Genomic DNA, 133,495 nt, shown 5'->3' with positions numbered 1-133,495 from the left:
TTCAAATCATGGCATGTTTGAAACGAAGCACATTCAGTTTTAGTACTAAGCAGCTCAAACGTACTGCTACACAAAGACACTCTCAAAGATGAGCTAAATTCACGAAACTCATCAAACATCAAACTTTGTGGCTTAAAGGACTTTTCATGTGTTGTTGTTTCAAAAGATGAGACCATTTTATCAAAAACAAGGTTTGAAACACGAAATTCTTTCACATTCTCTAAACCAAAACGCTTTTCATTTTGAGCAAAAATCCACACACACAAATTAAAACTAGTCCTAACCAATTCAACTTCCTTACAGTGCTTTCTTGGGTAGTCACAAGGAAATGGTAAAAGGACACGTTCTAGCTCCAAGTTAGGTGGCGGTTCCAATTCACAATTTGACGACAAACTCTTTTGTGTTTTTCCTAGCGATGCTTCTTCATGAACATGTGAAAAGGAAACAATGCTACTCGGTTTCTCCGGTTCAAAATTGGTTAGTTTATCAAGCACAAAATCAGATTGGAGAGATGAAAGAATACACTTAGCTTGCGACGAGGCGAGATTTTCTGTAATGCTGGTTTCACTTTGTTCTTCCTTGTTGCTTGAGAGTTGCTGATTTTGGACGGCTATGGGTGGTTCAATTTCTTTTCTCGCACGTCTCGGTCTTTGGTTGCTCCGGTGAGATGAGTGACTACTCGGGTAATGTTTATCAACCAGCTCCTTCTTCGGGGATTGACTATTTTGCTCCTTTTGATTTTTCTTGCCCTCCGAGATGATGACTTGTTTGGGTGACATCTTTTCTTTTCCTTTAAGTTGTGCTTCGATCAGCTTAAGTCTTTCGTCAAATTTTTCTGTAAGCTTTTCGTTCATCATGTTATCCATTTGTTTGGTGATTTGCTTGGTGATAGCATCAATGAAGACTTGATTGTTAGCACTTATTCTCGAACTTGATGACTTGGATTTCTCTTCCCCTGCCACTGAAATAATACAAACCCAGTCACTAGTTCAAAACAAAAACATAAAAATTATGTCTAAAAACAGATGAATTTGATTTAGCAAAATAAATTATAAAATCAAGTTCAAAAATTCTAGAAATAATTTTTAAAAATACTAGACTCGCTCTAGTTTCAGAATCAGTTGAACTTGTAATTTTACGATGAGCCAGTTATTTATGAAAATTCCGACAAGTTGACAGAAAATCCAGAAAAAAAAACTAACGAAAATAAAAGACGAAAAATGCAATGGATTATGGATGAATATGGAATGGTAAAGATGAAAGATGGTAAAGAAGATAGAATACTCAACTTCTCAGAGTGTGCTCTGATACCACATAATAAGAATCGCCTAGAATCGACACTCTTGAAGTTGAGGGAATGATAGGCTTTGCACCTAAGGGATCGTGAGATCACTTAGACCAAAGGATGTGGAGCGAATGGTCGCACAAAGGTTGCGGAAGAGCCTTGATTTACCGAACTTGGACTTCACTAAGGATATTACACACCAGAGAAAGAACAAGAGAGAGATCTAACTTTAGAAAGAGTTTTTGATAAAAAGATTAGATGATTTACAAATGAGAGGTAGATGGGGATTATATAGTAGAAGGGAATGAGAGAGAAGTGCCTTGGAAATACACAAGTGCCTTGGAAATACACTAATGCAAGTCCATGGACCAAGTCTTGGAAATAACAAAAACATTAAATGCAAGAATGAAGAGAAAAGATAGAAAATAGGCCAAGGAAAAGTGATGAGCCTTGGATCCACGAATTGGGCTTGGTAAATGGCCTTGAAAGTGTTACTTAGACCTCATTAAAAACCTTGTCAAGAAAACCCAATGGGACAAAACTTGACAAGGGAAAAAGAGTGCATACCGAACCCCTTGAACCATGATGATCATTGATGAGATTTGAACTAAAACCATGGCGGTTTGATTAGCTTCTTCACAAGCACTTCCTCAGCTACAAGCTCATCATCGGGTACGAGATGCTCCTTGGGTACGAGCTGCTCCTTGGTTACGAGTTGCTCCTTGGCTACGAGTTGCTCCTCTTCTACGGACTGTTCCTCGGCAACGAGCTCCAGATTTTGTTCGGCGATAATCATATCAAGAAGTGAAGTAGCAGTCAAAGCGTGAAAGACAAGCAAAGGAGCACAAGAAGGAAATCACCAAGGGCAGTTATTAGAAGACACGAAGCAAAGAGAAGTGTCTAGAAGACTTCCTTTACGGCGATAAAGGAAACAAGAAGAATAATATTAATTTCCTAAATAGTAAAATGGAAATTAACATGTTCCTAAATATATGGTTTAGGGGTTTGACCTAGTGTGCGGCAATACCATAGACATATAAATTGGAGAGCTTAGACTTGAAGAAAGTTGAGCTTAATCACGAGAAAAATTCCTATTAATTAAGTTTTAGCTTTTAAGAAAGAGAGTTAAGAATTTAAAGAGGGCTTAGGATTTTCTGAGAGAAGTTCTAAATCGAATTGTGATTTAGGAACTTAAGATTGAGAGAATAAGAAATTTACAGAATAAAAAAATTGTAAGATTTTCTATCATTCAGTAAGAAGTGTTTTGAAAAAAAAAACTCGGTGTTAATTTCTGTATTAGTTCCAGTACTAACAGCGTTTTCAATCGGTATGAAAGGACTAGAAAAAGTCCAAATACAAAGCTCATTGGGCCGTTAACCAATCGAAGCCGTTACATATTAATTTATCCCAAGTAAATCGTGGCCGTTGATTGGAAGAGCCGAAAGAGGAGTCTAGGGTTTTTGTGTTATAAGCTTGATCTCGCATTACGTCAATTCCGCCTCTTCCCTTCTCTTCACTCATCTCCACAGCAAACAATGGTAAGCCTTTAGCTAAGATCTCTCTCTCCGCCATGTTTTCTTCTTGATTTCTCCTCAAAAGATCAGATTTTGGGTTCATTTCGTATAGAAATCTCCTACATTTCTTTTGATAGTTATGGTAAACAAGAATTCATGAGCCTGTGGTTGTTGTATTCATGTATATTCTTCATGGGTTTTTGGTTTTGAGAATTGAAATAGTCAAATTTTGTGTTTTCGTCTGTGTTAAGTATTAAAGTTTGAGACTTTAGCTTTTTGCTCTCTGTTATAGAGGTCACTGATGCGTTTTAAATGAATGATCTTTCGTACCCTTTGGTTAGCATATTGTTGGATCTTTAAGACTTAGATTTCTATTTGATGTAGTCTAATAAATTAGGGTTCCTTTTCTGTTGTTAGGTGTTCGTGAAGTCTGACAAGTCGAATGCTTACTTCAAGAGGTATCAAGTGAAGTTCAGGAGAAGGAGAGGTATTGATTGATTCTTATTTTCGTTTTCGATTGTTATATTGTGTGCTTGTCATTGTTGAACATGTTCTAAAAGCTGCTGTTTCTTGATTTTGTAGCTGGCAAGACTGATTACAGGGCAAGGATCCGTCTTATCAACCAAGACAAGAACAAGTACAATACACCCAAGTACCGTTTTGTTGTCAGGTTTACCAACAAAGACATTGTGGCACAGATTGTGTCTGCAAGCATTGCTGGTGACATTGTTAAAGCTTCTGCTTACGCACATGAGTTGCCTCAGTATGGTCTCACTGTTGGTCTTACCAACTACGCTGCAGGTAATGAATTAGTTTTATACTTTTGCTATTTGTAAGTTTGATTCTGTGTGTATGGTTTCCTAAAGACTTTGTCTTTTGTGATGCTAGCTTACTGTACTGGCCTCCTATTGGCTCGTCGTGTTCTGAAAATGTTGGAAATGGATGACGAGTATGAGGGCAACCTAGAGGTATGTTGTGCTTTTGATTTCATCTTGAAATTAGAGAAACATTTAGAGTTTTCATCTTTTGATTATTAACTGATTCACAATTTACCGAATCAGGCTACTGGAGAGGACTTTTCTGTGGAACCAACTGATTCCAGAAGACCTTTCCGTGCACTTCTTGATGTTGGACTTATCAGGACCACAACCGGAAACCGTGTGTTTGGTGCACTCAAGGTATTAAAATGGTTATCTGTTTTAATGTGGTTATCTGTGTTCTTATCTGTTGTGCTGCATTAGCAAATGATGACTCTGTGTTAATTCTTTTGGTTTGCTTCATGAAACGACAGGGTGCTTTAGATGGAGGTCTTGATATCCCACACAGTGACAAGAGATTTGCTGGTTTCAACAAAGAGAACAAGCAACTCAATGCTGAAACCCACAGGAACTACATCTATGGTGGCCATGTCTCAAACTACATGAAAATGTTGGCGGAAGATGAGCCAGAGAAGTTGCAAACTCACTTCAGTGCTTACCTTAAGAAAGGAGTTGAAGCTGAGAGCATTGAGGAGATGTACAAGAAGGTTCATGCAGCTATTCGAGCAGACCCCAACCCTAAGAAAACCGAGAAACCTGCTCCCAAGCAACACAAGAGGTAAAAAATAAATAAGCAATTTCACTACTGCCTTTATTATAATAGTCTTGTTGTTGTTGCACTGGTGTATCTAACTGGTTTCTTGAAACAGGTACAACTTGAAGAAGTTGACTTACGAAGAGAGGAAGAACAAGTTGATCGAGAGAGTTAAGGCGTTGAACGGAGCAGGTGGTGATGATGATGATGTGTCTGATGAAGAGTAAATCATCAGTCCAGCCTTCTTCTTTGTCTTCTCGCCCCTTTAGTAGCTTTTTACCTAAGTGTTTTCAGACCAAAACAATCAGTTTTTGTTTTCATATTTTAGTTGCGTTTCAGGATTTTGATATCGAGGATATGCTTTCTTTGAAGAATTCATCACTATCTTTAATCACCTCCATAAATTCATCATTTTCAGGAATTTGCATGTCCAATAGTTGTGTAGTTTGATTTACTCAACGCCAGAGACTAGACCTTAACATTTCGTTTCATTGAGGATATGAAGTATTTACTCTGACTAATTAGAGAAACTTCAGAGTTTTTATCTCTTGATTAAAATCTGTAAACTCTTGATTAAAATCTGAATCGACAGGGCTACTGGATAGGAATTTTCTGTGGTTCCAGAAGACCTTTCCGTGCTATACTTGTTATTGGAATTTTCTGTGTTTAAGTACGAACAAGATGATGTTGCACCATGCAAAGCATAGCATTATAGTATAATTTGTATTTTAAATTGAAAAATGAGGAAAAAAAATTGAAACCACTGTTTTATTGGTTTAAAAATACACTTAATTACATATATTAGATAGATAATTAATTTATCTCAATTAGAAAATACACAATGACAAACTTAGAGTTTACTTTAAAACATAAGTACATACGTTATACTTAAATTTACTTATCTATATATCTCACACAAAATTTAATTTTTTAAAATAAAAAATTACCAAAAAATTAAGATACTATTGTTTAATATTTTATAATTGACTATCATCCCCGCATTTTGTCAATTGAGATATATGTACTATACCAGAAAAATGAATTAAAATTGTTAAAGTTAAACTGTTTATAGAAAAGTAAATAGAACTGAAAACAATTCTTATTTTATTTAAGATAATACAAACATAAGAAAAAATAAAAATGAAGAAAAATACTAAATAAAACGTAGAATCACGGATTCGAATCGAAGTCCACCCACGTTAATTCTTATATCGCATGTGCTGATAATACATGTCATATGTCGGATTTCCTAAGGTTTGTATATCGTCTAATTAGTTCTATGTTGCATTGACATATTGAGTGCGATATAAAAATCCATTATTATTATTATGGTTTAAGACTTCAAATGAGCAAATGTGTAAAACATATTTCTTTAATTGCATAGTCAACTACGTTCTATTTTAACTAAAACAAAACTTTTCATGATAAAATAAACGTATTATTAAAGTATTAAATTGAGTTATATGAATATAAAACTAATGTGTCTTCCAATTGTTGAATAATTTTATATTTTATTTGCATGTGTATTTATATAATGTTGTCACTAAATGTTGAAGCATGACATTTGAAAAGATAATACATATAATTAATATGTATTCATATCGTTGCATAATTTATATATAATTTGTTTGTGTATCAATTAAGTAATATTTTATAGTAAAACTTAAAATTTGAATATTAATATATTTGGTTTTAATAAAAAGGCTTTGTACAAACTTTCCACCTTAAATCATATACCACAACATACAATGTTATATGTATAATTATATATAATAAAAGTATATGTAGTTTTATGATTTAGATATGTATTGTCAGCATGCAAATCCTTGGTCGGACAAATTTTAAGGAGTTCAGAAACTATAAGCTTTAAGTATCCATCAAAAATTAATTACTAAGTCGTTTTGTTTAAACAATAGGTCAATGTTTCGACGTAACTGAAAAATCAAGAACAATTATGGCTACGTACATAAGTTAACGTATACAAACAAAATTCATGCTGCGAAAACAATCTTTACACTAAAGCAATTTTTATTAGTTAAGATAAACTAATAAGATTAAACAAATGTTATAAGAGGTTCTTAATCTCAATTAGAGCTCACCGATTCTTAATAAAGACATGTATCTCGCCCTCTCTTTTTATTTTTCTCATATTTCATTTTCTTATTTTTTGATACCCTATCTAAAATGCATCGATAGAGATGTTCTTATGGGTCATCATGTGCTAAAGCAATCTTAGAAAGCAATATTTTTGAGATATTAAAGAAGTCGGAGTGTTGGAACTAATATAATTGCATGTGTGGAAGTGGAATAAACCGGCCCATTACAATTAGTTGCTAAAATTTAAATTTAACAAGAGCCCATATGGTCATGCTCCACTTGGATTCTAAAACACGAGACATAAGTTTGGTTTCTTTGTCTCAACTCTCAAGTAAGTTGGATGCAAGTATATGCAATGCAACCATCTAGGTAAAGTATATTAAACATTTAAATAGAAAGCTTCTTTGCCACTCTATATGCATTAAGAATTAGCTTCTCTAACCTTGAAACCGATAAAAAATGGCTTTGCATTATCGCATGTAATCTGATTTCCGGATGGCTAAAAGGATTTATCCTTGAGAGGAACAAAAACCATATGTATCTGAAAAGAAAGACACAAGGAATGATAAAAGATACAAGACCACCACCACAAGGCTGAACGTATATTGTGGTCTTAATTACTTGTGTTTTGTATGAATGTGTCCGTCTGTTCAACAGTAAATGTTTGAACGCACGAGAGGAAAAAATAAAAATAAAAGAACCATTACCACCAATTACTACTATGAGACTTTATTCTCTCTATTTAAAAAAAAAAAAAATATTTGACTTATGACTTTAGGTTTAAGACACAACACACTTTAACTCAGTAGTCAGTCAGTAGCTAACATTTATTACGCTTTTCACCGCAAAATCTAACACGCACACTCCTCCTCTTCACCTAACCATGGTTAAATCACACCCAAACCTTAGTTAACTTTGATTAAAATATCCCCAAACCAAACCCCAAGTATACAAATATTTATTTTATAATTAATTTTAATTTAATACCATTGTCCTTTATATAAAAAAAATATATATATTTCTTTATTTGCTTCAGCAACAGTCGTCACCGTCATCATATCATTTTCTTCTTTTCCTCTCCTCTAAACGAATATTATTATTATTTTACAAACTTTTTTTTTTTAATAATCTCCAAAAAAAGCTTAAGAACCTTTTTACTTATCTTTTTATTTCTTCTTCTTCATTTTTCTATTCACAATCTCTGAAACTCATACTCAAAAGCTCCTTAACCCAAAATCCCTAAGTTTATTAATGTTTTAAAGCTATGATGGATATGACTCCTACACCAATATCTCCTCCAACAACAACAACAACAACACCAACTCCTAAATCACCCGAACCCGAATCCGAAACTCCGACCCGGATCCAACCAGCCAAACCCATTTCCTTCAGCAACGGCATCATCAAACGCCACCACCACCACCACCACCCTATCCTCTTTACTTACAAAGAATGTCTCAAGAACCACGCGGCGGCTTTAGGTGGCCACGCTCTCGACGGCTGCGGCGAGTTCATGCCCTCTCCGTCGTCAATCTCCTCCGATCCTACTTCTCTCAAATGTGCTGCTTGTGGCTGCCACCGTAACTTCCACCGCCGTGATCCTGACAACAACAACAACGATATCTCCTCCTCCTTACTCCCACCTCCTCCTTCCTCCGCCGTAGAGTATCAACCTCACCACCGTCATCATCCACCTCCACCACCACTACCTCCACCGCCGCCACGTAGTCCTAACTCAGCTTCTCCTCCACCAATCTCTTCCTCTTACATGCTCTTATCTCTCTCCGGCACTAACAACAACAACAACAACAACTTAGCTTCTTTCTCCGATCTCAATTTCTCCGGCCACCACCAACATAACCTTCACGGATCTCGTAAAAGATTCCGAACAAAATTTAGTCAGTTTCAGAAAGAGAAGATGCACGAGTTCGCCGAGAGACTTGGCTGGAAGATGCAGAAACGTGACGAAGACGACGTCCGTGAGTTTTGCCGGCAGATCGGAGTTGATAAAAGCGTTCTCAAAGTTTGGATGCATAACAACAAAAACACTTTCAACCGCCGTGATTTCGCCGGAGCTGAGATCCGAAAGATTGATAACGGCGGAGGTAACCACGCTCCGGTTCTCACGGGTGAGATTAACAGCAACGGTAATGGACATCACGGCGTAGGTGGAGGAGGAGGAGTAGAGCTTCACCACAGTGTTAGCAGCGGCGGTGGTGGCGGAGGATTTGATAGTGATAGCGGCGGAGTTCACGGCGGCGGTAACGTTAATGGATCGTCGTCGTCGTGAATGTTAAAAGATGAGAGAGTCGTGCTCTCAGATTAATAAGAAGCTTTAGAGTAAGCTACTTTGTATTATCATCGTTAATAACTTTTTAATTAATATTAATCTTTAGTTATATTTTGTGTTTTTTTTTTGCATTACTATTAATAATTTTAATTTTAATGTTCTTTTATCACGTTAGTCGATGTCTCGCTTAATAATACCATAACATTTCGAATTATATGTTGTTCTATTTTAATTTGATAAATATTTCAATTAATGAAATATGTATTTAATTAAGTTCCAATAAATAAATGAATACACTTTGATGTGGTGATCTTGTTTCGGATCAAGAAACAAAAAGATGATACTTAAAAAAGATTTATACTAATAACCTATTAAAAACGTTATTAGTTTACTATAAATATTCATTTAGATTTTTTATCTTTTTTTACGACCAAACTAGATAAAGTGGTGTGTACTTTATTTTCTTTCTTAGATCCTGTTCTTTAAAAAAGATACAAAAACGTAATTTGTTTATTCTATTACAAATGATTAGCCATGATTAGCATCATGTTAAACTATGTCCTTGTCAAGGATTCATTCCGATAACCCATTTTTGGTATATATGCTTAGTTTCTTTAATTATTCTCATTTGACAAAATACATATATCACATCGCTACGTATTCGTAGCACACATTATTCATATCATATAATTTTGCTAAATAAGGGGTTTAAGGAGTGGCACTAACACTAATGATTAGAGTTGATGAAATAATGTAAAAACAGTAAGTTTCCATTTGGGGAAACGTACGTAGGGATGAGTAATTGATATGTCGGCTCTCAACACAATAAAGAAATAGATGAGATTATGATATTGGGTATGGGTTTGTTGTAGGTTGTTAGAATTTTTTTTTTTTAAGTAAAGTCATTATTAATATTTTATGTGGTATTTATAAGTGATTTATTGATAAGTGTAACGCATTAGTCAAGTCACAAAATATCTTTTTTTCAGTATTATCTTTTTTGGGTGGGGACGAAAGCTTTTGCACAAGCTGAGGTTATGGCCCTAACTGCCATATACCATGTGCACCACTTATTTATTTGATTATCTTATTTATTTTTCTTTCGTAACGTACCAATTTAGCAATGAATACGTATTTATTATAATAGAAAACAAAAATTAGCCATCAATATATGAGTTATCAAAATATATCATATTTAAAACTGAAAATGAAATATAATAGACGAAACAAGAAATAAAATAAAGAATTACATGTAGTAGGCTGGTTGATAAAAAATAAATATATTTGTTGATTTCAAATTAAACAAAAAATAACCAATAAAGTCAACTCTGAAGCACATAGATGTGTTTTTACCGAGACGAACAAATCAGTCGATAGGGTTTATCAAAAAAAATATATATATATGTTATTTTAATTTGGTGCATGTTTGATATACCGTAAATATATCACATATAATTGATATAATTAATATCACATATTTATATTATTTTTAATAAAAGAAGGTAGATCCAGACTATAACCAATATTTATAAGATATTATAAAAAAGAGAAACTAACATGATAATTAAAATTTTGGTAAAATAATTTATAACCATCAAAGCAAGTATGACACAATACATGGGATATTGGCTAATACTATATATGAAATCATTTTTTGATGTTTATTAAATAGTTGGGCGTACATTGTGAACTATAAGATAACAAATAGACTAAATAGTTCATTCATAAGAATATAATTATAAACAGTTGAGGTTTCAGCTAAAATTTAATATATTGACATTATACATGAGAATAAAATTTATTAACACTATAAATGAAATAAAAGAATTTAATATTTTTATTTAAATATTTGGACATACATTGTGGGATACGAGATAAAAATTAGTAGTTGATTCATAAGAATATTATTGTAAAGAATTATTTATTTTTCAGCTGAAATTTAATATATTGACAAAATAAAAAAGGTTTCACCATAAGTTTTTTTTATTTCTTTTTACAAATATCAAATAAAGTACAGTTCCACCATATGATGGACAAATGTAATAGACTTGAAAAGAAATGTCCCATCATGTTTTGTCATAAATGTCTACATTTTTCAAATTTAAATGTGCTCGTACATAACCATTGTGATTGTATATTAATGTTCCAATTTCATAGAAGTTATAGATTTAGTTATGGATAGTTTTTTTTAACAATTTGATAATAGTTAGTATACAATTAGGTGTGGTTAGGGTTTCTTTTAACAACTAACATATAATAAGATGTATATACAGTAATTAGCGGTGGCATTTACCTTTCTTAACCACCTAACCATAGTTTATCTTCCATCAGTATTCAGTAATCTATTATATTTCTCAAGAAACAACACTGAGCAATATAGTAAAAACCCTTAAATATTTAATTAATAAAGTATGACATCAACTTAATAAGGTGACAATATAAATATTTCGTTTTAGGAGATTACTTGTGAAATTATCTAACACCTTTAAACCACACAAAAAAAAAGTAATTCATCCATAGAATTGTACCCAATTAAGAAATATAATTATCGCTAATTTCAATTTCACTGTTTAATTAAAGTGTTTCGTAAGAAATCTTAAATATATTAGGTACATTTATTGAAATAATTGAATTGGATAAATAAATTATTAGATATTAGATTGGTCCGGACTATATATATATGTGTAATTATGTTTCTATAAACATAGGGTTCCAGGCTATATAACTAGAGTTTGAAATGTATAATCGTATAGGCATTGTAAAGAAAAATATTAATCGATTGAAAAGGTCGAATAATCTATATTTCTAAAAAATATCAAATTCAGATATATATTCCAACACTAATTTGTAGATATATAGATTGGTTTCAAAGTTATTGTAATAGTAAAATTTCTTGGTTGAAAATGGTATGAGGGATAAAGACACGAGTAAGGTAAAGAAAAGTCTACAACTTCTAAATCAGGTCCAGCACAGAACATTGGTTAGGTCTTTGGATTTAAATACTTCCTAAGGTAAAAAAAATGCTATAGCTTTTGATATTTTTCCCACTATCTTTGTTTGGTCCATTTAGTGTTCGTACACATTTAATAGTAAGTGTGTTTCTCCCTACGTTTGATTTTTTGGAAGAATTACAAAATTTCAATGTAGTTTCGTTCATAAAGCTTATACAAAATTTACGAAATTTTGTTACATGATATTATAATTTATTTTGGATAAATAAACCAAATTAAAATGGTAAATATGAGGGTTTTTAATTGAAATTAAATTTAATCGTTATAGTTTGGTGTATACTATAAAACGAAATAAGGTATTATTACTCATTAACTTTTAACTAAAAAAATTAAGAGGAGATAAAAATTAAAATTGTCTTACATATAAAAAGACAAATATATAATGTGTTTAGAGCCCGTTATCACGGATCTTAAGGGAAGAGATGGTTGTGTTTCATGGTGATGTTTATATATTAGTGTTGAATTTTTATGAATTTTTAACTTCAAATCAATTATTAGTAGAAAAACTTGTATCTTTTTATATATTAGTGTTGAATTATCTCCACTTTTGATTTGAAATATTCTAATTGGTATTCAATATTTCAATATGTAATCCACATGAATTTATACAATATTACTTCCTCACAAACATCTAAGTTTTGAAATATATCATAAAATAAATCTATAGTCACTTTTACAATATTTGTTTAGAAACTTTTATTTTAGTTTTCGAAATATGTTTTTCTTATACTTTGCTTAATTTTTTCTTATTTTTGTTTGTTTTGTTTCCTTTATAGTTCTTTTAGTAACCAACATTAATTATTCCACTGCTAGATTTTAAAACATCTTACCACCATATGTAGTTCATTAAATCTATATACATATATATATATATATATATATATATGTATATATGTATTTAGTTATACATGATGTTGGATGGCATAAGTTGGAAGATATGTATATGCTTATTTAGAGAAAGATGAGATTTGGAGAATCAAAACTCAAATTTCGTGAATCTTTTGCCCACTCCCTTTGCATAAAACACACATTTTTGTTTGAGAAAAAAAAAACAAAATGTTACAAAGTAGCATGTGAACGCTATCTTGATAACACATCCTTAGTTGAATACCAACTAGAGAGGACCACAGAATCATAAAAATGATCTAACCTACTTTATATAATATTTTCCATTTTAAAACCACAGTTTTAGCAAATTTGTATTTTTGGGACTTTGCTATTAAAACTCATTAAAGAAAAGCAAAAAAAAGAAGAAAAAATAACTAAAAAAATCATTCTAAGAAATGAAACATTTATTTCGGATGAAATTTTGGAGAATTTCAAAATATCCCTTTTCAAAAATTACTTTTCAAAAATACTTATTTTCCAAACTTTATAAAAAACGATTAAAAATATTAAAATTTTGCGGCTGCGGCTGACGAGGCAGGATCTGCGGTTGACGAGGCAAGATCTGCGGTTGAAGAGACGAATGACGAATTTATAGTCGATATTATTGGAGATTGGATTTTGAGTCAAAAAATCACATGTATCTAGTAAAAAATAATGCCATTTATGTTTTACAGATATCATCTTCGAAACACTTAATTTCATATTATCTAAGAAGAGTGCTACAATAACAATTGAACAGTATCGAGATTTTTATAATTATAGCTATATATAATCATAGTGAAAGAAATGATATATGTAAAACATAAATGGCATTATTGTTTACTAGATACATGTGATTTTTTTTTTCTTTTATCAAAAATTAACTATTAACAAATTCATCTGATTTTCTTCTAATCAATGTGTTATGATACATTATTACACTTATGCCTTTTTCCTCCACCAAAAATTAACTATTTCATTAAAAAAAAGATTTCAACTCAATATATAATTAATTATATCATTATAACAATTATTATTTTAGTCTATAAATATTTGATATTTATGGATTTATAAGGAAAACTACATTTGGTGTACTCAAAAAAAAAATTAAGAATCTACATGCTTTTTTTTTTAATTAGTTCTCTCTCTTGACAACTTAAATTAGATAAAGCTACCCCTATGATGGATAACAAATATTTTATCATATAACAAAATAGATATCCATAAAATTTTACGCTAACATTTATATATCATGTATATGTTTCTTTTTTTTATTAGTTGGATCATTTATATGTTTCTTATGCATAAATTAACGATAACAGATGAAATATCATAATAAATTAACATGTTAATATATAAGTTAGTTGATATCAGTCATATAATAAATAATTTAACTCGATAATTATGAATTTATCAAATAATTTATAGCGGTAGCATATGAGTAACTATAAATAATTTAATTATATAACTATGATGTTATCAAATAACTTATAATGTATAACGGTAACATATGATTTACATAGTTAATCAAATATATAACCACAAAAGTTACTGCATAACCAAAGAATTTTTAGGGGTAGAAGAGTAATTTCGTTAGGAAGAGGAGAGAGATCTAATTTTAAGTTATCAAACCTTTGCTTTTAGTTTTCTGATTATTTGAGTACTCATTTGTTACAAACCCGATTTATAATTGAAATTTTGGTTGTTAGGTTATATGAAGTCTTAATATGATTAATATTATATATATATATATATATATATAAACTAGGTGTTGGATATTTCGGGTACCCATTCGATTCTCGGGCTGATATCGGTCCGGTTCAAGTTCTTACTGTTCTCAAGTTTACTATCTATTCCTTTATTGTATGTTGGTTTCGGTTCAGTTTGGTTCTTCTTTTTTCGGTTCGGTCCTTTTGGTTCGGTTATTTTGCCCAGGACTATCTAATAGAGCTAGTCGCTAATACATGCACTGGAGCAGTTTCAGATCACTCTCTCTACACAACAAAAAAAGGTCAAATGACAAACTCACAAACACTAGAGGTTATAAGTCAAGTCATCCACCCCAAACTAACTTGTATATGTTCTTACTAGCGGACGCACATATTACATTGTTGCTTTGATTCCTAAGCATTTCTTCTTGCGCCGAGACATTCCCATCCTTCAAAACCATGGAGAGATTGTTGTAGTTCAAGACTATAAGTCATAAAGTGGTTTTAAAGCAGTGCAAGTGTATATAGCTTACTAGTTTAGAATAGGCAGAAACAAGAGACAAAAGTGTTGGGTACGTATCAAGAACAGCTATGGCAATTTCCTCTGTTACCTGCGGGATCTGTAACAAAAAGCATTCTTGTGAATTTTCATATAAGATCTTGAATAAAGCTTTGCAAGACTCAATCAATACCTGCATAAGCTGAATGCCGAATACATCGCTGATTGTCATTTTATCAAGGTCTTGACACCTTTTGACAAAATCATCGAAAGAAGGACACGAGGCTGGGACTTTGCTCTGGTCATCATCGTTCACCCGCGACTTGTAGTATTGGAATATCAATTTAGTGAGATAACCGTATTTTCTTAGCGTCTCTCCCAGCCCGTTTGTCCTCAACACATCAAATCCTTCCAGAATCTCCGTTGTGAGACAACTAAAGCATATAGATGGAACACAAATTTGGTTTCCAAACCTCAAAGAAAAATGCAAAACCAAACAGATTCTTCTAGTAAAAGATTGATCTTACGCTGTTTTAATGCTTTCTGCTGCTTTAGACTGGTTTGGATCCCCTTCAAGAATGTACATCAGCTTCTTGATTCCTGATCTCTATTTAAATTGCAATTCAAGAAGTCAATGAGAAACAACCTTCAACGAAAGATGGAGCAAGTTGGAAACTTAGGAACTAAGAGTACAATACACACACCTGAAGTCTAAGTTTTTGGTCCCTGTAGCGATTATCCATAATCGACGAGCGCATATCATCAATGCTCTTCCTCTCAACAATATAGTCCAGAACATATTCATCATGTTGATACTTATGCCGAGCAATCCAGATACAATCCCCAACTGGTAATCGTCTAACCTACAGATTCAACACCCATTTTCCAGTTAACTTTTGTAAGTTGGAATCTGTTGACATCTATCCAAGAAAGAAAGCAAATGCAAACCTCAATCTTAATCTTGAATACAGAGCATATGTTATCAACTATGGAACGTGATCTGTGAATAAATGAATAACATAGATAGGCTATTATCACACTTTCACAACTAAGCCATAAGAATTATCAAATGAATATAAAATGAGTAGAGAGTTCCACAAACCCTCTGGTGGCAAACTGTTCTCGATCATCCAGTATCAAGATCACATCATATGCTTCCTCAAAAGCTTCTCCAAATTTAAGAGGTGGAAGACGTGGAATAGTTGTTACTCCTTTGGTTCCATTTGATGCCAACTTTGTAAACAACACACGATAAAGAACAACCAACGCTAATTAGCAATCCAGTTGCTGCTGCTATATAGCTAAATAATCTACTGAAGTCAAATGGTTACATACAGAAGATGAGCTGGCTTTCATAGGATTTAAGGTGGATCCAACATTGCAAGATCGGAACTTCTTAGCAGGAGATCCCTCAAGGTCAACTTGACCTGTATTTGTAGCTAAGACTTCATAAGATGAAACATCCAACATTGAACAGACACAACAGTAAAGATATTTGATCACATGCTTGCTAAAGACCTACATGCTTGTGCTCTAGAAGATCTTGCATCAACATATTGTTGTTCTTCTTGCAATGTAAAGGTTGGATTTTGATTAGGTGTTCTCCTTGCTTGCTGTGCAGGATCCACTTCCTCATCAGATAAGATGTCCACTGAATTAGATAACTGAGACCGCATGATACATTCATTTGCTACATCCCGACCTTCATCTGTCAATATGTACCTAAGAGAAATAAAAAATCATCTTATGCCTCAAGGTAATATGTACTTCTTTAACGAATACAAGACAAAAGCACAATATACATAAGACAGGGTTATAGCAATGAGTTTTTTACTTCGCTGGGTTGCTAAATTTCACCACCAATCCCTTCTGTATAAGTGTCGTCATGGAGCTCCATCCGCTATACCACTCTCTCTTCGAGTCTCCGCGCCCTGCTTTTCCTTTTCCTTTCACTGGCCTATCAACAAGAATAGAAGAATAAAACAGACAGCAATAACTGAGTACAAAATCAACAATATTAGAGACTGAAACGTTATTAAATCATACGCAATGGGTTCGTGTGCAAGCCCACTAGCTTCAGCAGCATCTATAAGCTCTTGTTTACGCATGAATTTCTTCCCATTTTCAGTCTCTCTGATAAAGAAAAAAAGAATAATGGTCCTGAAGAAAGGTTTACTAAGGGGAAAGAAATAGTACATTGCGATGAAAACAAACATGTCACTAAACCTGTGCAATGTTATTAGTAATGCATAAGTCGTAGTATTTCTTCCCGGGATGTACCGTTCTGTTCCCTTAGCCTTCTTCCCTGGACAGAAATGAAAGCACCTTATTTAAGAAAAACATTTCATTGATTTCATGTGAAAAATGTGAGAAAATAGATACGACATGATTACCAGATAAATCTTCTTGCTGAGAACTTGCAGCACCAGTAACAAAATATCCTTGCATGAGCTTAAGCATCAACTTACCAAAGCCCCTACACAACAAATCCAGCCAAAATAAAGATAAAAACCAAACACTTGAGTGCATTATCCACCGTGGATGCAAGCAAAGCAACCCAAAATCTAACTATTTTGCATCTAGAAACAGATTGAAACAATGAAACATCTTGAGATCCTATGATATCACAACGATAAGAAACAACCTTCGACTTAAACAGTCTCAATCTTCTTAAAGAACACTAGTGTGTATCAAAGGCCACATCTTTTTCTTAATACATTGTACCAGAATCATCACCTAACTCAATCAATACTGTTATACTGGAAAAAAAAACAGAGAATTTCGAACCAGAAACACAAAATGTCACATCTTTTCCTTAAGAATTTAACAAAGGTCACATCTTTTTCTTAACAGATTGTATCAGAACATCTTTTTCTTAACAGATTGTATCAGAATCATCACCCAACTCAATCAATACTGAAAAACTAGGAAATTTCGAACTAGAAACACTAAAAGGTCACAACTTTTCCTTAAATATTGAACAAAGGTCGCATCTTTTTCTTAACAGATTGTAACAGAGATTCAGAATCATCACCCAACTCAATCAAATACTGAAAAAACCAGAGAACTTCGAAGAAACACAAAAAGGTCACATCTATTCCTCAAAAATTGAACAAAGGTCACATCTTTAACCCATAACCGAAAGAACAGTAATAAAAGAAACCTAGGAAAACGAAAGAAAGGAAGAAACATACTTGATCTGCGACAATTCTTCGAGGCTGTCAACTGAAACCTTGGCGTCACAGACATTTCTATACGCCTTAACAAAAGTCCTCTCCATGTTTTCCGACAAACCATTAGGCCTAGCAGCGTGTTCTTCTCGCTTCTTCTTCAACACATAATCAGCTAAACCTTGGTTCTCTCGACGCAGTACCCTTCTCTCATCAACCATGACTACCCACTACAAAAGAGTTTTATAATCTTTCACTTTCCTTGATGCATTATAAAAGATTTCTTGCAAAGGTTTGATCTTTGGTTTGCTAGAGAGGTGTGTGATAAAAAACGCTTTAGGCGTTTTTGTTGAGAGTTTTCAAAAAATTGGGGATTTGACTAATACACATCGATGTGACATGATAAGTCAAGAGTCTCAGTTTGACACAGAGGCTTTGTTATTAATCCAATTTTCAAGAACTTCGATATGAAACGAATCTTGGTTTTCAATTCAATTAAACCGGTTTTGACCAAAATAAGATAATTAAAATACCTAAAAAGTCAAATAGGTGAGTCATAATTTCATATAAAAAAACTTTGAGTTAGGACAAAACTTTATAGTAAAATTTCTATAAAAAAAAAGAAAAAAAAAGAGAGAGAGAGTAACGTTGGTAGTGATAGATGGGTATGTGGCATCCAATAACAGAGTGGAGATATCCATGGTTCAATTCAAAGCAACCATAAGATTAGCTCAAAGAACACAACACTTTTTTTGATACATATTTTGACAATTACATGTCCGCTCACTTGTTCCTTTCCCTTCAATTTCTCAATCTCTGTTAGTTCTCACCTCTAAATCTTATTATTTTTATCATTCATGCATCATTCATGATGCATCGTCATCATCCTTTCGATTTCACAAACGTTTCTTTATGGTTCTCTAGGTAAAAAGTCTCTTTTTCTGCAATTTTACACTTTCTTCTCTGCATGTATTTCAAACTAGTAGATAATTCATAATTAGACTCCCATTGCAAAAGAAAAAAAAACCCAAAACTTTCACCGACATAACAACGACTCTTCATCATAAACTTTCTTCTACTTAAAAAATTTCCAATTTTTACTTCTCAAAATTTCATCTTCTTCTCCAGGTAACGATTTTATTATTATGCCTCTCTACGCGTAAATAAAATACGCGTTAATTAAAAATAGAAACTTTTTTTTCTCTTCTTGTAACTTTTTCTGTGAATATATAAAAGGGAACACAGTGTTCGAGAAAGAGGTACAAATTGTTGAAACCGACACTTCAAAGAAAGACTCGATTTTTATTTTATTTTTCCGAACCAGAAGAAGTGAAGATGGTGAGCGAATTAGAGAATTCTGGAATCGATGAAGAAGAAGAAGAAGAGATTAGTGAATCTCCCCCGAAACTGGTTTTTAAATTCGCGTTTCAGACTGAAACTTTCGAGAGGTTGAGTAGAGAAGGTTACAGATCGTTGTTGAGTGATGGTTCCGGTGCGGAGAGCGAGGGTAGTGTTTTGTGTTCTTCTTCTCCGGCGATTTTTACGGCGGCGGCAAGTAAATACGAGACAGCGTCGGCGAAAAATCTTACCTTTGTTATGGAAAGTCCAAAGGCGGCGACTTTTAGGGTTGAGGATTGTTTGAAGGAGAAGGAAAAAACAGAGGGTTTATGTTACTCTGTTTTCTACGGCGAGGAGAAAGCAAGAAAAACAGAGGATCACTCTGTTTTCCACGGAGAGGATGGTGTGAAAACAGAGTATCATCACTCTGTTTCTTCAGTGGATGATAAAAAAATCAGATTTTTAACCGAGGAAGATTTTTTAGAATCGGATTCTGATTTCGTTGATTCGAGTCAGACGTTCACAAGCAACGATGAAGATGGGTTCTTATCAGATTCAGATTTCGCAGAAGCATCACCGGAAGAAGAGCAAACCCGTAAAAACGAAAGTTCTGATTCTGATTCAGAGGAAGAAGAAGAAGAAGAAGATGGGTTTGAGAGTTTATGGGAGCATCAAGATTTGATAGAACAACTCAAGATGGAGATGAAGAAAGTCAAAGCAATAGGTGGGCTTCCGACAATTCGTGAAGAAGAAGAAGATGATGAAGAAGATGATTATGATTGTCCTAAGATCATGGAAGACTTAAAACCATGGAGGATAGAAGAAGAGAAGAAGTTCAAACATGTTGATACCATTGGTGAAGTTCATAAGTTCCATAGAAGTTACAGAGAAAGAATGAGAAAACTCGATATCTTGAGTTTTCAAAAGTCTTATGCTCTTGGTTAGTTCTCTCAATTTCTCAACTTTTTTTTTTGGTCAAATTAACTTAGTCTAGATTTTAAAATTTTTGTAGTGTTTTTATAAGTTAGAAGATGAGCAAAATTAGAGGTCCTACGAAATCTAGTCATAAATAGGGTTTATAGAATTAGTGTTTTTGAAATGAACATTACACCAAACCTAAAAGCTGACCATTAGTATTTAATTGTGTTTACTAGTTTTGTTTTGTTCTTTAATGAAATTAAATGTTTTTTTCTTGAATGATGTGTTTAGATTTTTTTATTAGTTCATGAAGAATATGGAATAAATTTGTTAGGGAATAGTGTGACGAATAAAAATCATCATGTGTCAGAAGAAGTTAGAAAAAAATAAATATTTATTCTTTGGTATTTGTTCATACTCAATTTTATTACCAATTTGTTTTCTCTGTTTTTATAAGCAAATGCACACACATGCATATATTATGCATATGTTTATTGGCCTATCTTCACCAAATGTGTTTTAGTTTCTTTGGGGTTAGCTTTCAATGTTAGCTTTTATGTTTCTTCTTTATTGCATTGCTCTCTTATGGCACTCCTTTACCTAATTTTTCCACTCTACCACTAACTTATTTTGCTAGTGCGAACCTACCTTTCTTATATAAATTTACTCACAACTTATTATTTTTTGTAATTTCATAATTTAAAATAACAAATGAAATATATACAATATACAAATCAAGGTAATCATTTGTCTGATTATCTTTTATCTACAATTTAAGCTAAACATTTTTTTGTGTGTATTGTTTTGGTCATTGTTCTTGAAGGGCTTCTTCAATTAAAGAACCCTCAACAAGCAGCAACCTCGGCCGTTGGATCCTCTCCTTCACAGGCATCTTTTTCATCGGTTTTCTCGGTTAATATTCGGTTATGGAAACCGAAGAAATCGGAAACTGAACCAATGGTTCAATTCATAAAAGAAATTCAAGGGGAATTAGAGAATGTATACGTTGGTCACATGTGTTTGTCATGGGAGATACTTCACTGGCAATATGAAAAGGCCATTGAGTTACTAGAGTCTGATATGTATGGATCTCGTCGGTATAACGAAGTCGCTGGAGAATTCCAACAGTTTCAGGTTTTGCTACAGAGATTTCTTGAAAACGAGCCGTTCGAAGAGCCTAGAGTGCAACATTACATCAAGAGACGTTGTGTTCTTCGTAATCTCCTTCAGGTCCCGGTTATTCGAGGTAAGAACCCTTAAACCAAATCCTTAATCTGGTTCAGAAGTTACTAACCGATTCTTGAAATTCTTGAAGTATTGTCTGTGTACTTACTTATCAAGCTTGTGAACTAATCTGGAGAGATCTTCCTTATTATATATATCCTTGTTTGGTCTAAGTCGGTTAAATTGAAGAAAACTGTCATTGAACTTGGTTAGAGATGAATGTAACTGATGAGAATAACTTCTTTTTTGGTGTTACAGAAGATGGAAACAAGGATAAAAAGAATGGAAGAAGAAGAGATCATGAGGAAAATGATGACGGTGCAATTAAAAGCGATCAACTAGTTGAACTTATGGAAGAAACAATTCGATTATTCTGGCTATATGTACGGTGTGATAAGCTTTCTAGCTCCATACATGATCAGAAATCGCGAACCAAATCACAGATAGAACCAGATCATGAAGAAGACTCAGAAGATCTAGAGATGTTCGCCGAGGTTAAATCACAACTTCAAAATGTAAGTGTTTTCTTTCTCAAAAAACAGAAGTTTTACCGATATTGTTATGGTTGTGTGATTGATGTGGTTGGTTGCAGAAGGAGAAAAGGTTGAAAGATGTGTTGAAGAGTGAGAGATGTATTATAAGAAGATTCCAAAAGCACAAAGAAGAAGATTCAGCAGAAGATCAAGTGCTTTACTTCTTTTCACAAGTGGACATGAAACTTGTGACAAGGGTCTTGAATATGTCCAAATTGACTAGAGATCATTTGGTCTGGTGTCGCAATAAATTGACCAAGATTAACTTTGTGAATAGAAGGTTACATTTAGATCCTTCCTTTTGCCTCTTCCCTTGTTAACATATTGACAAATTTGTACATTGGAGTAATAATAAAAACACAAATTTTGGCCTCATGGTATTGTAAGTAAACTCATCACTTTATATTACTCAAAAGGAGATGATAACCACGAAGAAGAATACTTCTTGACTAACCATAAACAAACTAGAAGAAAATGAAGAATAGTTTATGATCCAAAGACACTTAGTATCTTCTTCCTCTCACCTATTTATACTATTCCTTGTATCAAACAGCTCAGATTCCATTGAAGCATAAAATATTAGCAAGGCAAAACCCTCCAAAAAACTTATAGTATATATTGGTTATGTCTAGAATCTCATCCACACCAGTCTGAATATGTTTAAGGGTGTATTTACCTAATTATGTGATGCAGAAAGATGAGTGGCTATTCCACCACTAAGACATTGTTCTCCATCAGCCCTTCTCCCGAAGTAGGAAACTCAGGTGAGATCTGCCATTCTCCATCCACTAAGAACTTCATCTCATACCTTAATTTCAAGAATTCCACAATAGATTGAAAAAGAATGTATAGTTTCAACTTTCAAATGTCAAAAATTGATGTTGCATGCAAAAGAATAAGAGTCGACGAAATGGTACCGCCCGGGACGAAGGAATAATGTGGTGGAGAATTTGGTAAATAAAGCTGAGTACTCAGGCGATAAGTCCTCACGTTGGCTCCATCCGTCGAACGATCCCATTACTTGTACACTCTTATGTATAGATCATTAATAAATGAAGTTAATATTGAGGATAATATTAAAACTTAAACTGTTGTGCATTTGTAAAAACATCTCCTAATGTGGATATTGCTACACTACCTCTGCCATGCCAATCCAGAACACATGAACCTCCTTTGTCTGTACAGCCTCGACATCTTTTATTTGTTCCTTCAACTTTTTTTGAACAGCTTTATTGGAGAAAAGACAAAAATTAGTATATCATTACAGGGATTTGGCGAGAATCGTAAATAATGATGAAACCAAGAGGGGAAGAGAAAAACCGTCTAAACGAGCGAGAAGGTGCGACTGAATGTATTTTCCACTGATTTTTCTAGAACCTTCTGGAATACCAAGGTTTGCTATTTCTTCCGCCAGTCTGACCAAAGCCTACTCCTCCATAGAACGATATCATGAGACATTTTCTACTACAGAATCCTAAAGACATATGTTCTTGTCCATACACAAATCTGAAGCTATAAACTTTCCAATGCAGTAACCAACACAAGATGTATTTAGAAAATATGACAACCAAATCAACTTAAGGGAATAAGATGGTGAGTCTGTGACACTTTAAAATCAAAAGTAGATATGGACCTGAAGTTCGAGCTCCATAACCGCAAGCTCACTTTTGATGTTAGTTATCTCATTCTCCTGCGTCTTAAGCTGCAAAAAGGAATTAATTAGTCAAATCATGATTACTTTTCAAAAAGTAACATCACTTTTGATGCTAATCATCTAGTATTCCTGGGAAGACACAAGATTTCTTAAAACAGAATAGGATATACAATTGCAGGTTTCTCAAATTATGTAAGAGAATGGACAGACAAAGGAACTAGAGTAAGTGTATAAATATAACACAAACACCTGGCGCTTGAGGAAACGATTCTGTTGATTAGCTTCACTCAATTTTTTAACAAGTTTTGATCTCTCTGTATCAATGAGCAGTGACTTCAACTGCAAAACCAAAGGAAGATTTTGTTAATTGGTACAGAACATAGTTCCTTCATAATAAGAGTAAATGCTTAGGAAAAGAAAAAGAAGAAGATTTAACCTCGCCGCTAGTGAGAGGTCGAGAAATAGATTCGTTGAGTGAATCTTCAGACAATGATGATTCCTCTGTGCCAACACCAACTAAAAATCTTTTCAAAAGCAAACTGTTCTTGTAATGTTTTCGAGTAGAAGCTACATCCAAAGGATAAGGAAGTTTCTGCAAATGTGAGCTTGTGCTCAATCTACCCAAATTCCATGCTCTTAAGTTCCATGAAAGAGTAAGGCTTTGTTCAAGACAATGACTGTTCAAGAAGAACAAACACTTCAATTAGTAACTAAAATCCTACAATGATGAATTAAAACAAGTTTGGTTTTACACAGCAACAAAAATGTGAATTGGAATAAGAAAAAAGATTGAAAATTTGTACCTTGAACAACCAAATTCAATTCTGGGTACACAACCTGCTGCATCAGAACATTCACAAAAATCAAAAACTTGAACTTTGTTTCAAATCATCCAATTTTGAGTAATTTTTCAAAACAAAGCAAGATGTTACTAATCTCCGATTCAACTACATACATATAGACAATTACACATATCGTTGTGAATTGAAAGTTGCAGAAACAGATAAAGCAATGGGTGTTGAGTAAATCAATGTGAACAAAAAAAAAAAAAGGAATGATTTTTCGACTTACCCATGATTGGATTAGACTATTCTCGTCTTCCTCTACACAAAATTAATAGAACTGTCTGATTTGGTTTACAAAATCTTTCAAATATCAAGAAGCTTGTGAAGAAGAAGATGAATACACTCACAAAACCCCTGAACCAAAAAAATAAAAATCTTTTCTTTTTTTTGTTTCCTCTCCTTTATCAATAAACAACGTGCGTAAATCTAAGAAAGCTAAATTTGCAAATGTGATCCCTATAGTTTCCCTTTCATTGGTATAGAGTCACACAGCTTCCTAAAACAACACAATTTTTCTAAATCTCACCTGAAAACGACGTCGTTTGCACTTAGTCGTCTTCATCAACCTCATCACACTTAAAATAAAATCCCTAATTTTTTGTCGTGCTGATCTCAGTAACTCGCTCAGGTACTAACGTATCTCTCTCTTCTCTTACCAAGCTCCCTTTTTTTAATGGTGGGTTTGTTTTTTTCTAATTCCATCGTTGTTGCCAGATTGGGATTGAGAGATTTGGTGGAGGATGACGACGTTAGGAGGATTGTTAATTGGGATAGGAAGATCATTCAGAAGGAAGAGAGCTTCTTCACTTGATATTCTCTCCCCTAAAAGAGCTCCTAGAAACTACTACAAGGGCAAAAACTGTAAACCTCTTGGTTTCCACACCCGCAAAGGTTCCACATTTCATCCTAATTTTGTAGTTTTCTCTTTTGCATCTCTGTTTTTGAAGAAGTTTCACTGTAACTTGAACAGTTTGGTTTAGAATCAATTCATTTCTATCTAACACTTGTTTAGTTAGTTGATGATTGAATGTTGGGTTCTTGGTGGTATTGCCAACGAGTTACTCGTTTTGAATTAGATATATGGAACCTAAGGCAGAGTTATGTTGTCAGTTTAGTTTCATATGGCTTAAAGATACAAACTTTGAACTCAATTCATGCTCATTGTAGTAGTGTTGATAATTGAGTGTTGTTAGTTGGTGTTAATTACCATGTTGTTTTGAATTAGATATATCGTATATGCAACTTAAGGTGAAGCTGTTATCAGCTAAGTTTCAGGAATTTACATGACTGGCTTTAGGTGGAATGATAACAACTTCAACTCCATTTTGGAAAGAATTATTGCTCTTCATTTGAATTTGTTTCTAGACTTGAATTTACCATTCTCTGATTTTTGGGACATGGTGTAGCTTGACTGATCAGAGCTCAATTGTCGAGATGTACAATTGCCAAAATTGAGTTAAAGTTGTTAACTTTACACCTAAAGAATATGGTATCTTAGGCCGAATTGTAGATAGTATACAGTTTTCGAGACTTCGTTTTATCTTTCTCTAAGTTTTGTGACATGGTTTGTTGCAGGAGGGTATGTTGTGCAGCCAGATAAATTGCCGAATTACGTAGTCCCTGATCTTACTGGCTTTAAGGTTTTTCATTTCACCCTCTAGAGACTCTTTTGTTCCTTTTGTATTTGATTCCTCCATTATGTTAATTGCATCTTAATTGAATGTGAGAACCAAACATTAGTGAGAAATCTTCTTACAAATCTTTTTGGTTGAAACTCCTTAGATTTGTGATCCAAAAAAATCGTGTTGTTTGTTGTAAGTTTTTGTGTTAGGAAATGTGTAATGTCTTGCTTACTTAATGCATTAAGCTCTGCTGAAGTATGAATAGCCGATAGTGTGTTGACTGCATTGTAATTGAACATGAGAACAATCCTTGAGAAATCTTTTTACAAGTCGTATTGATCCTTATGAATATCTTGGTTCGTTGTAAGTTTTTGTGTTAGGAACCTGAAATGGGAATGCTTACTTTATTTACATTAAGCTTGTTATGTGATTTAGCTGCTCTGCTGATGAACATATATATTGTTTTGGATTTTACAGCTCAAACCATATGTATCTCAGTGCCCTATAAAAGTCAACACAAACGAGTCAACCAAAGCTTCCAAGTGAAAATAGTCAGCCAGAAAAAAAAACATCTTCTTAGGTCTTCTTCATTGAGTTTAAGTTAAGGACTGTGTTCTACTAAAATTTTCTTCTGTTGTCCTTGATCGTTTTATGCTATTCTCAAAACGGGAGATTGATTTTGGTTTTATATTTTCATGAAATGTTACAAAATAATATATAACATTTTCATTTGACAGTTCAGATGTTCACAACTTCATTTGATTAATTGAGTTATGAACCTTAAATGTGAAGGTCTAAAAGTTCAAACTTCGATTCATACCAACAACGTATGCGTATATTTCTTTGCCAGAAAAATATAAGATTGGTTGAATTAAGATTATACCAACAACGACACCATAAATTCTTACAACAAGATGTTCCTAAGTTTTAACAATTGTCTTAAACAAATACATATGCTTTTCACTACTCTATTGACGGTTTGTTATCAGAAAAACCTCGAAAGCTGCTGAAAGCTGTTGCTGTTGAAGTTACCCATGTTGTTGGAAAGAAGGTAGCTGTCAGGAATGGTGGAGGCAGATGGCAGATTAGATTTCTGCAGTAGACTGCTCTCATCAAAGTTAAAATCATAGGTTGAAGACATATCTGTAATATCTTGAGAGAAGCTAGTGTTGCCGACCATATTATTACCACAAGTGTCAGAACAGAACTCATATGAAACTGTGTTTGAGAGACTAGGATCTGGAACGTTGCTGTTGGTGATATCACTCGTATACAAGTTTTGATCACCACCATAAAACTCCTTCTGCATCAACTGATTCATCGACCCAAAGTTTTTCACAGATTCTTTGTTTGAGACGCAAGGATGTTGAAAGCTGTTATTGTTGGTGATGTCACTTATGTTTATGTTCTGATCATAACCACAAAGCTCCTGCTTTACTTTTTGATTCTTCAACTGAGATTCTTGAAGTAACGCTGAGAAATCCTGTTTGAGATTTGACGCAGAGACTGGGATCTGAGAGAGAGTATTATCTCCATGGTTGTACATGAATAGCGAGAACTGGCTAGGGTTCAAAGATTTGGTCTGATGATTGAGATAGGATGAGGATGAAGCTAAACTCTGTCTGTGTTTCTTCTGCAACTCAACAGAGCGAAGCCGTTCTTGTAATTTAGAGACATTGAGTTCCAAAGACTGAATCAGTTTGGAGATTTGGTAGGGAGAGTAATGATCAGAGATTGGATACTTTAATATATCCACCGGCTTCTTCTCAAGACTCGTTGTCTTCCTCTTCTTGTTCAGATTCTCCAAACCCTTTTGCTTTTTCTCGTTCAGGAACTCAGAAAGATCAACTCTTTTCTTGCGTCTCAAGGCTTGGTTTAGTTGACTATACCTCAGAGCCATGTCTCTTACTTTCTCTCTCTCCTTAGGCCATGTCTGAAGCTCTCCTCCTGGTTCGTAATGGATGACGCAGACCTCAGTGTCACAGAGAATGGAAAGCTGTTCAGCTTTCTTGAAGATGGTCTCAAGTCTGTTGCTCAAACTCGTCGAAGCAAGTGAAGAAGAAGAAGAAGGAGGTAAAGATGGCATGGTGATTCTATTGTTGATGTCAGAGACAAACTTAGGCTTTGTGAAGAAAGAAAGATGAAGAAGATGAATTTAGAAGTATGAAAGTGATCAGAGAGACACTTTGTGAAACAGAAATATATTTATAGATACATCGGTCAGTCGCTAGGGTTTGAAAAAAAATGTGTTTTTAAGTTTCCATATTGTTGCAAAGATTTTGTGAAATTAGCCGCTAAGGGTTCGATAAAAAGGAAAACTTCATTAATTAATGAGATCTATAAAAAGGAAAGCTGTTATAGATTTCCATATCTTTGCATAGATTTCGCAATTAATTAATTAGCCGTTGAGGGGTTTGATGATTACATATAATGAAAATATATATACTTAGCTTGAGAAAATTTCATGTAATAAATTCCTAAACTCAATTCGTTCAAAAGCTTATGATATAATTTTTTCATTATTATAATTTTCTGTCAAATAGTATCTCAAAATTGGTAAGTATATTTTTTTTAAAGGAACTACGTATATATGAATTGTGGCTTTGTAAAATCCAAAAAAAATAAAATTGGGTCTGGGCAAAGAGTTTCGAGAAAGCCATTTCGGACAAGCATACAGTTTCAGTGTTTCAAGATTGTTGAAAACAAAGGCATCACCATACAAAACTGATGGGCCTGGGCCTTAATAAGATCTCAAATCGGGCTCTTAAAATGCACCGACGTCGTTTTCTATTAGTTGAAATTGCAATATTATTAGGAGAGGATCCATGTTTAAGCGAAACGGCGTCGGAAGCGTGAAAAAATCGAATGTAACCATTTGGAAATATTTCGGTTAAGAAAACAAACCGGAAAACACGGTTTAGTCTCCCCGGTGATTCGAAATAGTTTTAACGGTCTGAAGTAAAAACTCAGCTTAGGGGGGAAAAAATATCGTTTTCAATTTGAAATCCAAATGGGTTAACGGAATAAACCAGGGCATTTTAGTAATTAAGTATTAATCATCCCTACTAAAACCACTACAAATACGTTTTATCTTTTTCTCATTCTTCATCACCGACTCAAACAAAACGGTACTGCGAAGCATGTAGAATCAATCGATCGATGAAGAACGATAGATCACAGATTGATGATGAACAATCCAGCCTGCGATTGATGAATCAGGTAACTATGAATGATGATCTTATCGATTTTGATTTTGTTTTTCTTATTCATTGATCTCATTTCATTATCTTTCCGATTATTTCAGAACAGATTTGAAGAGTCACATGCGACGAATACTAACGCCGGTTGGTCACCGGAATCTATTCTCCGATAAGTGGAACCTCAAAGCCAATCAGTTTGCGGTTCTCTGCTTCTTCCTACAAGCCGCCTCTTCCATTGTTCAAACAGCAAAACCCTATATATCGACTCTACACAGGTACCAAGCTTTCATGTGTTTGCTCTCATTTGTTCTCCCCTTCTCGTAAATCTCTAAAAGGTGGTGTGATAGAGGTAGTAGCACCCAAGCAAAGCAATCGATCATTCTCTGTTCTTGCGTCTTTCACTTATGATTGAGTTTTTTTTTTCTCAATTTTGTTTTGTGTCTGTCTTTGTCTTTCTCGCTGAAATTTTGGTTCTTGTTTGGTGTTGTTATGCAGGGATAGTCAATTCATGTGTGATTGAATCTAGATTTCGAAATCCTTCTGAATATGCACAAATCCGTAGAGAATCCTTTTGATTAGGCACAAATCTTTCAGGTATATAAACCTCCTTCTGATTACATTGGTTGATCAACGCATTGTTAGGTTTTGGTTGCATTTGTGTTTGATTTGTTGAATTGGTTCATTAACTATGAAATCAAAGAGACATTTTAAGAACTATTTTGTGATGATTTGTCTCTGTTTTGTCTTAATTTTTATCATCATGTGTGTGCCTAATCTCGATGCAATTGTATAACTTTGGTTGTTAAGTTTTGTGGTTCAGTTTCGTAATTCACTTTTTGGTAAATCCACAACTCTTCAAGCTGTTTTGTGGCTCAGTTACATATTCTCTTCGTGTATACTTTGCAGAGTTGCGGGAAAAAATCATAAAGCTAAGCTTGCTGATCAGCTTCTCGTAGCAGAGAAGATAAAGAGAGTTGTTCAAAAAGAGCTTCAAAGGTAATATATTATTACAAACACGATAGTCTTAAGACTTGATATCACCAAAACTTGGCCTATGCTTATGAAATAACTACATTGTGATGTTCATAAGATGTTAGCTGGTTCTCTAATTGATTATTAGTAGTTAGCAACTCTTGATTATGCCTTTAACCAAAACAAAAAAACTCTTGATTATGCCAACGGGTCAGATTAGAAAATTTTGAAATTTTATTCTTGGAATATCTTTGGGTGGACATAAGTATAACTCTGTTATTTTTGTTACTTTCGTTCGAGTATTACTCTGCTCAAAGTACATCGCAAAATGTTTTGTTTTCAGAAGATGGAGCTGCAAAAAAAATTGGAGGCGACTTGGTTTAGCTGGAACAGCTAAGTAACTGACGCTTGGATGACACAAGTGGGTCACGGTATCGCCCTCTCTCTCTCTCTCCCATAAAAAAACACAGCCAAAAACACAATCGAAACAAGAAAAACACTAAACGCACGAGAAAAAGAACACAACCAAAACAAAAACTTCATAAAACACAAAAATGCACCATCACATAAACTACACAACTTCACGTTCACATAAACTCCACATTCACATAACCTCCACGTTCACATAAACTCCACGTTCACTCAGCTTCACGTTCACATAACCTCCACGTTCACATAAACTCCACATTCACATAACCTCCACGTTCACATAAACTCCACGTTCACTCAGCTTCACGTTCACATAACCTCCACGTTCACATAAACTCCACGTTAACTCAGCTTTACGTTCACATAAACTTCACGTTCACATAAACCCCCACTTCACGGTCACATAGAGTTTGCTACTTTGATTCCTCTGCAACACATAGAATATGTATGACTGTATTTGGCTTCGTACACTCCAGTCTCTTGGATTAAGACAGCTGATTCGGAATGTCCTGTACATCAGGCGATCCAAATATTCTCTTTTGTGCCTACATCTATTTTGCAGAATTCAAATATCTCAAGAGGGAACGAGAGCAGAAAAAAAATGAACAATGGCTGGTGGTGGACTTACACTGAGGTACATTTCTTGTTAAGACAATATGTATGAACAAAACATTTGTATTTTATTCGCTCTATGTTATTCTGTTTGTGTGACTTACTAATAAAGGTCATTGATTTCAAGAGAAAAATATATAAGGTGGACTAGTGAAGATGAAGCTTTGCAATTTCTAGTAGCTTCCAACAATGCCTTACATGTCAATATAATGTGAGTTGAGCAAGCAACTAAATGGCGACAGGGAGGATTCGATGACTTTGTTTTCCTTGGTTTCATGATCTTTTAGATATATATACCTTTTTTTTATGTAGCTTGAATTTACTTATTTCTACTTTAAACCAGCTTTTCAATAAGAAAAGAGGATACGTTTCATATGCGCATGAATGATAAGGTAATCATGCTAAACTTTTTTCCATCACTTCAAACTCTTTTCTATTAGTTCCAATGTGAGTTTATGTAAACTACTTCAATGAATATTCTAAGTATTCAGGGGTTTCAGTTATAATCTTCAATTTATTCAGAGGGTAGCTCTCACCGGGATTCATAATTATACGTTAAGATTAGAGAATGAGAATTTTAGTGTTTTCTTGTCTGTTTTCAAATTAAGTAGTGTGGTTTCTGTCTAGATATTGTCCTTTTTTTTTTATTACTGATGTGTAACTACTTTCAGGAATATAACTTCGTGTGAGCCTGTTGATCTATCTATTAAGGAGTTGGTATAGCCTAGAGAGGCTTGAATAAGGTAAGCTTTTGAAACTAGTTGGTACTGGGATATAAATTTCTTAGAATATCAGCAAAAAGGAATAAACCGCTTGTCCTCTTATTCATTATTGAAGTGTAACTTTCAGGAATATAACTTCGTGTGAGCATGCTGATGTATCAGCAAAAGAGTTGGTATAACATTTTTTTAATTGAAACTCCAATTTAGAGCCAAGCATTTGTTCACTTCTCGTTAAGGTAATTTGATTTCAGGTACCATGTTTCCTTAGTATATTTTCCACTTTCCACTTCTCTATTAACATAAGTATAGGAGTGTGTGCAGTGTATTCACAGGGATTTTTCAAATAATAAACCTTTAGAGGTGCCGGATTTTATGGTTAATCTAGAAAATTAAAAGTTCTGGTAAGTCGAGAACATAGATGAAGCTTTTCATTTAAGTCTATATTGACAAAAAGCATAATGAATCATTCTGACATTTATTTTTGCAGCAGGAAAGCAAGGAAATAACTTGACTAGGTGTGTCCTCAAGATCTCTTAGGAAAACAACAATAGCTAGTGAGGACATGTAGTGAGGTACATTTTCTTGTCAAATATCATTTTAAGTCAATCTGCAGTGCTACCATTTTCTGAAGTTTGTTTATATCTTAGGTTTCATGTGTGAATGAACCTAGCATTGGTCACTCACGTTCATTTGGGGATGGGAACAGAATCGTTGTTGCAATAGTTATGATATGCATCATGCCAAGGAAAAGAAATAAGTAAGGTCATAACTAAATGGGTTAGTAAAAGTATTTACTTTCCTAGTGTATTCAAGAGATAATTCACTTTAGTTAAGCATGTATATTACAAACAACGTCAACTAAGTGATCTGTAAAGGAGGGTTTGGTATATCGTCGACACCCTTGAAGATAAACCAAAATCACATAAGTTTTGATATTGTTTTATGATTGCTAAAGTGTAAAATGTTTGCAGGCAGAGCTTCGTCTGACGGTGCAACAACGGAATGTAGATTTGTTTGTTAGGTATTGCGTTATCGTGGCCATAACAACTTACAACACAACACTCAATGATGACAGTACGAATTACAAGGCTTGTGAATATGGGAAAGCCAAACATCTTTTCGTTACTTCCTCTTAAGGTAAATTGATTTCACGGTATTATGTCACTTTACTTTTATGGTTTTATGTGGTTTTAAAATTTGTCCAGGTGTTTACTAATCTACATAATGCTTCAACTGAAAGATGTCACTGACAAATTTGTCTGTCGTTTGAACCTTTTGCATTACTTTGACCAGGTTAAAAGTATGAACGAGAAGCAACCTCGTCTGGTCTGAGTATATTATGTTTTATTTCTTGGCGAATAATTTGATTCTATAAACATTATATTGTGATTATATTTCTGAAAAACGACTCTGCTCAAAGTAATAACAATGTTCTATTTCTTGTAGGAGCAGCAAAGGATTTGGAGATTATTTGATGTAGTCGAGAAGAAGTGACTCTTGGATGGCGTGAATGAGTTACGGTAAACTTAACAAAAACAAAAAACACAACCAGAATACAAAAAAGGATCAAACTTAAACACACACCAAACAAAAAAATCATAAACTCCACGATGTCACGATCACGTAAACTCCACAATGTCAAGATCACACAAACTCCACATTCCACTATCATGTAAACTCCACCACTTCATGATCACATAAACTTCACGATGTCACGATCACATAGAATCCACAATTCCACGATCACATAAACTCCAACCAAAATACAAAAAAGGATCAAACTTAAACACACACCAAACAAAAAAATCATAAACTCCACGATGTCACGATCACGTAAACTCCACAATGTCAAGATCACACAAACTCCACAATTGCACGATCACATAAACTCTACAATTCCTCTATCATGTAAACTCCACTACTTCACGATCACATAAACTTCACGATGTCACGATCACATAGAATCCACAATTCCACGATCACATAAACTCCACGAGGTCACGATCACAGAAATTCCATGATTTCATATACTTTTAAGGCAAGGCCTGTGTTCTACGAAATTTATGTCTTCTACTATCCTTAATTCTTTTGTTCTACTCCATAAAATGGGAGACTTGGTTTTATATTTTTATGAAATGATAATACAAATATGCACTAAATAACAATATAGAATTCCAAAATAACTAAGAACATGACTTATGGGGTGACAAGTTAGGCGATGTTCCTATCTATTCTTTAAGAGACCTTAAAACAAATATCTTCACCAGCAAGTGACTGGATAACTCACTGATTCTCTGTCCATATCTTTTACTAACACCAAGATACTATTACCGCCTCTGACAAAACAAACACTATATACAACTCAAAAGGGTTTTCTCTTAATCCAACCAAAACGGTATTAGTAACATATAAAAACACAGCCACACAGAGGAACATGGACAAAACCCTATAAATTAACACAAAACTTGTGTGAACTGATGTTCAATGGAAACCCAATTCTTAAACAAACTCAACGATGATATTGTTACCGGATGACAGAAACACATCTATCTCAATAATATGGTCAAGTAACCTTCTGCGAATACTTAGTTGGCATGTGCTTGAAGCTCGGGGAGAATTTCTCAACTCCTCGATGATCATCTCAAGGTTTGGAACAAATTCTCTCCTTGTATCAGCCAAGATTGTTGCCATCTTTAAGTTGCGAGCGTTTTTCAAAATATAAACGGCGATATCTCTATCTTGTTGTCTCCCAAAGTATGGTGACCACTTAAATGTTTGTAGACTCGACATCAAGCATTCAGGAACATGACTCGGTTGATTCCAAAATTCCATACCATTATGCTCATGGATCTCATGATCCTAAAGGCCAAGCAGAAGAGTTAGATTAAAACCATAATTAATGGGCAGGCATCATTAGGTAAACTAAAAATATAGCTTATTGAAAGAAACTTACTTCCACTAAAGAGATGTCTAATACTCGCAACTTAGGAGAATCCTTGAGAAACTGGCCAATGAGATTCGACGAATCCTTTTTGCACACACATAGGTTTAGATGTTCAAGCTCTTGGAAGACATAACCATCACCATACAAATCCTGCCCAAACTATTAACCAAGGGATTCTATAAATGAGATTGAACTCTCGCAATAGCTAGATATATGAAAACACTAATATATCATTACCTATAAACAACATAACGTGAGACGCTTGACATATGTGATTGATCCAATAAGACTCTTGGGGTTATAGGATACTACATATGCTTCCTTCAGCTTAGGCATATTCTTAGCCAAAGCGTAGTGTTCCCGACTATTCAAATCCACAAGGTTCAAATACTTTAAAGAAGGAGTATCTATCTCGTACCTATTTAATAGCCAATTACAAAGTGATAATCTCTACAAAGAGGGGACAATAATAGTGAACTCTTTTATATCTTCATCGTCAAGATATCGCAGCGATAGATCTTCAAGAACAGGACAACCAAATAGAAGCTGTTGCAAAGATTTCGCGAATGAAAAAGTTTCAATTTCTAAAATTTTCAGAGAGGGAAGACAAACCATAGTGGGAATTATACCCGCCATGAGGGGCAAAAATTTGAGTTTCAAGGTCACGAGCGATTTGCAGGTAAAAAAGCTACTCGGTAATATGTTTTCATCACTTTTTGTATAGTAATACATATCCAGCTCACGCACATGGCTAGAAACTGCAACTTCAATCCACTGTCTGATATCTTCAGGTTTAACATCTGGGCTATGATCATATATAGCAAGACACAATCTTTCTATGACGGGATGATCCCTATGTAATGGCAGATTCTTGTAGATAAACTCCCGAAGTCCAGGCTTACTAACCAACCAAGAAGAGAACTCAAGTCTAGGCAACCACATCCAAAGAAACTCCCATTGTTTAGACAAAACACTAGTGGATACAGCAGCTTTTGTTGGAAGAAACGATAATATCTTCACCAGCACGTCATTAGGCAATCCACTGATTGTGTCCATATCTTAGCTAATAGTTACTGAAAAAGAAAAGAAAAACAAAAACGGCACAAGAAAACAATAATAAGACTCATAAAGGAATCAAGTAAACGAATTAATCATAATAAGAGAAAACTCACAGATACACACACTTAGGAACGGAGACAAAACCCTAGAAACAAGCTGGAAATTTGATAGATGGAACCAGACAAAACCATAGAGAAGAGACGAAACCTGTAAGAGTCCGGTCTAAGATCGAAAATCAAAATCGCAAACTCCCAATTCTCTGCGACGACGTTACCTTATTAAAAACACTCATGATCAAAACCTAGAGTGGGCTGGGCTTCTTGTGAATTTTTTTGTTAAATTTGTAAATTGTAACAAAAGAACAAGTTTATTAGGTTCAATCAAGAAGAGATTTATGTTTTTTTGGTAATGTCAAGAAGGGATTTATGTTAAAATAAGAAATTTTATGTCATTTAATCATATAATTTAACATTTTAATAAAGATATGAAAAAATTGTTCTAAAATCAACTGGAAAACATTTAGAGAAGTCAGAAATAGATTAAGATTGGGTTGTACAGTATTAAGATATAGCAACAACGACCCAACAAGAAGTTCATACTAAATTCTTTAGCAAGTCTTAAAACAAATACATATGTTTCTGATCAGAACCGTAATGTTCATGCTGCATTTTGCATTAACTGATTCAACCTGGAGTTATATTCACAGATTCTTGTACTGTCTAGTAATGTTGTGTGTTTGAGACGCAAGGATGTTGAAAGCTGTTGCTGTTGAAGTTACACATACTAGGCATGTTTTGATCAGCACCATAAAAGTAATCCTTCTGCATCAACTGATTTATCGAGCCAAAGTTATTCACAGATTCTTTGTTTGTGACGCAAGGATGTGGAAAACTGTTGTTGGTGATGTGCATGTCACTTATGCTTATGTTGTGATCATAATCACAGAGCTCTTGCTTCATTAACTGATTCTTCAACTGAGGTTCTTAAAGTAACGCTGAGAAATCTTGATTGAGATTTGATGCAGAGACTGGGATCTGAGAGAGAGTATTGTCTCCATGGTTATACATGAATAGCGAGAACTGGCTAGGGTTCATTGATTGGGTCGTCTGAAGATTGTGATAATTCAGAGAGGATGATGCTAAACTCTGAAGTTTCTGCGACTCAACAAAGCGAAGCCTTTCTTGTACTTTAGAGACATTGAGTTCTAAGGACTGAATCAGTTTGGAGATTTGGTGGGGAGAGTAATGATCAGACATTGGATACTTTAATACATCCACCGGCTTCTTCTCAAGATCACTCGTCGTCTTCCTCTTCTTGTTCAGATTCTCCAAACCCTTGTGCTTTTTCTCGTTCGGGAACTCAGAAAGATTAACGCTTTTCTTGCGTCTCAAGGCTTGATTCAATTGACTATACCTCAGAGCCATGTCTCTCACTTTCTCTCTCTCCTTAGGCCATGTCTGAAGTTCTCCGTCTGGTCCATAATGGATGATGCAGACCTCAATCACCTTTCTTGAAGATGGTCTCAAGTCTGTTGCTCAAACTTGTCGAAAAAGGAGAAGAAGACGAGGAAAAAGGTAAAGATCGCATGGTGATTCTATTCTTGATCTCTCGGATTAACGAAGTATGAAAGTGAGAGAGAAACTTTGTGAAATTGAGATATACAATATTTATAGAAACATCGGTGGCTAGGGTTTAGAATTTAAGTGTGTTTTTATTTTTCATCCTCCGCTCATCGGTATGAAACAAATCGCATAAAGATTCGATTTCTGTCGCGTAATTAGCCGTTAATGAGATCTATAAAAAGGAAAGATTTACATTTTTTTTTCTTCATAATTAATTAATGAGATCTATAAAAAAAGGAAAGATGTTTCGATTTCCATATCTTTGCATAGATTGTGCAATTAGCCGTTGAGGGGTTTCAATTCGTTCTTCAAGGCTTATGATACATATTTTTCATTAATGTAATCTTCTAAATCGAATAGTAATTTAGTATTAATTCAAATTGGTTACGTATATTTTAAAAGGAACTAGTACAGTATATATGAATTGTGGCTTTGTAAAAAAATAAAGTTGGTGCCACTATCGTTAATTGGGAAACTTGTCTTCTTACTATCCTTTATATTTCCATAAAATGATAACACAAATATCTATATTAACATTTACGTCTATGTATGCTGATTTTTCAATAAATATTCCAATAAAATTTTAAATATTCCAATAAAATTTTAAATATTCCAATAAAATTTTAAATAATCCAATACAAATTAAATATTCTAATAAAAGTTTAAATATAAGTTTAATTGTATCTTTGCAACATTGATTCATCAAACATCTTGACACTCCACTCCTGAGCTACTCGGGGTTCTTCTAACATCTTCATCATCAAAATCAAAGTTATCTTCAATGTTACCGGCAATTTCATATAAGTTAGGAAGCATCTAACTTCGGAAGCATATAAATTTGCTATTTAGTTATAAAATTAGTTTTGTAATAAGAATTTATCTTCGTATTCTGAAAAACCACGCAGCCAATTTCTAGTGCAGAGCAAAGCCTGGACATTTTTAGGAAGGAGTCTGCTTCTGTATAGAGTTAAAACTCGAGATCAAATACTAAATGCAGACTAAGAAGCTACATTAGCTAAAATAATAAATAACTTAATGTAATTTTTAATCTATATTTCAAATTACTTATGAGGTATTTTCTCTAACTTAAGCTACAGAAGATATATGAAGCTACATAACACATATATTAACAGTTACGTATCCACTATATATAACTTAATGTAATTTTTTATTTATATTTCAAATATAACCCACGCGTTGCGTGGACAACTTTCTAATATATATATATAAAAATACTAGTATCTTATGAAGAGAACTTTAACGTTTGTGTTTACCAAAACTCTAAATATTACAGTAGTATGTAATAGAAATCTATTATGTAAAATTAAAATATTAACAAAATCAGAGGACAAATATTAGTCTCAAGGCTTCGTTTAATTGACTATACCTCAGAGCCATGTCTCTCACTTTCGCTTTCTCCTTAGGCCATATCTGAAGTTCTCCATCTGGTCCGTAGTGGATGACGAAGCCTTGAGATGCAAGAAAAGAGGTTGATCAATCTCCGGCACAGAGTAGAGATGGCATGGTGATTCTCTTGTTGATCTCAGACACAAACTTCGGCTTTGTAAAGAAAGATGAACGAAGTATGAAAGTGATCAGAGAGAAACTTTGTGAAATAGTGATATATTTATAGAAAACATCGGTCACTAGAGTTAGAAACAAATCGCGTAAAGATTCGATTCCTTATTTTTGCAAAGATTTTGCGTAATTAGCCGTTAAGGGTTACATTAATGAGATCTATAAAAAGGAAAGATTTGATTGTTTAGATAGATCTTTCGATTTCCATATCTTGCATAGATTGCGTAATTAGCCGTTGAGGGGTTTGATACAAGAAAATGAAATATTAATTCCTAATCATTTTTTTTTTCTTTTAGGTCTTCAAGAAACCAAAAGCGAAGCAACATTTATATAAAACACAATTTAAAAATTAATACATACTATTAGCGATGTGCTACATTAATTCAAGTGTTAATAGTAGTGGCTATGATCTTTTTAGTTGTTAGTGGAATACGACGTCGCCGATATCTCACTGACCGTCGTCTCCTCCTCCTCCATCACCATTGATCTTACGTTTGGAAGCTCATGAGTCAACGCTCCGGTCAAGCTGTTGAAGTAGTTATTCTCATTGTTGCTCAAAAACAGAGCATCCCCTGTTACACTGTTTCTCAGAAACAGAGCATCCCCTGTTCCGATGTTTCTTGATGTGTTGTTGTACGGAACTCCAAGCATCTGAGACGCGAAGTAAGCAGCTGCTGATTCTGTGAAGCTTGTGTGCTCGTTGACTGGAGAAGGGATAAGGTTTTGTCTTGTTGCTATGTGGTTGAGTACGTCTGATGAAGCTAAGAGAGTTGCAGTGTTGTGTGAGTTGTATTGGTTAGTGTCAGGGATCGTTGGATAAACCCAAGATTGTGGGATTGATCTTTGTGACGATACTGCATTCGTCTTCTTGAATATTCTACATATCGCCCACGCATCCTACAAAAGAACTTATTTATTACAAGTGTTGGGTTCCAAAATAAGCTGATGCGGGTAACACAAGTTAGGGCAAAATGTAATAACTTACGTTTGAAGGTATCTCTTTAGTGCTGTTGTTATTGTTGTTAAGGTGTTGCTTCTTGTTATTGTAATTGGGATATGTTGAGTGATGAGAGTCAGAGACAGAAGGGAGACGAAACTCGTGCATCATCCAATCGGTTTTGACTCCTTTAGCAGCTCGACCACGGTAGAACACTAGCGACTTCTTCAACCCGATGCATCGAGTTGAGTCCAATGAGTATATAGGACGGTCTGTTCCAGTAGCTTTCCAGAATCCACCTCCCGTTACTCGGTTAGGCCTCGTGCTGTTCCGGTATTTCCTGTCTCTTGGACAGTAGAAGTACCACTCTTTCTCCCCCATTGCCGCAAGCTCTTTTAAAAACACACATCGATTCAAGAAAATGCAAAGTAAAAGATCCAAAAACTCAGAAGTTAGAGTTCTGTGGCTTACTTGGAAGGTCCCATGGATCGTATTTGTAAATATCCACTTTCTTGATGAGTTCAAAGGGAAGAGACTTGTGTAAAACCTTGCGTTTCAAGTAGAAACTCACGAGCTCTTCATCAGTTGGATGGAACCTAAACCCTGGCAAGACGACGTCGTCATATCTTTCTACGTTGTTGTTACTCTCTTCATCATCCATAACTAGAACCATTACATACACAGAGAGAGAATTAGTACTTAACCAAAAGATAATGAAGAGAAACAAAGAGATTTATAGATGGCAATATAGAGAGGGAGTGAGTTTGGGGAAGAAGGAAGAAGTTTCTTAGAGAAGAAGAAATGTGTTCATAGGGAAACGTTAATTGGACCAGAAAGTGATGCGTAGATATATATAATAAGACCAATGTTTGTTGTCCGTCCCTTAGAATAAGTGGAGACTTATGCAAGAAAGATAGTATTAAGTATGAATCTTGAAATTTGTGATTGCAAAAGGTTTGTAAAATATGAATTCGCAGTTCCCCAAAATTACTTCATCCCATTCTTTGTCTCTCTTTAAAAGATGCATGGTAAGTCAAAAATGGGCATTGGTAAAATCGAAGGCATTGCTTAAGCTTGCTATATATGTTTCCAAGTTTGAGACATGTAAAAACACAAATGTAGAAATGGAGATCTCGTGGTAAAAACTTTTAAAAACAATTCAAGATGAGAGAAGTCCAAAACCAATGCAACACAAGTTTGGAAGTTTGGTCAATAGCTTTAAACTTAAGATTTGTATTTCTCTTTATATGTGAAGCATTAAAGTTATCAACTCTCGTTTTGAAATATTTGTTAATAGACTTTGAAAATCCAAGTGTATATGTGTGTAAATAGAGCACGTCAAACAAAAAAAATCATATATATATAGTAATCAAAAATAAAATGGTTCAAGATTGGATTTTACAGCTAAATTCATGTTTAACTAACATCTAATACTATAAATAAAAAAATCTTGACTCGATTGCGCATACAGTTTTTCGATTTGATTTTGAATTCGATTTTTTAGATTATAGTTTTTCAATTGTACAAAAATTGAAACCACATAAACTCACACAATCATCTTGTATTGGGGACTTATCATCAGAGGAAGACAATGATAGAGGTATACTTGCGTCTAGGTTCATACTACATTCTCATGTATCTCAGAGTTGCTTTTCCAAACTGGTCTCTTCAACCTATAAAATATAAATGAGGGCGACATTTAAGTGAGATAAAAAAAAAGTGACTATGAAATAAATAAATGAATATTATTTACATCGTAGTCACGAATATGAGAGTCACAACGCAATAGCAGCAAATGACGGAGCTATTAATCCCCAAGGATCATGGTCGTAGAAATCTCTAAATTGCATTAGGATAGCTATTGTTCAACATCTTCCTCGGCAAATAATAAATTAGTAATTGTTCATCACTTTGTTCAAATGCAAACCTTTTAGGAAGCAATCAAGCAATAAAAAAGTTTTCAAGTTTTCAGCGCGAGCATAGAAACTGCGGCCATAGATACAACTTGCCTTAGATTTGTTTGAACCAAATTTTCATAAGAGATAACTCATACTGGATTCAGATTTAGGCCATGTTCGTTTCTCCATTTTGCATTTCCACGTAAATGGATCATTTGTAAATGATTCATTCAAATGATCCATTTGAATGTCAATTGCCAAATAACTAAATGAACAAGACAATCGGATGATTTATTTGAATGAAAATGTGTTTGTTTGATTAATTACATTTCTCATCTATAGATGGATTTGATTAAAAGTGACTGATATGCCCATGTTTAAATATAATAATTTCTTTCATCTCAACATTAATTATAGTAATTTTGATTACTTATCTAGCATATTTATACACCTAAATAATTTAGAAATTAATATTTTTGACATTTCTAAATTTCTATTATCATGAAATATAAGATTTGGCGGTATTGGCGGGAAAATGTAATTTTGCATATTTGGCGGTAGAACGTAATTTTGCATTTTTTATGTTTTTAGAGAGAAATTTTGCATTTTTGGTGGAAAAATATATATTTGTGTTTTTGGCGGAAAATGTGATTTTAGGTTTTACAATTTTTACTACTAAAATATGAGATATTTGTTAAAATATCATTTATAATTTTATTAACAAATATATTATTTGGATAATAAGAATATATTTGTCGATGACAAAAAAAAGTATATTTGTCATTTATCATTTTTGGATGAAACTCATCTCTATCTAAATGATCTAATTAGAGTCATCCAAATGACTTTTAAAATTTTGTCTCAAATTTATAAACTCATTCCATAGATCATATGGATAATTTTTAGATAATGTTAGATGATATTTTTTTTCAGACTTAAACAAAAAATATCTGAATAGTTCATCCGAACGAGGAAACAAACATAATCTTACTATGGAGAATAATGTAAAGAGAAAAGCAATGATTGATTCGTCTCCTAGAAATGGCTTATTCATCCCCGTTTTCGCTTAAAAAAAGGGGTAGAAACAGTATTTTAATTTTCAAAATTCCTAAGTCGGTGGAAGAGAAGATCAAACCTCAACATGTTGTAGAAGGTTCACTTTACCAAACTATTTTTACTAGTCTAAACTGGCCCTTGACCAGAACCAGATCCCTCAACATATATGATCACCCATTAAATTGCTTTCTAGTGCAATTTAGTTGGTTAACTCATAAACATACTGATCAAACCAATTGGCTACTCCAAGTTTTCTCTTGTACCAATCATTGAGTACATAAGCCCACTGCTTTGCTCTCTGATAAGGTAGCCTTCTCATTGACTCAAACTGATCTATACACAGGAGTGGATAGATATGTAGTAGTTTCTATTTAGTATAGGTTCATTCTTCAGCTTCCTGCAGTAACACATGTAACATGTATAGTAGCTTCTAATATAGCTTTTCTTCTTCAAAAAGTCATCAAACATGTTGTTTTATGATTGGTTCAGGTCATACAGTGATTTCTTTGGCAAAACCGCTGGATTGAGTTTTGATCCAATACTATAAATCATTCTCCTTATACCTCTCTCTAGGTGTATACAACCATTTCGTTTGAGAAATCGGCATAATTTATTATACTTGGCTATAATGAGCCAAGTAATAAAAAAGAGAAGTAGAATAAAATGAAGAGGACGCATGAGGAGAGACAAGAACAGAGGAAAAGAACAAGAAGCAGCTGGTTCTTTTTTAAACCGGTCCAGACTACTACTACTACTAGTTACTACGGTTTTAAAAATATCTGCTTCTTTCTTCCTCAGCTACACAATTTTATAAAAAAATATCGATTGGTCTCAGAGAGTCTTCCTGAAACTTGTAAGAAAGATGCAGGTAATAGCATCTTTCTCTCTGAAACCTAATCCGATCAATTCAGACGAGAATGAATTTGTGGGTCGACGGAAACTTCTCTCCTCCGCCTGTTCCAGGATTTCTCAAGGCGACGTCGTTTCAGACCCACCCGTTTCTTCAGTCAAGTAAGCGTTCTAAGCTTCTTGCATTGCCAAATTTTTGCTGAAAAATTGTTCCTTTTGAATTGGGTTCCTCAAAGATTATGACTTTATTTGATGGTTCTTAGGTTACTGAGTAGTGAGAAACCACCGTAAAGGTTTTAACTTTTGGGACTATCTTTTCAATTTGTGTTTAGTCAAAACTGGTGATTTTGTTGGTTTTGAACGAAAAATTGAAGCTTTCTCAGTTTTGAACTTTGGAATTGTTGATTTCTTTGGAATTTGTGCTATGGAGAAAACTCTCTGTTTCAAACTTTGGAATTGGATTAGTCATTTATTAGTGTAGGATTTGTTGATTTCTTTGGAATTTTGATGTTTATGTTAGCTTTTTGGCTGTTTGTTTCTTTCGATAGGATTACTCGAGATTGGAAGTCGAATTTGCATGAATTGGCTGTGAAAAGTGTCCCTTCGACAACAAGACGAATCTTGTTGACAAGTTTATTCATGAATTTGTGTTATAATCCTTCAAGGTACTTATCAGGTCTGCACCTAGTTCATCTTTTTTTTTTCTTTCTTCTTCTAACTCTTTGTGTTCAACAGTTCGATGAGGCAAATTTTGTATAAGAAGCTTAATTGTAACAACTATATCGTTGTAGTTCTTAGTTTATGATCCAAAGTTCTTGCTTGAAAGGATTTTGCAATAGCACTCTGTTAGATTTCAGAAGCTCATGGAACTAGAAATACCAAAAAGAAACATTATTTTCAGTATTGAAGCATATATCTAATAGGATTTGTTGCTCTAGTAGATAGCATGAGTCATCATGATCTAATCTTAGCCTTTTCAGAACACTTTTAGTTTTTCTGCTTATAGTGAGATGGTTTTCATTGATTCATAGTGATATAGTTTGATTATTGAATATGCTCTTTGATGAATTACTACAGCCTTAGCACTTGGTGATCCATCCATTGCGACAGTTGAAGATGTGAGTCCACCTGTTTTCCCAGCTGGACCTCTTTTCCCTACTGAGGTTTGTTTCTTTGATGAGGGTAATTGTAATGGTAGTTTTAGGTTTTGATTGGTTATAGTAAGATTCTTATATCGTTTCTCTGTTTCAGGGGAGAATTGTCCAATTGTTTGAGAAGAATACTTATTCTGTTGTCAACATATTTGATGTGACATTACGACCTCAGCTCAAAATGACGGGTGTGGTTGAGGTACTGTTTCTCAGCACTAAAAGAGTATCCCTTTTTTAATGTTGTTATCGAGTGTTTTGACATATAATTGAACTCAAAATGTAATCGTAGATACCCGAAGGAAATGGCTCTGGAGTAGTCTGGGATGGACAGGGATACATTGTGACCAATTATCACGGTAAGATGATTTGACTGAACTGTGATTGAGTGTTCAAGTGCTTGAGATGGTCTGATTGTAGACATATGATAATTTTGTAAGTTTCACTTATCTTCTTCTGAACAGTTATTGGCAATGCCCTTGCAAGAAATCCTAGCCCCGGGGATGTGGTTGGTCGTGTGAATATTCTAGCATCTGATGGGTGAGCTTTTTTCTGGGTGATGAATTATTTCAGCCGTTTACAGTCTTTAGTTATTCTCATCTCTGCTTGTTTGTGAAAATCTTGAAGGGTACAGAAGAATTTTGAAGGAAAACTTGTTGGTGCTGATCGTGCTAAAGATCTTGCTGTCTTGAAGGTATATATATATGTGGATATGTCAAGTAATAATTTTCGACTAACGTTAAAAAAGCTTCAACTGCTTATATTGATGTTACCACAAAAACTCAGGTAGAAGCCCCTGAAATTCTCCTGAAACCGATTAACATTGGGCAGTCAAATTCTTTAAAAGTTGGGCAGCAGTGTTTAGCAATTGGAAACCCCTTTGGTTTTGACCACACCCTTACGGTTGGTGTCATCAGCGGTCTTAACCGTGACATTTTTAGCCAAACAGGAGTTACCATTGGTGGTGGAATTCAAACTGATGCAGCCATTAACCCGGGAAATAGGTATGTCTACAGAAATCATACAAAAAGAGGAAATCTTGTAAAAGCATTTCAATGTGGGGTTGATGGATCTTTCTTTATTGAATTTTGCAGTGGAGGTCCTCTGCTCGATTCAAAAGGGAACTTAATTGGGATCAATACAGCCATATTCACACAGACAGGTGAGATTCATTGACTCACAACAGAATCATGTAATAATCCATTATAATATTTACTCCTGACTTCGACAGGAACATCTGCTGGTGTCGGGTTTGCAATTCCGTCATCAACTGTAATGAAGATTGTTCCTCAACTAATCCAGTTCAGCAAAGTAAGCATTGGAAAAAGTCCATTATTCTGTTTTCTTAATCGCGCTTTCTTTCGCCTTGCATAGTTTGATTTTTAATATGTTGTTACTATATCCAAAACCCCAGGTCCTTAGAGCTGGTATTAACATAGAGTTAGCCCCTGATCCAGTAGCTAATCAACTCAATGTTCGTAATGGAGCCCTTGTCCTTCAGGTATGTAAACATTTTGTACTCCAAATCCTTGAAACCAGTTGGTTTATTTGATGATCATGATTACAACTGCCATTTTCTTTCTTACAAAAACAGGTACCGGCAAATAGTCTGGCAGAAAAAGCAGGATTACATCCGACATCTCGGGGTTTCGCTGGTAATATAGTGCTTGGAGATGTCATTGTTGCAGTTGATGACAAACCTGTAAGCTCGATCAACTTCTTAGATAAAAACAAGAAACTGATTCTCAAGTTTTGGTTGTTTTTCCCCCTTTACCTTTATGATTGTCTTCTCAAGTTTTGGTTGTTTTGTCCCTTTACCTTTATGATTGTCTATCTTTTGCTCTTGGAATGAAGAACATATTTCTGATTTTCTCATTTAGATCTTCAAGTTTATAACTGAGGTTTTGAGTTTTGTTTTGGTTGTTCTGTGGTTTGAATCAGGTGAAAAACAAAGCTGAGTTGATGAAGATATTGGATGAGTACAGTGTAGGTGATAAGGTGAAACTTAAGATCAAGAGAGGAAATGAAGATTTGGAGTTACAGATCTCACTGGAAGAGAAGAGTTCATGAGAAATATCAAAATTTACAATTGTTGTCTCAATTCTCTCCAAACTGTATGTATGTCAATTGAAAGAAAAAAAAAACTATTTAACATTGTTTTGGTTATATATCAGATTCAGTATTAATCTCTTTTCTTTTCTAACATATATAATTGATGTTTTCATATAAATATATACAATTGAATTATTATGTTGACAAAAAAAAAAATACAATTGAATTATTAATCAAATTGCACCCATTAATGTGGTTTTCTCTCCTTTTCTCTTGTGCAAAAGATTATTTAATTTCTAAATTCAAATGTTAAAAAACTAATAGAAAAACAAAACAAATGACGAAGATACTGTAAATATATAAGAATTAAAAAAATATATTTGATTTTCTCGTAAATGTATTTTAGTAATTGTGTACAATTGTTGGGTTTAAGGGGAATAAAAATGGTGTAGGGTTTTACACTTTTACTTCTCTAGCTTTAAACGCCCACCATCATTGTTTCTTCTCTTCTCAGGTAAGCTTCGAGCTCGTTTTACTATTTTTAGTCTCCTTTGAATCCAAACCCATTTCAAGTAATACGATAAAGGCGGCGACTTTTTCTCGATTAGGTTCAAAACTACACTGCAAATTGTTAAATTTCAGTTCTTTATTGATTCGAGTTCGTGACCATGGCGAGAGGCGTAGCTGGAGTTTTGCGTAGAGCATATACTTCGAGGGTTAGGGTTATATTGTCGACACGAAAGTTACATTCTTTTAGAGAAACTGAATCTAGGTTTCTTGGTAATCCTGTTTCTGATGTGCCCACGAACCGGTTTTGTTCGGATAATCCGGTTCGGATTCGGCTTCCATGGAATGATTACAGATTTGGGAGCTATGTGATTGGTAAAGTTAGGGGCTTTTCCTCTACTGTGGATAATAATGGCGAAAATGATGATAAGGAAGCTTGTGAAGGTTCTGAGAGTGATGATTTTGATGAGGAAGGTGTGATTAATGAACTTGCTGATGTAGATGAACGCTTGATGAATGATTCAGCGGTTGCAGAGATAAGTGAGGCTGCCCGTGCTTTAAACGATCGGTATCAGGATCCTGTGGGTTTGTACAGAGAGCTTAGGGAAAGTGAAGTGCGTTGTAAGCTTCAGCATACTGAATTTGATACTTTACATGAGATTTTCGGGTATTTTGCGCAGTCGGGTTGGGGGGCGAATCAGGCTCTTGCAATCTATATTGGGAAATCGTTTTTCCCAACTGCTGTTAGCAAGTTCCGGGACTTCTTCATTGAAAAATGTAGAATTGAGGTTGTTGAGGATCTAGTTCGTGTTGGGCCAACAGATGAAGCTATTAAGTTTTTGTTCCCTATGTTTGTTGAATTCTGTATTGAAGAGTTTCCTGATGACATCAAACGTTTTAAGAGTATTGTTGATACTGCAGACCTCACGAAACCCGCGGCTTGGTTTCCCTTTGCTCGAGCTATGAAGCGTAAAATCGTTTACCATTGTGGACCGACTAACAGTGGGAAAACGTATAATGCTTTGCAACGGTTTATGGAAGCTAAGAACGGGTTATATTGCAGCCCACTTAGGTTATTAGCCATGGAAGTTTTTGATAAAGTAAATGCTTCAGGAGTATACTGTAGTCTCTTGACTGGACAAGAGAAGAAACATGTTCCGTTCGCCAAGCATGTTTCCTGTACAGTTGAAATGGTGTCTACAGATGAGTTATATGAAGTGGCTGTGATCGATGAAATACAAATGATGGCGGATTTTAGTAGAGGTCACGCTTGGACAAAAGCTCTGCTTGGATTAAAAGCTGATGAGATTCATTTGTGTGGAGACCCGAGTGTTTTGGATATTGTGCGTAAGATGTGTGCTGATACAGGGGATGAGTTAGTTGAAGAGCATTACGAGAGGTTCAAACCGTTAGTCGTAGAAGCTAAGACCTTATTAGGAGAACTGAAAAATGTTAAGTCAGGGGATTGTGTTGTTGCGTTCTCTAGAAGAGAGATATTTGAAGTTAAGATGGCTATTGAAAAACATACAAATCATCGATGCTGTGTTATTTACGGTGCATTGCCTCCTGAAACGAGGAGACAGCAAGCTAATCTGTTTAACGATCAAGACAACGAGTATGATGTTTTGGTTGCAAGTGATGCTGTTGGAATGGGATTGAATCTTAACATAAGGCGGGTTGTGTTTTACAGTTTGAATAAGTATAACGGTGATAAGATGGTTCCGGTTGGTGCGTCACAGGTAAAACAGATTGCTGGGAGAGCTGGAAGGAGAGGAAGTAGTTATCCAGATGGACTTACAACGACACTACACTTAGAAGATCTAAGCTATCTAATTGAGTGTTTGCAACAACCATTTGATGAAGTTAAAAAGGTCGGGCTTTTCCCGTTCTTTGAACAGATTGAGCTTTTCGCTGCAAAAGTTCCTGATATGGCCTTCTCAAAGCTCTTAGAGCATTTTGGAACTCACTGTAAACTAGACGGTTCTTACTTCCTGTGCCGTCATGATCATGTGAAGAAAGTAGCAAACATGTTGGAGAAAGTAGAAGGATTGTCGCTAGAAGACAGGTTTAACTTCTGTTTTGCACCAGTTAATATCAGGAATCCGCAAGCGATGTACCATCTACTTCGCTTTGCGTCAACATATAGCAACGATCTGCCGGTTAATGTTGCTATGGGGATGCCAAAGGGTTCTGCTAAGAATGACACCGAGCTATTAAATTTAGAGAGTAAACACCAAATATTGTCTACGTATCTTTGGTTATCGAATCAATTTGAAAAGAAGAACTTCCCATTTGTGGAGAAGGTTGAAGCAATGGCCGCAGATATCGAACAGTTGTTAGGTGAATCGTTGTGTAAAGCTTCTTGGAAGATGGAGTCAAAAGAAGAGAAAGCGAAAGGTAAGAAGAAGGAAGATAGAGGATATGAAAGACCTGCTTCACTAATCAAGTTAGTCAATAAGTAAGAACTTGCTAAATATTTTTGTGTGTTTTGATGATACAATTGTTGTTGATTTAACTAAAATCTCTGTGTATTGTTTCAGGCGTAAAGAAGAGTTTGGTTTGAAGGAAACTCCCAATAAAGTAGTTTCATAAGTAAAAGATCGATGGATTCTTTATTCTTTTGATTTTGATTGTTCTGAAGTCGTCTCTGTTTCTTTTTGTGCCTGTTAGAAGAGACAAGGCATCATCAAAGATGTTTTCTTGATGTTGCTCATATGTAAATTAATAAGTGTAACAGTTAGGACCATTTAAAAAGTTGCATTTTTCCACATGAAACTTTTTTTTTTTTTTTGGTGATTTTTGTTTCTTATTTTAAAAGTTGAAACAGCCAAGATTTGGTAAAATAAAATTAATAACCATAGAAAATTATTAAATTTTAGTTATTTTTATTTTTATGTTCGTATACATTATAATGGGATATATTTTTCATGGCATATAGCAAATACCATGAAATACATCTAAAAAGAATGACAATTGTAGGTTTAAAATATCACTTCAAAATTTAAGAATCAAAATTAGCATTCTCAAAATAATAATGGAAATATGAATTTTGCTAACTACTGTATATTTTTCTCTAATAAATCAAATTCATTATTATTATTATTATTTTCATTTTCAAATTCATTTATATATCCATAAAGAAAGCCCAATAGGCTAAACCATATGTTATAAAGGCCCAAACAAAATATATGAGTCATTGAGTTAAGCCTTAAACCGCTTTAGGTTTTTTTCATAGTTCTGTAATATAAAAAGTGCTTCGTCTTCTTCGTTGCGATCAAGTCGTCTTTGTTTGAGCAGCAGTAGCAGCTATGGTGAACGTCAGATTCTACCGCAACTGTAAGCTCTCATCTCTCTATCTTCTATTTTCTTATGTTTTCCCATATTTTAATTTTCCATGCTGCTCTGTTTTTTTCACGAATTTTACTTAATTAAAGTTTGATTTTCCTGTAATTGCTTCTATTATTCGTTTAATTTCTATGTACTCTTCATTCAAAGCTTGTCATTAATAATTTTTATACATGCAAAATATTTGTAAGGTGTTGTAATTTGATGGTGAAATTTTAACTATGCTCTGTTCCTATGTGTGAAAAATAGGGTTTTTATTTGTACTCTGTTTTGTAGTTATCTTGATGTTTTAAAGATTTGATTTTTAACGGTGAAATTGTTTTTTTTTTCTTGTATAGATGGGAAAACATTCAAGAAGCCACGACGTCCTTATGAGAAAGAGCGTCTTGATGCAGAGTTAAAGCTTGTTGGAGAATACGGTCTTCGCTGCAAGAGAGAGCTTTGGAGGGTTCAATACGCACTTAGCCGTATCCGTAACGCTGCGAGGGAACTTTTAACACTTGATGAGAAGAACCCTCGTCGTATCTTTGAAGGTGAAGCTCTTCTTAGGAGAATGAACCGATATGGTCTTCTTGATGAAAGCCAGAACAAGCTTGATTACGTTCTTGCTTTGACTGTTGAGAATTTCCTTGAACGTCGTCTCCAAACTATTGTCTTCAAGTCTGGTATGGCCAAGTCTATTCACCATGCCCGTGTTCTTATCCGACAGAGGCATATCAGGTATCACATTCATTGTACATACCAAAGATCGTTCCTTTTGGATTAGTATAATCTTGAGAACATTGTTTGGTAACATGTAAATCTTGGTAACAACATTTAGTTAACTGCTCTGATCAAACTCAATTGTGTTAAGGCTTATAGGTTTTGTGTCTTGCTTAACTCGGGTAGAATCATATGGTTAGATCAGTGCGAATTTGTTGCACTAGCCAAAGATGAACCTAATTGTTACAAAAGCTGATTCTTGACCTATTAATGTTTGTTGGATTTGGTTTAGGATTGGGAGGCAACTTGTGAACATTCCATCGTTCATGGTGAGAGTAGAGTCGCAAAAGCACATAGACTTTTCTCTGACTAGTCCATTCGGTGGTGGACGACCAGGAAGAGTGAAGAGAAGGAATGAGAAAGCTGGAGCTAAGAAAGCTTCTGGTGGTGGTGATGGAGATGAGGATGATGAAGAGTGAAAAGTATCAAAACCCTCTAAAACCCTTAAGATAAATACACTATCTAAACATATACCAAAATGGTTTTAGTTATCGTTACCTCTGTTTATGAGATCTTTGGTTCGTTAGTTTCTTAATTAGTAGAAGAAGTTAAGTGTGTTGGTTTGGTGATGCATGTTGGTTTTTTTATGTAGTGGACCTTGAAACCATGTCACTTTCGGATCTTGCTTCTTATAAGATAGTAGTGATCAATGTTATGTCCGGTGTCTAATTTGCTTACAAGCAAAAAGCTTAATCCAATATATTAATTCGAAAAAAATGAAACAAGAAAAATGCAATCTAGAGCTAAATAAATAAAGGACCAGTATGCGAAAATGACATAGGTATAGGAAAATAAAGAAATTATCCTTTATAAAAAAATATAAAAAAATATAAAATAATTTCAAATAAGAGATATAGTATAATGTTCTTACCTATATGATTCAATATATAAACTTGTATATACATCATACATAGCATACGTAATTTTGTCCACCACATTTGTATATGTGGTCGAACAATTCTGAAGTGATGTAACTTCTGATCTTAGGTAACAACAACTGAAACAATATAATGAATAGGTGTAGTTATTTACATAATGAGATTGAAGCTTTTTTTTTGCTGTAGATGAGGTTCTCGTTGTTTTGTAGAACTCAAGAAGAAGCCTATATGCAAGAAGCATGATTGTGTCATTATGAGAGATAATTGGGTTAAAGGGGACCATGTATGTATGTTGGTCTCGACCTGGACCATAGTGTGTTGTGTTACGTCTTCCTTATTATTAAAATTTGATACCCTACTCGAATATATATAAACCAGTGAAATTTGGATCATGATATAAAATTTTTGATATCATAAGATTTTTTTTGTTTTATAGATTATCTATATATATAAAGTTAACTTTTTCTCTCTTCTCCTTAAGCCACATCATCATCCACCTCATTTTATTATTTAATTTTTAAAATTAATTATACCATTTTATCATTTAATTTTAATATTTAAACCTATGTAAATAAGTTTTTTCAAAATGAATATGAAAGGTCTTTTTATATTATACATTATAAAACTAAAAAAGATAATTGATTAAGAGTTTAAAAAACTTACTAATTATCGATTATACTAACAAATATATAAGTAATAGATTATAGTTTTTAGTGAATGTTTAAAATATATCTGATTATATTTACACAATGTAAACCTAAATATAATGGGATTTAACGGGAATAAAACAAAAAGTAAGAAATTTTGAGAATATAAATCTATCTAATTTATGTCTCAAAAATTTTTCTAACATAAGTGAGATAGGTCGGACCGAAACATGAATTCTTATTTTTAATAAACATATAAAACGGTAAAAATAAAAATAATATTTCCTTAAAAGTTTCCAATATGAATTTAACTATTTGTTTCCAATACAACACATATGTTAAACTAATAAACAAAATAAAAAAATAACTATATTTCATAAAATTGAAAATTAAAATAAAACATTATTAAATGAAATAAACTAAATATAAAGTAAATTATACTAATATGTTAAATTTAAAAATTGTTCCATATGAAGAAACAAAAAAATATATAAAACAGAAAATCAGAAAAATATATAATAGTATATAAATGATCATTACGAGATATAAAGTACGACAAATCCAAAAAAGGAAAACGCAAAACAAAAAATAATAAATTATGACAATATATAAAGAGATAATGTAAACAATTAAAAATACAACAATCCGCCCGAAACCCACAAATCATGTTCAAATTTCATGCCAACATATAAAAGGGCCCAAAATATTAGCATTTAGATCTATATTTGGTAAAAACCCTAATAGCACACGTTTCTCAATGATTCTCAACCGCACTTCCATTGACGCCCACACTTCGACTTATACTATACATACTTAATTTCTCAACGACTAATGAAGGTAAAACTCAATAGTTTTTCTATACAAACACAATTTAAGTTTTAAAAAGTAAAGTATGGTATAGTGAAAAAAATAAGTTGGAAATAAAATACGAACCAATTACTCATAAACAATATAATAAACTCTCGCGCGTAGCGCGGGCAACCGACTAGTATATATATAAAGTTAGCTTTTTCTCTCTTCTCATGATGCCACCTAAGCATCCACGTAAGCCACATTTTTGTTTAAACATTAAAATAAATTTAAAACATTCATTTATTGCATATTTATGTTACTTATTTAATTAATATAAAGTTTTTATACATAAAAATAAATTATGTAAAAAAATGAAATGTTAAAATAAGAAAAACAATACTTTAATTTTTTTATTAGTGGTAATAATATAATTCAACTTTCATTTTAAATTGATCATAATTTAATATTTTAAATATGTTACTGAGTTTTAGAATGGAAGTAAAATTTAAATTTATGGTAGACTAAAACAGCATTTATGTAATTGTATATAAAAAATTATAAAGAGGAAAAATAATATGAAAGTCAAATATTAGTTTATAACATGATCAAAAAGAAAAAAATGATATTTCATAAATTGAATCAAATGCTTTTAATCCAAATTTGAGTATTGAAAGATAATAATTAAAGAGAAAATACTTATAACATTTTTTGAAAATCAATTAAAAAATAATAAAATATCACAATATGAATAAAAAATCAACAAAACAAAATTATAAACCTCCCGCGCGGAGCGCGGGTCAACTGCTAGTATAATATAAAATTTGGATCAAAATACTTCATTCAACTTCAAAATTTTAAATATATATGTATATCAAAACTTCGATTCAAAATTTGAAAGATATGAAATAGATTTTAATATATGTTTCTTTTAGCATGTGTGGAAAGTGTTAGAACGATATTTATAAATTATCGCGTAGTAACACCACAAAAGTCTACTATTTACACTACACAATATATGTCTATGCTTTGCTTGGGATGTGATGGCAAAACAATTCTTAGTTGTACATTTCATAAATTCTAATAGTCACTCATATGTTAAATCCATAAAGCAAGTATCATCCGCTGTCTTTCCTGGTACGATTGTGCCATGGCTTTATTTCACGGGACTGGATAGTTCGAGTTACGCATGTGTATAGGGAAGCTAATCGTCTCGCAGACGGATTAGCTAACTATGCTTTCTCTTTGGATTTAGGTTTTCTTGCTCTTGATTTTTGCCCTGATGTTGTGCATTCCATTTTGTTGGAGGATGCAAATGGGGTTGAACATTTACGTTTTATGCGGTTGTAAGTTTATTTTTTTTAGTTTAATAATATGAGGGAGGCTTTGTCTCCCTCTCTCTCACCAAAAAAATAAAGCAAGTATAACTTTGATAGTTATTTTAAAATCAATGATTGAACAACATATGATTTTTGTTTGGATTTCCAAATCCATCAAAATCAATGATCCAATAATGCCCTCCAAAATAAGATATATGGAAATCTTTGTTGCCATAACATTTATATATTGCCCTATTTTCTTTTGGTTTTTCCAATATGGTATTATCATTCTCACGCTCAAGAGTCAAGAATTGACATCTCAAGCATGAAGTTTGTAAGATTGGATATTCATTGGTGATAACTCATTTTCGATTTTTTTTAACATCGACTCTTATACCATATTAGTGTGGACATAATTCACATATGAAAAACTAGTTTGAAAAAGGAAGATTACAACAACACTTATATGTTATTCAATTTTTTTTTGTTTTTTGGACAAGGAACTCTAATACTCTAATAGAGATGATCAAATATTTATGCAAAAAAACTGAATACAATTTAAATCTTCGGAATCGAAGATGCCATTTTTAAGTGTCATTTTTGTTTACCGTGATGATAATGATATGATTGGTTGCATTAATGCATATTAAATCGTATTCTCAACTTATTCTTGTCCAAAGTGATTTTTTATTTTATTTTATTTTAGATAAATTACTTATAGAACGAGTCGTTCATTTCTACATGATTAGTCGTTTTTACAACATGTTTGTAAAGGTGTGAATATTAATTGCTTGGAAAAAAAGATAAGACACAAAAACATCGTGGAGCCTATGAGACCAAACATTTAGTACCCGAACCCACATGGACTAACATGTTAAATCTCCCCTTTGCAATTATATTAGAATGGTCACTTTCTTTATTAATCTTGTATTTTGTTTCATCATATTAACCACAAACACAATAACACACATACACCAACACACTTATATTTTATTATATTCTTGTATTCACACATTATATAAGAAAACTAGTTAATGCTTTCTCCGATTATGTGCATTATTGATATAAAAAAGTAGGGTTTTCGATTACGGGCATTAATGATATAAAACGTAGGGTTTTGTGTAAATAAAATTTCGAGTGGCAATTTTTTTATATTTTATTTTTCATATCCAAAAATGCATATTACTCACACGAAATCAAATAATATGCAATAAACACTTATTTATATATATATATATATATATATATATATATATATATATTAAACGTTTATAAAGTCACATAAATTAGATTTTTAATATTTAAAATGTAGTTTTGGTCTCCCCATCAGCAATTCGATTTAACATACTATTTATCAATACTATACAATTTTGACGATGACAAAGATGGGTTAGATTGGAAAATTGAAGAATAAAATTACAAAAAAAATAGAGATTTGGATGGCTTTTTGCACAAAACCGTAAAAAGTATATACGAGCATGCATTATTTATTAAGAAAATGCGTAAAAAATAATTAATGTTTGCGTTAAATATTTTGTGGTGGATAGATCATAGAATGATATACTTATGGTTTTTGTCTGATCCACATATCAATCACAATGACTATGTAATTATCAGTGTGAATCTCTTGTCGGATGATGTCGATTAAAGTAAATGTTTAGCTATATAACAGACACGTTTTGTTTGCAAGTTTTTACCATACTTTTCACTTGATTACTATTAGCATTGTAGTGATAAATTACCACACAAATAAAACATTTTTGGGGAGGGATAATGAGAGATTTCGGATTATATATAAATTTTATACTAATATAAATTTATATATACAACAATACGTTCACATAGAGATACTTATTATTTTTTCGACTGATACATATATACTTGTCGGATCTTTATTGATAATGTTATTGGACAACAAGATATCTAAAATTTTGATCTTATGGACCCGAGGGCAGCATGTACGTAGCACGAGACATGGTGTTGACACGTGACGTAGTCCATGTTTTTGAGAATAATACTCAACCAATGAGGAACCAATTAATCTCTTAAAAATAAGTTATATGAATTATGAACAATGAGACATGCATTTTAATCACTTCAAAATAAAAGATATATTTTAAAATAAGTTATATAGTTTTAGAATTTTAGTCGAAGTGTAAGTGTACGAAGAAGTTTTGAATAAATGGTTTCATTATTACCAGAATATTTTTGTCGAAAGTTAAAGTGACCGACGAAGTTAAATTAAGCGTTGATATTGGTTTTCACGTTTTATAAAAAGTTGTTATTTTTTCTTATATTTACTATTTCTTGGGTACATGAACTAATGGACAGTTTAAATAGAAAATAGTTTAAATACTCGAATTGGTTAACTGAAATTTTTAAATAAGTTTTGATAAGTCACTGTAAACTATTGTGAAGAGTATTTACAAACTCAAGATTTTTTTATATGTTTTGAGAAAAAAAATTTGAACTCTAGTTTTCGGATAATTTTAAAATCAACGGATCTCTAATTCTATCACTAAAATGTTCTATATCACAAAATATACCAATGGAGACATATAAAAGATAATGTGGAGCACAAATTTGGTATGATTTATTTGGCAAATATATAGAGGCTGAGATTAATTTAGGCCATAATATGAAATCCTAATGTTGCAAAAAAAAATTAATGAATGAAGAAAGAGTCATGTCATCACATGGTAGTTGCCTTTTTGTGACATTGCAGATGAAGGGCCACAATGTTAGATGAACATGAAACACTTATCTTGACCTTCATCAACCCCATCTTTGGGAACTCTTAGTTTCTTCTATTTAATTATTTCAAATCTCCTCCACTTATTCAAACCTTTTTAGTACCATTTGTTTATTCGTTATGTATATGAAATTAGGTATACTGTGAATTTCTCAATGATTAAGCATATGTATATATTTGTAGTGCCTATGTATATGAATCATGTAAGTTATATGATATAAATATGACTGATGAACATACTATTTGACTCTCTCTCTCTCTCTTTTCATTTGAAGTGTAACATATAATTTCTGATTGCAAATTCGTCCTGAACTAGTTAAAAGAATGATATTGGTGATAGTAGCATAAATATAATTACGGGAGAAGTTGATCGTTTAAATGATAATTTATGCAGCAATATGTAGTCCAAACTATACATTCTTTTGCTATGGTTAATGACAATATCAAAGTTTGTTGTTACTTTCTGATTTTTTTTTGCTTCAACCATTACTCAAGTGAGCGGAAACCGTAGAATATGAAATTTAAAAATGATAAAAATGTAACTTTTCGATATAAAATTATTATTTCTTTTTTATTATTGAAGTAGCTGTTATGATAAAAGTAAGTGGTATATAAAGTAATCGAAGTGATGGTTAATTAGTTTTATTGATTAAAATGAGGATGCATGTTGTGAATAAGTTTAGTCTTATTTTATTTTCCCTATTTTGGGATAGTTGAGAGATTATGGATCAAAGTGCAAACTAATCTTGAATTTCTTTTTCTTTTGATTAAGGGTTTAACTATCCCTGAAACATGTGTAAGAACTATATATATTTGTCATTTGAAATATACACTATAACTAACCAATGATTGAAAACGTTTGTGAAATAACTAGTCTCGACTTAAAGAAATATATATGTAGTTAGAAGATAGAAAGAAAAAAAACATATTGATTTCGAAGTTTTTTTTTGTGGTTAAAAGAGCATTCAAACCTATCGCTTTCTTCTCCCGTGACATCATTGTCGAGGTTTATTGCTCTTCGTCTCTCTCTCTTTTGTGGTCCTTTTGGTCTATTTATTAAATCTCTCTTATCACATTCTCAACTTCTTTATAATTCAAAGTGTATTCGAAACACCACTACACTTTTCTCATTATCTCTCTACATATTTCTTTCTTCTTGGTCGTTTCTTGTCAACTTAAAGAAACCTTATCAAATCATAATAAAAGCTTACTAACTCCTACTTGCCACATATATAGTAGTGTGGGAGAGGGAGAGCAATATATAAGAGAAGAAGAAGAAGCAGTACTACACAACAACTTAACTAGGGTCGTTCTCTTGCCACATTGCTGAAGAGATGTCAAACAGAAGATCATCAAGACAATCTTCAAGTACTGCTCCAAGGATCTCCGATGATCAAATGATCGACCTAGTTACTAAGCTCAGGCAGATATTGCCTGAGATTGGTCAACGACGTCGTTCAGATAAGGTATCATACATTATACCAATTCATCAGCTTGCATGCATCTAAATACGCATATTATTGGGTTTTTAAAAAAAAAGCTTATTTATTTGATTTGTAATGTTGGTGAAGGTATCAGCCTCGAAAGTGTTGCAAGAGACATGCAACTACATAAGAAACTTGAACAGAGAAGTTGACAACCTCAGTGAACGTTTGTCTCAGCTTCTTGAATCTGTCGATGAAGATAGCCCTGAAGCCGCCGTTATTAGAAGCCTCTTCATGTAACTTTTTTTTTGTTATTGTTTTTTGGTTTTTTGACAAGCTAAGCCCTACTCATGTAATCTTTAATGATCACTCTATATATAATAATGATCTTATCTCTTTTTTAATTTCCAGCCTAATCTTCTTATTGTATATATAAGCATCAAAGAGATGGGCTAGCTTGATCTTTAATCATATATATGAATTTTGTCGGGCTAATTCCATAGTCAAAACTCAAAAGTCTCCGACATATATATGTGCGTAGCAGAACTGCATGAGCGTTGCCTTAGCAGGTGCATTATTATAATAAACCAGTGGGATGAACTTTGGTGTAGAAGAATCTTTTTTTACTTCTTTTTTTCTCCCTAACAAAGAAAAAACATAAAAATCAGAGATTGTGATGTCTGAACTCGATTGTGTCAGTCAAGGACAAGAAAAATTGTTAGTTGTGAACTTTTAATACTTTTGTAAGGAATTAATAAAAAGTTATTTGACAAATTTCTTTTTATATCAATTTTTAGAAATGGCCATATTTTTCTTAGTGATATTTGTAGATTTTGCTATTTGGCAAGAATTTGGTGGATTTGCTATTTTTCAATACTTAAAAACATCAGGTTACACATATGTTTGGTTTTTTCTTTTTCATTTTTCTAAGAGTAAAGTGTTTGGCAGTAAATATGTATTTTATGGAAAAAAATAGTTTGAGCTTTTTCTGCTACATCTTTTAAAAATATATACGGATTTTCTAATATGTTTAGTTTTTTCTAGTAACAAAAAATGGTAAACCTAAGATATTGTGAGCCAAAAATGATATAATAATCATTTTATTTAGAGGTAGCAAATAGAACCCTCAAAATAGAGATTAAATCAAAATTATATATTGAAAATGAAATAATTAAGTCAAATCTAAAAAACAGCGTTTAAAAAAAAAGACCATCTCATCAACTGGCCCAAAATTATATAGAGAGAACTTTTAGATTTATACAAAAGTATACATTTGTTTATAAGAAGAAAAAAAATTGTAAATCTTAAGCACATTGAGAAACTCTATATTTTTTTTTCTGCATATTGTATTCTAGCTAATTGAATAGTAAACTGGTTATCAATCATGAAGTATTTAAATTTTTTTGATGTATAAGGTTGAGTTACAAACAACATCCCAACCTCAAATTTTATCAAAATTACATAAATTTTGTTTTGACCTTACTTAGTAGCATTCCATATCAATCAGAACCCCCATTATACAAACTAACAATCTATTATAAACCTACTCAAAGCTACAAAATGAAAAATTAGTAACCCCAAAAAAAAAGTGAAATTGAGTTTTGTATATTGGCTCATTCACAGTCACAAGTCACAACACACAGGACATCTTATCAATCCATTCTCATTACAATATGGACATCTTTGAAATCCATACTCTGTTACTTCTTCTTCTTCTTCTTCTCCACCTTCATAGTAAACTTTGCAGCTGCCTGAACATGTCTCACACGGCACAAACCGAACATCTCCACAAGCCTCACATTCAATACCAAACCCTGTTAAGCTATCTTCGACTCTTTCGCAGCCTTTTATAAGCTTTTCAAGTGTTCCATTTTCATTCAACTTCTTAATCTCCTCTACTCCGCCAAGATACTTGTCCCCCAAGAAAACTCTAGGCAAGGTTATTCCAACTTCATTGTCTAATTTATCATCCAATCTCTTCTTCAGCTCATCTTTAAAACCCGAATGCATAGATACATCGCGCTCATCGATCCTAATTCCTAAGCTTTTTAGTATGATCCCTACATCACAGCAGTCCTCATATGTCTTCCTTATAGCTCTAAGGCTTGTGAAGTAAAATATAACCTTTTCTTTACCTAAAGTCTTTCTTTTGCAGTTTCCTTCTTCTTCTTCTTCTTCGTCTGATGACCCGAATTGCGGATTTGTCTTCATCTCGGGTATCCGGATATGAAAAGGTTGCTCAGTTGGTAGTTCTTGAAGCGATTTCCTGAAAGTTGAAACTATCTCCAAATCATCAACTCTGCTATTGTGAAACCTTGATTTGGGACGATCAAACGCAACATCATCATCATCATCATCATGACTAGGTTGGATACGAACAACATCAAAGGAGAAGCTTCTCAAGTGATTTGGTGATCGTAAAGGACTAACATCTTCAAGACCTTCCATCAATTCCCATGTATTGATCGTCTCTGGCTCTCCCTGAGGCGTCGCAATAGGAGTTCTCGGCACAATCTTTGGGATTCTCTCGTTCATCATACTTGACCAAGCCTTAGCTTCAATAACCTTATCTTGCAAATCCGAACTCATCTTTTTCTCCTCACCAGTTTCTTCGGAAACACGTTTCTTATAACTAGAGTCTTCCAAGTGTTTGTGAAATTGCCTGAAAGACGAATCGCAAAGAGTAAGAGATCCAATGGTGGAAGAAGTGAGAGCCACCGTGTGATAGCTATCGCCGATGTGTTGTGCTGGATGATGAACGTGCATTGAATAGCTTCGAGGTACAATCACCGGAGATAATTCTCTTCTGCAATTACGGCAACGATGCTTCGAGCTCGCACAACCCATTATCAAATCAAATCAAATCAAATCGAAAAACAGAGAAAAGTTTCGAGATTTCAGACAAAAAGGGTTCGCTAAACTCGATGAGATTTGTAAGAATTATAATAGCTGTCATTAACAAGAACAGAAAAATCAAAGCTTTTTATCTTCGAATCTATGAAACAGAACAACAGAGAAAACAGAGCTTTTTCTTTGAATCTACGAAACAGAGTAATAGAGTTTCTTTGAATCTATATGAAACAGATCGTAAAAGAGGAAACTTTTTAAGCTTTTGAACAAATGATTTCTGAGGAATAGATCAAATCAGATCGGAGCAATGTGATCTAAAGGTGGTAATCAACAATTCACCATGATGATCATCATCTTCTTCGTTGTCATGACCCACTCTTCTTCTTTTCTTAAAAGTTGTACAGAGACTAGAGGAAAAAATTGTGCAATAAAGAGAATTTAGTAATTATTATTTTTAAATTGTAAATATTTTTGTATATTAAAAAAGGAAAAAAAACAAAAACAAAATTTGACTTCTGCTTGACGATGTGTCATTTTCTAAGTCGCGTGATCTACGCTCCTCACAAGATCAATTAAAGATATTTTTTTTCTTCTTCTTAATTTTCTTAATTTTAGGAAATATTTTTGTTTGCAATTTTGCATAATGGAAAAAAGACTTCTTTGAATTTTGTGTTTTTTTTTTACCGTTATGATTTTTGAATTTTAAATACTTAACGTTTTCTCGTTAATGAAAATCTCATTTTGATTAGTACATTAATAATTAACACTTGGCGTTGGCTGGAAAATTTATGTGTTTTGTCTGGCAATAACTTAGGAAAACAATATTAATCTAATATATATTTTAAATTATTTACATAAATCCTTGTGAAATTAGAATTTAAATAAAGATTTATTTTTCCTCTATATATGTTTAGCTTTAGTTTTTTTAATTAAAAATTGCAATTAATAAGTAAATCTTTTAATTTTCTCAATGAATACAATGCCTAATGAAAATGTAATATTTAAACTATTCAGAAAGTGGATTTGTCACAACAATTATTGTTTTTCCTATATATGCTTAAAACCAAAATACATGCACACGCACATCATACAAGAAATTAAAATTTAATGTTTGTTTATATTAATAAACCAGTCATGTCAAGAAGTGATCTGATAAATTAATATATGCGCTACATAATAAAACAATGCTTAATGGTGAGAAATCAAAACTAATGGTGGTTGCTTCGTCTCCGTCCAATTAAGCTAATACGTTTTCACACTTTTGATTTGAAAAGTTTGATCCACACCAGTTTACATCTTATAGGAGCTTAATTTATGGTTTAGCAAATAGAATATACGAATAAAAATTGGTGTCGCGAAATAAAGATTTTTTTCTCGGGCCAATCGAAATGTATATTTCAAAATAGAAATTAAATGGTAAGAACGTTATATTAATATTTCATTTTTATACTCAAAATATATATATATATATATATATATATAATACATTTTCAAAATTTGTAAATATATTTTTTTAATCTACCACATTAAATCTAAACTAAGATTGATATGTACTTGTTATAAATTCGGTAAGTATGATATATGTCAATCACTAATCAAACACATCAAATTCAATTTATATGATACAATTAATGTTTTGACATTGAATTTTTTTTCTTCTGAAAATGATTTCTAAAATATTTTAAACATATATCATACGATGATCATGTCATAAAAATATCGTCTAATCAAATATGGTTAAATCATTTTTCAAAAAAAAAATCAAATATGGATAAATTTTTGGAATAACATTATTATTTTAGTCATTATAAATGTTCAGCTAGCATATACTTAAATGATCTTTTATATATATATATGTCTATATAATAACATCATTATATACTATCGCATAAGTTGTCTTTTTCAAAGAAGAGAAATTGGCAAAATTTGTCAACAATAAAGTCATAGGAACTTTGCCAAACATCTAATAATTAATTGGTCATGCACACATGAAGTTAATAAGCATCTTCTTCTTCATTATATTCCATCGGTAAACAAACAAATAATAATGGTAGACTTTATTATATATCTCTTGAATCGCTCGTTTTGGATATTCATGATGTTATATGCCAGCCAAAAAACATGATTACATACGAATAAAACCAAAATTATATTTGTGAGTTTAATTTTTAATACTTTTTGTACATGTTTACAAATCTATACTATTAATTGGGAAGGACAACTTAAAGCCAAACACCCCCTAATTTTAAAAAAACATTTCATGAAGATAAAACTAATGACAGCAAAAAAAAAAAACAAAACAAAAACAAAAACAATCTATATTTATGGAAATCATAATAATCTTTTAACATAAAAAGTGGACAATTAAATTCAAAACTAAATATATGTAAACAAATATATTTTGAATATACATAAACATATTTATTATTAATTTAATATGTTAATATAATTTCGAAATTAATAATTTATATAGAATGAAATCTAATAAAACAAAATCATCATATCTAAAATAACAAAGATAACTTTTTTTAGAAAAATAAAAAAAGATAAAAAAATATGTTAGCATATGAAATAATCAACTAATCAAATTCTACATAGTATATATACATAACTGATCATATCATAAAATTTTTAAAAATTATATAATTTTTAAATATAAATAAAATTTAACTAAATCAATAATTAAATATTTGTTTGCTAAAATCATGCGAATAAACATTCTATATCACATAAATTTCTTATTTTCACATAAAAAATATTCATATTCAAATATCAATCTAGCAATTATAGCACAAATGATATCTACAAAATTTATCATTAATTCAATTAGTTAATGATTTTTATTTGGTCAAACCGTTAGTTAATGATTATTCTAAACTTCTTTTTTCTTATTAATTTCACACAATCTTAACAAAATAAACCTTCGTACATTGGCAATTTGCATATCATTACTATTATCAAATATTAAATAATTGTTTTATCAAATCATAAACTACATTTTGAGATTATAAACATATATAATTTCTATTAAGATTAAAACTAAATAACAAGTGGATATATCACATTTAAATGAATTTAACGACTTATTAGCAATTTTTAAATAATAAATGGATTATATTTTTAATGATTCAATCTAATTGAAAACAAATAAAATGTCAAATTAGTATGATATAAATGATATAATAAATAAACATCTACAAACATTATCTCACATATACGTAAAATTTTAAACTATCCTTGACAAATATGATATATAAGTTTTGGATAACCGGTTGAAATAAAAAAAATTGGTAGTTATATTTAATTCTTAAAATCTCAAAATATTGAACAAAATTCAACTTTGGGACGTATAAATCTCTACTTTTGGACAATTATATGAAATTTTACATATATTAAAATTATATTTAGTTACATATAAATGGTGTTATTTATTAAAAAAATATATAAACTTATAGGAATGGATACGAGACGGGAACATATAATTCGAAACAAACAATATCTGAATTATTTCACATAAAAAAAAAACATGATTAGATATAATTGTTATGAGACACGGTCATAAAGTTAAATTCACTTTCAACTTTCAAATATAAAACTACGAGTAAGATACGAGGACATGTAATTTAAATTGCTAAATTTAATTTCCACTTTCTTATTTATTTCAAATATTTAGACATGAAATGACAGGTACAAGAAGATAACGTATATTTCGGATAACAAAACTACGATAAATCCATGTATTAGAAAAATAGAAATACCTAAATCTTTAGAAAACAAAAAGGCTAAAACGTGAATCTTTGAATTGAAGAAAGTAACGAGAAATAAAGATGAAACTGAATGATCAATAAAATTAAAAATCGAACAAGGATTGTCTATGCTATGATTACAGACAGTGCATTGTGAATGAAAATGGTGGGAGCATGTGACTTAGATTGATAATTAGATTTTTATTAGTTTGATAAAAATAAATATTTAAACGAGGAATAAGAGTATCCCGTCTAAATCTTTTGCCAAGTTTCTTATAATAAACATTGGCAAATGATTATGTTTTAAAAAGAAACGATTATGGAACAGAAATTTTATGATAGATAGAAGACGGGAAGGGACGGGACGGGTCAGGACGAGACGGAAAGAAACAAGACGGGTTTCCATTCTAAACTACACATAAAACAATTCAAACTAAAGCCAAACCCAAATCCGATTGAACATCTCTAAGCAAACAGTTAGAAATGTTTTGATTAGTTTAAAAAATAAACACGTAATATCACTTATCATTTTCATTTAAAAAATGTTAAAATTGTAATTTTAAAATTTTATCATGTAATAAAATATCTATATTTTACAACTGTATGTCTATATATAGTTTATCAAATAAACTCATATAACAAAATTTTAGCGAAATAACATCTACTTAAAAAATCGTAATTTTGTAAAAATAACTCCGCACGTACGTGCGGGTCCATCACTAGTGAAAGAATAAAAAAAGAGACTTGATGCTTTGTTTAGATTCACACCATTCCTATCAAAATTGTATCGTAAAAACTAAAAAAAAAAACTCGTTATAGTTACAACATGTAGTTAGCCTCCACTTCTTTAGGTATTGTTTTTGCTACTCTTGATATTTGTGTGCCTCTTTGATTTTCTTCTTCTTAAGGTATCATCCTTGTTTCCTACCTTAGTCCGGCGGCTACCTCTCGGTAACGCTGTGATTTGAGCCCTTGCTCTTAGACTTCTTCTTTTGGTTTGTGTTTGTGTTGAAGATTTCTCTTCATTGCTCCCATCTTGACTTGTTTGAGGTTTTGATGAATCTTTCGAGTCGATTTCTTCGCCTATCTTTGCGATTCGAGTAACTACTTGAATCCATTTTAAGATCCCATCTTTGATTTCTTTCTGTTGTTCGACTGTTAGTTTGTTATTCCTCCCACTCGCAATCTTCTCACCGATGGATTGTAGTAGTTTAACAGTTTTCATGACTTCCACTTTTTCCCGGTCTAGACTCATATTAACCTAAATCGATAGAAGGAAACACCAACATCTATTAAGCCAATTGATGATTTGTACATTAACTTAGAACCAAATTTTGTTTTTCCAAAATCATATTGGTGTTAAGAAAAATTAACCAATAGTATATCAAGTAGCCTGATTCTTATATATACATATAGTTTAATTTCTTGTATAGTAACATACTTCAAAATTGTGTTACTTACTTGTCCTCCTCTAGATCTATTTTCAACGGAATTGAGAGCTGACATTGCCTTAAAAAGGCTACTAGCTTTGGCCTTCATATCAGATTCGTAGCCTCGCGCTTTAGAGACCGGGCACACATATTTGGAATACGCCTTAAAGGTTTCGAAAAAGACCTTAAACTTCTCTGTTTTAGGACATTCCTTCTCGAGGTCTACCAAGAAATTTGTCACAACTTTAATGGTATAAGGCTCGACATCTTTCACAGTCGTTGGATCTTGAATCTGCGGTAAAACAGGTTTAATTGTCACGTGAGCTGAAGCTACATTGAAGAACGTTATGGTTACAGCGAGGATGGTGAAACATAACAAGAGTTGAAATTTTGGCATTGTATGAGAGAAACGTAGATTGAGAATTTTGTTTTTAAGTTTTAGAGACTCTAAAGTCTCATATATAGAGATATGTATGAATGAGTACTCTATCTTTAGAATCATGGAAATAAGGGATTTAATTCAGAGAACTTGGTGGATAAATTAAATTGAAGGTGAACAATAATAGTAAAAAATCTAATGGTTCTCCTCTTTTAAATGATTTTGGATTAGATGCACTAAATCCCACAACCTCTATTGTTGTTATGTTTCTATAATGTACAAAATTCACTTGGGTTAAAATAAAAATGCTATATATATACAAAGATAATTCATTAATTTAAGTTTAGAGGAAAATACTGAGAAAAATATAGTATGTCGTGTTCGACTCTTTTTGCAAAATATTGGCACACAAATTATGAGAACGTGAAAAAAGAAATAAGGGTACTAAAAACATTGGTGTTAAAGGAAGTATAAGTATATTCCCTAGTACTTGTATGTTTTCATTGGTGTTAAAGGATGCTTAAAACAATTTAATCAATATCATAATTATATTTATTATCTGATTAAAACAATTTAATCAATAGAGATCATATAATCTCCGTTTACACTATGTAGTCTGTAGTCTGTACACTAAGCCAATCTCGGTGTCGAACCATATGTAACGATTTATTATTGTTAAATGTTAACCTACCAAACGTTTTGTTTGAAACTGAAAACTCGTAAATACAGAAACAATATTAACAGAGTTCCATGAATGTCTCGCTGTCCTAAGCTATAAATAGCTTATGAGAAAATAAGAACAAAGTATATATACCATTCCTATATGTCACATCAAACTCACTTCCTTCGTATTCCCTTTTAGGGTTTGTTTTCTTAACATTAGCCTTGTCATAAGCAATACAACCATGGCAAGGATCTCTCTGTTGTTCTTTTTAGCCTTTGTTCTAGCCCTTGGCTCCTTGTCCTTTTCCGTTTCCGGTCATGCCCTCCCGTTGTCACCGAGAAAACAGCCATGTCCAAAAACTGTGTCTGAACTCCAGACCTTACCTTTTACCCAAATCACTGAGATCCTAAACCGCAAAGCACGGTCTGCCCCGAAAACCGCTGAGTTCAAGGCCATGTTCACAATGTGCAAAGGCTACGTGGCTTACCTTGAGAGCCTCTACAAGTTTGAGAATCCCATTGTAGATGTTTTAGGAATTGCTAAGACCAGATACGCCCTAATGACCAAAGCGATTCTTGCTGCACAAGCTAGCGTTAGCGGTAAAGTCAACAAGAAAACTTCCTTGAAGCTAAAGAAAAGCTACGCTGATTTCACAAAAGGGTTCTTTCAGATTAAAGAAACGATTGTAGATATATCAGCCAAACATGAATTCAAAGCCGAGGCAAAGATCACCGCTCAAGAATCGAAAAAGCTCAACAAAGCTATGATAAACTTCAAGAATTCGATCAACACTTTCATGAACGTGGTCTGCGATCTTGAGAAGAGCAAGACCAAGAAACTAGGTCATTACGCAAGAGCGCTCAAAGAAGAAGAACACGATGGTAGAGTAAGCAGTGTTTTCAAAAGTTTTTTCAAACAGTTTGGTGATTATCTCGGAGGTAAAAGTACTCATGGAAGAGAGCTAACTGAAGCTGAGTACAAGACCAATTCTTACGTTGGTGCTGACGTTAAAGGATTTGAATCCATTTACGAGAAAGTATCTAACTTCTTTAATGGTTTTCTTGGAGGTGATCAAACTCACAGAAGAGAACTCTTTGACATACCCGCCGATGCTCCTGCTATGTCCAAAGAGGAACTAGCTATTATTGACGATTATTTGGGCCGAATAAAAAACAGCAACGGGAAAGGACCATACAACAGTGTAGATCGGTTAGATGGTGTAGCCGAAGGGTCATCACTTGCAGACTTTATTAAACTTGGACTTACAGGTCAAGGTCAGTATGATGCAGCCGGGAAGGCTAAAGCTGGCGGAGGAGACGGATTCAGGTCACTGAGCCCGGCACATTATAGAGGTTTTATTCCGAGTACAGAGGCTTAATCTTTAATGCATATTTCACAACAACAGAAGAAGGAAACAACCATGAGTTCATCTTTATTAAAAATTATGTTTTTTTTTTTAATTTTAACTATACGAAGGAAGGGAAATGCCTTGCGATATTTATCTATTATGTAACGATATAAAATGTTGCAAACATTTTTAACTGATATTTTTCTTATAATATCATCGCATGTTTTAAGAAATGGTATGGCTATACAATATAACGTGACAATTAAATCGAAATCATTGATCCAAGAAAACTAAATAATACAAAATATAGTGGGTTGGTTTTTATTTAGATGAAACCACTGTTCAAAAAGGAAGACACAATCTTTGACTATTGAATAGAATTGGTAAAATAGTCAGCCAAATTTGGTCAGTGGTTTGAATAACGCAAAAGTTCATGAGATTAAAATAGTTGGAGAGGCTGCCACAATGATAAATTCTTTCAGCTACGTACGTATATCTAGGGGACTGTCCACAGTATGTCTGTATAAATCGAATTCTATGAGGATCAAACTCTATAACTAATGTAGAAATACTAAACATAATTGTTAATTATTGGATCAAAGGAATTTCATTTTTTGTTGTCACATCTATCATCATTGATTAAAACCATAATAGAAAACAAACATTATTGTTAACAAAAATAAACCATTTGTCATTTTTTGGACCAAAGATATGTCAATTTCTTTTGCACGTCTAAGGTTTACCATTAATGTTTACTCTCGAATAATAATATCATCTATAACTAAGGAGGTGACAAAGCATTCGTAGAAAAAGATGCATCTTCGGCATAGAAAGCCAAATTCCATTTTCTTGTTTTGGCCATTTGTGTTGAAACCCGTTCTCAAATTTGTTTTACGGGAAGTCTTTATGGTATTTTGAGAGATTTTATCGTCTCGAGACAAGATGTTTTTGGTTTAAGCAATGTATTCGAAAAATTATTTTCTCTTTTTGTTGTAGGTTATGGAAAGATCATTGTGTCTCTGTAATTTCATTCTCGTCTTTTTCTTGTAATTTTTAACTTTTTTGAAACTTCCGTTATCAATATTATCATTTCAGTGAAAAAAAAAACTAAGGAGATGAGTGTACATATGCAATGTGGGAGCTGGTCTAATGGGGTCGATAGAGAAGAAAGGTTAATTGCGTGGATACCACCCAGTGGAGGGTGGACAAAATTAATTATTGATGGGAGTGTATCGTGGAATTTGTCTTCGTGGATATGTTATTTAAACACTATGCTGAATTTGCAAAGTTCAACTAGTTACATTATATTGTATCACTTTGCCATGCCATTTGTTAAAACATGCGATATAAGAACGTTATTAGTTAAAAATTATTGCATATTAGTACATTTTATATGGTTACAAATTAGATAAATATCGCAAGGCATTTCTCTTCCTTCTTATTGTTATAAAAAAGCAAATAATTTTTAATTTAGATGAACTCATGGTTTCCTTCTTCTGTTCTTGTGAAATATGCATACAAAAATTATTCCCCTATCACCGGATTAAAACCTCTATAATGTCCCGGGCTCAATGACCTGAATCCGTCTCCTCCGCCAGCTTTGGCAGTCCCGGCGGCATCGTATTGACCTTGACCTGTAAGTCCAAGTTTAATAAAGTCTTCAAGTGATGACCCTTCGGCTACACCATTTAACGGATCTACATTGTTGTATGGTCCTTTCCCGTTACTATTTTTTAGTCGGCCTAAATAATCGTCAATAATAGCCAGTTCCTCTTTGGACAAAGCAGGAGCATCAGCGGGAAAGTCAAAGAGTTCTCTTCCATGAGTTCTACCTCCGGAAACGGATAGGGACAACGAGCCGAGGGCTAGAACAAAGGACAAAAAGAACAATAGAGAGATCCTTGCCATGGTTGTATTGCTTATAACAAAGGTTAATGTTAAGAAAACAAACACTAAAAAGAGAAATACAAAGGAAGTGCGTTTTGTTCTTAAACTCTTATAAGCTATTTATAGCTAAGGACAGCTTCATGGAACTTAGTTAAGAGTTTTCATTCATAACGTTTAGTAGGTTAACAATAATAAATCGTTACATAGGTTCTCAACTTAATGGGTTCATTTAGAGTTTGGCTCGTTGATTATATATTGATTAAATTGTTTTAAACAGATAATAAATGATACTTTAATTTATAAAAAGAACAATAATAATTTCGTACAACCTTTAACATCATAGAACAATATTAATTAGGGATAGAAGTAGAACAGAAAAATTAAACTTTTTCTTAAATGTGTGAAAAAACTTTAAACCACTACAAATTTAATACTTTCAGCTATATATATATATATATATATATATATTTATTTTTTTTTTTTGACATCATTACAAATTATAAATCTCTCTTCGATAGAGACCGGACTCGAACCCGTATCTAGTGAGAATGCAAACAAATGTGAGAACCACTAATACACTTACTCTTTCTCTTTCAGCTACATATATATATCTTAGAGGGGGTTTGACAGTTTGCAATATGTTTTGAGCATTATGGATATATGAAGAACAAGACAGGGATTAGTTACCGAACCGAAAATGTTCCAATTATTTGTTTCGAGCAAATTTTCAAAATCATTTTTTCATATATTTTTACACTATTTATGATTTTTCATATATTTTTAATTTATTAAGATGAGCGAAATTACCTCTTTCTAAACATTGAAAAATCAACAGTTCATATGGTGTATGTACAACCAAATAATCTAATCTAAGATACATTAACCATTAACAAATTATATACATTAACCATTAACAAATTATACCTTCTACATACAAAATTACAGTAAACTTTTCTACATTTGCTACGCTAGAAATGTTACTAACCCTCATTAGTCTGCATAAATCGAATGTTATGAGAATCAAACTCTACATCTAATGTAGAAATATTAAATAATTGTTAATTATTGGATAAAAAGGGATTTCATTTTGTGGTTGTCACACATCTAACATCACTAATTAAAACCATAAATAGAAAAAAACATTATGTTTACAAAAAACAAAAAAAAATCCATTTGTCATTTATTGGACCAGAGATATTTCAATTTTTTTTGCACGTCTACAGTCTACCATTAATCTTTTCTCTTAAATAATACCACCTATAACTATAATAATATCAACTTAAAAGGAAAAAAAGTATATGATACATTTACATTTACAAAATACTTGGCTTATGTAGTTTTATTATCACTAAAAACAATGTTTATATATGTAATTGACATTGGGATGTATTTCATGTTGGAAAACATAATAAATAAAAAATGTGAATACGATTGACAATGGGATATATTTAATGTTTATATGTTAGATCTAAAATTTGATTCCCATATAATATGGTTTATGTAGTTTTGTTATCATTAAAAACAAAATTGATGTTATGTATGTAGAACATATGTTTTTCTAAATGTAAAAATGTAAATATAATTAATTTTATTTTTGTTATCATCATTTCTGTTTGTAACATCGAATAATGTCAAACTATTATTTTTTGAATATTATTAGTATGTTATAAAAATATATGTAAAGTAACTGTGAAATAAATAAAGAGAATTTTTGAGAAATATCCCTTTTGGTGTACCCCTTTTTAAAAATACCCCCTTTATCTATCCATTTTCAAAAATACCCCTTTTTAAATATAAAAAATTATAAAGTTTTATATAGTTTATAAGATACTTATATATAATAACTACTACTGGGAGATTCGATACAAATATTTTAAAATGTTTTAAATAGTTTTAAATCGTTTTTATAAGTTTTATAAGGTTTTTAAAAGGGTTTATACGGTTTTTATAAGGTTTTTATAATTTATTTTTACGCTATATATGAAAGGTGTATAAAGTTTTAGACACATATAAAAGTAATTTGTGTATATATTTATAAGCTTACACACATATTTGGATAAATTTCAACATTTTTAGTGGATTTTTTGATAAAGTTTGAAAAGGGTGTATTTTTAAAAAGAGGTATATGAAAAGGGGTATTTTTGAAATTCAATGACAAACTTACCTTCGTTCGCAGAAGATATATTTTTTTTATTTGTTCTCTCATTCTTCTCGGATGTTTCTCTTTTGTCGACACTCATCTTGAAATTCTAATTTTAGATTTCCATTTCGTGTTATGTATATTTATTTTATATGTTTTCCCAGATTGTGATTTATTATATTTGTTTTTGTCTTTTGTTTAAAAAATATTTTCAATTTCTCATTTCTAAAAAAACGTTAGTTACCCAACAATTCCCTATTTTGCTCAATCTCTCTTTTAATCTCTGCGGACATATATACGTTTTTAATATCCGTCATTACTTTTTCGAATCATACATAATAGCAGAAGCTTTTTATTTTATATTTTCTCTCATTCTTATCTGATTTTTCTCATTTGTAAACACTCATTTCCAAATAAAAGTTTTAGTTTTCTTATTTTCTAAATTATTTTTATTATTTATTTTACATGTTTTCTATATTTTTTAAAAACCTTTTAAAATATTCTCATCCTTAAGAAAAACGTTAATTACATGTTTTCTATATTTTTAAAAACCTTTTAAAATATTCTCATCCTTAAGAAAAACGTTAATTACCTAATTATTTCAATACCATAATAACTTACATAATTTCTCTGAATAATTTAACAATTTGCTAATATATTACAATTTATTTATCATGCTAGCTTTTACCATTTACACAGATTTGAACCCATTGTATTTTCATTGTCAACAAAATTCTACAAAGAATGAATAAAATAAAAAATTATATTGTTAAAGAAAAAATAAAAAAAGGGAAAAAAAGAGTCCTAGTTTAGTGAGAAACAAAAACCCGCCGTTGGAAACAAACCCGCCCATAGGAACAAAAAAAAAAAAAAAAAAAAATTCTCTTCACTGAGAAAAAAAAAAAGCATGGCCCCTAGTTTCTCTTCTCTTTGGAATCAATCTATCTATAATCTTCTTCTACCTCAAAACAATCCACTTTTATCCAATCCCTTTCTTATTCTTTACAACTCTCTCACCTTCTCCTCGTTTCTCCCAAAAACTGTTCTTTTCCTCTCTGTTCTGAACCTAAATCCAACAGTGTTCGATAACCCAGATTGAAAGGTTCTGTTTTTATTTTCTGTTTGGTCGGAGAAAACTAGGGTTTTATTTCTTAATGGGAGCTGGTACAGTTGTGTCTGGACGAGTAAGGAAAGATCTTTCAAGAACGAATCCAAATGTGAATCTTCCTGTGGTGACGAAATCTACTAGTGCCGAGACTCGTTCTAACTCACGTAAGAAGAAGATACAAAGACGGAGCAAGACAACCCTAATCTCTCCTGTTCAGAAACTGGTCGATACTTGTAAGAAAGTTTTCGCTAATGCTAAATCTGGAACCGTCCCGTCTCTAGACAAGATTGAGATGCTTCGAAGCGTTTTGGGTAATGTCCATGATCCTGTTTTTTGAGTTTTGGGTTATAAAGTTTGAAACTTTATTGACGAGTTCATTGTTTTTGTGTCTGATCAGATGAAATCAAACCTGAGGATGTTGGTGTGAGTCCTAAAATGCCGTATTTTCGATCTAAACTGACTGGTCGATCTCCGTTAGTGACGTATCTTCACATTTATGCATGTCATAGCTTCTCGGTATATATACATCTTTGAGAAATCTTGAATCAGTTTTTGTTTCTCAAGTTTCTTGTTTTGCTTATTTGTTTTGTGTATGTGTGTTACAAGATTGGCATATTCTGTTTACCATCATCTGGTGTAATCCCTCTTCACAATCACCCGGAGATGACTGTGTTTAGTAAGCTCTTGTTTGGTACAATGCACATCAAGTCCTATGATTGGGTTGCTGATTGTCCCCGTAAGTGTATTACAAACATTAACCATAACATTGTATTTGGTAAGGATTCGTGTTTTTGATTATTGTTTGTTGTTGTTTTGGTTCAATGCAGAGCCGAGTTCGGATACTCGTTTGGCGAAAGTGAAAGTTGATTCGGATTTCACAGCACCTTGTGACACTTCCATACTCTATCCAGCGGATGGAGGCAATATGCATTGCTTCACCGCGAAAACAGCTTGTGCGGTTCTTGATGTTCTTGGTCCTCCTTACTCTGATCCCGCAGGACGTCATTGTACTTACTATTTCGATCTCCCATTCTCCAGTTTCTCAGGTAACGTTTTTGAAACCTTTTCTTTATGCTTTGTGCTAGATTCGATAACAATGAACTAGACCAATTAGGTAACTGAACTTAGATATCGAAAACTATAATACATTGCTCGCTTATCTAGTAGTTTTGAGATCTTTGTGTGTGTTTTTTGGGAATGTTCAGTGGATGGAGTTGCGATTGCGGAAGAGGAGAAAGAAGGTCATGAGTGGTTGAAGGAAAGGGAAGAGGAGCCAGAGGATTTGACGGTTACAGCAATGATGTATAGTGGACCAACCATCAAAGAATGAATGTAAATGGAAACATAGCAAACCAGAAAAAGATGCATTTTTTTTTTTGTGTTTTTCTTGATTTGTGTTGGGTTTTGGTTGTATATAAAAAAGAGGTTTTTGAAAGTACACACACAACAAAGGACAAATCTAGTATTTAGGTAAGAACAAGTACAGCTTTGTCGGAATGTTGTAGTCTCTCTGTTTTGGTCAAACATTAGTAGTTGTCGTCTTATGTCTTGTCTCATATGTTAGAAATAATAGTATAAATATTAATGATTCTGAATAGTAATCAAAAGGGGATGTAGCTCAGATGGTAGAGCGCTCGCTTAGCATGCGAGAGGTACGGGGATCGATACCCCGCATCTCCATTTTTTCACCCGACTTCTTAAGAATTTTAAATTTCAAAAAGACCACTAGTTTTTGCACGCTTCACAAAAGAATCCCACTACTTCGAAATTTAATTACAAAACCCCCCACCATTTTTTGACATTGTTGCAGCAGTTCTTGGGTTATGTCTTTATTATGAGAAGCTGAGAAATATTCTCAACGTTTATAAATCGTGAGAACGTCAAAACTTGTGGCTTGACAATTTTACAAACAGTAATTTCCAGCAAAGAAACAAAAGAATGATAATTTTTCCAGAAAATTATCTTTTGATTTCATAAACTACTTGAGCCTTGTCTTCTTCTCTGGAAGACTTCTATGAGACTTTGAGTATTTGTTGGAAAGCTTCATGTGGAATATCAACAGAACCAACTCGTTTCATACGTTTCTTTCCTTCTTTCTGTTTCTCAAGAAGCTTCTTCTTTCGAGTTATGTCTCCTCCGTAACATTTTGCAAGCACGTTCTTTCTCATCGCTGAGATTGTGTCTCTTGCAATGATCTTTGAACCAATAGCGGCTTGTATCATGACTTCGAACATTTGCCTATCTATGTAGTTCTTAAGCTTCTCAACTAGTTCTTTACCCACACGGTATGCTTTCTGCTTGTGAACAATAGTGGCTAATGCATCAACTGCTTGCCCGTTCAATAGAATATCGACCTTCACTAGATCAGATGCTTGGTACTCTGCATCCTCGTAGTCGAAAGATGCATAACCTGACGTTATGCTTTTCAATTCATCGTAGAAATCCACAACTATTTCCCTCAAGGGTAACTGGTACTTCAAGAAAACCCGTTGTGCATCTATAAACGTATATTCTAGTTGCTGACCTCTTCGATCTGAGCAGAGGTTGATAACAGCTCCTACGTACTCACTTGGAAGGATGATTGTGGCGATTACCGTTGGCTCCCAAGAAGCTGTGACTCGGTATTTGGGGGTTGAGGGTAAGGCAGCTGGATTCTGAACTTGTAACTTTGTTCCATCTGAGTATTCGAACGTGTAAGGAACAGTAGGGATTGTGGAGATTACTTGTGTACCGTATTCTTGCTCAAGCCGTTGATGAAATACATCCATGTGAAGCAAACCGAGGAAACCACATCTAAATCCCATTCCAAGAGCTGTACTTGTTTCCTTAGCAACTGATACACTTGCATCATTGCATGTCAATTTCTCTATGGCATGACTAAGTGCTTCAAAATCAGATCCATCAGCAGGATACACGCCTGAGAACACCATATGCCTCACCGGCTTGAAACCTATATTCCAAAGAATTAATTCCCAGTCAGCGAGCTTGAAACCGGATTTTTAAGCAGCTTATTGGTGTTATTCATTACCAACGAGGATCTCAAAACGAGATCTAATCTTAATTACAAAAGCTCTTAGGAGTTGCACAGGAGACTAAAAGAAAATAATAATACCTGGAAGAGGCTCAACAGTAGTTTTTGTTCTGTAGATTGTGTCTCCAATACGTGCCTCTTTTGTGGTTCGCATGCCGGTAACTATATAACCAACTTGTCCAGTAAGAAGCATTCCTGTCGAAGTAAGTTCAGGATGCATAATCCCGACATCTAATACTTCATAAGACTGACCCGATGCAGCAAACGAAACCTTATCCCCTTTAGTCAGCATTCCATCAACAACAGAAACATAGCAAATGACACCTTTATACTCATTAAAAAAAGAATCGAACAAAAGCATCCGTAGAGGCGAATCACTAATCCCAGGAGGAGGAGGAATCCGTTCTATAACCGCAGGAAGGACATGCTCAAGACCTAAACCGGTTTTAGCAGACACTAGAAGCACATCATCTGTATCAAGATCAAACATCGATTTCAATTGAGCTTTGACACGCTCAGGATCAGCTGTTGGTTGATCAATCTTGTTAATGACAGGTACAATGGTAAGGTTAGATTCAAAAGCTAAATAAAAATTAGCCACCGTCTGTGCTTGAACACCTTGAGCCGCATCAACAACCAAAAGAGCTCCTTGACAAGCTGATAAAGATCTAGAAACCTCATAGCTAAAATCAACATGACCTGGTGTATCAATTAAGTTCAGAAGAAACCCACTAGCTTCTTGATCCTTTACTTTGTTTTCATAAAACATCGTCGCTGTCTGAGCTTTCACAGTGATCCCTCTCTCCCTTTCTACCTAAGACAAACCCAAAACATGATTCAAAAATCAAAACTTTACTGGAGATAATCTACTCTCATTGTCCTTACTACTTAATCTAAACATGTAACCTCCAAATGAGAATTATTATGGAACATTTCATCTCAATCTACAACTTAAAAACACAAACTTTGAAGAATTACCTGCAATTTGTCGAGATACTGAGGCTGGCCATGGCCTTTCTTGATTGTGCCAGTAAGTTCCATGAGACGATCAGCCAAAGTAGATTTCCCATGATCAATATGAGCAATGATGGAGAAATTTCGAATCTTTTCGGAAGGGAACTGGGTCAAATCAATGGTGGGTTCTTTTGAGCTATGTCTAGAATCTGAGCTGAAACCGTAAGCTTGGTACAATCCAATACATAGAGGATCTCTTCGATTGGATTTGAGTGAGTTGGACAAGACTGAGAATGCTCGTCTCGATGATTTTAGGGTTTTAGACGCTCTGTACATAGAACCCATTTGGGGGGTTTTGTGCGGAGCAGTGAGATTGGAGCCTTTCAACAAACAACACGACGAAGTTAGAGGAAACCATCTTTGACATAATACGACAGCGTATCAGAGGATTTCCAATAACCAATGTTATTGAGTGGTTTAACCGAACCAGATTGAAGCTATTGGTTAGATACTTTAATCCGTAATCTTCGTTGGCTGTTTTAGCAAACAAAATTTTAGTGGTTAAGTTGTTGCTCACTACCATACTTTATTCTGGTTAAATCCATAATCTTATTAAATTGGATGTGGTTAGTGGAAATGTGAGTTTAGTGGAAATGTGAGTTTTGTGGTAATGTGGTCGAATCGGATTGTCTACTTTTTTTTTAATTTCATCAGTTGTTTCGGTTAGTTTCGGTAGAAATACACCAAAATATTCCACTGTTTAAAGAGTCATCACACTGTCTGTCCTAAAATCCTTGAGTCAAATATGCAAATGAAAAAGAAGAATACTTCAAGTAGTGTCACGGGATAATGAGACCGTAAAAAATACTACTATGTAAACCAATTGGGTTTTAGCCCAACTAACTGACATCCCGTGCAATTTTTAGTTTTTTTTTATAATAGATTTATTTAGTTTATTCATGGATACACAATTAAAGTATTCCTTTTGTCACGAAAAAACAATGTAATGAAGTCACTAAAATTATATGATCACATGTTTATTTGATAGTTAAACTAATTTGTGGTATATCATCAAAGAAAGAAGACAAGTTGTAATTAAAAAAAATTCACTAAAAATGTCAAATTTTATTATTTTGTTTTCCAAGATAAGTAGATAGAAAGGAAAAACACAAGCACTATATTGTAGTAGTTCTAATAAATAAATAAAAAACCTAACAAAGTGTTCTAGGCAAATGATTTCAAGCAAGCTAGTTTTGGCTTCATCACACCATTAGACATTCCTTTAACATTGATGCATTCAGCATAAGGATGATAATGATGGGATTTATGATATTTCTTTTCTTCTTCTTCTTCTTCTTCTTCGTTTTCGTCGCGAATGTTTATATCGTTCATGAAAATATCTCTGCATGGGAATGATTTGCTGCATAAGAGTTGCACAAAGGGTTTCTTGATTGATGTTCCATAAATGTTATTGTACATTACATTCTTGATCTCCACTGCCTTTGTCTGTATATATATATATATAATATGAAATAAACATATTACTTAGTGCAATAGATTGATACAAAGAAAAAATCACTAGAAGGAAATGTAATTAAGAATTACGTACATAGTTTTTGCATTGTGAGTGAGGGCAATAGAATTGGTCAATAATAATAGGTCGGATTGCTCCATGTAGTTTTATACGTTGGAATAATACATTTCTCACATGACCTCTTCCTCCCTAAATAATACAAAGCAATAGGAAAAATGATATTGTAATTACTTGATTAGAGAGAACAAAACACAAATAAAACTATGTTCTTACCTGCCATGTCTTGATTCTAACCCCATTAGTTGTCTTTCTAAACGTACAATCTTGCACAACAACATCTTCCACCGTTTCTTTGGTTCCATGCCGACCTAAGCTTCCGATACTTGTTTAAAAATTATAAAACAACATGATCACGTACACAATTTATACTAAGTTTGCCTTATAGGTAACCAAAACATTAGAAGAAAAAGTACCTAATTCCATGTCCAGGACCACATGAGATTCTTGATATGTTAATGAACTTTGAACCATCACCAATAGATACACAATCATCACCTAAAGAAAATCAAAACCCAATAAAAACAGTTGTGATTATGGTTTGTGCTATAAACCTAATAACCTAATTATATATGAGAGACTTTGCATGATGTTAAAAGATCAATGATGAATCAAATCACCTGTACGAATATTACTATTGTACACGATGACATTTTGAGAACGTTGAATGTGAATGCCATCAGTGTTAGGGCTATCACCATCAGCGGTTATGGTGAGTTGCTTAACAGTAACCCATTTCGAATCTTCCAACGACATTTGAAAATTTGGACTGTCTTTCACCATAATGTTGCTTATATGCACATTACTCGAATGCGATATAATTACACCCTACAAACCCAAAAACAAACGATCAAAAGTATTGCAGCGACTTAGTAACCTTATATATGAGAGATATTTTCTGAATCATTGCTTAGAGATTTGTTTACATACCCTTGGTCTCTTGAGACATGCCTACAAAGAAGAACGAAAAGTTAATATTGTGGTTTAAATGAATAGAAACTAAAGTAAATGAGTAGTCTACTCATCGACATTGGCATACTTTTTTATATTTTGTGCAATTAAGAGACCACCATTGTGTTCCTTGGCCATCAAGAGTACCATGACCATCGATATAAAGTCCATCTATATGAGCGAATTCGATCCATTGATGACAATGATCGTTCTTGCAATCCCATTCATCAGGAGATGCGGGAGCAATTAAGTTTCCATTGATCTACATAAAAAAAAAAAAAAAAAAGGAAAATTAAACTAATGTAGTATTGCATAAATTTAAGTTAGTGTGTTTCTATATGATGTCGAAAAATTAAAAATATGATTTTGTATATATATGCTTTAGTGTAAAAAGTAAAAAACGGGATTCAGTTTTTTGACTTGTATCAAATTGTTACGTTTTAAAAATATTTCATTATTTTCTTTAACAAATTTTATCCAAAAAAGATTCTTAATCTATTTTTTTTTTATAGTTTACACATTTTTTATAAAGCGGAAAAATGAAATTCATATCCTATATTTAACTGAGTAAGTTTAGATGCTTTAATCTATAATTAACCAATCCCTACTCATTTTAATTTGTATGATGAAACTCGTAGAAATTAAAGGATAACAGTAATTTGAGAAAAAGAACTATATAATTATTTGTTTTTGTGATATACGAAAAACCACTCAAAAACTACTTCTCTATATTTTAGGAACCCTAAGTTTTCAAAAATCTTGTATGATAAAAAATTAGAATTTCAAAAGAATAAAAACCAATAACCAGATTTTAGGTACAAAAAAAATGATTTTCATAAGAATAAAAAACAAATAACTAGCTTAAAACTTGTAAATATTTAAAGCATTAATCTAGTTAGTAAATAAGAAAAAAGATATTCAAATGTTTAGATAGTATGATGAATATGAGTTATGCATTATACCGAGAAATTGATTTTCTTGGATACGCAAGGGCCATGGAACTCAATAGGTTGGAGAAGAAACGTGTATCCTTGAGGTATTTCCATAGTTGCTTGTGCTCCAAAGAAATTGCACGTTTTTTTCCATGCATCCTTGAATGCCTAAAACCATCATCAAACCTTATATATATAAGTTGTGAAGTTTTCATATTAGTTTACCCAACAAATAAAATGAAAACAAACCTTTGAATCGTCAAAAGATCCATCCCCAATTGCTCCATAATCAAGAACATTGAATGTTTTACGATCATAACGACGACTAATAATAGAAGAATAAGACTGAGCTAATTGAAAAGTATTGAAGAGAGTTAAAGAAAGAAGAAATGTTAAGAACATTACGGATTTTGCCATTTTCTTCTCTAACCTAATGAACAAAGTTGCACATTGATCAATCTATTTAAATGACACTTTGCTTACAAAATCTAAAATTGATTTTTTGGGTTAAATTTAAAGATTTTAGTTTATCTTGTAGATTTTATTATATTTACACGATATTTTAAATTAAATATGTATTTTTGGAATATAGTAATATCATAAAAAAAGATAACAAAACAACCAAATTTTCGATTAAGTCTTCCATTAAACAAACAGATTACATAGGAGAATAAACTAGAGCATCTTTAAATAGAAGTTGATATCTACTCTTTAGTTGCTTGCTTCTCAAGTTACATGCCATGTCAAAGTCCCCAAGATCAGTATCTTACTAGGCAACTCCGCAGCTGATGGAGAGATATATGTAATTCTCTCTTCACCAATATCAACGTTTTTGATACACACAAATCCAGCAACAACGCTGCACAAATCCAATATATACATTTGATGCAAAGTTAAAGATAGCTTCATCTAGAGTTTTAAGTATAATTATACAAAACTTGGGAGATATTATACCTTGAGATGATCTGATCATCTTGTTTGGCGTATGAGATAGAAAGAACTTTGTTCACAAGATGTTCGTCAATTGTCACATGTGTGATCTTCAAAGGATTGTTTCCTCTTCGTTGAGCTGATGTTGATGAACCACTCTCTGGAAAGTCACCTATTCGATATACATGCACATCACTGAACTTTAAGATTTTGGTGTAGACGGTGAGATCATTGGTGACTCCATAAAAGTAATTCTGAGCATAAGCAAATGGTAAGAGACCTTTACTTTAATCAAACATAGAAAGGAAAGGGGTTTTGATGGAATCGTCAAATCGTGAAAACTCTTTTACCTGAATGCTGTAGTTCCTCAATGTTTTGCGAAAGTGAGAGCTCCTAGTGAAGACTCCAGCTGACATTTCAAGATTCAAGAATTGTAGATTCTTCTTGAATTTTAGATCTTTCTTCAGATACAGTCTAAGGTTGATGCTGAGAGTCCAAGAAAGGAAAGTTAGTAAGCTAGTAGGACACATTATATGAAAACCTAAGTACTCAGAATTTGAAGTCATGTTACCTTGGTGATGTGTGACCAAAGTAGTGCACAATAGCCTTATCAAGAGGAAACCCTTCAACAGGATCCACAGGCATTTCGACAGGAGTAGCAGAAACAGTTCCCGGTATGGTTATTGTTGAGCTTTGACCAATGTTAAGGTCAACATATGTTGGTTTCCAACCATCTTTTGCTGCCCAATTCAGAAGCATCTTGGCCAATGTGGTCTTCCCAGAGTCTGTATCCCCTACAATGATAACCCTTGGTCCCTACATTGAGCAAAACCGTAAAGAACACCAAAGATTTCAAGTTGCTAAAAGAACAGGAGTTAATTAGTAAGGAACAAGAACCTGTGAAGGTACACAATCTCTTGTTGAGGAAGTAGAACGATGTCTTTCTACTTGTAGAGAGTTGTGCACTCTAAGGTAGCTCATCATAGGTGTCTAAAACAGAGACATTTCTAGTAAACAACACAGTTACACTTGATAAAATATATAAACTAAGAGTAGATATGGCAGCAAAACCTTACCTCACATGATGTACATTTAGTTTCTGCAATGCCATCGATTTCTATTATTGCACCATACCATGTGAAAACCTGAAAAGTGAGTAAATTTTTTTGTATCAATATCAAAGATTATAAATCTTCATGTGTGTAACTCAACTCAAGAACCCACTTCAACAATAAAGCATCAAGAGTATAATTTTCTATTTAACCAACTTATAGCTACATTTATGTCCTAAAGCTTAGATCTTTATCTAACCCACAAGGCCACAGGATGAATTTGAAATTGAATATGTGAAAACATACCGCAAATATCATGAGAGGAGGGAATGTGAGCCAAACTTCATGTGGAAGCTCATAGCCAAAGATCTCAGCTTTGCCATCGAGTAAACGGAGCCTGAGTGGCTGCGAAGTTCGTTGCACTTTAATCCTGAGTTCGCTCTGTTTCTTTAACTTCACTTGTCTTATTTGAGGACCAAACTCACCACCGAACGATATGTTGAAACTCTATCTCAGGTTCTCACAAAGACAAGTAAGAAGTTTGATACACTGAGTTTGTACGTTTGGAATTTAAAGAGGCACGAGGAAGACGAATAGTTTCCAACTTTGTTTTCCGTAAACCGATGTGTTGAGAATACGAAGCGTCAAAAAAAGTTTCATATTTTGTCTCGAGATTTAAAACGACATCGTTTTCACGAAAAGAGAAGAAACTACGTCGTTTTGGTGAGAGAAGTAACGGCGTCGTTTTGGCGAGAGAAGAAACGGCGTCGTTTTGCGAGAGAAGAAACTACGTCGTTTTGACGAGAGAAGAAACGGCGTCGTTTGGCGAGAGGAGAAACTACGTCGTTTTGACGAGCGAAGAACGGCGTCGTTTTGGCGAAAGTGAAAAACGGCGTCGGTTTTGCGAAGAAATAAAACGGCGTCGTTTTGGCGAAAGAGAAAAACGGCGTCGTTTTTGCGAAGAGAAAAACGGCGTCGTTTTTGCGAAGAGAAAAACGGTGTCGTTTTGGCGAGAGAAGAAACGGCGTCGTTTTTGGTGAGAGAAGAAACGGCGTCGTTTTTGGCTAGAGAAGAAACGGCGTCGTTTTTGGCGAGAGAAGAAACGGCGTCGTTTTTGGCGAGAGAAGAAACGGCATCGTTTTGACGAGAGACGAAACTACGTCGTTTGGACGAGAGACGAAACGACTACGTTTAATGAGGAGAAGAAACGGCGTCGTTTTGGCGGGAAGAAACGACGTCGTTTTGGCTAAGAGAAGAAACGACGTCGTTTGGCAGCGAAAGAAGAAACGGCGTCGTTTGGCAGCAAACAGAAGAAACGACATCGTTTGGTGAAAGAAGAAATGACGTCATTTAAAGTCTCGAATCATCAATTATCATCTTTACTTTTTTATTCTTCACCTGGCTTTTCAAATTGAGAACTTAAAGGGTTTGGTTCACCCAAAAAGAAAGAGAACTTAAGGGTTTAACGAGTAGTTTAGATTACTCTGGGGTTTATTTTGCTGATGAATCACATTCTTTGCAATAGTCGTTGACGTTGGAATTGATAAGTAGAATCAAAGTTTAGAAATTTCGAGACTGTAATGAGCTTGAATTTGGCAAATCCTTTATGGGTTCCTGTAAAAGCTTTGTTATGTAGAACAATCAATAAAAGGAAAATTTTCACAGCCGCTGCTATAACTAGTTCGGCCTACAAGGTAAAAACTTTGCTTTGTTGTTATAGAAATTTTCGTTTCTTTCTTTGTTTTGTCTGAATTTGTTTGGTTTTTTTTGAAAAGGGGGAAAAAGATGAGAGTGAGCTCTTGGTTGTTGTTGGTGGTGGAGCAGCTGGAGTTTATGGAGCAATCAGAGCTAAAACTCTCTCACCTGATTTGAGAGTTTTGGTTATTGAAAAAGGGAGATTTCTTTCTAAGGTTAGTTTCTCTTCTTTCCATTGAACTTATAACTCTATTGGTGAAAAAGGGAGTTTTGTTCATTTCGTTTATCGTTTGCGATTCGTAGGTGAAGATTTCTGGTGGTGGTAGATGCAATGTGACAAATGGGCATTGTAATGATACTATTGTGAGTCTTGTTCATTGATAAAGTTTCAAACTTTATACATGAAAATTGCAGAATCATGAAGCTTTCTTGTAGTTTTGTTCTTGGGAAGCATATTGGTTTAGTTTGAGTTTTGACCTTTTGGTAACGTAGAAATGGAATCTGTATGTAGAATTTGGCAGGGCATTATCCTCGTGGTCATAAAGAGTTTAAAGGTTCTTTCTTTTACACACATGGACCTGCTGATACTATGTCATGGTTTTCTGAGCATGGAGTGCCACTAAAGGTTGTGACTTTGCATCCGATTTATCTTTAGAGATGTTTTTCTTACTCCGCATTTTTTGCCTAATTCTTGTCTCTTGACAGACTGAAGATGATGGAAGAGTATTCCCTGTCAGTGATAATTCATCTTCTGTAATTGATTGTCTCTTAAATGAAGCAAATATTAGAGGAGGTAGTATATATAACACATCTTTTGAAACACCTATTCTTATCAATTATTGTGACTGCACATTCATATATCAACTCAATTTCTTAAACCAGTTAGGCTTGAGAGAGGCAAGTCTGTGTTGGCTGCTTCTACTAAACCCGATGGAAAGTTCCTTGTTAAAGTTGGGAAACAAAGTGTTGACACATCTGAATTTGTTGAAGCTACTTATCTTCTGATTGCAACTGGAAGTAGCCAACAGGTTTATATAATATCCCATTTTAAGAACATGAAGTCTTTATTTTGGAAAGCTCTTTTGTAATAAAGGGATGTTCATGTTTTCCTAAGATGTTTTTGTTGTATTATGTTACAGGGGCACTCTTTAGCCACTAAATTTGGTCATTCCATTGTAGATCCAGTACCAAGCTTATTCACGTTTAAGATCAATGATCCATTGCTGACCGAGTTAGCAGGGGTAAATTTTCCTCCAAGACCAGAATCTTCCGTAGCACAATTTTTTTAACCGACCTTCATATGTGACATTTTTTATTGCTCTTGCTCAGATTAGTTTCTCCAAAGTCCAAGCCAAACTCACATTTGATAATCCATGCCCGGATTTGTCTAACCTCGTGCAGGTGTGCATCTGTTTACCCTTTGCTATTGCTAGTTTGTTTAAAATCTTATATCATGAGGATAAGTTCAAATACTACTTCTTTTCTCTCAAGATTGGTCCAATGCTAGTGACACACTGGGGACTTAGTGGACCGGTTATTCTTCGACTCTCTGCATGGGGTGCACGACATCTCTTTAGTTCTAAGTACAAAGGTCTGAATCTTTCATCTCTAAGGAGATAATGTTTTATCCTGTTAACTCTATGAAGTTAGAACATATTTAAATTTGGCTGCAGGGCATCTTATTGTCGATTTCATACCGGATATAAACATCGAAACTGCCAAATCTGTACTCAAACAACACAAGCAGCAGTTTTCAGTAACAACGTTTCAGATTTTTATCCTTTCGTTCTCTTTGTTTCTTGTGTTTGGTTATAAAGTGAAAAACGTTTGAGCATTGTGTAATGCAGAAGCACAAGGTATCCAATTCCTTTCCTCCTCAATTTGGTCTTGTCAACAGATTCTGGAGATACATTCTAGACCGCGAGGTTGTGAAAAACCTTCTGTCATAGCTTTTCCATATCGTAAAACCTCTTAATCTTACACGAATTTCCTTGATTGTCTACTTGATCCATCAGGGTTCTTCAAAAGACACCTTGTGGGCCTCAGTGTCAAATAACTCCTTGAGCTCCATTTCTGATATTCTTAAACATTGTACATTTCAAGTCACTGGAAAGGTATAACATGATTGAAAATTATTCAGCTTTTATAATATGCTAGTCAAGATGGTGATGATGACATTGTGTTTTGTTATTTTGCTGCAAAGGGTCAATACAAAGATGAGTTTGTGACAGCAGGAGGAGTTCCTTTATCCGAGGTTCGGTTTCTACAAACTTAAACGTACTCTTTCGTTTTCTTTACGAGATCTGATCTTAACTGCCTCTCTATGTTTCAAGATTTCTTTGAAGACAATGGAGAGCAAATTGGTTCCGAATCTTTTCTTTGCAGGAGAGGTAAGCTACAATGTTTCAAGCATATTTATTTGTGCATTTAGTAACTGATCACATTCATACATACACCAATGCATATGGAGCAGCAGACATACATATATACACATCATATCATATCTGTACTTACATTTGTGTGTTTTAGGTACTAAATGTAGATGGAGTTACAGGAGGCTTCAATTTCCAGGTGAATATTTTTTAATTATAACATCGAAACATTTAAGCTGTTTTGGAAAAATGGCATATGAATTATTGATGCAAGTATTGTTATGTGCAGAACGCTTGGTCAGGTGGATATATCGCAGGCACAAACATCGGCAAATTAGCAGCAAGTAACAAAAGAAGCTCTACAGACAGAAAAGTATTGATAGGATCATAATTTTCTTGTAAGACTAGTATTGTTATATTTGTGTATGTAGAAACATTATTTTCCAATTAGACCTATAACAGGAGAAATATAAAAAAACTTGGTAACAGGCTCCTTATTAAGTAGATAGTACATGAGCAAATTCACCCACAGAAAGGTTATGAGATGATACGATGAAGAACCTAAGAAAGTCTTTAACTTTGATATTATGAAACAAGAACCAAATATAAAATATTGCAATGAGTGCAGAAGGAAAACACAGGGTAGCAGAAGAGTAAAAGATCCAGGAAGGAACCAGCCTCATCTTTAAAGATTTAACGAGATTAATACTCAAAATAAATTATAATTCGACAATGTGCTTAATTGCAATTTGAGTCAATGTTGGTCTTTGAAAGATTTTAACTTTAAAGACTGGTCTGTTTAGTTTATCATTTTCTGATTTACCTATTTCTTTCTTAGAAAGTAGAGACGCGTGATACATTATTTAAATTTGGAACCACCGACGAAAAATGCAAAAGTTTGAACCAAGTAAGACTTTATAATATATCATAAAAGACTTTTAAGGCTAGTCTCTGGCTAGTCTCTCAGCTTTATAAATATACACACTCCAAACCAAATAACAGAGAAAAGCATACCACACTATATAAACACAAAGAAGAAAACACAAAAAGTAACCAAAATTGTTTCATTGGTGGTAAGAAATACGATGATGATGGGTGATTCATTCGGAAGTATGGGCTCAAGCATGGCAAGTTTGTTCTTTCTTTGGGCAACTATTCAACAAATCTTCCCTAACCACTTGAAGATCACAATCAAAGAGTTTCTCTTGTCTTTATTTCAACAACTCTGTTTTGCTCAGAGAGTTTCCGACCATTTCACCAACCTCTTCTCTCCTTATGTCGAGATCAACTTCCCGGAGAGCGATAAGTACAGTTTCAACCAAGCTTTCTCGGCCATCGAGACCTACCTTGAGTCAAAATCAACCGACAAGTCTAAACGTCTCAGAGGAAGCCAGGTTAAAGAAAGCAAAGGTTTGGTGTTGAAACGAAACGAGGCTAAAGTAAGAGACGTATACGAAGGAGTTAATGTCTGGTGGGAAATTGTGGTTGAGACTGATGGGAACAGATATTATAAGCTCACTTTTCACAACCGCGCAAGGAGCCTTATAACTAATTCATACGTCAAACATGTGGTTCAAGAAGGGAAATCTATTATAGTCAAGAACAAGCAAACACGGCTTTTCACGAATAACCCGAGTTCTCAATGGGTTTTTGGCCAGAATATGTGGAGATCTATCGAGTTTGAGCACCCCGCGAGTTTCGAGACATTAGCTATGGATCCAAAGAAGAAGGAAGAGATTTTGAGTGACCTAATCGCCTTTAGCAATGGGAAAGAGTATTACAAGAAGATAGGGAAAGCTTGGAAGAGAGGATATTTGTTGTATGGACCACCAGGAACAGGTAAGTCTACCATGATTTCAGCTATGGCTAATCTTCTAAACTATAACATCTATGATCTTGAACTTACCGCGGTAAAGAACAACTCGGAGTTGAAAAAACTGCTTACCGCAACATCCAGCAAGTCTATTATTGTGATTGAAGACATAGATTGCTCTGTGGAATTCACTGGGAACAGAATCAAGAAAGAGAACAGCTCAAGGGAAAGATATGGAAAAGAAGATAAAGACGAAAACTCAGTTACACTCTCAGGGCTACTCAACTTCATTGATGGTATTTGGTCGGCTTGTGGACAAGAAAGGATTGTTGTATTCACAACAAACCACTTGGAAAAGCTTGACCCAGCTTTGATCAGGAGAGGTAGAATGGATATGCACATTGAGTTATCGTACTGCACTTACGAAGCGTTCAAGATTCTTGCCAAGAACTACTTGGATCTTGATGGTGATGAAGCTCATCCCTTATTCAGGGAAATCAAGACATTGTTGGAGGAGACAATGATTTCCCCAGCTGATGTCGCAGAGAATCTTATGGCTAGAAACCATCAAATCAATGTTGAAAAGTCTCTGAGACTTGTAATCAACACTCTAGAGGAAAAGAAGGATAATCAGAAGAGCCAACAAGAAAAGAAGAAACAAAAAAAGTTCAAAATGTTTGGTTGAGGGTTACTATTTAGCTCTATTTGATTTAATGAACTTAAAACCATATTTTGTTTTTCTTTTACTAGTTATTTAACTACGTATGCAATGTTATTTCCCTTCTCAAACAATAAAGGAACATAAAACTATTTTTATATGTAGATGTCATATTGTAGTGTAGTGATTTAAACCTACTATTTTTTTTATTTTTTTGCATGAATGTTAAAATATATTCAAAACAAAAAGTGTTTTTTTTACAATAAATGCATCCTTAAATCAAAAACTTAATTTTAAGAACATCAAAAGGTTAGAAAAAATTGAGAGGGGATTAGCTACTAAAATATTGATATATTTCATGTGAAAATATCAACTTTGAGGAAATTAAGATGAAGATATTTGATGAATTTCATATTTAATTTGATTTGATTATAAAAAGTTAATTTATAATCGATTGAAAAAATAGAAAAATTATTTTGATTTAGTTATACAAAAAAAGTTTATAATCGATCTAAAAAAATAGAATAAACCAAGTCATGTAAAAATAAGTTTGTGTTTGTAGCTGCAATACCTTATCTTTCTTATTGCATTCACAAGTTTTGCAAAAAAGTATGAACAACTTATGTGAAGAACAAAGGATAAGCTTGTACGAAGATTTCTCACAATGAATTTTGGATCGAATTATTTATGTCCAAATTTTTCTTTTCAATCTTATTAGGTAGAGAGCTAAGATATTTTTAAATATTCCTTTGTTATATTTTTTTTAATTGTTCAAAATTAAGGAGCTCGTAGGAATTTTACAAACTATTTTTTTGAATTCTTACAAACTCATCTTTTGGCCATGATCCCCTCTATCGTATTAAGTAGCTCGTAGGAATTTTGTACATATCCCCAGAAGTTCTAAGAACTGGAGTAGATGAATAAAAGACCAATGAAAAGATAAATGTCTTGTGGTTAGCCAATAGCCATACATACCATTTGTTCACAAGAAATGATACAAAACACTCAATATTTAGTTATCAAAGATATTAATACGGTTTTTAGTTAATTTTGAAATTTAAAATTGTTATCTCAATTTAGTTTTTATTTAATTTAATTATTATTGATTAAACAAAAGTTGTCCATCTTGAGTTTAAAAAATATATTTTTTAAATAACAATAATATTGAGTATAGTTGTCAAATTTCTTATAAAATTTAGTAAATTTTTAAAAATGTTCCTTCGTTTTTTTTTGTAGTATTTTCTCTTCTATGAACATTTTTTGTTATTAAGTGATCATTTTAGTTTGCGCTTTTGGTATGTTCTTGCACGTAGATTAGAAAATAAATCTACTATAGTTATGTTTTTGACTTTTTGTCATGCTTGAATATTGGCTGTTAACCACAATTATCAGACGATCAACACACAATTTTGGAATCAAGAATTCGCACAAGGAATTTATTCGGATGCGGGAAAAAATTTAATTGCTTATCTCTCTTTGAAGTTTGATCAAATGCTTGAGTAAGAAGAAGAATATATTGCTTGAAGGACAAACTAGAGTTTGGCTCAAGAATAAGTGAAGAATTCTGATTTTTGTATTAATTGCACCCTCCCCTTTAATAGGGGACAAATCCCCCTATTTATATACATTACAAGATATGTTTTCCAATAAATCTAGGGATTAATATTCCTAATTAAAATAGGAACTTGCTAATTAAGTCGGTCCGGCGATCTGATGGGCTTTTGCCCGAACCCAAGAACGAAAGGCTTTAAACTGGAATTCTCCGGTTTAATCAAGTCGAACTCAATCCGGTTAAATGTGGTATGTTGTAGGTGCTAAACCGTGCAGCAACAACAACCATACGCAAAATCAGAATTCTACATAAGATTTGAACTTGAGCCCTAAAATTTGTTCTTAATCATATTTTAGTTTTAACATTTTTATCCAAGGATATGATGTCTAGAAACAAGTTAATACATAGTTTTTGTTCGTGGTATATGTTTGGAGGAAGTTGAACATGCACATTTAGATAAAGTATCATGAGTGAAAGTTATGATAAACAAGACTCAAGATCGTAATATAAGTGATCATTAGTCTAGCTTAAACATTAAAAGAACAACCATATATAGATGTAAAAACTAATAGATAACATCTGTAATCTAACAGCCTAACATCGTCAACTCAATGAATAAGCTACTCAAACATATACGTAAAGCGGAAATCATAATTAAAAACAATGAATAAGAGGGTTCATAAATTTCCTCCAAATTGTTAATAAGGTCCAAAGATCCTCTCCCAAAAACTTTTAATAGGTAAAAAGAGGATACAAAACTGAAATGAACGTGTCTCTCCTATCTAACAGTCGAGCAGTAAGGTTTTATAGTAAAAATAAATAGGTTTTGTCGGTTTAAGATCGTTTTAGAAAGTGTAAACTTACTTGGAAATAAAAGCTAACATCATGATGATGATGGTTGTGACAAAATGTTAGAAAAATCTAATGATGGTAATTAGCCTTAAGTTCTTAACATATGTTTCCCGTAAATCGTAATGTTTAGATATATATTACAAATTTTACAATATATAGTTCTATCAATTTATGTTTCTTCTTTTCTTTTCTTTTGGTCCTCAAGCTTGTACTGATTTCATATTGGCTTTATATTAACCATTGCCCATTGGTGTACGTGTTATATAAAGGACCTTAAAGGTAGACCATGAATAATGAAAAGGCATGTTAAAAAAGGTTCAAACATCAAATCTTGGATATGGTTATATCGATGACACGTAAAAGCATGCAGTGGATGGATTCATCTATATAAATCTCTTATGATATTTGAGATGTTCTTTTTGTTTTTGTATTCTTCCGTTAAACAATGATGTTCATCCAAGTGTATCAGCTCAAACTTGGGTGCTGGTAAATATCGTTTGGAAATTGGAACTAAAGTTTCAACTTGGGTTTTCCCTATATATCTCGTCAGCAATTTTTGCGAAAATTCACACTAAAAAGTTTTGCTCTACATCAACCTAGTGAAAACATTATAATTACCTCTCTTTTTGTAGAGGGAAAAATGTCAATGTATCATCTAATAATTTTTTACTAGAGAAAACAGTTTTATGAGGTTGAGTCGTTTTCAGAGCAATCTAGTTCTTGTTCTAAATAATTAAAATGATGACCATGGTTAAAAAAAATAAAAAAAATTAATTGTTATATTCATAAAATTCTTGACAAATCTGTTATTCTTTGTATGGATATTTTAGTTTTCCAACCGTAGATACATGACGATGATAACCGTAAAGAAAAATATTTTGGGATGCTAACAAAACCAACTTCTTATGGTTGCTGCTTTATAGTAATATGCTTTATGGGTCTTTCGGAAGTTTGCATCATAAACCGTACAAAAGCAGAGAGTATAAGAATTTCAACGAACCATCTTAATCAATCGCAGCATCACACAGAAAGTCTTACATTAGAAAAAAGTATAGAACAACCCCCTCCCCACACTGCACCAGACTAAAGCATTTTATTAAACCATTTCAATCAATCGTTGAATCACATAAAAGTTCTTATAGTATTGAAGACACAGCAGAAACAACAGAGTATAGCACAAACCCACTCCCCACAACATACCATTTATTATTGAGTTTACACATGGCTAGCGGTGAAAGGAGTTAATAATGCTCATTATGCCCTGAGTTTGCTAACTTTCTTCTCAAGTTCATCCTTTTTGGCTCCAATGATCCTATCAATTTCTTTACCCCTTTTCACCAGCACAAAGGTTGGCATTGCCGTCACATTAAACTCTTTAGCCACATCCTGGAAACATTAAGTCATGCAGTAAGTTTAAATTTGTTTCTCAATACAATTCAATTAACCAGAAGCAGGAGGCTAAACCTAATCTCAACCAACTCCTATCTTATATCAGAATCCAAGTATTTTGCAGTTGTACCGTTCCAAAATCTATCTTCTAGTCATGAAATTCGATATCACAATATCTCTATATCAGACACACACTAAAAAAAAACACTTAACTAGATTAAATCAGATTAAAGAGGTATACAAAAGTTGGAGACACAAAAAATTGGAACTTTGGTAACAAAACCCATGGCAGAGATGCAGCAAGATTAAATCTTTATCTCATTACAAAAACAACTAAATATGGAAATAGAAGCAGGAGCGTCAAAACCCAATTTCACCAAACGTTTATCTTATATCAGAATTGGATTGATCTTATTCCATAAAGCTATCAAATTTCTTCCCACAACAAAATTGCTTCTTTATCACAACACTCAATGTAAAGCACTTAAGACAAACAAAAGCTGAAACCTTTTGATAGAGAGAGATACTTACAGGAAGTTCATCGACATCTAATTTGACGAAATCAACATCAGTGAACTTATCAGCCATGGCATGAATCGCTGGCTCAATCATCTTACATGGTCCACACCACGACGCCGAGAAATCAACCACCAGCTTATCACCCACCAATTCACAGAAACCCAAAATCTCATCAATTCAAATAAAAAACCCCAATCGATTACACACCAAACTGAATCGAATCGAGTCTGAGACATACCAGTTTGTTCGATTCTTTGATCTCATTGTAATGAAGTTGCCACCGAGCTGAAGAGCTAAACTTGAAGACGCGACTTGACTCAGATTCAGTCCCTGCATCTTCTGGTCCAGTTCCGATCACAGATGACAGAAAACTTCCCATTCTCGTTCTCGTCTCTCTATCTCTATCTCTAATTCTCTATGATTGCGCTTAAGAACAACGCTCCTTTCTCTGGTCTGGTCAACAACGATCGTGTCGTTTTATATTCAAACATTGTGTCGTTTGCTTTAATTAGTTGGTCAACTATGATTGCCTTGTGTGGAGCTTTCGTTGACTCCCGAAATTAATGTGGAGAATAAACAAACCGAACCAAACCGAAATTGAAGAAACCAAATCAGGCCAAACCGAAATGGGTACTACAATATTCAAACGACGAAAATTATCATGTCCACTTGAAAGCCCAGTGGGTTTTTGAACAAAACCCAATATTAAAACGACGTCATATCATGCCCACACATATTATCACTCATGTCGACAAATCGGTTTGAGTGAGCAACGGCAGAGTAATCATCATCACCGGTGAACAAAGGTTTAGGGTTTTAGTTAGTATTGATTCACTATCTCTCTCTCTCTCTCACTTCATCATTCTGCTTCGAGCTTCATACTTTTCTCTCTAATCGAATCACAAATGCAAAGCCTTGTATACCCTTAAAGTGGAATCTGTCATCTGCAATGTCTCAGTCACTAATTCGAGCAATCTCAGCTCGGAAGAATCAATTCAGTCTTGGGTTTTATTATAGATGTATGAATACTCGGCTATTTCATCACCAAGATCAGATCATCTCTCCCAATTGCTTCAATTTTTCATCTTTAGGTATAAATCTCATTTCTTTCAATATCTGCTTATATGACAAATCCAAATTTGATAGATTTAGGTTGTTCCCTTATCTTTTACTTGTTTCTCCTTCAGGGTTCAGTTCAATCGCTAGACATGGAAGTCATCAGAATAGTTATAGGTTTTGTGGTAACTTGATCACAAATGGGTTTGCCTCGGTTTCAAATTTGAGTTCTGATGAATCGAATGTTGATAATGGTGATGCTCCCTGTGAGAAATTTTTGGATAAGAAGCCAAAGGTTGTTTACAAGAAACCAATTGATTTCACCAAAATCGATGCGAATTTACTACCTACTGTGATGATTATGGGTCGGCCAAATGTTGGAAAGTCTGCCTTGTATAACCGGTTAGTTTCTTCGGCACATACTCAAGATTAGTTTTTAAAGTTTAGACGTTATTACATTGTAATGGATTTAAGCTAATTGTGTTGTTGTTTAGATTGATTCGGAGGAGGGAAGCTCTTGTTTACAACACTCCAGATGATCATGTTACAAGGGATATAAGAGAAGGGATTGCCAAATTAGCTGATTTGAGGTTTAATGTTTTGGACTCTGCTGGTATCGAGACCGAGGTTTCTTCGGGTACTATTCTGGGTAGAACCACAGCAATGACGGCTAATGTGCTTGCAAGGACTCAGTTTGCAGTTCTTATTATTGACGTGAGGTGAGATTTTATTCCCAAGTTACAACAAACAAATTTTTTCCTTATAAATAATTGTTTTGCTCATGTTTTTGTAGGGCTGGGTTGCATCCATTAGATTTAGAGGTTGGGAAATGGTTAAGAAAGCATGCTCCACAGATTAAGCCCATAGTAGTTATGAATAAATCTGAATCTATTGGCTCTCTTGATGAAGTTGCTTCAGAGGCACTTGGTCTAGGTTTTGGCGAGCCTATCGCTATTTCAGCTGAAACTGGACTTGGTATGACCACACTTTATGAAGTTCTCCGTCCTTTACTAGAGGATTACATGGTTGAAAGGCTAAACGGTAATAAAACCCATCTATACCCGTATTAAGATAATTTTACCAGAAGTTGCTTCCTTGATTTCTCTCTTTACTGAACCTCACAGTCTTATATTAGATATATGCAGCCAAGATGATGTTCCGAGCGATGAGAATCTCTCTGATGAAACCGACGAGTCCAAGTTGCCATTGCAGTTAGCTATTGTGGGCAAGCCTAATGTTGGGAAGTCCACACTGCTTAATGCATTATTGGAAGAAGAGCGTGTGTTGGTGGGTCCAGAAGCTGGTCTCACTAGAGATGCTGTGAGAGTTCAGTTTGAGTTTCAGGGTAGGATAGTTTATCTGGTAAGTTTAGAATTCTGTTCATTTATGTAATTCTCTTACACCAGCTATTTGTTCTCTTAATGTTAAACATAAAAAAAGCTGAACCAGCGTTTCAGTTTTTGCACTGTGATTGATGTTTATGCTGGTTATTTGTTGAGGTTGACACTGCTGGTTGGTTGGAGAGAACAGAGCGAGACAAAGGACCAGCATCTTTGAGTATTATGCAATCGAGAAAAAGTCTTATGCGGGCACATGTTATCGCTTTAGTTCTTGATGCAGAAGAGGTTTGTATACACAAATACTCTCGTGATTTATATGTTTTTTGCACAACTAAGAAACAGGGAAAGAAAATCAAGAGTTGCTCACTATATGTTTTTTCTTTGCAATCTCCAGATCATAAAAGCTAGATGTAGTATGACACATTCAGAAGTAGTTATAGCTAGACGTGCTGTAGAAGAAGGACGTGGTCTAGTCGTTATCGTTAACAAAATGGATCGTCTAAGAGGGAAAGAGAACTCTGAGATGTACAAGAAGATCAGGGAAGCTGTTCCCATTGAAATTCAGACAGTTATTCCTCAGGTAATCGTAAAAATTGCAACTTTTGTTAATTCTTGTTTCATCTTTTATCATTCCTTGGATTTCCGGTGATGGAAATATAATATTTGGTTGCAGATAACTGGAATACCAGTTGTGTTTATCTCTGCATTAGAGGGAAGAGGACGTATGGAAGTAATGAAAGAAGTCACTGACACGTACAAGAGATGGTGTTCAAGACTTTCCACAGGCCGCCTCAATCGCTGGTTGCGTAAGGTTTGTACTGTAAAATGAATCGGACTATAGTCTGTACAAAAAATTGTGACATCATTGTTTGCTTAATCATGTGTTCTGTGTACTGAGTTAGGTTATGAGCCGACATTCTTGGAAAGACACGGCTGCACAGCCAAAGATCAAGTTTTTTACGCAAGTAAAAGCTCGACCACCGACTTTTGTAGCGTTTGTGAGCGGTAAAACGCAGTTATTGGAAAGCGACATAAGGTTTCTGACTAGATCATTGAAGGAAGATTTTGATTTAGGAGGGACTCCTATTCGAATCATACAGCGGGTTGTTCCTCGAGCGCCCTCTAGTAGTACAGGTGGTGGTGGAAACGGAAACCGCTCGAGTGGTCGAGTAGTGCAAAGAACCTCCTCAGACAAACGGACTGTTTCAGCCTAAGAAACCATTACAAGTGAAGTAGTTTCTTTTAATCTTTTATGTTCTGTGCTCTGTTTTGTAACGATCGTCAAGCCACAATAAGAAAAACAGTACATGAAGTTGGCAGATCAAAGCCATGTTCATAGCTTCCCATTGTTACAACATCAAACAAGAGTGAAACAGCAAAAATTACAGAACAGATCATTCACTAGATAAGGTCAAACAGCAATATCGTGACTATTACATATGTATTCACTTGTTATCACGCAGATCCTTGAAATAGTCTTCGTAAGCTTTACTTGGGATACGAGCATCCATCCAAGAAAGCTTCATCACCTTCACTTGTGATCCCAAACTCATCAACGAGACTAGACTCGCTATGGTTCCAAGAGCTCCAATCATGGCTATGACTTTAGTTGCGATATTGTAAAACAATCTCCACTTCTCATCTTTGTTACCTTTGTCCTCGTTGTTGTTCATAATCGCGCAAAGATCCAACTTCTTCTGAGAGATTTAGAGCTAGGGTTGCTAATGTGAGGCCGACAATTAAGGTATACGGAAATAATTTTATATAATAAATGATCTTTTTATTAGTTTACTTGGACCAACGAGGAATTATGATGCTTTTTTTAGGCTTAAGTAACCTATTGGAATTTAATTTTCTTGAGAGACTTATCTTAACCGGGTTTGGGCCAACTATAAAAATCCAAAAACAATTAGAACTGCTTGACAAACCTGGAAATAATTTCCATAGATGTAATATAGTATTTTTGCAAGGATTTTGGGAGAAAATTTAATACAAGGTATGTTTTAATCAAATTTATTTAGTTAAGTTTGATATTATGCAATCTAAATAATTTATAGACAAATTCCAGCATAACAGAAAAAATTAAAATTTAAAAACAAAAAGTTTTGTCCCGCGATGTATACCGTGAGTTAAAATCTAGTTTATTACTATTTATCTATCTAAAATAATTAAACCAGAATTACATATTTTTAATGTGGGAAGAAATTTATTTTTAAACTTTAAACAAAAAAAAAAATATGTGTGAAGTAATGAAATTATGAAATTAGTGTATTACGAAAACAAAAAAAAATGTATTTGTGTTTTAAAGAAAATATTATGAAACTATGATACTCTAAAACAAAACAAAAAAAAAGAGCTTAAACTACGATATAATAACTAGTCAGAAAACTTTATAACTACGAAGACGAAAACATTCAACAATATATGATATATTATATATGAAAATATTAGACAAATAAAGTCATGGAATGCATATCAAACCTATATATGTGTGAAGTTAAATTTAATTATAAATTTAATTAAATCTATGTACATAGGAATTAGAAAAAATATATACACTAAAACACAAACAAAAATACAAAAATAAATGATAATTGATTAACGATTTCTAGAATACTTTTAATTTTTTCATACCAAAACTAGTGAATACTTTTAAGCTGTAATTGTAACCCTAACAAATTGGTAGAGGATTTGTCCATATATATTTCCTTAAGCAGTGTTCCACAACGTTAATTTAGTTTCTCAGTATTCATTTTACAAATTATTGAAGACTAAACTGATGTTGCCATTGACAACATGTTAATTATAAAGCTATAACTATAGCTAGGATTGTATTCTAAAGTATATGTTGTGTTAGAGCTATAAAGAAGCTATAGCTAGGATTTTATTAGTGAGCACATAGAGAAACTCAAGTAATATTGTGCATCATGAGAAACCCATTACTAACCTTTGCAATGAGGATATTATAGCAAAACCAATTACTATATAAATATGTGTCTAGACAACAAGAAATAACATAGATATCATTATAAACAACATACATTTATGTCGTACGCGACGTTATTGATTAAGTTACATAATACAAAGTGCGGAGGGGTAAGTCTTTGAAGATACACACATTTTCATATATTATATAGTTTTCTAGACGATATTTTCAATTCTTACTATTACGACGATCAATACGCTGCTGCGCGAAGAAGTCTTTAGGGTTTTCTTCGAAAGGGTTCCTAGGAATGATAGAGCCATTCCCTCCAGGAGCCTTCATCATCTTCTCTTCCGGTCCCTTCTCTTCCGAGCTCGAGGCCAAGCTCAAAAAGGCTAGACCGGCGAATGCTACAATGGCCCCGGCCACGCCTACGACTTTCTTTGCTGTATCGTAATATGACGGACCGATCTCTTCTTTGTTATCCTTTTGGCTGTTCATTTTGATATGATCACAGAGCTCTATTAACTATATATTCTCTCTCGTTTCTTTTTTTGTTGTTGTTGTTTTGATTTGTTGTGTTAGAAGAGTGTGGATTCAGGAGTGACTTATATAGAGTTGTAAATAAACTATTATATAACTTCAGTGGGAATTTTGGAATATAGTAAAGTTTCTTTAGTTAAAGGGTTAGACAGTGTAAAGCATTAGTTTTATTTTGTCTAGTAGCATTTGTACTATACAGATTGTAAATTTTGTAACCAATATGAATGAATGCTTTTTACTAAAAGGCCAAATTAGAGCTGCTTTCTTGTCTATTGGTTATATGTATCTTCATGCTTAAGATATGCTTTTCTTTTCATGATAAGAATTCACAATGCTTTCTTGTTAATGTTTGGATCACTTTTCTAATGTATAACGATTCAGCAGAAGCAAATATAAATCTGATGAATCAATATATTGATACAAGCTTGTTTAAATAGAAAAAAAAACACATAACAATGAGAGGTAACTTTGCATCAATGTAATTTCTTGAGTCAAGTTTACATAATTACATTCAAGGGGTACACATGAATTGTTCTCACCATTTAATTTAAAAGAAGCTTCCCCTCTTGTGTGCACATTTTCAGAAATTTTATTGGGGTTATGTTGCTAAATTAGTAAGTTTTGGTAACTGCTAGCTGCTTCTGTTGAATCTTTGATTATCCAAGCAAAAACTCAATAGGGCTCTACCTTGCATGCGTAAGAAATAAACTTGATGATTGTGCTTAATTAGAAAGTTTTGGCTTTAGGTTTTGTGACACATGATTCAAGGTGTGTTCATATATATATAACTAGACTTTGTTATCCTTTACTCTGCCTAAATTGGTATCACAAAACTTTGATCTTTTGATTAAGGAAGAAAGTTTGTTTCATTGAATTTATTTTGTATCTCTAGAATTAATTATTATGATTTCTTGAGATTGGAAGTTTTGGAACTTGACCACCACAAGGTTATCAGAAAAGATCAGTACACACAATGAAAATTTAGAAAAAAAACAAAAGAGCGAGAGACATATTATTTAGCGTGGCACTATGACTAGGGTTGAATCCGTCTTGATTTTGTAATAAGCCATGGTGCGACCTTTCTCAAGTTGTATGCCTTTAAAGATCAGCTTCTGCTTGTCAACTGGTGGACCTCCCTTTTCATGGATCTTGGTCATGACGTTTTCAATGGTCTCGTTCTTTTCCACTTCTAGGTTTGATACTTTCCCAGCTAGAGTCAATACAAAAATCCGAAGGACTTGATCCGAATCCAAACGAATGATCATTTCTCGGGTCAGTCCATGGATTTTTAGGTCGATGGTGTCGGAGCTATCGTCTACGTCTAGGTTTATGCTCTTTCCTTCGACTGTTTTGATAGAAATCTGCATATTGCACCACTCGAGTCCCCTTCTTTATGAATCTTTTGGGTCTCCACTTCTTTTCACAGTATTTTATACGGAGGAAACAACTAGGTTAAAGGAAGATTTGTTAAGATAACAATCTTAACAAAATATAAATAACTCTATCTACTTAGATATTATACATATACGCTATATTTATAACCAAATCTTGGTATCGGATTTTGTTAATACAATGTGCTATATAGTACTATAGACTAAAGCCACATTCTTGTCTAATATTGTTAAACGTATCTTCTGGTATGCTTTTTTCTTGAGGTTATGACCAATTTAAATATGCTTTCTTGTTTTTACTTTTGAGTGGATAACGATGCATCATAAGTAAACATAAATTTCGATGTATAGATATATAGGTCATGATGAGAAATTTAATAAAAATGAGAGGTAATATCATGATAATACATTGCTAAATGTTATATAATCTTACCCTAACCGTATTAGAGGCCAGATACTAGAAATGATGAAACAAATCTCTAACTAAGACACAATACTAAAGAAAATGAAGAAAACATATATGATCGACTTCGCTAATACACGTCTCTTAAATACATGGTATTCTCTAACTGTGTCAATTCTTATATATAATTGCTAATAAAACGATTATAAAAGTTTATATTAGAGTTTTCAGTTTTTCATCTTATGTTGTAGTTATTTTATGCTTATGTAAAATTAACAGATCCTACCAAAAAAAATGTAAAATTAACATAGGAGATATGATGGAAAAAAATGTGAAAGTAAACATTAGAAAGGATAAGAAAAAGAAAAAATAGAAGGACTAATGAAAGATAAACGCATCATATAGTTTGTAATTTAATTTTATTTCAATGATTTTATACTTATACATGATTCCAAACCTCCAAATTTATTGCATGTGTAAGTTACATCTCTTCCCAACTTCGATGTTTAGTAGTTAAGTTTGACTTAATTTTGCACATGCTTTCTAAAATTTCCAATATTTTGTTTTGTTTTCAAATCCTAAAAAAATATGTGACTATTCACGTTTTTAGTACAAACAGTCAAGTCTATTTTTAGTCTATTATTACACTAAAGTATGTTCGACCATTCGAGTCTTATTGCTTAACATTAGAAATCAAAATGTGTATATAGGTATTTCAATAGCTATAGAAGTAATATATAGGAGTAAACTCATTATCTAGCATGCACGCGTAAGAAATATGTGCCCCTGCCCCCAACTTAATATTCTAAGTAATAAGTTATATTTTTGAAGTTTATTTTCAAAATTACTTCTCTTGGATATGTTCGAGACAAAATATATTTTACATTAATTTTATATATTGTAATTTATTATATATAGTTATTGTTGTTTTTTTGAACAAAGTAGTATCAATGAAAATAGATATGGTGAAATTAGGTGTTAGAAGGTCGGATTAAAAAAAACAAAAAAAATTAAGAGGTAAGAGACATGATCCTTTTGCTAATACATGTCTCTTGAATCAATGATATTTTCTAAACAAGTGTATGTTGTATATATCATTTATTTTGTATTTTTGCATTACATATTAAAGCAACGATTCTTAAAAAAGTTCCAGAGTTACGCTCTCATCCGTTAGATCCACCACCGTGAACAATCTTCGCTATCAGAGATGTCTTCATAGTTTCGATTCTCAGCATATCAGAGCGATAATGGATTTGAAATGGGAGAGGAAAAAAACAAATGAACGTTGGAAGAGTGAACCGAGGGAGAGAGACTTTGATTGTTTTATTTTACTTTTTAACAAAGAGATATTTTGATTTATATTGTTAGACTACCCTAGTTTAATTAAATTTCCACCGTAACAAAATCATACGTTCATAACTCAGGTGTAAGATATTTGTTAACAATAGTGGATGATTTCTCAAGAGCAGTTTGGCTTTACTTGCTTAATGAGAAGAGTGAAGCTCCTAAACGCTTAAAAAGTTTTTTTGCTTTAACAGAGAGGCAATTTGATACAAAGTAAAGACCATAAGAATTATCTTATCATGTTTATCTTATCATGTTTTGTTTTCACATGTGAGCAGTTTACAAAAAAAAAGAATTATCTATAGCCACAAGATTAAGATCATTTCATAATTCTGAAAAACAAATCATAAATAAAATAAATTAGAGGATTAGAGATGGGAAAAATAAGAGTTTTGTAAAAAAAAAACCATCTTATATAAAATTGGGTTTTCAAAGTTAGTCATTAACAAGATCGTGACACGTGTTAATTGAATTGGTACGATGTTGACACGTGTCAAATAATTAGTGGTAATATATTATATAATTTAGTTTTAAAAAGAATATTTTAAAATAGAAAGAAGAAAATAAAAATTCAGAAAATTTAACAATTACTTAGTAGTAGTCCTAAAGGAAAATGATAGTAATTATAAAATAAAATTAATAATAAAAATTATAAAAATTAAGTCTAAGGAATAAAAAAAATAAACAGATAAAGAAAAAAATACAACAAGTTAGTCAACTATTAGATAATATTAGAAAATATTTACATTATCGTGAATATTCTGTAATATTTAAATATTTTTATTCAGTAAGTTAATCTAAATAAGTTCGTCATTAATGTGACATGTGTCAATTGTATCGATAAGATATTGACATGTGTAAATTAAAGATATATTAAAATATTTTAAAATTAAATTTATGAATCTATCATAAAAAAATTCTACATAAGTAATATATATAATATTATACCTACTTATAATGGATTTTTTATGTTAATTCAGAAATTCTTATTATGTAAAACTTAGTTTTCAGAGTTATTAACTCACGTGATTGTGATATATGTCAGGTAAAATATTAGATGCCGGAATGTGACACATATATTTTGTAAGAAAATTGATAAAATAGAAAATTACAACAAAAAAATACTCATAACTTTTTACTTATAATTAAATTATTAAACCTAATTTTTAGTTATGTTGGTTTGGGTTTATCAAAGAGATTAGGTTTTCATATTTATAATTAAACAAGATTATATGTCGATTTTAGTTTATAAAGAAGGATTAAAGTTTAGTTTTTACAACTAACATGTTATATGATTGCCTGGATTTATAAATTAGGATTATGGTTTAGATTTTACAATTAAACAAGGGTTTATATCGATTTAGGTTTATAAATAAGGAGTAGAATTTCGATTACACAATTTATACAAGGTTATATATCTGTTTCAATTTATAAAAGAGAATTAAGATTCAGATAGTACAATTAATGAATTAACGAGATTATGGGTTTTAAAAAATAAATGTGTTTATTAAATGTTTTTTAATATTATACAATTGTTTAATTTTTAATTTATATTTAAATTTTGTTTAATTTTAATTTATATCTAAAGGTAATATGTATTTTTTTCGTCTTTAAAGTTAATATGTCATAGTGCAACCTCATTGGCCAAAACAAGAGGATGAATAAAAGAGAACTAAAATAGTGACATTACTAACTTAAAATAAGGATAACAACAGTCAGTATAATTCGTAGTATAATGATTTCTAAAATATGTTTTTTCAAATTTCTAATTTTGTATACTTTCATATTTAAAATTTTTTTCTAAATGTTTATCTCAACGACATTGTAACTCATTTTTTTGGATTGATGTTAATTTGTAAGAACTTTACCATCAAATTTTGTAATAATTAATTAAGTTTAAGAAATACAATAAATTGCAAAGTAAAAAAATATACGAGAATAGGCTTTTAAAAAACTAGAAGTTAGAAAATAACATTTTTAAGATAATGGTATACTCATGTTTAGGGTATAATATATAGTTTTTGAAAAACTTTTGTAATAGTAATATTATGAAAATGGTGAATAGCTTACAATTTTTTTGGTGATTGATAATTTAACATTAATATATTTTTATAATGAATTTTTAATAACAGTTTTAATAACAATTTTTAAATATGTACGATACATAAATAATTTTTTTTTAACAAAAAACATTTTACTAACTTAAAAATTATATTTTTTGAATACTTTGGATATAACATTCGTACAATAAAATTTTAATCTTAATTTTAATTTATTTTGATAATAAATAACCCTAGACGGGACCTAATCTATATTAGAAAATATGATATTCAATTAATATTTTTGTTATTATTATAATTTTATAAATTTTAACACATGCAATATTTTTACTTAATACGTGAAAACATAAATTTTAATTTGTGTTGGCCCTAATCGCTAGTGTTTTGTCAAAATGAAGAAGTTGCACATCAACAAAATTAAACTCTAAATCGCTAATTTTATTATTTTACCCAATCGCTTAGAGTTTAGAAAACTCTAAAGAATCCTAACCTTGAAATAGTTTTTGTGACGAATCAAACCTAACAGCTTTAAATCAGTACAACATAAGAACGGTTGGTAAAATCTGAAAACCTTAAATAAGAAAACACGAAAAAGATCAACACGAGGAAGAAGAAAAAGAAGCCCAGTGATTATAGTGGTTTCAAGCCGAATCAAACCATAATCACAAAACCCTAATTACATCAATACAATAAAAATGATTGAAACACAAATTATGAATCCTAAAAGCAAATTAGCGATACAGAGAGATCGAAATACAAACCTAACTTGAAGATTAAGTTGAAACCAATTTTCTCAGGATTCGTCAGAAGACTTCTTCAGCGAGAGAGAGAGAGGAAAATTGAAAAAGAAAATGAATTCAAATAATTATTTTCCACCTGTTACAAAATGAATTCATTTTTTTTTAATTATCATTTTTTTTGACATGTGGGGAGTTAGTAAAAGAAAGATATATATATATATATATATATATATCCACAAATATATTGGTCGTTAAAATGAAATAAAAATAGTTTACAAGATTAAAGCATTATTGTTACACATTCCAAGATCATTTTATAATTCTGAAAAACAAATTAAAAATAAATGAGAGAGAGATTTTGATTTTAACGTGTATATATGGATTGGTATAAACTAATTATATTTGATGAGTTGATAATTTAGCATTTATTTCTTTAATTATTTATGAGGTTTAATCTTGATATCTTTTTTTTTTTTTTTTTTTTTTTTAAATTTTACTTTAAATTTCCATTAGAATAAAACACCTTACAAGGCACAAAGCCCTTAGAAGGACACAGGCCCACAAAAAATTACAAGGCAATAAAGCCCAGCAGGTATACAGACCCAGCATACAAGGCCACCAACAGCCTAAGATGGCACACAGGCCCAAAGGAGATAAAAAGGAAGAGAAGAAGAGGAAAAGAAGAGAAGAGACGAGAGATACACAAACGGAGAAGAAAGGAGAAAATCAATTTTTGATATCTTTGTTGTACGTCTTTCTTATCTCATTTGAGAACGATCAGGTATAATACAATTTTCTCAACTTTAATTTTGATTCATCTATATTTTTCTTTACTTTAAGCGATTCAGAATCAGAAAAAGGAAAAACAATATCATCTTCGTTTTGAGAAAACCCTAGCGGTTTAGGAAATTTTGAAGCCGATTTTTAAAGTTTTGTTGGTTTTTCGTGTTATTTTTTTGTTCGCCGTTGATTACAAGATCAAGATTAAGAACTGTTAGTGATTATTGGGGGAAATAATGAAAAATTGGTTTTGATGTTGTGAAAACCCTAGCGATTTGGGAATTTTAAAGTTTGGTGATTCTTCGTGTTGTTGATTTTGTTCATCGTTGGTTACAAGATTCAGAACTAAGAACTATAGTGATTATTATAACCAGATCTATTGGGTGTTTGTTTCAGTACTATATTTGTCTCGTGACTATCTATTTCTTTATGTTGATCAGTAGGAGTTGCATCTTTAAATTGGCAGTGTTCTCGTCTGATTCTGCAAAAACTCGAAATTCAGGTACTATATGATTGATGTGAGTTTATATATGTGTGTTTGGGTGTTGCCTTATTTATGCGTGTATGTGTCTGGATGTGTTTTTTTTTTAGTTTTTTGACTTAGTTTTGTATTCACTGTCATCAGTTGATAAGCTCTTTCATATTGTTAGAAAAATCTTAGTGGGTTATGTTTCAATAATCTTTCATAATGTTAATTGCAGGACTTATACATTGTAGAGAAACTGAAAACAGTTTATTGAATCGGGTAGCTCATATTTGAATTTTTGATTGCTGAATGTGTTTTTCGAAGAGAACAACACCTCTTAAGTTAGTCAAATAATCCATTTTCTTTGATGTTAAGTTTCTGTAGTTTTTTTGGTTGGAACATCCCTAAAGCACGACCCACTCAACTTGAGCCGAAGGAAACAGTGAGAGTGAGATCATTATATTCATCATTGTGTGTGATTTTTTTTTTTTTTTGTTATTGTTGGTCAGGTGACTCAGTTAAAGGCAGAGGGATTAACGATCTCTGTAGTTGCCGGAGATGTTGGGAAATCGACTGGGAAGGGAGAGAAGGCTACGGTATCGACGGACATTGTCGGTGGGAGTCTCCGGTGTACGAGACGGTTAAGTTTCTTCAGGATGTGAAGACTGGCAAGGTTAATCAGAGAATCTACCACTTTATTGTCTCAACTACGGTGAGGAAGAAATAAAACTTAATTTTGAGTTTTTTGAAAGTGATCTCTGAGGTTACTTTCTTAAAGATGTTGCTATTTTTGTTTTTGCAGGGATCTACAAAATCTGGTGTTTTGGGAGAGACTTCTATTGATTTTGCTGATTATGTTGAAGCAGTTAAGACTTGCAATGTCTCTCTTCCTCTCCAGAATTCAAATTCGAAAGCAATGTTGCACGTTAGCTCTCTCTCACTCTCTCTCTTTCTTTGCATTAATGTTTGTCATGAGATGTTGACAGTGTTTGCATCCAAAGAAAAGCTCACATAATTCTTGCTTCTTTGAACTGGGTTTTTCATTATCAGGTATCAATACAAAGGCAGCAAGAAAATGCAGATCCGCAAAGGTATATATAGGAAACTGGACTCTGCTATTATGAGTTTTCTTTTCGTCAATTCCTTTTTAGGTTCTTATTGGGAGTCTCTGTTTTGTTTGTGGGTTTTGCAGAGTGGTGAAAGAAATCTATAGCTTGGTGAAAAGGTCACGGAGTCAAGATTTGAAATCTAATTTAAAGTATTGAAGCAGATGAAAGCAATAAAAGTGATTCACAAGAGGTACACCTACTCATGTTCTATTATCGCTTTTCCATATTCTTGATTTCTAAAGTCGTTGGTGTATATAAAAAGGTTTAATATTCTATTTGTCTTCTGCTCTCCTAGGACGGTCCATTTGGTAAAGCTTCCCGGATTGCTGAATTGAGGCGTCGAGCATCGATTGAATCTGATACTACGTTGTCAATCTTTGACAGTGGATCCTGAAGTTCTATAATACATAATTTCTGGAGATCCATTCACCAGGAAAATAACATATAAGAAGTAAGGTTTCTTGTTCTCTCTCTCTCTCTCTCTCTTTTCCAAAAATGAGACTGGTCTGGCTTGTTCTGCAAATACTTAACATGTTTAGCAGGTTGAGCTCGTCATAGTTTATAGTTTATGGTCTTCTCTAATATATCTATTAGTGATATGCTTTATTCTGTCCAGATTAACTACCTAGCAAGTATCCATCCTTCACCTGCAAAGATTTTGAGAACAGTGGAGCTCGATGCATCTGCCCTAGTACTTCTCTATGCTTCCTAGTGTGTATTCTCTCTATTTTAGTTGAATATATGTTTTGGGCTGACAACTTCAAGATGCAAAAGACAGGCTCAAAGGCTTCACAAAATGAGATAGCAAATGTTAAGGTAATCTATTTCAATGTTTCGTGTTCTTTTGTCGTACATTTAATTTGTATTTTTGGTTCCTACATTACTCATTTAGTTCTCATGGCTTTTCATACTGTTTTTGTCAATTGTTGCTGGAGACTTTGAATTACTTAGTTCAGGTTAAAGATATGAGCTAGCAGCCCAATTTTCCTTAGGAACACTCACTCTACATCTACAAACATGTAAGTGTTTATTTTGTGCTGGAGGATGTAGTCAGTTTTGTATTTAGACTCTGTTCTTGTCTAATAGATCTATTAGTGATATGGCTTGCTCTGTTCAGATTTTCTACCCAACAAGATGTATCCATCCTTATGTCGCAAAGAATCTGGAGATCCAAGAGTAAGTGATGAGTAAGGTCAAATTTTCTCTCTCCTTCTGTCTCTTCTATCTTGTCAAAAAAAAATCACAAAAACAATATCGAAATTACAGCAAACAACTTCACGAAAACATACAACACCACCAAACACAAAAACAAGAGAAAAGCAATTGACACGAAAATAACTCACGCAAATAAGAAACTCTCATGCACAAAATCCACGCATAGTCGCATACAAACATAGCAATATAGCATTCACGAACACGCATATAAACATAACATCCACGCACTGACGCACACAAACATAGCAATATAGCACCCACGTACACGCACACGTACACGCACACGCATATAAACATAGCATCCACGTACACGTACACGCAAACAAAGAAACGAAAAAATTCCCAACAACGACTTGTAACATGATTCCATGACCACGAGAAGCTTATTGTTTGATTACTATATGATTACATGTAACATGTTTTACCTTTTCGAATACTTGTTGCTTAATGATTGTTGTTGGGATTTAATATACATTAATTTATATTTTTTTGTTCCCTTCTGCGAGAATTGTAAATATTGTTGTAAATTGTAATACAGATTTTTTTTTTGATTAATAAAAAGTAAATAAATTGTTCAATCATTATGTTTAGGGATCCCATTTTGTTTATGTTTCCACAAAATTATATTTGTGGGTCCTTTGGTTAAAATAATATCAGATATTGGGTACCTTTATTAGTAAAAATATCAAAAGATTACGTAGGAGTTATTTATGCAAAACACTTTGAAAGTTTGGACTATTCTGCACCGTTAAAAAGAATTGGAATAATTTTGAAAATACGGAAAGATCCGTAGTAATTAGTAAATACAAAAAGATATGGCGTAATTCGGTAAATATCAAAAGATATGGGATGTTACTGTAAATACCAAAAGATTTAGGGTAATTTAATAAATAAAAAAGATTTGGGGCATTTTGGTAAATATGTAAAGATATAGGGATGATGAGATAAATATCAAAAGATAGAGAGTAGATTGGTAAATATATTACAATATGAGACAGTTTGCTAAATATCCAAAGATTAGAGGCATGTTGGTAAATAACAAAAGATCTGACGTATTTTTGTAAACACAAAAGATCCAAAATTACTTGATAAATATTAAAAGATGCAGTGATCGTAATACGTACGTTCTTTCTGCTACTAGCCATTCCAATTTAGTGGGTCGTTTCAGCATCGAAATATAAAAAAATAGTGCGTTGACCAAACCCTAAAACGCAGAGTTTTAAACTGAGATCAGACCACACAAAAACGCACCGTTACAACTAAAGCAACCTATCAAACACAACAACAAAATATAATAAAGGAATATAATAAAGGAAGTGATCTTCTGTCTACTACTAACAATGCTTCAGGATTTAATGATCTTCTGACACTATCATTGGATCACTTGATCTGGTTTGCACAGAGCTTGATCTGTTTCTAAGTTTCATGGTTACCTGAAATGGATGATGATGTTCTGTTCTTTTTTGGGGTTTAAAGGTATGGAGAAAGACACAAGTCTGAATCAAAGGTTTGTTTAGTTGAGTTTATCTTCTTTTATTAGTCAACACATGTTTCGACGCCAATAATTCATTCTACATTATTTTATTTGGTTAAAAAACCAATTTGCATATTAGATTTATTATAGATTCTGCTACTTGTCTGCTGATTCAACTGAAAACAAAAAAAAAGTCTCTCATTTTATTTAAAAAGATATTATCAGTTCTTGTCTGGAGCTTTGGTCTTCTCTTTGATTTCCTGGTAAGAGTTTTCGTTTCTGTGGAAATCTGTAAGAGTTTTCATTTCAATCTCATAGTTTATTACATACTTTGTGTAGATCCTGAAAATATTGCTCAAGACTCAAAAAAAAGAATGGGTTCTCTCTGTTCAATTGCACTGTTTCTTTATTTCCTTGTGTTGTTTCTTGCCAACATATCCTTGTCACATCCTTTATGTAATGATTTGAGTAGGTGGCTCTTTCTCTTTTCTCTTAAAAGGTTAGATTGATAAGCTTGTGTTTTCTGTGTCATCTCTTTTCTGACTTTTGTGAGTTTTTTTTGGTCAGCTGCACCGTTTAGTGTGAAGCAACCGCTTGCTTTTTGTCAATTCGATGGAAGTGTATGTTGTAACTCCAAGGAGGACTTGAAGTTGCAGAGACAGTTTAAAGCAGTCAATGTATCTGGGGGCTGTTCTCTACTTCTCAAATCATTACTTTGCTCGGTAAACACACAAATGTTTCATCTTTTTTAGCCTTTGATGCTGAAACATTATGTGATTAAATTGCTTGGATGCTATGGTTCTGTTCATGATTTGATGATCCTCTTATCTTGTTGCAGAAGTGTGATCCTTTCGCAGCAGAGCTTTTCCGTGTTGAATCAGAATCTAGACAAGTTCCTGTTCTCTGCAACTCGACAGTTTCTTCTAAAAACTCAGCACAATCGCTGGCAGATGTTGATTTCTGCGCCAGGTTTTGGAATGAATGCAATAATCTTTCTGTGACCAACACTCCGTTTGCATCTCAAGCTGGAGATGGAGGCAACAACACTTCTACAATATCCGAAACATGGAAATCAAGCAATGACTTCTGCAAGATTTTTGGTGGAGCTTCAGATGAATCATCTGTGTGCTTCAATGGCCAGGCGGTTTCGTTTAACATTTCAAAAGCTACTGGTCCATCTCCTTCAGGGATATGTCTTGAGAAGCTTGGAAATGAGTCTTATCTTAACATGGTACCTCATCCCGATGGTTCTAATCGCGTCTTTCTGTCTGATCAACCCGGGAAGATATACTTGGCGACAGTTCCAGCTGAAGGATCTGGAGAACTTTTGAAAATAGACGAATCTAACCTGTTTCTTGATCTTACTCGAGAAGTGCACTTTGATGCTGAGCTTGGTCTCTTGGGAATAGCTTTCCATCCAGACTTCTTGAAAAACGGTAGATTCTTCGCATCTTTCAACTGCGATAAAGCTAAGTGGCCAGAATGTTCTGGAAAATGCGCGTGCAACTCAGATATCGACTGTGACCCAACAAACCTAGATTCTGATGATGGAGCAAACCCATGTCAATACCATAGTGTCATATCAGAATTCTTTACCAATGGTATGAAAAATATCTCACCTTCGTTTATAGCTCTTTTTCTCTTAGATTTGATGTTGCTGAAACGTTATTGATATACTTCAGGGACTTATGTTAGACCGGTGGAGGTAAGAAGAATCTTTACAATGGGTCTTCCTTTTACAACACATCACGGTGGACAGATCTTGTTCGGACCTAAAGATGGTTACTTGTATTTCATGATGGGAGATGGAGGAAGTAAAGGAGATCCACACAACTTTGCACAGAACAAGAGATCGTTGCTCGGGAAGATCATGAGACTTGATGTGAATAGTGTTCTTGGTAATAATATATGCTATGCAGCAGAAGCATACATAACAAATGAACATGGAATTTGATTTTTGGTTTCTTTATTGGTTTTCAGATACAAAAGCCATAAGCAAGTTTCAGCTATGGGGAAACTATTCTATACCAAAGGACAATCCGTTTTCTCAAGATAAGAATCTGCTTCCTGAGATATGGGCCATGGGAGTTAGAAATCCATGGCGATGCAGTTTTGATTCAGAGAGACCATCTTATTTTCTTTGCGCAGATGTTGGCGAGGTATGACGACAATTTCTATGTTCTGTCTTCACATTCAAATGAAGCAATGAACATTTCCTTATATGTTGAGTTTGCAGGACAAATATGAAGAAGTTGATATGATCACTAAAGGAGGAAACTATGGTTGGCATAACTACGAGGGAACTTTGCCGTTTACTCCTTCGAGATCTCCTGAAATCAGCAACTCAACAACAAAGATTGCAAATCCAATCTTCCCTGTAATGATGTACAATCATTCAGAAGGATCAGCCTCAATAACTGGCGGATACTTTTACCGTTCCTCCACCAATCCATGTTTGTATGGAACGTACGTTGACTCATTCCTCTTCTTCTCCTCATTGTCAAATCAAGAACCATTCCTCTGTTTGTGATTACGTTTGTTTTGTGTGTTTTTAGTTATCTCTTTGCAGACTTATACGCCGGAGTCATTTGGGGTGGGACTGAAACTCCAGTTGGTAGTGGAAACTTCACGAGATCTCATATTCCGTTACAATGCGCTTCAGATTCACCACTCCCTTGCTCATCTGAAACAGAGCCCTCTGTTTCTTCATCACCATCACTTGGCTTTGTGTTCTCTTTTGGACAAGACAACAATAAAGACGTCTACTTACTTGCAAGCACTGGTGTTTACAGAATCGTTCGCCCGAGCCGCTGTAACTTCCATTGCTCTCTTGAAAACACAACGTCCTTACCTCCTTCACAACAGCCTGATCGTTCTCCACCGTCTCCCTCGTCGTCTAAAAGACTACTAAACAACATATGTACTCTTGTTATAAATCTCCTAGCTAATTTGTGTTTTCTTTTGGTTGTAATGTAGAGAAAGAAATGAACATTTTTTAAAGATCCAAAATTTGTTGCGACACCAATTACTTTTTAGCCAGCAATATCAACAAACTCTGGTTCGTAAAGCTTCTTTAAAGTTTAAATGAGAAAAAAACTATCTTTGTATCCATCTCACTATTGAAAACAAAACACCAAACAGAGTTAGTTCCTCAGTGGACACGTGACATCGATGTTGGGAGCTTCATGAGATTATCTGATTTTGTAATAATCGGTTCTATTGGTTCGGTTTGTTCCGGTTCAACCTAACGACTAGATTATATATTAACTCTTTGTTTTTGAAAAGATTTTGTAAAATCCAATGTTGTAAAGATGTACATAGATATCATTGCTTCATCTTCTTCGCCATCACTTTCTCTTCCATTGTTACCCTTAACCAGACCTCGTATTTACACTTCCATACCCTTCTCCACCATTCCCGGAGCTAGACAACGCAATCTCATCTTCACAGTCTCTGCTTCTTCATCATCATCATCTTCACAAACCAAAAAGGTATGGACAAAACAACAACCGGAGAAGAAGAACTCCTCAACGACGTTGAGGAAACATCGGAGGTATCAAAGATCTGCTTTTCTCGATCACGACGTCGATATGGACGAGCTTTTAGCTTCAATTCACCAGACCCAGAACGAAAAAGAGCTTTTTTCTCTGCTTTCTTCTTACAAAGACGGACAGTTGTCTATACGGTTCATGGTTTCGCTTCTTTCTCGAGAAAATGATTGGCAGAGATCATTGGCGTTGCTCGATTGGGTTCATGAGGAAGCTAAATACACACCTTCGGTTTATGCCTACAATGTAGTTCTTCGAAATGTGTTGAGAGCTAAGCAGTTTGATATTGCACACGGACTGTTCGACGAAATGCGTCAGAGAGCTCTTGCGCCTGATAGGTATACTTATTCGACGCTAATTACTTCGTTTGGGAAAGAGGGTATGTTTGATTCGGCTTTGTCTTGGCTTCAAAAGATGGAGCAAGACCGTGTTTCTGGTGACCTTGTTTTGTATAGCAATCTCATTGAGCTTTCTAGGAGGCTGTGTGATTATTCAAAGGCTATTTCAATTTTCTCGAGGTTGAAGAAGTCTGGTATTACTCCTGATCTTGTTGCGTATAATTCGATGATCAATGTTTATGGAAAGGCCAAATTGTTTAGAGAGGCACGGTTACTTATAAAGGAGATGACCGAAGCTGGTGTCTTGCCAAATACAGTTAGTTACTCCACTCTTTTGAGTGTTTATGTAGAGAACCAGAAGTTTTTAGAAGCGTTATCGGTTTTCGCAGAGATGAAAGAGGTGAATTGTCCGTTGGATCTCACGACTTGTAATATAATGATTGATGTTTATGGTCAGCTTGACATGGTTAAAGAAGCTGATAGGTTGTTTTGGAGTTTGAGGAAAATGGATATCGAACCAAATGTTGTTAGCTACAATACCATCCTTCGTGTTTACGGAGAGGCTGAGCTTTTCGGTGAAGCAATTCATCTTTTCAGGTTGATGCAGAGGAAAGACATTGAACAGAACGTTGTTACGTACAACACGATGATTAAGATTTATGGGAAAACTATGGAGCACGAAAAGGCCACGAATCTTGTTCGAGAGATGCAGAGCCGAGGAATTGAACCTAACGCCATTACCTACTCAACTATTATATCAATATGGGGGAAAGCTGGGAAATTGGACAGAGCTGCGACTCTGTTTCAGAAGCTGAGGAGCTCAGGTGTGGAAATCGATCAAGTTCTGTATCAAACCATGATTGTGGCTTATGAAAGAGTTGGCCTAATGGGCCATGCTAAACGTCTGCTTCACGAGTTAAAACTCCCGGATAATATCCCTCGGGAAACCGCCATCACCATTCTGGCTAAAGCCGGGAGAACTGAAGAGGCGACATGGGTTTTCCGTCAAGCTTTTGAATCTGGAGAGGTAAAAGACATATCAGTATTTGGGTGTATGATCAATCTCTACTCAAGAAACCAAAGGTACGTAAACGTCATCGAAGTCTTTGAGAAAATGAGAACCGCTGGCTACTTTCCGGATTCAAACGCGATAGCTATGGTGTTAAACGCGTACGGGAAACAAAGAGAGTTCGAAAAAGCAGATACGGTTTACAGAGAAATGCAAGAAGAAGGATGTGTATTCCCTGATGAAGTTCATTTCCAAATGCTGAGTCTATACTCATCAAAGAAAGATTTTGAGATGGTTGAAACGTTGTTTCAGAGATTGGAATCTGAGCCTAATGTCAATAGCAAGGAGTTGCATTTGGTTGTGGCTGCTTTGTATGAGAGAGCAGATAAACTAAACGATGCTTCAAGAGTCATGAATCGAATGAGAGAACGAGGCATCTTAAAACCGTTTTCTTAACGTTGACTTATTTGTTAATGGGCTTTTTATTGGCCCATCACATAGATTCCAGATCTTTTTTTTTTTTTTTTTTTAATTTCCTTGTAATAATTTCATACCTACTAAGATCTGATCTGATTTAAATGCGCTTGACCAGTAAATCTTACTCTCTATTTCGTTATTTCCTAATAATCCCATTTGTCTCAGTTCTTCAATCTTCTCTTCTCTTTAGTAACGTTTATTTCTTCTTCTTCTTCTTCAATCTCTCATTGACCCAGAAACCAAAACAACCCTAATTTGCAGAAACATATCCAAAGTTTCAGTTTTTATTATAAAAAATGGGGTTTTTGTAATCCGAGAAAACAGTGAGGGAAAAAAAGATGTCAACTTTGAATTGACCTCTCTGTCTTATTTTTTTTTTGGGATTCGATGAAGAAATTGAGAAGCTATTACTCAAATGTGAGACATCATCAGAATCATCATCATCATCATCATAATCATCACAATGTTGTGTCTTCTTTCTCAGAAAGGAGATGGATTTTTTTCCCTCTTTTGATTGGTTCAATCTTCGCTTTGTTCTTACTCTTCCTCACAACCCTAACTTCACCAACCCGGTTCCTTCCTTTTACCCGACCCGTTTTGTTATCCGGATCTGGTTCATCAGCTTTCGTTGAATCTAAGATCAAACCTCAACAAGTCTCATCACTCCCTTCGTCTCCTCGTTTTGCTTACTTGGTTTCTGGATCCGCCGGTGATGGCAAATCTCTCCGGCGAACTCTTTTGGCTCTTTACCATCCGAATAATCGGTATGTTGTTCATTTAGACAGAGCGTCTTCGAATGAGGAGAGAGAGGAGCTCCATGGATACATCAAAAACTCGACTTTGTTTGCGAGGTTTATGAATGTTCATATGATTGAGAAAGCTAATCTTGTCACGTATCGTGGACCAACCATGGTTGCGAATACACTTCACGCTGCTGCGATTTTGCTTAGGGAAGGAGCTGATTGGGATTGGTTTATTAATCTTAGCTCATCAGATTATCCTCTAGTGACTCAAGATGGTGAGGTTTCTGATAAAAATTGGAACTTTGGTTTATGAACTGTGGTTTCTTTCACTAAAGGTTTGACCTTTTTTTGTATCAGATTTGTTGCATATCTTTTCGCATTTGCCGCGGGATTTGAACTTCATTGATCATACGAGTAACATTGGATGGAAAGCGTAAGAGAATTAGAGTTTAGAGTTTTTTTTGTGTCTCTCTCTCTCTCTCTGTTATTTTTGTATAGTAACTTATTTTGGAGTTGTTTTGATTTGGTTGTTTCAGATCACAAAGAGCTAAACCGGTGATTATAGATCCTGGACTGTATTTGAACAAGAAATCTGATGTTTTTTGGGTTACTCAAAGACGAAGTATTCCAACAGCATTCAAGCTCTTCACAGGTGTGCTTTGATCTCTGAGACTTAAAAGTTCAAGACTATGTAATACTAGGCAAAACTTTATAATCTCTGAGCAATTTGTACGCTTGATTGATTGTTTTGGTTGTTTAGTTTCGGTGTTTCTCAGATGTGCTACATTTCTCACTGGTTGAACATAGACTGCTTAGGAAAAACTTTCATCTTATTCAGAACCTTTGCTGAGATCTGTGCATGATACTATTAAGTTGGTGATGCGTGTTGCCTTTGATTGTTGGGGAGACTTTTTGTTTTTTCAGAGACAATGCGTGTTGCATTGTTTCGATTTCAGATTCTCTTTAACTAATATTTGATTATTGGAAACAGGCTCTGCTTGGATGGCGTTATCACGGCCATTTATCGACTACTGTATTTGGGGTTGGGATAATCTACCTCGTACTGTCTTAATGTATTACTCGAATTTTCTCTCTTCTCCAGAAGGATATTTTCACACTGTTCTCTGCAACGCTGAGGAATTCAGAAACACAACAGTAAATAGCGACCTGCACTACATATCGTGGGACAATCCGCCTAAGCAACATCCACACCATCTCACGCTTGCAGACATGACTAAAATGGTAAATAGCAATGCCCCGTTTGCAAGAAAATTCAGAAGAGAAGATCCTGTCCTTGATAAGATTGATGATGAGCTGCTTAACAGAGGTACTGGGATGGCTACACCTGGTGGTTGGTGCATTGGAAGCCGTGAAAATGGGAGTGACCCTTGTGATGTTATTGGTGACACTGGTGTTATCAGGCCTGGTCCAGGCGCTAAACGGCTTGAGAATCTGGTCACTTGGTTACTATCCACTGAGAATTTCCGACCGAAACAGTGCAAGTGATATGAACAGCTAGAGAATGCCATCATAGAGATTGAATGTAGCAGCCTTGATTATTGGGATTAGATGTGATTTAGGATCTGATAGAATCCCTCAGTTAGTCAAGAATATAAGTGAACATACAGAACAATTTGGCTATGGCTGTGGCTGTGGCTGTGGCTGTGGGAAGTATTTGTCTTGTTGCTCCACACAACATGCCTTCAAGGTAGTGTTGTAGTTCTCACATTTTCACAAAATTATCAGATTGGAATTTTGAGATTTTTAAGTGTTCCCTATGTGAAAATTTTGTACTCTGCATAATTGTTTTAAAATGTAGTTTCTTTCTTTTACAATTTCTAAGTTCACTAAGTTCTCTAAATTGCACCTTCTGTTTTTTTCTATTGTTTTTTTTTCGAACAAATTTCCAACTTTGTAGTTAAAAGTAAAGGAAACAAGTCAAACAACAGTTAAACCCAAGATATGCAAGTATGCAACCACGGTAGAATCAGCACTAGTAAAAATAAAAATAATAAGCTTTAACAATGTAAAGCTAATAAGTATCCTAATGTCACTTAGAATTAATAATCAAATCTCACCAAATCACAAGTTATTTTCTTTTAAAAATCTTTAACAAATAACCCAAAATTCTACAACCTACACTCAAATCTCTCAAAATTCTAAAATATTAAAATCTCACTAAATCTCCTAAAATATGCAGTTCAATACACCCCCCTAAATTCCTCGTCCAAAATAAAGTTTTGTAATTTTTTATTGACATGTATGACAAGATTTGAATAACAAAATTGTGTTTGTCGTTTTAAGAATAGAATTATGTTTCTTTATAGATGTCGTTTTAGATTTTTAATGTTGATATTTCTAAAAGTTCCAGTATTATGTCTACCTTCTACCTTATTATTATCCGTATCAAATTAAATAGTTTATTCATTAGGGGTAAAACATAAAACTAAATTGTTATCCTAAGATATGTGAAATTATCTAGAAAGATAAGTAATTTGAAACGGAAGGAACAGTAATTTAAAACCAAAAAATATTAAATAGATAATTTCTTTATATATTGTCGCCTTATTATACATATCAATTTGATATGAGGATTTTAGTAACTTACTATGACCGGATCGGATTTACAGCTTAAGACAAAAGAAGCAGATTCATGCAAGTAGGTCTATTGGCTAATTAAGAGATCAGTACATCATTGCTAAAACAATCAAATTTGGATCCTTATTTAATTTGATAACTCTCTATTATGAATTTTTGGAATGGGGTTGCTCCCTCCAATTATCCAACCCACTCCATCTAATGCAGCTTAAACTAAGAATGATTAGAATAAACAGGACAAACAGCAAAATTGGCTAATAAATCGAAAAGTTCGATAAGTTTGACATCGTACCAATTTACATAATTTTACAAAAATGATCAAATTTAAGAAATAAACTTAAAAACCTGAGAAATGGAAAAAAGAGTTAACTAAAAATGAACTCACTCGAAAAAAAAAAGAAAAAAAAATCATATCCCGAACCGACTACATTTTCATATAAATAGGGAATTCTTCGATCTAAGAACGGATATGCAATTTTACACAAATTAAAGACTTAGGTCCTAAAATTGACATTGTTCTGTAAAGAAATTGACTTAGGTAGAATATAGAATACTAAAGAAATCTTACATTGTTCTAGAAAAATTCTGTAATATTCAAATTTGTGCTTCTAATTCAATAAAGAAAAATTTGTTCTAGAAAAATTCTGTAATACCAAGTCTACTTAAATTAGTTGTCTACTCAAATTAGTTGTACGGGGTTTTACGTATACATGAATAACACTCAAGCTTCATACGTATATCTTAAGATTTATGGGGGATTATTCTTATGTTCAGCTAAAGATTTCAATTTCTTCTCTACGTTTTGAATTTTAATGATCCAACACAAAAAATGGACACGGTGCTTAATTTTCAAAGTTTATAATAATAAAAGAAGAAATGTTTTGGTGGAAAAACATGTTAGAATTAAACTCATTTCGTATGTATATTTTAAAGTTTAACTCAGAGTGCTAGATTTTGTTTGTATGAAGCTATTTTTGTATATCATGTAGTTTGGGTTACAAGATCTTTTTATTTAACATATTTTGTTACGAATTTTGAGAAAAATGTTTTTTCTTATCACTGTCTAAAATAAATTCTATTTTACAGGAAACATTTTTGTTATATGTACAAAATATACTTCCACTATATAATAAACTAAATTTTAAATATAACATTCTCGTGATCTAAATCATATCAGCTTTAATATATAATTTTAATAGTCAAATACTATAATGAATAGTATAATTTTATTCTAAATTTGAAAAATAATTTAGAATTAAGTATATTACTATATTAACTTAAATTGAAACCATAGTCAAACAAAGATTTTGTTTTCAACAACTCTTCTTCAAAAAATTACCAAAATTTTAGTCAAACTAATATTGAAACCTTATCACTAACATAATATGGTAGAAAATCAAAATAGGAGCCTAACAATACAGTCAAAACTTTTAGAGCATTTAATATTATTGAATGGTGGATGGTAAAATGAAAGCTATATATTCATATATCTAGACATCAGTAGTTTTTCTTCTGTTATTCTTAAACATTTGTGTTACCACACTTTCTAACTAACTAAAACAAACCGGGAATCGAGTGTCAATTCAATGGAGTCGTCTGTTTCATCAACCTACAAGGTATTAATTAACATATTATATATATTTCTATATATTCGGTCATTAATTATGTGATTAAACAGATTAGCATGCTTCTCTTTTTTTACCATAGGCCTTTGCTATTAGCAGATTATTACATCCCTAGTTTTTTTTTTCAAGCATTACGTAATGCAATGACCTCAATAACTTTGACTTGCTAAAACCTAAAAAAGCTGCATGTGCGTATATATGTGTTATTTTTTTGGTATGTATGGATTTGAGATTTTGATACTTCATGCATGTAACATGTTTCCCAAACTACGTCCATTTTGCAGAGACCATTAAATGAGGTCCGGGAAGAGGAGAAGAATAAGGATAGACAAAGCAAACTTTGGACATCCTTAGAGGATTCGAAACTCAGAGAGCTTGTGGCTGTTTCTGGTCCTCAAAAATGGAGTCACATTGGAAAGCAAATGCAAGGAAGAACAGGTCCTAAATGTGCTTCTTGATTTTTCTTGAGATATCTTAGGTTCTATTGGAAAGCTAAAAATCATTTTCTTCGATTTTTGTGTGTTTGAAGGTAAGACTTGTAGATCAAGGTGGTTTAACTATTTGGATCCAAAGATCAACAAAGATGCTTTTAGTGATGAGGAAAATGAAAAGCTACTCAAAGCTCATAAAGAATTGGGTAACAAATGGTCAAGGATCGCAAAGCGTTTTCATGGAAGAACAGATAGAGCAGTGCATAAACAGTTTGACAAACTTATGAGACGAGAACTAAAGAAGCCATCAAGTGCTTCTCCTCATGACCCAAATGACAAAGCAGAAGGGTGATAGAACCTTATTTATACCTTTGATGAAGAAGACTCTATAAAAACATCAACATAACAACGTTTGTATTTTTACATGCAAGAAAACTCAAGATTCTGTTTCTCTATGATGTAAAGCTAATAACCAAAAAAACTTGTCAAAGGAGTTTAAATTAAAAAATATATCATAGAATTAAGTTTTGTAATATTTTTTTGAACTTTGCGAGAAGATTTGAATGACTATTTTTTTTTTCTTTTTTGGTATTCCCTCTATTTTAGTTTAGTGTTCGTTTTAAGAATATAATTTTTTTTCATAATAATTATTGTTTTAGATTTTAAATGGAAATGTTTTGTAAAATTTCCAGTTTTATCTCTATTTTTAGTTTATTATTATTTATATCAAGTTATATAGTGTATTCGTTAGGAATAAAATATAAAATTTAATTGTGTTTTAATATATGTGAAATTATCTAGAAACAAAAGTAATTTGAAACGGAGAGAGTAGTAATTTAAAAACATAATCGTGTTTTAAATATCTCTGAATTTTTTTATCCTTCTTTTGTCTTGTCGTCATATTATAGATCAGTTCGATACAGATGTGGATTTTAGTAACTCACTCAAAAAGATAGGATTTGCATGGAAAAAAAAATTATAGTCAAGTTTAAGGAAATAAACTAAATATCTAAGAAATTAGGAAAAATAAGCTAACTAAAAATCAAATCACTAGAAACACAGGAAAAGAGATTTTCGATCGAAGAACGAATATGCAATTTTATTCACATTAGACCCTAAAAGTAAAATTGATTATTCTTAAGAACTCTACATTGTTCATCAAACTAGCGAGAAAAATTCTGTAATCTTTGATTTTTTGCTTCTAATTCAATAAAGAAACATGTTTTTTGCTAGACTCGATAGGTATTTTACGTTTACATGAATCACACTCAAGCTTAACCCTTACTAGTCTTTCATAAGTATATGTGTCTCCTTGTTCTTAAGATTTATGGGTAATTGATTGTTCAGCTAAAATTTTCAATTTCTTCTCAACGTTTTAATCAAAATAAGTGTTCATGTTGGAAAAACTTACCTTTCAAAACTTCCCATTTCTTACAAAGTTTTGATGGGAAAAAGTTATAAACTCATTTTTAAAGTATGTTTTAAAGCTTAACTCATGGAATTAGGTTTTTTTTTTATGTGTATCATGTGGTTTGGGTAACAAGATAATTAACATGTTTTGTTACGAATTATGAAAAAAAAAAATCTTAAAACTGTCTAAAATAAATTCACAAATATGAAAACAAATTCCTATTTTACAGTAAATTTTATTGTTCTATGTACAAAATATATGTCCTCTAAATAACTATAAGCTTAATTTGAATATAACAATTTCTTGGTGAACTAAATCATATCAACTTTTAATATTTTTAATTGTCAAATTCTATAATAAATTGTATAATTGTGTTCTAAGCTTTGAAATTAACTTAGAATTAAGTATATTAACTTAAATTGAACCTATAGCTAGTCAAACAAAGATTTTAGTAAGAAAAATATTGAAGCTTTATCACTAACATATTATAGTAGACAGTCAAAATAGAAATCTAACAATACAGTCAAAAATTTTAAAGCATTTAATATTATTGATTGGTAGATTGTTAAATGAAAGTATATCAAATAGAAAAAAATATAAATAGAAAAAAATCAACTGTGGACAGTTTTAGATGTATAAAGAACTACGTATAAGAATTGATACACACCCAAATCAAGTTTTTCATTAGTCGACAATTTAGAGTTATATAAACAGAAATAAATCAAATTTTAACATTAGTCAACAAGTTAGAGATATATAAATAGAAAAAAAATCAACTGTTGACAGTTTTAGATTTATAAAGAACTACGTATAAGAATTGATACACACCCAAATCAGGTTTTCCATTAGTCAACAATTTAGAGTTATATAAACAGAAATAAATCAAATTTTAACAGAAATAAATAAACAGATATCTTCTATGGACACATGTTAATATAAATTCATAGTGTCACTCTGCAAAAATTTACACGAGAAAACTAGCTCTCTCTCTAGTTAGAATATTTCTGAAAGTTCTTTCTTGTTTTTTTTTTGTGTGTTAAACGTAACACTTGTACGTTGAGTGGTTTAACTATCTGAATCCAACAATTAACAAAGGAGTTTCTAGTTATAAGGTAGAACATAAACATCTTTAAACTCGAAGAGAATTGGGTAGCAAGTGGACAATCACTAGCACAAAATTATGGAAAGAAAGCTGAGGATGTATTATTACTTTTTCAACTTTGGTTTCATGAGTTAATTTGTGCGAGTGGTGGTTCAGTGTTCTATAATCATAAACCACTTTCTACCCAATTCTATCTAAGTTTAAAGTAGTTTTTGTTATAATGTTCTTATACTAAAATCTCCCTTGTTAATTGTTGGATCGAGATGGTTAAACCACCTCTATCTAAAAGTTGTAGGTTTAACCCAAAAAAAACAAAGATTCTGTTATTTTATTTAGCGAAATTATTAAAGCATTAGAGGTATTTAAAAAAAAATCTTAAGCAGTTAGCTAATATTTGCTTAAGATACCCTCAAGAATGATGATCTTTCCGCTACATATACAGTAGAACCTTTGTGAAGTACGAAGTCTTTAGGTTTTCATATGTTAGAGGCTCCAACGGTTGTGGAGTCCATAGTGAAGAATGATGTCTGAGGAACTTCGTTTTCATGGCAAGTTCCATTGTAATTTTTTTGTTTTTTTTGAATAATAGCAAGGACATTTTGACAATCACCAAAAAAGAAAGTAATATTTCTTTAGCAAGTTCGCATTGCTTATGCTTACCATTTTCATGATCTAAAAACTCAATTTGATGATTTTATTTGTCTATAAGATTATACATTTCCTATTAAATTTAAAAACAACTTAATGTAGATTGAAACTATAAGAAATACTTTTATTAAAAACTCTTTTTTAGTCTTTCAAAATAATATTAAAATATACTAATATTATGGTATATCCATACTATATATATAAAAGTCGAAATCATAAGTTTTTGAAGCCACACACGTAGGATTTAAAATGACCAATCGAGATTATCCATCTCAATATTTAACATTTTCGAAATTATAATTCTATATGAGTAAATTTGGAAAATATATGAATAAATTTGGAACAATGCAAGTGAATTTATTTTTTTTGGATTAAATTTCTAATTTAAATAAATAAATATGTGATTGGATAATTATGACGCTTAACCTTAACAATTTAACTGTAAATTAGTATATGCATCATAACGTAACTTAGGTATAATTGAATAATGAATATACTAAAATAGAACTTCTCCTAACGTAGTATAAGATACTAAAAGAGAACTTCCCCCATGTAGTTCATAGGGTTTAATTAGTATCTGCATTATTCCTTCGTATGTAAGTGTCAAGCGAGTTAACATCTCTTTTAGTTCTAGCTACTCCAGTGTAATCCATAAAGAGAACTTGTCATAAGGTACGTGTCAAGCAAGTTAATGTCCCTTTTAGGTCTAATCCAGTGTAAATCGGTACAAAACATATGATTGTTTATTTATATTTTAGTTTCATCAATCGTAATTATTTGCAATTTGCAGTAAATATATAATAGTCGTAATGGAAATTGGTAGCAAGTTTAAGTCTACCTTTAACTCCATTAAGATATTATATCATTTTAATATATACTTAATTGAAAAAAATATAGATTTGCTGAAAAAAACCTTAATTTCTAGACCTTAATTTGCTGAAAAAATATAAATTTGTTGGTTATTTTCTGTCTTGGGTATAAAATCCTCATAGACCTATTTTTGGAGGACTTTCAAAAGATTGGATGTAAGGTTATGACTACTTTGTTTCAAATGACTTTAAATTTAACACTTAGATTTTTTTAAACAATTTATATAATGTTGATTTAGTCAAAAATCAAAATAATTTACTTAAAATAATATTTATAAAAAGCCTTAATTAAAACCTGCTAAGCGTTAAATTTACAATACATGAAAACATGTTGAACTTTCACACCAAACTGACGGACCCCAAAGGGACTGGATGCTAGGTCCGGTTTGTTTTCAACATATTTGAATTTAACACTTAGTTTATAAGAAAGAAAAAAAATTTTGGTTAAATTAAAAATTTTAACTATTTACTTGAAAATTATTTGGTAAAAACTTTGATATTTAGTTTTTTAAATCATAAAAATCAGAAGTGAAAAAAACATTTAAAAAAAAACTATATTTTAAAATCAAAATGGTTATTCTTTTTTTTTTTTTTGACCAAAAAATGATTATTCTTAACTATAAAGAAAAAGGTAAGAAAATTAGAAAGTATAGTAATTAGTATATACCTGCAAGGTTGTGATCTCTTGAGAATCTGGAGACGAGAGGGAGCAGCTACCTATATATTCCAAAGTAACCCATGAGAATCAGAGATGTCAACTTATATTCATAATACACGCAAATTAAAAGATGACCGAGTATTACGAACCTTCGAATACTTTGTTGACATACTTGGTTGTCAAGTATGCCATGTACAGATGGATTGCTTCTCTTGTCCAACGATATAGACTGAATTTTTATTGACATACTTGGTTGTCAAGTAATGACTAGTGAGTTCTAAGTGCATGAAATAACCAACAAGCATGGCCTGACCTTATGCTGATGTAGTAGTTTAAATGAGTACTGCTGCACATCTTCAGGTTCTGAACCTTGACTTTATCTCTGGACTAGCTGCTCTCTTATCATTGTCTGCAGATCTCATCCCTCTGTTTTCGTAGCACCAAACGGCATCTACATCTGTGTGAAATTTAGATTGACCAAGTTAGTTACGGTAAATTTTTAATTTTCTAAAGCAGCTACAAACAAAGGGATAATCACTTACTGTTTTGCTTGACGTTCAAACAATTGTGAGGTGATCTTCCAGCAATGTGTCCAAACCTAGCTTTAGCTTCCTCTGCTATGAGCCTCTCTATACCGAATAAAGCAATTCGCAACTACTATGAGACTGATACCATTTGCTTCATGAGAGAGAATAACTGAGAAACTGCAACTAGTAGCTATCTGCATCATTTAAGTACTTAGGCTAATGCACATTAGACTAGTTGAAGAATGGAAGTTTAAGCCTACCCTTACCTAACCAAACAAAAGTAAGGGCGTACCTGAGAGAGCATAGCTGAAACTTAGAGAATCTTGTTTGAGTAGTTGAATCCAAGACTGACTATGAGCATCTTCGCCATCTGTGGATCCAAGGGGAACTCACTCACTCACTCATTATCTCACCTGTCTTTGTCAAGTTACATCATCATCCAGTCCTCCCAAGTAATTCAAAACTCCAAAGGCTCGTTTCAGGAGCAGGGGCATCCATAAAATCAAGTGAACCACAAGGTGAGAACTGTGTTTGCAAGATTTGACCTCAATATTTGAGTATAGGTCAGCGGCTGCAATCATTACTGAACCTCTTCTCTGTATAAAAGCATGTGAAAACTCTTCTCCGGTGAGTAGCACATGTCCTTTGAAATCGAGGACACCAACAATGGATTCTTCCGTCCCAAGACATGGACTCAAAAGTATCAACACTTTGAGGAGCGGATCCGTACATTGCTTCTCTCAGGAACATAGCATCAGTCAAGTACCTAGTCATATTAAGTAGCATATGATTAGACACCAAGTACATAAACTACAAAGAAGAGAATCTAAGTGGCAATATGCTTAACCAGTTTCTTCTTCCCCAAAACGGTTCTGAAGTCCTCAAAACGATCGTTGTTCAGCACACACGACGAGACGCATACATGGCTCTGCAACTCTACGATGCTGTGCTGTGATGCATCAAACCAATCACTACCTACGCTTATCCCAAGTTTCAGCATCGACAACAAACTATGTGATCTGTTCCAAATTTACAAATAAGGTATTCATTCTCTAGACACTAAAACATCATCATCATCTCTATTTCCTAATAACAAGTCTAGTAATAATAACTCTAGATATCAAATTCAGATCCAAAGAAGACAGAGGACTATTAACGAATACCTCAGATTGATTCGATTCCTCTCCTCACTTTTCAATTCCCTCGTCTCGTGAAAGCGTCTCCGTGGTGAAATCTCGTTATTGATTTTGGATTGAAGAAGGAGAAGAAGAACAGAGGAGATCAGATCTGATCGATCATTCAATCAATTAAACGAAACAAAACGATGATAATCAAAAATTATTTTCTAAACTTACCCTCACGTCACGGATCATCATCGCCTCGGGTTATTTTTATCTCTCCACTTTGATTGGATCATCATCATCGGAATTTTACACAGTATGATTCCGGTGGATCATCATCATCGAAATTCAAAAAAATTGAAGGATTTTAGGGTTTAGAAGAAGAAGATGAAGAAGAAGAGTTTTGATTTCTCTCTCAAGGAAGAAGAAGAACGAAGAAGAAGAAGCGTTGAGAGTTGAGAGAGAGAAAAATAAATTAATTATGAAGTTCAAATAAAAAGGGAACTTGATATTAATCTCTCACAACGGTCATAAAGATATATTTTTAAGGAAATTAAAGAGATCTCGTTTCTGTTACCTATTTCATTTTTTTTCTTCATCCTAACGGTAACAAAATATTTACTTTTTTTTTTCCTGTTTTAAACAGTCAACTTTTAATAATTTTTGTAAAGAGTTATAATTGCAAGCCAAATATTTTGGAGGTTGACAAAAAATAAAAATAAAAAGACAATATTTAAGATGATTTGGAAAATTTCAGAATTTTTTCTCAACGTCTAGATATAATTTCTAAGCAGTACAATTATTATAAATATTTCAAATTTAAATATTCAAACATGTAAATTCTTATATCATGTTTTCTATGTTATAAACTATAGCGTTATAGCTGGTGATGATTTGAACTAAAACGAACTGTTAGAGTAACATATGATAGTAAATGATTCATTCTCGAAAAATTTCAAATATGGGTCGTAGTCGGTCGGGTTTAATATCGGGTCTAATAATAATTTTAGAATATTACAATAAAAGTTTATTAAATGGAAAAACCAAAACAGAGCAATATCAATGCAAAAGCCTCAGCATTTAATTTCATTCATTCTCGAAAAATCTCACCTTCTCGTCACATGGATCAATGGCGACGACGAAGAAGAAGAAGAAGCCACAAGCAAAGAAGAGATTGTTTCTGTCCCTAGGGTTTTGCTAGTTGCTGAATCCCCTTGTAAATTTCAAAGCTCTAGACGATCACATTGAAGTTATAGGCTTGCTCTGTTACTCCCATCCTCTAATCTCAGACTTCAATTTGGCGATTGATTCTATGATAAGGTCCTTAGAGTAGTGTAGTAATCATATACAAACAGAACCTTGACAATGATCTTGTGTTGTTTAAGTCAGATTGAAAGTTCTTCGTAAATTTTTACATTTGATAAGACGTATCACGTCGAAGATCAACAATACCATTCAAACGCAAAAAACGTTACAGTAAATTTTTTTAGTAACACTAAACTCAAGAGCCAAGACTTCACCATACTATTACATTAACCATAGACGAAACTTGATTCCTATGGTTTAAAGGTGAACTTGTTCAGCGTGAACATGCATGGTGTGAAATCGTCTATGTAAAGTTTAACTTCCTTTTGTAAATTTTTCTATGTGTCATTCTAAATCTTTCGGACTATGCTATGTATATATATATATATGTGAACATGAATATGATTATTTAAAATATGCTATTAAACTGTATTAGGTTAGGCCCTTCTCAAAAGAGTAGAGCAGTGCCACATACGATAATAATGATAATATGATTATAACCTTTTTAAATAACTTTCTTTATTGTAAAGTGATCATGCATAAAATTTGAAGATTATGTGAAAGTAGTTTAATGGTTCAGGTGAACTGTTTCTTGAGAGACTTGCTTCTTTGGTGGTACGCAGCAACAACTCTTCGTGGTTCCCTTTCCAAAAGATTGACACAACCATGTATCATAACCTTGAGACTTGCACAACTGCTCACATTTCACAGGGTCAGTGCACGGTCCATTACAGAAAATATCTTGACCAGTTGCACTTGTTTGTTCTGCAAAATAAGAAAGTTTAATTAGTCAGATAGAAACGTAATGGTATAAGAAACATAGCTACAATAAAGCTTAGAAAGTGTTTAGAAGAAAAATGATAGAGATCGAGAAAGTTTGATTAACCTGTAATGACCAACAACAAAATTATTGTGATGGCACTCACAACAACTAAAGATTTGATCTTGTCCATTTTTTTTTGGTTTCTGAAAGTATTTGTTTGTTTGTTTGTATAACGTGTTATATTCTAATGATTTGTGTTAATGAATTTCATTGAGATCTAATAGGTCTTTTTATAGGTAATTGGTTACATGAATTTCCTAAATAAAATATAACGGATACGTTGAACCAATTTATTCTTTCTGAGATTGAATTCTTGAATATTTGACCAGAGATATATTACCTAGTAAACTCGATAGGAAATTAATTTAGGGTACAATACATTTAAACCCTAATATGGTAGAAAATGATTCGAATGATAAAAGACTTTGACTTTTTGTACGAAAAAATATATTGAAATGCTATGCGAAAACATAATAGTAAATAACTATATAAACTTACCAATCTAGATTTGCAGTTTCGATCTTAAAAACAAATGAAGAATATAGGATTTCAAATTTGATGTTTTATCGCTAATTAGTCACACTAGTAAAATACACACTAAAATTGTTACGTTTAAAACATGTACTCTAGATATCAAATTTTATGCTTCATTTTTGAACATGCATGGTGATCATATATGTCATAATCAACAAATTATATATAGATGAGTAGAAAAATCAGTAGTTGATTTTTAGACATACAAAGAACTTAAAAAAAAAAACAAGTAATAATTAAAAATATGTTTACCATATTATTGGGCATGTCTATATGATCAAGTCGGTACATAAAAGAATACCGCACACAAGCGGAGGAGGAATGGCTCGAGAAACCCAACCTTTTTGGGGACTAGATGTGGAAACTGGAAAGTACTTATCTTCATTGTGGTCTTAGAATATAACTTATATTGAAACTATAGTCAAATAATTCTTCCTCTTATAATATAAAAATCAACTTAGATTTAAATAACATAACTTAAATTGAAACTATAGTCAAATAAATCTTCCTCAACTCAATTTTCAACAATACTTCTTTAGAAAGTACCAAAAATGAGTCAAAATAATGTTGAAACTTTATTACTTAGCAATGTAGTCAAAACTATTAAAGTATTTTCATTATTAGTGTAAGGTAAATGATTAAAAGCCTACTATACTATAAATGTTACTAGTTTTCCTTCTCTTAATTCACAGTATTGGCGCACCCCATTTTTCGAATTAATTACATAACACCGGGATTTAAGTGTCACTTCAATGGAGTCAAATTTGTCAACATCCAAGGTATAAATACTTCATACCTTTCTAATTATTTTAATCGGTAATCATGTTAATAAATACTCAATCATCCAGATTTGTTATCACAATTGACAATTGGCTATTAGGATTTAACAAAGTAATTATAAAAATCAATATTAATTTATGATTATCTTACATTCTTGATGCGTGGTTCAAAATATATAATTTATTTTGTAAATATTGTTCATTTTCTCTATATAACTTGGGATAGATATAGACTCTTTTTTCTCGTCATCCGGATAGAAATAGACTAGAAACCTGAAATGTTTAGGATCTGAATTGAAATCCAAGAAACAATTCCTAGTGGATCTGGATTATCTATGGTCCATGGAAAAATAGCTACAAATTACAAAATTATAAAATATAAATAAAACAAAAAAATCTATGTAAATTCTTTCAAATGGTTTTTTAAATTCTTTCATATTTATCACATTCATTTTAAAAATACTCGTAATTATCATTGTTAAATTATTTTGGGTTTTGAGCTATTTCTTTTAAATAAGCGGATATTTGATCCATATACCCTATTTTTCTGGAGCAGATCCAACTAAATCTCATATACCAAGTACTTATTTCAGGATTAAACAACACCAAAATT

The 133,495-nt window shown here is 33.0% G+C and overlaps 29 protein-coding genes, 4 long non-coding RNA genes, 1 other non-coding gene and 1 pseudogene across 54 annotated transcripts; 21 read left to right on the top strand and 14 right to left on the bottom strand.

The window, feature by feature from the left end:
* The first annotated feature begins 2,714 nt into the window (after positions 1–2,714).
* Positions 2,715–4,792, top strand: LOC17878374 (60S ribosomal protein L5-1). 2 transcript variants are annotated; one of them, XM_006284061.2, is made up of 7 exons: positions 2,715–2,823; positions 3,217–3,286; positions 3,382–3,600; positions 3,688–3,767; positions 3,861–3,977; positions 4,091–4,395; positions 4,487–4,792. In XM_006284061.2, exons 1-7 carry the CDS (start codon positions 2,821–2,823, stop codon positions 4,596–4,598), a joined length of 906 nt encoding a protein of 301 aa, XP_006284123.2. In that variant the 5' UTR covers positions 2,715–2,820; the 3' UTR covers positions 4,599–4,792. The 2 variants fall into 2 exon arrangements, with proteins under 2 accessions (XP_006284123.2, XP_006284122.1); XM_006284060.2 differs by lacking the exon at positions 2,715–2,823 and adding an exon at positions 2,857–2,941.
* Positions 4,793–7,570: 2,778 nt separating this feature from the next.
* On the top strand, positions 7,571–8,972 carry LOC17879120 (zinc-finger homeodomain protein 10). Its single transcript, XM_006285733.2, has one exon. The coding sequence runs from the start codon at positions 7,733–7,735 to the stop codon at positions 8,756–8,758; it is 1,026 nt and encodes a 341-aa protein (XP_006285795.1). The 5' UTR covers positions 7,571–7,732; the 3' UTR covers positions 8,759–8,972.
* A 5,581-nt stretch (positions 8,973–14,553) lies between these two features.
* LOC17881010 (crossover junction endonuclease MUS81) lies at positions 14,554–18,281 on the bottom strand. 3 transcript variants are annotated; one of them, XM_023779181.1, is made up of 14 exons: positions 18,039–18,278; positions 17,238–17,320; positions 17,071–17,149; positions 16,891–16,977; positions 16,679–16,801; positions 16,367–16,566; positions 16,180–16,283; positions 15,947–16,077; positions 15,793–15,844; positions 15,549–15,707; positions 15,372–15,451; positions 15,038–15,278; positions 14,879–14,965; positions 14,554–14,794 (listed from the first exon to the last, which is right to left on the bottom strand). In XM_023779181.1, the coding sequence occupies exons 1-14, from the start codon at positions 18,233–18,235 to the stop codon at positions 14,690–14,692; spliced, it is 1,728 nt and encodes a 575-aa protein (XP_023634949.1). In that variant the 5' UTR covers positions 18,236–18,278; the 3' UTR covers positions 14,554–14,689. The 3 variants fall into 3 exon arrangements, with proteins under 3 accessions (XP_023634949.1, XP_023634947.1, XP_023634948.1); XM_023779179.1 differs by having other exon boundaries at positions 14,879–15,278; positions 18,039–18,281; XM_023779180.1 differs by having other exon boundaries at positions 14,879–15,278; positions 16,180–16,271; positions 18,039–18,280.
* A 195-nt stretch (positions 18,282–18,476) lies between these two features.
* On the top strand, positions 18,477–22,402 carry LOC17877792. Of its 2 annotated transcripts, none has more exons than XM_023779042.1 (4): positions 18,477–20,292; positions 21,094–21,516; positions 21,756–22,009; positions 22,087–22,402. In XM_023779042.1, exons 1-4 carry the CDS (start codon positions 19,350–19,352, stop codon positions 22,345–22,347), a joined length of 1,881 nt encoding a protein of 626 aa, XP_023634810.1. In that variant the 5' UTR covers positions 18,477–19,349; the 3' UTR covers positions 22,348–22,402. The 2 variants fall into 2 exon arrangements, with proteins under 2 accessions (XP_023634810.1, XP_023634809.1); XM_023779041.1 differs by having other exon boundaries at positions 18,480–20,292; positions 21,753–22,009.
* A 45-nt stretch (positions 22,403–22,447) lies between these two features.
* LOC17879212 (protein PTST, chloroplastic) lies at positions 22,448–24,893 on the bottom strand. 2 transcript variants are annotated; one of them, XM_006284207.2, is made up of 9 exons: positions 24,753–24,893; positions 24,485–24,521; positions 24,118–24,358; positions 23,931–24,020; positions 23,661–23,729; positions 23,348–23,453; positions 23,166–23,254; positions 22,945–23,057; positions 22,448–22,835 (listed from the first exon to the last, which is right to left on the bottom strand). In XM_006284207.2, exons 1-9 carry the CDS (start codon positions 24,754–24,756, stop codon positions 22,733–22,735), a joined length of 852 nt encoding a protein of 283 aa, XP_006284269.1. In that variant the 5' UTR covers positions 24,757–24,893; the 3' UTR covers positions 22,448–22,732. The 2 variants fall into 2 exon arrangements, with proteins under 2 accessions (XP_006284269.1, XP_006284268.1); XM_006284206.2 differs by having other exon boundaries at positions 24,485–24,518.
* A 204-nt stretch (positions 24,894–25,097) lies between these two features.
* LOC17880893 (39S ribosomal protein L41-A, mitochondrial) lies at positions 25,098–26,933 on the top strand. Of its 2 annotated transcripts, none has more exons than XM_006284780.2 (4): positions 25,098–25,154; positions 25,241–25,417; positions 26,102–26,166; positions 26,626–26,933. In XM_006284780.2, exons 2-4 carry the CDS (start codon positions 25,267–25,269, stop codon positions 26,692–26,694), a joined length of 285 nt encoding a protein of 94 aa, XP_006284842.1. In that variant the 5' UTR covers positions 25,098–25,154; positions 25,241–25,266; the 3' UTR covers positions 26,695–26,933. The 2 variants fall into 2 exon arrangements, with proteins under 2 accessions (XP_006284842.1, XP_023634938.1); XM_023779170.1 differs by having other exon boundaries at positions 25,145–25,162.
* Positions 26,934–27,020: 87 nt separating this feature from the next.
* On the bottom strand, positions 27,021–28,472 carry LOC17879678 (agamous-like MADS-box protein AGL75). The gene is made up of 2 exons (XM_006282456.2): positions 28,468–28,472; positions 27,021–28,241 (listed from the first exon to the last, which is right to left on the bottom strand). The coding sequence occupies exons 1-2, from the start codon at positions 28,470–28,472 to the stop codon at positions 27,134–27,136; spliced, it is 1,113 nt and encodes a 370-aa protein (XP_006282518.2). The 3' UTR covers positions 27,021–27,133.
* An 803-nt stretch (positions 28,473–29,275) lies between these two features.
* LOC111829227 lies at positions 29,276–31,377 on the top strand. 2 transcript variants are annotated; one of them, XR_002832726.1, is made up of 5 exons: positions 29,276–29,367; positions 29,458–29,623; positions 29,844–29,942; positions 30,255–30,344; positions 30,664–31,377. It is a non-coding gene; the product is annotated as an uncharacterized LOC111829227 (long non-coding RNA). The 2 variants fall into 2 exon arrangements; XR_002832725.1 differs by having other exon boundaries at positions 29,453–29,623.
* A 19-nt stretch (positions 31,378–31,396) lies between these two features.
* Positions 31,397–32,305, top strand: LOC111829228. Its single transcript, XR_002832727.1, has 3 exons — positions 31,397–31,753; positions 32,033–32,104; positions 32,211–32,305. It is a non-coding gene; the product is annotated as an uncharacterized LOC111829228 (long non-coding RNA).
* A 1,238-nt stretch (positions 32,306–33,543) lies between these two features.
* Positions 33,544–36,497, bottom strand: LOC17880336 (annotated as a pseudogene).
* Positions 36,498–36,614: 117 nt separating this feature from the next.
* LOC17879088 (agamous-like MADS-box protein AGL75) lies at positions 36,615–37,856 on the bottom strand. The gene is given in 2 exon segments (XM_023779284.1): positions 36,615–37,589; positions 37,591–37,856. Coding segments are annotated over 2 exon segments (903 nt in total). The 5' UTR covers positions 37,674–37,856; the 3' UTR covers positions 36,615–36,769.
* Positions 37,857–39,597: 1,741 nt separating this feature from the next.
* Positions 39,598–40,898, bottom strand: LOC17879013 (putative NAC domain-containing protein 94). The gene is made up of 3 exons (XM_006285416.2): positions 40,695–40,898; positions 40,272–40,615; positions 39,598–40,183 (listed from the first exon to the last, which is right to left on the bottom strand). Exons 1-3 carry the CDS (start codon positions 40,894–40,896, stop codon positions 39,701–39,703), a joined length of 1,029 nt encoding a protein of 342 aa, XP_006285478.1. The 5' UTR covers positions 40,897–40,898; the 3' UTR covers positions 39,598–39,700.
* Positions 40,899–43,920: 3,022 nt separating this feature from the next.
* Positions 43,921–47,364, top strand: LOC17878423 (protease Do-like 8, chloroplastic). Its single transcript, XM_006283655.2, has 13 exons — positions 43,921–44,188; positions 44,575–44,702; positions 45,104–45,189; positions 45,278–45,376; positions 45,467–45,533; positions 45,639–45,714; positions 45,802–45,868; positions 45,961–46,178; positions 46,269–46,336; positions 46,406–46,485; positions 46,589–46,675; positions 46,769–46,876; positions 47,116–47,364. Exons 1-13 carry the CDS (start codon positions 44,040–44,042, stop codon positions 47,242–47,244), a joined length of 1,362 nt encoding a protein of 453 aa, XP_006283717.1. The 5' UTR covers positions 43,921–44,039; the 3' UTR covers positions 47,245–47,364.
* Positions 47,365–47,674: 310 nt separating this feature from the next.
* LOC17879128 (DExH-box ATP-dependent RNA helicase DExH18, mitochondrial) lies at positions 47,675–50,493 on the top strand. 3 transcript variants are annotated; one of them, XM_023779802.1, is made up of 3 exons: positions 47,675–47,740; positions 47,835–50,191; positions 50,274–50,493. In XM_023779802.1, the coding sequence occupies exons 2-3, from the start codon at positions 47,895–47,897 to the stop codon at positions 50,323–50,325; spliced, it is 2,349 nt and encodes a 782-aa protein (XP_023635570.1). In that variant the 5' UTR covers positions 47,675–47,740; positions 47,835–47,894; the 3' UTR covers positions 50,326–50,493. The 3 variants fall into 3 exon arrangements, with proteins under 3 accessions (XP_023635570.1, XP_023635571.1, XP_006283155.1); XM_023779803.1 differs by having other exon boundaries at positions 47,706–50,179; XM_006283093.2 differs by having other exon boundaries at positions 47,706–50,191.
* Positions 50,494–50,974: 481 nt separating this feature from the next.
* LOC17879402 (40S ribosomal protein S9-2) lies at positions 50,975–52,495 on the top strand. Its single transcript, XM_006282666.2, has 3 exons — positions 50,975–51,069; positions 51,417–51,798; positions 52,073–52,495. Exons 1-3 carry the CDS (start codon positions 51,042–51,044, stop codon positions 52,257–52,259), a joined length of 597 nt encoding a protein of 198 aa, XP_006282728.1. The 5' UTR covers positions 50,975–51,041; the 3' UTR covers positions 52,260–52,495.
* Positions 52,496–59,342: 6,847 nt separating this feature from the next.
* LOC17880161 (transcription factor PRE1) lies at positions 59,343–60,024 on the top strand. Its single transcript, XM_006284778.2, has 2 exons — positions 59,343–59,691; positions 59,797–60,024. Exons 1-2 carry the CDS (start codon positions 59,560–59,562, stop codon positions 59,947–59,949), a joined length of 285 nt encoding a protein of 94 aa, XP_006284840.1. The 5' UTR covers positions 59,343–59,559; the 3' UTR covers positions 59,950–60,024.
* Positions 60,025–61,231: 1,207 nt separating this feature from the next.
* LOC17878123 (uncharacterized protein At5g39865) lies at positions 61,232–62,871 on the bottom strand. Its single transcript, XM_006282568.2, has one exon. It carries the CDS (start codon positions 62,494–62,496, stop codon positions 61,273–61,275), a length of 1,224 nt encoding a protein of 407 aa, XP_006282630.1. The 5' UTR covers positions 62,497–62,871; the 3' UTR covers positions 61,232–61,272.
* A 4,221-nt stretch (positions 62,872–67,092) lies between these two features.
* On the bottom strand, positions 67,093–68,081 carry LOC17879694. The gene is made up of 2 exons (XM_006285646.2): positions 67,707–68,081; positions 67,093–67,506 (listed from the first exon to the last, which is right to left on the bottom strand). Exons 1-2 carry the CDS (start codon positions 68,070–68,072, stop codon positions 67,093–67,095), a joined length of 780 nt encoding a protein of 259 aa, XP_006285708.1. The 5' UTR covers positions 68,073–68,081.
* An 835-nt stretch (positions 68,082–68,916) lies between these two features.
* On the top strand, positions 68,917–70,171 carry LOC17880154. The gene has a single exon (XM_006282894.2). It carries the CDS (start codon positions 68,960–68,962, stop codon positions 70,094–70,096), a length of 1,137 nt encoding a protein of 378 aa, XP_006282956.1. The 5' UTR covers positions 68,917–68,959; the 3' UTR covers positions 70,097–70,171.
* Positions 70,172–75,048: 4,877 nt separating this feature from the next.
* Positions 75,049–76,706, top strand: LOC17880694 (plant cysteine oxidase 2). The gene is made up of 5 exons (XM_006284202.2): positions 75,049–75,512; positions 75,599–75,717; positions 75,808–75,937; positions 76,029–76,247; positions 76,407–76,706. Exons 1-5 carry the CDS (start codon positions 75,248–75,250, stop codon positions 76,529–76,531), a joined length of 858 nt encoding a protein of 285 aa, XP_006284264.1. The 5' UTR covers positions 75,049–75,247; the 3' UTR covers positions 76,532–76,706.
* Positions 76,707–76,808: 102 nt separating this feature from the next.
* Positions 76,809–76,881, top strand: TRNAA-AGC. The gene has a single exon. It is a non-coding gene; the product is annotated as a tRNA-Ala (tRNA).
* Positions 76,882–77,005: 124 nt separating this feature from the next.
* LOC17879812 (translation factor GUF1 homolog, mitochondrial) lies at positions 77,006–79,540 on the bottom strand. The gene is made up of 3 exons (XM_006283217.2): positions 79,211–79,540; positions 78,314–79,046; positions 77,006–78,151 (listed from the first exon to the last, which is right to left on the bottom strand). The coding sequence occupies exons 1-3, from the start codon at positions 79,529–79,531 to the stop codon at positions 77,214–77,216; spliced, it is 1,992 nt and encodes a 663-aa protein (XP_006283279.1). The 5' UTR covers positions 79,532–79,540; the 3' UTR covers positions 77,006–77,213.
* Positions 79,541–80,410: 870 nt separating this feature from the next.
* On the bottom strand, positions 80,411–83,077 carry LOC17880224 (probable polygalacturonase At3g15720). The gene is made up of 8 exons (XM_023778583.1): positions 82,910–83,077; positions 82,691–82,828; positions 81,869–81,990; positions 81,708–81,729; positions 81,398–81,605; positions 81,194–81,275; positions 80,994–81,102; positions 80,411–80,692 (listed from the first exon to the last, which is right to left on the bottom strand). The coding sequence occupies exons 1-8, from the start codon at positions 83,075–83,077 to the stop codon at positions 80,411–80,413; spliced, it is 1,131 nt and encodes a 376-aa protein (XP_023634351.1).
* A 309-nt stretch (positions 83,078–83,386) lies between these two features.
* On the bottom strand, positions 83,387–85,964 carry LOC17880344 (protein CLP1 homolog 5). The gene is made up of 9 exons (XM_023778582.1): positions 85,852–85,964; positions 85,339–85,798; positions 84,949–85,149; positions 84,667–84,735; positions 84,488–84,580; positions 84,162–84,406; positions 83,941–84,076; positions 83,615–83,844; positions 83,387–83,519 (listed from the first exon to the last, which is right to left on the bottom strand). The coding sequence occupies exons 1-9, from the start codon at positions 85,962–85,964 to the stop codon at positions 83,387–83,389; spliced, it is 1,680 nt and encodes a 559-aa protein (XP_023634350.1).
* A 100-nt stretch (positions 85,965–86,064) lies between these two features.
* Positions 86,065–89,197, top strand: LOC17880387 (uncharacterized protein YtfP). The gene is made up of 16 exons (XM_006282781.2): positions 86,065–86,336; positions 86,418–86,552; positions 86,641–86,700; positions 86,849–86,962; positions 87,043–87,130; positions 87,220–87,365; positions 87,477–87,578; positions 87,667–87,738; positions 87,829–87,928; positions 88,011–88,093; positions 88,185–88,262; positions 88,353–88,451; positions 88,541–88,591; positions 88,671–88,727; positions 88,867–88,908; positions 88,999–89,197. The coding sequence occupies exons 1-16, from the start codon at positions 86,223–86,225 to the stop codon at positions 89,098–89,100; spliced, it is 1,443 nt and encodes a 480-aa protein (XP_006282843.1). The 5' UTR covers positions 86,065–86,222; the 3' UTR covers positions 89,101–89,197.
* Positions 89,198–89,794: 597 nt separating this feature from the next.
* On the top strand, positions 89,795–91,207 carry LOC17880955 (AAA-ATPase At5g40000). Its single transcript, XM_006285332.1, has one exon. The coding sequence runs from the start codon at positions 89,795–89,797 to the stop codon at positions 91,205–91,207; it is 1,413 nt and encodes a 470-aa protein (XP_006285394.1).
* A 3,358-nt stretch (positions 91,208–94,565) lies between these two features.
* Positions 94,566–95,905, bottom strand: LOC17878624 (thioredoxin H2). The gene is made up of 3 exons (XM_006284691.2): positions 95,731–95,905; positions 95,505–95,627; positions 94,566–94,970 (listed from the first exon to the last, which is right to left on the bottom strand). The coding sequence occupies exons 1-3, from the start codon at positions 95,869–95,871 to the stop codon at positions 94,839–94,841; spliced, it is 396 nt and encodes a 131-aa protein (XP_006284753.1). The 5' UTR covers positions 95,872–95,905; the 3' UTR covers positions 94,566–94,838.
* A 346-nt stretch (positions 95,906–96,251) lies between these two features.
* On the top strand, positions 96,252–99,278 carry LOC17880033 (GTPase Der). Its single transcript, XM_006285731.2, has 9 exons — positions 96,252–96,583; positions 96,680–96,950; positions 97,043–97,267; positions 97,342–97,589; positions 97,684–97,910; positions 98,048–98,173; positions 98,283–98,468; positions 98,562–98,699; positions 98,791–99,278. The coding sequence occupies exons 1-9, from the start codon at positions 96,442–96,444 to the stop codon at positions 99,100–99,102; spliced, it is 1,875 nt and encodes a 624-aa protein (XP_006285793.1). The 5' UTR covers positions 96,252–96,441; the 3' UTR covers positions 99,103–99,278.
* Positions 99,279–102,370: 3,092 nt separating this feature from the next.
* LOC17878364 (polyubiquitin) lies at positions 102,371–102,721 on the bottom strand. Its single transcript, XM_006285102.1, has one exon. It carries the CDS (start codon positions 102,719–102,721, stop codon positions 102,371–102,373), a length of 351 nt encoding a protein of 116 aa, XP_006285164.1.
* A 5,245-nt stretch (positions 102,722–107,966) lies between these two features.
* On the top strand, positions 107,967–109,028 carry LOC111829279. 2 transcript variants are annotated; one of them, XR_002832763.1, is made up of 4 exons: positions 107,967–108,073; positions 108,513–108,574; positions 108,774–108,817; positions 108,914–109,020. It is a non-coding gene; the product is annotated as an uncharacterized LOC111829279 (long non-coding RNA). The 2 variants fall into 2 exon arrangements; XR_002832762.1 differs by having other exon boundaries at positions 108,774–109,028.
* Positions 109,029–109,946: 918 nt separating this feature from the next.
* On the top strand, positions 109,947–115,406 carry LOC17880257 (HIPL1 protein). Of its 9 annotated transcripts, none has more exons than XM_023777983.1 (11): positions 109,947–110,098; positions 110,264–110,338; positions 110,422–110,463; positions 110,599–110,666; positions 110,765–112,338; positions 112,904–113,058; positions 113,175–113,937; positions 114,019–114,234; positions 114,317–114,495; positions 114,573–114,802; positions 114,892–115,406. In XM_023777983.1, exons 5-11 carry the CDS (start codon positions 112,305–112,307, stop codon positions 115,310–115,312), a joined length of 1,998 nt encoding a protein of 665 aa, XP_023633751.1. In that variant the 5' UTR covers positions 109,947–110,098; positions 110,264–110,338; positions 110,422–110,463; positions 110,599–110,666; positions 110,765–112,304; the 3' UTR covers positions 115,313–115,406. The 9 variants fall into 9 exon arrangements, with proteins under 9 accessions (XP_023633751.1, XP_023633748.1, XP_023633749.1 ...); XM_023777980.1 differs by having other exon boundaries at positions 110,583–110,666; XM_023777981.1 differs by having other exon boundaries at positions 110,540–110,666.
* A 241-nt stretch (positions 115,407–115,647) lies between these two features.
* Positions 115,648–117,827, top strand: LOC17878433 (pentatricopeptide repeat-containing protein At5g39980, chloroplastic). Its single transcript, XM_006285994.2, has one exon. It carries the CDS (start codon positions 115,648–115,650, stop codon positions 117,685–117,687), a length of 2,040 nt encoding a protein of 679 aa, XP_006286056.1. The 3' UTR covers positions 117,688–117,827.
* A 70-nt stretch (positions 117,828–117,897) lies between these two features.
* On the top strand, positions 117,898–120,312 carry LOC17878014 (beta-glucuronosyltransferase GlcAT14A). The gene is made up of 4 exons (XM_006285908.2): positions 117,898–118,726; positions 118,809–118,884; positions 118,988–119,103; positions 119,443–120,312. The coding sequence occupies exons 1-4, from the start codon at positions 118,096–118,098 to the stop codon at positions 119,955–119,957; spliced, it is 1,338 nt and encodes a 445-aa protein (XP_006285970.1). The 5' UTR covers positions 117,898–118,095; the 3' UTR covers positions 119,958–120,312.
* Positions 120,313–122,635: 2,323 nt separating this feature from the next.
* On the top strand, positions 122,636–123,457 carry LOC17878888 (transcription factor MYB105). Its single transcript, XM_006282429.2, has 3 exons — positions 122,636–122,665; positions 122,959–123,112; positions 123,204–123,457. Exons 1-3 carry the CDS (start codon positions 122,636–122,638, stop codon positions 123,455–123,457), a joined length of 438 nt encoding a protein of 145 aa, XP_006282491.2.
* A 4,345-nt stretch (positions 123,458–127,802) lies between these two features.
* LOC111829637 lies at positions 127,803–129,834 on the bottom strand. 3 transcript variants are annotated; one of them, XR_002833016.1, is made up of 7 exons: positions 129,484–129,834; positions 129,168–129,339; positions 128,613–129,086; positions 128,336–128,530; positions 128,107–128,250; positions 127,943–128,022; positions 127,803–127,852 (listed from the first exon to the last, which is right to left on the bottom strand). It is a non-coding gene; the product is annotated as an uncharacterized LOC111829637 (long non-coding RNA). The 3 variants fall into 3 exon arrangements; XR_002833014.1 differs by having other exon boundaries at positions 128,336–128,514; XR_002833015.1 differs by having other exon boundaries at positions 128,336–128,422.
* Positions 129,835–133,495: the final 3,661 nt, after the last annotated feature.

This window comes from Capsella rubella, unplaced genomic scaffold (assembly GCF_000375325.1).
Source record: "Capsella rubella cultivar Monte Gargano unplaced genomic scaffold, Caprub1_0 scaffold_7, whole genome shotgun sequence".
Classification (NCBI taxonomy): Eukaryota; Viridiplantae; Streptophyta; class Magnoliopsida; order Brassicales; family Brassicaceae; genus Capsella; species Capsella rubella.
Note: the sequence above shows the minus strand (reverse complement) of the source record. Positions and strands in the feature narration are given on the sequence as shown.

Bases quoted from the DNA above. Each gene is read 5' to 3' on its own strand.
- LOC17879402 (XM_006282666.2), top strand. From the start codon at position 51,042: ATGGTGAACGTCAGATTCTACCGCAACT. The intron at 51,070-51,416 runs GTAAGCTCTCAT...TTTCTTGTATAG, and splicing joins CGTCAGATTCTACCGCAACT to ATGGGAAAACATTCAAGAAG. The intron at 51,799-52,072 runs GTATCACATTCA...GATTTGGTTTAG, and splicing joins ATCCGACAGAGGCATATCAG to GATTGGGAGGCAACTTGTGA.
- LOC17880694 (XM_006284202.2), top strand. From the start codon at position 75,248: ATGGGAGCTGGTACAGTTGTGTCTGGACGAGTAAGGAAAGATCTTTCA. The intron at 75,718-75,807 runs GTATATATACAT...GTGTGTTACAAG, and splicing joins ATGCATGTCATAGCTTCTCG to ATTGGCATATTCTGTTTACC. The intron at 75,938-76,028 runs GTAAGTGTATTA...GGTTCAATGCAG, and splicing joins TTGGGTTGCTGATTGTCCCC to AGCCGAGTTCGGATACTCGT.
- LOC17878014 (XM_006285908.2), top strand. From the start codon at position 118,096: ATGAAGAAATTGAGAAGCTATTACTCAAATGTGAGACATCATCAGAAT. The intron at 118,727-118,808 runs GTGAGGTTTCTG...TTTTTGTATCAG, and splicing joins TCCTCTAGTGACTCAAGATG to ATTTGTTGCATATCTTTTCG. The intron at 119,104-119,442 runs GTGTGCTTTGAT...TATTGGAAACAG, and splicing joins AGCATTCAAGCTCTTCACAG to GCTCTGCTTGGATGGCGTTA.
- LOC17879212 (XM_006284207.2), bottom strand. The intron at 23,454-23,660 runs GTCCATATCTAC...ATGGAGGAGTAG, and splicing joins TTATGGAGCTCGAACTTCAG to GCTTTGGTCAGACTGGCGGA. The intron at 23,255-23,347 runs GTTTTTCTCTTC...TCTCCAATAAAG, and splicing joins CCTTCTCGCTCGTTTAGACG to CTGTTCAAAAAAAGTTGAAG.
- LOC17880257 (XM_023777976.1), top strand. From the start codon at position 112,711: ATGGGTTCTCTCTGTTCAATTGCACTGTTTCTTTATTTCCTTGTGTTG. The intron at 114,496-114,572 runs GTATGACGACAA...TTGAGTTTGCAG, and splicing joins TTTGCGCAGATGTTGGCGAG to GACAAATATGAAGAAGTTGA. The intron at 114,803-114,891 runs GTACGTTGACTC...GTGTGTTTTTAG, and splicing joins AATCCATGTTTGTATGGAAC to TTATCTCTTTGCAGACTTAT.
- LOC17879013 (XM_006285416.2), bottom strand. From the start codon at position 40,896: ATGGTTCTAGTTATGGATGATGAAGAGAGTAACAACAACGTAGAAAGA. The intron at 40,616-40,694 runs GTAAGCCACAGA...TGTTTTTAAAAG, and splicing joins CGATCCATGGGACCTTCCAA to AGCTTGCGGCAATGGGGGAG. The intron at 40,184-40,271 runs GTAAGTTATTAC...GTTCTTTTGTAG, and splicing joins CTAAAGAGATACCTTCAAAC to GATGCGTGGGCGATATGTAG.
- LOC17878374 (XM_006284061.2), top strand. The intron at 3,601-3,687 runs GTAATGAATTAG...TTGTGATGCTAG, and splicing joins TCTTACCAACTACGCTGCAG to CTTACTGTACTGGCCTCCTA. The intron at 3,768-3,860 runs GTATGTTGTGCT...TTACCGAATCAG, and splicing joins AGTATGAGGGCAACCTAGAG to GCTACTGGAGAGGACTTTTC.
- LOC17878364 (XM_006285102.1), bottom strand. From the start codon at position 102,721: ATGCAGATTTCTATCAAAACAGTCGAAGGAAAGAGCATAAACCTAGAC.
- LOC17878423 (XM_006283655.2), top strand. From the start codon at position 44,040: ATGCAGGTAATAGCATCTTTCTCTCTGAAACCTAATCCGATCAATTCA. The intron at 44,703-45,103 runs GTCTGCACCTAG...GAATTACTACAG, and splicing joins TCCTTCAAGGTACTTATCAG to CCTTAGCACTTGGTGATCCA. The intron at 45,869-45,960 runs GTATATATATAT...ACAAAAACTCAG, and splicing joins AAGATCTTGCTGTCTTGAAG to GTAGAAGCCCCTGAAATTCT.
- LOC17880893 (XM_006284780.2), top strand. From the start codon at position 25,267: ATGACGACGTTAGGAGGATTGTTAATTGGGATAGGAAGATCATTCAGA. The intron at 25,418-26,101 runs GTTCCACATTTC...GGTTTGTTGCAG, and splicing joins TGGTTTCCACACCCGCAAAG to GAGGGTATGTTGTGCAGCCA. The intron at 26,167-26,625 runs GTTTTTCATTTC...TGGATTTTACAG, and splicing joins CTGATCTTACTGGCTTTAAG to CTCAAACCATATGTATCTCA.
- LOC17879694 (XM_006285646.2), bottom strand. From the start codon at position 68,072: ATGCCAAAATTTCAACTCTTGTTATGTTTCACCATCCTCGCTGTAACC. The intron at 67,507-67,706 runs GTAAGTAACACA...CTATCGATTTAG, and splicing joins ATAGATCTAGAGGAGGACAA to GTTAATATGAGTCTAGACCG.
- LOC17878624 (XM_006284691.2), bottom strand. From the start codon at position 95,871: ATGGGAAGTTTTCTGTCATCTGTGATCGGAACTGGACCAGAAGATGCA. The intron at 95,628-95,730 runs GTATGTCTCAGA...GTGGGTGATAAG, and splicing joins TCAAAGAATCGAACAAACTG to CTGGTGGTTGATTTCTCGGC. The intron at 94,971-95,504 runs GTAAGTATCTCT...TAATGTTTCCAG, and splicing joins TAGATGTCGATGAACTTCCT to GATGTGGCTAAAGAGTTTAA.
- LOC17879120 (XM_006285733.2), top strand. From the start codon at position 7,733: ATGATGGATATGACTCCTACACCAATATCTCCTCCAACAACAACAACA.
- LOC17879128 (XM_023779802.1), top strand. From the start codon at position 47,895: ATGGCGAGAGGCGTAGCTGGAGTTTTGCGTAGAGCATATACTTCGAGG. The intron at 50,192-50,273 runs GTAAGAACTTGC...GTATTGTTTCAG, and splicing joins CTAATCAAGTTAGTCAATAA to GCGTAAAGAAGAGTTTGGTT.
- LOC17881010 (XM_023779179.1), bottom strand. From the start codon at position 18,235: ATGGTTGATGAGAGAAGGGTACTGCGTCGAGAGAACCAAGGTTTAGCT. The intron at 16,802-16,890 runs GTATGATTTAAT...TCTTGTTGATAG, and splicing joins CTTGCACACGAACCCATTGC to GCCAGTGAAAGGAAAAGGAA. The intron at 14,795-14,878 runs GTAAGCTATATA...ATGGTTTTGAAG, and splicing joins TTTCTGCCTATTCTAAACTA to GATGGGAATGTCTCGGCGCA.
- LOC17880955 (XM_006285332.1), top strand. From the start codon at position 89,795: ATGATGATGGGTGATTCATTCGGAAGTATGGGCTCAAGCATGGCAAGT.
- LOC17880161 (XM_006284778.2), top strand. From the start codon at position 59,560: ATGTCAAACAGAAGATCATCAAGACAATCTTCAAGTACTGCTCCAAGG. The intron at 59,692-59,796 runs GTATCATACATT...ATGTTGGTGAAG, and splicing joins AACGACGTCGTTCAGATAAG to GTATCAGCCTCGAAAGTGTT.
- LOC17880224 (XM_023778583.1), bottom strand. From the start codon at position 83,077: ATGGCAAAATCCGTAATGTTCTTAACATTTCTTCTTTCTTTAACTCTC. The intron at 81,103-81,193 runs GTACTTTTTCTT...TTTTTAAACAAG, and splicing joins GGTCCTGGACATGGAATTAG to TATCGGAAGCTTAGGTCGGC. The intron at 80,693-80,993 runs GTAAGAACATAG...ATATATATACAG, and splicing joins TTAGAATCAAGACATGGCAG to ACAAAGGCAGTGGAGATCAA.
- LOC17880033 (XM_006285731.2), top strand. From the start codon at position 96,442: ATGTCTCAGTCACTAATTCGAGCAATCTCAGCTCGGAAGAATCAATTC. The intron at 96,951-97,042 runs GTTAGTTTCTTC...GTTGTTGTTTAG, and splicing joins AAGTCTGCCTTGTATAACCG to ATTGATTCGGAGGAGGGAAG. The intron at 98,700-98,790 runs GTTTGTACTGTA...GTACTGAGTTAG, and splicing joins TCAATCGCTGGTTGCGTAAG to GTTATGAGCCGACATTCTTG.
- LOC17878433 (XM_006285994.2), top strand. From the start codon at position 115,648: ATGTACATAGATATCATTGCTTCATCTTCTTCGCCATCACTTTCTCTT.
- LOC17878888 (XM_006282429.2), top strand. From the start codon at position 122,636: ATGGAGTCGTCTGTTTCATCAACCTACAAG. The intron at 122,666-122,958 runs GTATTAATTAAC...TCCATTTTGCAG, and splicing joins CTGTTTCATCAACCTACAAG to AGACCATTAAATGAGGTCCG. The intron at 123,113-123,203 runs GTCCTAAATGTG...GTGTGTTTGAAG, and splicing joins GCAAATGCAAGGAAGAACAG to GTAAGACTTGTAGATCAAGG.
- LOC17879812 (XM_006283217.2), bottom strand. From the start codon at position 79,531: ATGGGTTCTATGTACAGAGCGTCTAAAACCCTAAAATCATCGAGACGA. The intron at 79,047-79,210 runs GTAATTCTTCAA...GGTTTGTCTTAG, and splicing joins AGTATCTCGACAAATTGCAG to GTAGAAAGGGAGAGAGGGAT. The intron at 78,152-78,313 runs GTATTATTATTT...TTTGGAATATAG, and splicing joins TACTGTTGAGCCTCTTCCAG to GTTTCAAGCCGGTGAGGCAT.
- LOC17880344 (XM_023778582.1), bottom strand. From the start codon at position 85,964: ATGTCGTTTCTTCTGTTTGCTGCCAAACGACGCCGTTTCTTCTTTCGC. The intron at 85,150-85,338 runs GTGAAAACGATG...AACCTGAGATAG, and splicing joins ACGTAGTTTCTTCTCTTTTC to AGTTTCAACATATCGTTCGG. The intron at 84,407-84,487 runs GTTCTTGTTCCT...TGCTCAATGTAG, and splicing joins GAGATTGTGTACCTTCACAG to GGACCAAGGGTTATCATTGT.
- LOC17880154 (XM_006282894.2), top strand. From the start codon at position 68,960: ATGGCAAGGATCTCTCTGTTGTTCTTTTTAGCCTTTGTTCTAGCCCTT.
- LOC17880387 (XM_006282781.2), top strand. From the start codon at position 86,223: ATGAGCTTGAATTTGGCAAATCCTTTATGGGTTCCTGTAAAAGCTTTG. The intron at 86,337-86,417 runs GTAAAAACTTTG...TTTTTTGAAAAG, and splicing joins TAACTAGTTCGGCCTACAAG to GGGGAAAAAGATGAGAGTGA. The intron at 88,094-88,184 runs GTAACAACGTTT...TGTGTAATGCAG, and splicing joins AACACAAGCAGCAGTTTTCA to AAGCACAAGGTATCCAATTC.
- LOC17877792 (XM_023779041.1), top strand. From the start codon at position 19,350: ATGGTGAGCGAATTAGAGAATTCTGGAATCGATGAAGAAGAAGAAGAA. The intron at 20,293-21,093 runs GTTAGTTCTCTC...TTGTTCTTGAAG, and splicing joins TCAAAAGTCTTATGCTCTTG to GGCTTCTTCAATTAAAGAAC. The intron at 21,517-21,752 runs GTAAGAACCCTT...TTGGTGTTACAG, and splicing joins TCAGGTCCCGGTTATTCGAG to AAGATGGAAACAAGGATAAA.
- LOC17878123 (XM_006282568.2), bottom strand. From the start codon at position 62,496: ATGGGTTGTGCGAGCTCGAAGCATCGTTGCCGTAATTGCAGAAGAGAA.